General features: G+C 46.4%; 2 protein-coding genes across 3 annotated transcripts; both read left to right on the plus strand.

Annotated features, from left to right (window-relative positions):
• The first annotated feature begins 2,327 nt into the window (after positions 1 to 2,327).
• LOC125706899 (transcription factor Maf-like) lies at positions 2,328 to 77,381 on the plus strand. 2 transcript variants are annotated; one of them, XM_048973765.1, is made up of 3 exons: positions 2,328 to 3,729; positions 15,328 to 15,394; positions 70,840 to 77,381. In XM_048973765.1, exons 1-2 carry the CDS (start codon positions 2,765 to 2,767, stop codon positions 15,353 to 15,355), a joined length of 993 nt encoding a protein of 330 aa, XP_048829722.1. In that variant the 5' UTR covers positions 2,328 to 2,764; the 3' UTR covers positions 15,356 to 15,394; positions 70,840 to 77,381. The 2 variants fall into 2 exon arrangements, 1 of the variants encoding a protein (XP_048829722.1); XR_007382094.1 differs by lacking the exons at positions 15,328 to 15,394; positions 70,840 to 77,381 and adding an exon at positions 8,560 to 9,394 and having other exon boundaries at positions 2,329 to 4,784.
• On the plus strand, positions 31,302 to 32,783 carry LOC125706785 (keratin-associated protein 4-7-like). Its single transcript, XM_048973605.1, has 3 exons — positions 31,302 to 31,371; positions 31,671 to 31,856; positions 32,179 to 32,783. The coding sequence occupies exons 1-3, from the start codon at positions 31,302 to 31,304 to the stop codon at positions 32,781 to 32,783; spliced, it is 861 nt and encodes a 286-aa protein (XP_048829562.1).
• Positions 77,382 to 144,179: the final 66,798 nt, after the last annotated feature.

Consider the following 144,179-nt stretch of genomic DNA (forward strand, 5'->3'; position numbering starts at 1 on the left):
TAACTAGTGGACGAGACATTTAACCAGCTGAGCTAAATGTGCAGGGGAGGTCAATGTTTGGGGGAAGTGCGGAGGATTGGCGCACTTTCAGAAGACCCGTGTCAGTTCTATAGGGGACTGTGGCATGATGTCACCATGAATTGGAACATTAAGGGATAGTCATGTGTATATTGTGCAAATCTGGCCCCAAATGTCCCCTAAACGGTATCAGACAGCTCTTCCCTTTTTGGGATTAATTTATCGGAATGGTAATAATGTTTTAACACTGAAACAGGATGCTTCTTGTGCACCAAAAGTGTCTTGTTATTGCCCTAAGTTCTACAACCAAAAAAACGGAGACTACTTCTTATGTTGGTGTTTTCCAATCTGCTCCTTGGCTGTTTTGCTCCCTCCAAGCCCCTGCCAAATAGTCTGTGGGTCCTCGAGGACCGGACTGGGAAGCAGTGTCTTATGTGGTTAAGAAGAAGGTGGTAATGAAGGCAAAAAAGGGGATGCTGGTGCTCAAAAACAGTGATTCCCAATCCAATCCTTGGGGACCCCCACAGAGTCCAGATTTTTGCTCCCTCACAGACAGTCCCCCGGTTTAGAGTCCCTGATTGGGAAGCACTGTTTTTGCTCCCTCATGAGATGTAGCGGACGCCACTTTGAGGTTCTCCAGGATGGGTATAGATAGATGCTCCTTCACGTTGACTCATATCAGCAGCGGGAACGGGAAGTACAGAACGAAGAGAGCATTTAGGTCACTGTGTCACAAAGTGCTGCGGAAGCTCTCTACATGCTCTTTATCTGTTAGGGAGCAAGTAAAATAAGCTACATCTGAGTAGGGAACTAAAAAGGGATTTTATAAGATCAACGGCCCTCGTCGTGGATAGACCATAGTGCGACAAATTTTCAAAACACTGAGATACTACTTTTGGTGGGAATTCATGTTTGTTTTATTAATTATCTTATACTACTTTTATTATAGTGAATTTCCAGAAGAGGACAGATCACATAGCAGTGTTCAGAAGTCCCTCATTTTGCAGTGGGCCCACTGGTGTTTAATATCAAATGCTTACTCTCTTTGCGCACTTTCTTAGACCAGACTGCTAGCTAAATTGCCTCCATGTACTGTAAGGTGCCAGTATAGAGCTCCGTTTCACTCCACATCTGTTGGGTCTGTATCTGATAAAGTCAGATTCAAAGGACCAGCAAGGTTTTCATGCTGCTCTTCTGGGGACCATCTCATTTCATTTTACCTACTTAATAGGTCCCTTAAACATGGGAAATGGCATTGGGTGGTCTTTTAGGTGGGCATCATATAAAAACTTACATTCAGTAGTTACAGTAATGTAAAGGAATGGCCCTCTCATTATTGTCTAATTACACACAAGTTTATAATGCCATAAAATTCATTGGTTTTTCATGAGTATCACACTTTTAGCTTCCAACTGCTTACCCTGGAGAGGGTGCGGGGGGTATCACAGGTAGCGTTGGGAAAAAAGTAAGTGCCCCACCCTATATGACATGCCAATCCTTCGCAGCACGCACGCACGATACGTGGGAGGAAATTGTAGGGAGAGCGTGACGTCACAGGGGGAATCCAGACCCGAAACGCAGGAAATGTGAGGAATGGAAAATCGCATGATTTCATTTAAAATACATTATAGTACTGTTATGCATTACTTGCGATAATATCTTGTTTTTCAAGAAAATAGAGGGCTACTATCAAGCATGGAGCCTATTGCTATTCCCTCCGTATTCCACCAAAAGGTGGCGCTCTCGGGTTTTCAAAGGACCGAAACGCCCCAGTCTTCACAACGCGTTCTTTACCGTAGGATAGCACAGAAATCATTTTACACTGAGTAAATCAGTGCTCGGTGACTGTTACGTTATATGTATAACGTGAAAATACAGGACGATGCGGAGTTTTAAAAATATCGATGAACTTGCAATGGCTTTAAATGTCTTATTTAAAAGTAACGGCCCAAATAAAGCAAGAGAACTAAAATGAACAGTGTGCTAAAATGAACAAAATGTGAATGCATCTGAAACGGAATGCAGTGCGAGGCCAAAGGCGTCATGCATTTTTGTATTTGTATTATCATTATTATTTAAAAAATTAATTCATCCCCTTAACTTTTTTAAATGAAACGCCATATATAGACTATTTTTAACGCGAAGACGCGCTTTAAAAAGAGCTCTCCTATATGTATCTGAGGTGTTTAAGCATGGAGGGTCACTGTAAAATGTCACTCCTTTGCAGTGACAGGCAGGTGACAGTCCTCGTGTTTGATCAAACTTTTTGTTTCGGCACTGTTATGTTAATAGGCTTTCTGAGCGAGCGGAGCCCATTGGCTACGAGTCCGAGTCATTTTCCCATTTAAAGCCTGACGTCAGGGCGCCTATAAAACTCAGCAATGCTTTTAAACTCATCCGCTGCCCGTCCCTTAAATATCAACAGCACGCGGCGTCTTCCATGCACGACTGCCTTTCTTTTGGTTTTGAGTTTTTCCTTTTTAATCTGGTTGCACAGTGAAGTTGCGCACACGATGCTGTGAAATGCCGTTAACTGTGTGAAAGCTGTGATATTGTCGGGCGCAGAGAGGCAGGGAGCGCCTCCGCGAAGGACAGCTGATCCTTCACACTAACTGCGCATTCCAAACAGAAAGAAAAAGCCCATTTTTAAAATAAACAGCGATTCAAACTGGCTCACACTCTTTGCAACCAGAACAGTCTGACAGCTGCTCTTCAGCCCCTTTGGAGGACTGTCAGCAGCAAGAGGATGGCATCAGAGCTGGCGATGAGCAGCCCCGACCTGCCCACCAGTCCCCTGGCCATGCAATATGTTAATGACTTCGATCTGATGAAGTTTGAAGTGAAGAAGGAGCCGCTGGAGCCCGATCGCAGCATCAGCCAGTGCAGCCGCCCGATCGCCGGGGGATCCCTGTCTTCCACCCCGATGAGCACGCCTTGCAGTTCGGTACCTCCTTCTCCGAGCTTCTCGGCGCCCAGTCCGGGCTCCGGGAGCGAGCAGAAGGCGCACTTGGAGGATTTCTACTGGATGACCGGTTACCAGCAGCAGTTGAATCCCGAGGCTTTGGGCTTCAGCCCCGAAGACGCCGTGGAGGCGCTGATCAGCAGCACTCACCAGCTTCAGACCTTCGATGGATATGCTAGAGGGCAGCAGTTTGCCGGTGCAGCCGGAGCAGGAGGCACCATGGCCGGAGAAGAGATGGGATCTGCCGCCGCAGTGGTGTCTGCTGTCATTGCGGCTGCTGCAGCCCAGAACGGAGCTCCTCATCACCACCACCACCACCACCACGCCGGGGGTCATCACCAGGCGTCCGGGGTTCAATCTAATGGCAGCTCAGGGGGAAACCACCAGCACATGCATCTGGACGATCGGTTTTCGGACGAGCAGCTGGTGACCATGTCGGTGCGGGAGCTCAATCGGCAGCTACGCGGGGTCAGCAAAGAAGAAGTGATCAGGCTTAAGCAGAAAAGGAGGACCCTCAAAAACCGAGGCTATGCCCAGTCGTGCCGCTTCAAGAGGGTTCAGCAGAGGCACGTCTTGGAAAGCGAGAAGACCCAGCTAATTCAGCAAGTAGACCACCTCAAACAAGAGATCTCCAGGCTGGTCCGGGAGAGGGATGCGTACAAGGAGAAGTACGAGAAGCTTGTCAGCAATGGCTTCAGAGAAAACGGCTCCAGCAGTGACAACAACCCTTCGTCTCCAGAGTTTTTCATGTGAGTCTCAGCTTAACCAGAAACAAATCAAACGCGACAGCTCCTTTACTAAAAGTTGTCCACGCGAATAACTTTTGTTTGGAGCTCGATAGACCAAGAAACCAGTTCTGCGTTATTGTTTTTTTTTCCAGCCTTCCTTTTTTTTATTATTAATATAATTATTTCACTATGAGAATCAGGGTTTACTCAACTTATATATCACATTTTGGTGGCTTGCAATAGAAAGATCCAATTTGTCATCGAAAGCAGTGTTCTTCATTTTGAAGATTGCTCGTTGAAACCTGCCATGAATTTTGTAATCCAACTTCCACTATAAGTGCTAGTCTTAGTCGGTGTTATAGTTATTGTATTTAGCCACTAAGTGCTTAGTATGATAAGCAGTTCATGAAGGCATATCAGATTTTTGTTTTATTTTTTATTATTTTTGTATTTTAAAAGAAAATGTAAATAGGCCATATTTCATTTTACATACTTAATTTTAATACTTTGACTATATATAGTGAACGTATACATAGTACTAATGACGCGCGCGTGTTTTGTGTGCGTGCGTCTAATCAAAACTTTTTATTTTTAGTAATCTGGTTCGCCTAAATATCAGTAGCGATGTAAAGTGACGGCTGCCGAAACTACCTTAAGTAGTAAATGCTCTGATTTTATTATTGTTACTATTATTTTATTTAAATTTCTACGGATTGCTCTGAGCCCACCATTTCACCCCGTGCTCACCCCACGCATTACTCACGTTTTGTGTTTGTCAGGTAAATGACAGTATATCGCCATAATGACATGTAGTACTGTTTTCAGATTCTAAATATCATTGTATAGTCCTGCATGCTGGACATGTAGGCTTTTTATTTTCTTTTTTATGCTTGAATGTGAATTTCACCTGATAACTAGCATGCCTTCCAAAACTTTATTTTATTTCCCGATCACTTTGTGGGATTCTTTATCACCAGCCGTGACAACGCGCCCCATCATGGCATAATTATTTGCCTGATAACGATTTTTGCAATGTTGGACCCCCGTAATGCACAGTAATTCCCCTGAAGAATGTCGTTTAACACTAGATTTACCGAGTTTTTATTCTCTGCTGAGAGTCCCAAGGTGTTTGTCACCCCTGCTGTGATTTTCGCAGGTCTTCAGCCCCATCCTCCTCCTGCTTTTGTTGTGCAAACACACCCATTACCTGTGAGGCCTGGCGCATTTGCATTTTTTACTCAGAGTAGCTCAAATCCAAGGCAGGCTAAACCTCTGTGTGTGACATGGAAACCTTCACAAAAGTCTGCCATATCTATACCAAATATCCCACACGCTGACTGACCTGCAAATATGAAAGACACACATTCACAAAATATATGGAAACACAAGTCTGTGTTATTTATAAAACAAATTGAGTGAAAATAGAATGAAAAGTTGCTAATAGAATGAAATGAATAAAATGAAAACATGCTAACACTTCAGTCTCCAATGCATGTTTGTATATAAATGTCATAAGCTGAGTGAAGTCATGGTCCATGGTTTTTGGCATGCTCATACACATACAGAATAAAATGTCATTTCATTTTCATTGGCCATCACTGAATTATAACACCAAAAGTGAATTTTGTTTTTGTGTGATCTCTCCAGCTTTGCATGTTTGGCTGTTCACGTTAAAATTGATGTATCCGTGCCTCAGTTCCAGGTTCATCTCTTCGTCATCTTTCTGCCTTTTGTCTCAGTGGTTACTGTCCCACACAGTCTGTCTATCTTTCAAAGTCTGTGTTTGCAGCGTTTGAAAACCCAGTGACCATCATCCCTGTATTTGGCAATGGAGTTCCTTGGCTAGAAGAATCGGAAACAATCTTCTTTTTCCTTTCCACCCTGTAGATGCTTTGTACAGAACGTAGGCATTCACGGCCACCAAGTCCAGCATGTTGTAAAACACAGCTACTGGCCACTTGCTTGTTGCTGCTCGTACTGAATACATGCGCGCCATTCTAAACACTGACGTGGAGAATTCCTCTCCCTGTGCAGTGTCCTTTGCCAATGGAGGAAGTTCACGGCAAACGTTATTCACCATGCCCAGTAAAGTGAAGCAGTCTGTGTGACAGTGACAGTGAGGTGAAGAAATTGTCCATTGTGACATTTCTCCCGTCATCCAGAAATGACTCCATCAGACTCATGACCACGTTCTCTGCCAGCCTTCACCAAGAACTGTGCTGAAAGTTTCACTCCAGGAGAACACATGAACATAGATGTACAGCTGTTCTCGACCAAGGTTCATTGTCCATGCAGTATATTTACATTTACATTTACATTTACAGGATTTGGCAGACGCCCTTAGCCAGAGCGACTTACATAAGTGCTTTGAGACTCTGCAATGAATTTCCGATGCTAGCTCAATAAGGACCCCAGCTACGAATACTATCTCTGAGAACGCCATTGAGTAGTGCAGAATTTTTATTTTATTTTATTTTTTTAAAACACACACCAGAAAAAGAGTCGAGTAAGAATATAGAAGTTCTACGTCAGGTATTTCTGAAAAAGAAAAGTTTTGAGTCGTCGCTTGAAGACATTCAAGGATTCAGCTGTTCGGACATCTAGGGGGAGTTCATTCCATCAATTAGGTGCCAGGACAGAGAAGAGCCGAGATGCGTGTCTTCCTTGTGCCTTGAGGGGAGGTGGGACCAGTCGAGCAGTGCTGGAGGATCGGAGAGATCGTGGTGCAGAGCGGGGTGTGATGAGGTCCTTTAGGTAGGATGGTGCCAGAGAATTTTTGGCTTTGTATGCGAGCATCAGTGTTTTGAATCTGATGCGTGCAGCTACAGGAAGCCAGTGGAGGGAGCGCAGCAAAGGAGTGGTGTGGGAGAACTTGGGAAGGATGAAAACAAGACGAGCAGCTGCATTCTGAATCAGTTGGAGGGGACGGATGGCGCTCAGTGGTAAACCCGCTAGAAGCGAGTTGCAGTAGTCAAGGCGTGAGATGACGAGGGACTGGACGAGTATCTGGGTAGCCTGGGTGGAAAGAAATGGACGTATCCTCCTGATGTTAAAGAGGAGAAACCGACAAGAGCGAGAAAGACTGGTGATATGTGAGGAAAATGACAACCGATCATCTATGGTAACTCCAAGGTTTCTAGCAGAAACCGAAGGACGGATCAGGGAGTTGTCAAAGGAGATCGCAAGGTCCTGGAGGGGGGATGAGTCAGCCGGGATGTAAAGCAACTCAGTTTTACTAGTTTTGAGTTTTAGCTGGTGAGTGGTCATCCAAGATGAGATGTCTGCCAAGCATGTAGAGATCTTAGTGGAGACATGAGTGTCTGAGGGAGGGAAGGAGAGGATGAGTTGAGTGTCATCGGCATAGCAGTGGTAGGAGAAGCCATGTGAGGATATAACTTCGCCAAGAGATTTAGTGTAGAGGGAGAATAGGAGAGGGCCAAGAACCGAGCCCTGAGGGACACCGGTGGAAAGACAACGTGGAGTAGATGTGGATCCATTCCATGTCACTTGGTATATCGCATCCAAGCCGGACAAATTTGGGATCAAGTTCTGGATGGCCACGGATTTGGAGACCAAATACGTCTGCAACGTGTCCCCTAACTTGGGAAAGGACCCCAGTCACCAGAAAAGGGAGAGGCTGGCAGAGAACATGGTCATGAGTCTGATGGAGCCATTTCTGGATGACGGGAGAAATGTCACAACGGACAATTTCTTCACCTCACTGGCACTGTCACACAGACTGCTTCAGCGCAAAACAACACTACTGAGCACAGGGAATAAAGTTTGGTATGAACTTCCTCCAATTTCAAAGGACACTGCACAGCAAGAGGAATTCTCCGCGTCAGTGCTTAGAAGTGGCAGTGTCTCCTTGACAATTTATGCACCTAAAAAAACAAGATTGTGTGTGTTCTGAGTTCCTTGGACCAAGATGTGGCGATCTGTGAAGGCAGAAAGAGGAAACCCAACACGATAACAGACTATAACCACATGAAGGTATGTGAATGTGTGTATAATTTTACATCAGTGCTACAATGTTTTCTGATATGTACTATACAGGCCTATATAGAAAGAAGGTAGAAAAAAGCAAATACACTCATGACTCTCTCTCTCTCTGCTGTTATAGTGTGGTGTAAATGTGTTGGACCAAATGGCGCGCATGTATTCCGTAAGAGCAGCAACATGCAGGTGGCCAGTAGCTGTATTTTACAACATGCTGGACCTGGTGGTGGCAAATTCCTACGTTCTGTACAAGGCATGTACAAGGTGGGAAGGCAAAAGAAGATTATTTTTGAGTCATCTAGCCAAGGAACTCCATTGCCAATTTATGCCACAAAAGGCTATGGGGACAGAGGAAGGCTGCTGCTGTGCCAGGACTTGTATGGACAACTCAGTGTCAGGTACAGGAGAACTGCAACAGAAACCGCAGCAGGTTTACCAGTGCAAAGTGTTACAAATTCACTTGCGCCAAATGCAGGGATGATGGTCACTGGGTCTGCAAACACTGCAAAGTTTGAAACACTCAATTTTTTTTATAAATAAAACAGACTTGTGCTTCCATATATTTTGTGAATGTGTGTCTTTCATATTTGCAGGTCAGTCAGCATGTGGGATATTTGGTATAGATATGGCAGACTTTTGTGAAGGTTTCCATGTCACACACAGAGGTTTAGCCTGCCTTGGATTTTAGCTGCTCTGAGTAAAAAAATGCAAATGTGCCAGGCCTCACAGGTAATGGGTGTGTTTGCACAACAAAAGCAGGAGGACAATGGCCCAAGAAACTCTCAGCAGGGATGCTAGTAGGTGTTAGGCCCAGGGAATTTACGCAAATTTGCGTAGATTTGGCAGTTCTAGTGTTAAAGATGCCATTCAGGTTCAGGATATGCAGGAGAGGAATAGACCTGAAACGTTTCTAAAACGCGCCACTCCTTCTCGGGGATGTAAACCGTTTCCGTGCTTTGTTTATTTAACAAAACCATATTCCTGTCATCTGAATCTAATTATAATTATACAGATATTCCATCTTTATGCCTAAACGGTCATTATTGTGCTACAGGTGGATATTCAAATGAAAGTGTCTGGAAAATTAGGCGCACGTGCACTAATTTGTTTCTTTCTTTATTGTTTGTTTGTTTTTAATTATTATTATAATTTATTTTTTGTTGTTGTTTCAATTAATTGCTTATGAAGGAAGGTGACCATTTTTTTTCTTTACAGAATTTCTTGTAAATACCCCAAAATATTTTGTAGCTTTCCCATGCAGTACAGTACAATACATAACAAATCAAATCTGCCGTTGCACATCTTGCTATACCATTGACTTCATTTAAACCAAAGTGTACGGAAGGAACCGGTTTCATTTTAAGCCAACGGTGACACCCAGAGTTTGTTTAATTATGTTAAGAATCGGACTAAAATGCACTAGAGCATTCTGCAGTCATATATTCCAGAATGGAAACGTCTTAAAACATTAATATACAGAAAATCTTTGAAATGAAATATGCATGTAATTGCTGGAAAAGTTTGCTTTTTTTTGTTATGTGATATCAGGACTGTTTGGGTTGCGTTATGCGAGGCAGTAACGAAAATATGTTAATATAGGAACTAATGTCTGGACATTTATAAAATGCAGAGATTGATACTCTGCTTGGGAAAATATCATTTATCAATAAAATAAAATTAAAGAAAATTGTTAACGTTCTTTTTATATCTATTTTGCTGTGCAAAAATATTTTACTTACTAACCGTGTGTAATGTTCATATGTGAGTTCTCCCATTTCATACAATTAAACCACATGTAATAAATGATGCGTTGAAAATTGGGCTTTATCTAGTCGTCAGTTTCATTTATTGTTTATGTTCTTATTTTAAGAGAAGGTGTAGGAATCGTGCTTAAGTGCACGCAGCTGACAGATTAACAATGCTATCAGCAAGGATAATCAAGTAATGGCAGCTGACGTTCCTGCAATTCTGTAATGCATTTTCCTTTTAGTTACAGCTGTAAATAAATCTTTGCTTTAAATGGAAGTATTTCCTTTTTAAAGTAATTGGACATAACTGAAAAGTAAATTAGCTAATATAGAGTTTATGAAGCCGAATATTTCCGCCTTGTATTAATATCTGTAGGCCTATATTATAGGCTATGTCAGACACCGGGTTTTGTACTTTGCGGGAAATGCGGAGCGCTCCGCACAACTGTTACATTAAAATTGTCCCTAATTTACAGAAACCTGTTCTGGACCTTTATCTTTTTTGCAGAAGTAGCTTAACATATCCTTTTATAATAAGTTATAGATATAAGTAGCGCCATGTAAGCATTGTTATGATACACTGGAAAATTAGGGATGCGTAGGTGCCCTCCGTTGTTTGTAACCGGTTTTGGGTGCATCTATTATCGAATCAACTGAATGACAGAGCAGAACAGCAGAAAATATCACTTAAAAGTAACTGCGACGACTATAACTTGATTCAAAGCGAAAAGCGTGACTGCAAACCATTGGGAGTTTATTCCTCGCGACTGCAATTTGAAATTAACGACGTAAGTACGTTTAAACTGCGATTTCTAACATTGTAGTACTGAACTGTCTATATTTTAGTCCGTACCGGTTATCATTCCTATGAATTCCATGCGTGTCTTGATTACTGTTTTTCCCAAAATATACTCATGCTGTACAAGTCATCGCGGTCTTAATAAGGCTGGAAAACTGCCGTGATTAAGTTGCTGTTTACTTATTTATCATCATGCAGACTTACAAATAAACGTACAAACAGAGACCGAATTAATCTGAACCTAAAATTAAGTTTACTACTTTTTTTCTTGCGGAATCCCCGCAAAAATGGATTTAAGTGCCGGTGGGTAGAGTATAGATAAGAATTGCAGACGCACGTAAAAGAAACGAATGTTTCAACCCAATGTCATCCCTGATTTATTTTTAAAAGTAACTGTTCAGTATATTTGTTCGCTCTTTATATTTTAACCTGTGTTCAAATGCACAACGTATTAACACTGGTTTAGTGTGTATACATCCATACTTGCTCTCGTTTTTATTGATATATAATGTTATATAAATCGGTATTGCAATGCCAGATTTCACAAATGTTTTTTCTAATGATATGAGCGAATCTCAATACGGAGATGCCTTTCCTTTTAGTTTTAGCATGTACATTATTGTAACCCTCACCTCACCGCCTTGGACATGTTTATGCTCTTAGAAAAGTCTGACTGAGTCATAATTCGATTACTGAAATTAACTTACTAATAACGAACTAATGAACTTCTGTTCAGAGCCAGGGAATGAGGTATTTTTACTGATGCGACCTAGTCACTATAAATGCCTTTGTATTCAGCTTCAATAGGTGTTGTAAGAGTCTGACGGTAACTTAATTTCCAGACACAAACCAGTACTCCCACAGAAACATGCTAACAAATGGTGATGTTGATTTGGACGGCAGTAATCATGGGGCACAGTAAAGAGAAGGCCTTGTAAGATAACGATTAAAGGGGGATTTCTTCAGATGTTCCGAATGACAACGGACACACTGATTGTCGCACGTCCCTTAAGGCCTGTGTTCGACTGCATATGGTGTGCTTCTATCGATTTGCACTCTCCGGCAGTGTAACTAAAATGTGTGAGCTGAGGAATCCTTTAGTATCATAGAAAATCTCGCAAACACTTTTTTTCACTATTGACCTCAGTTGGCCAGCAAAAAGCTGCTACCTGGACAGCGTGAGGATACGTCTCCCTCGCCTCGCCTGGCCTGGCCTCGCGTCCGTCCCACGGCAGTCAGAGAGTCGCTGGGCTTGCCGCTGTCGTTCGTGTCTTTGCCCGAGTGAAGTCGCACTCCGGCCTGTGTTAGACGCCTCCGGGTGAGTTCAAGCAATGCTTAAAAAGCTGAAAATAAGCGGGAATTGGGGAAGCCCCCGTCAGCTTAAATAAACCCCATTAGGGTAAACTGCTGGCTCTTCAGAAAGTGACCATTAATAGCCCCTCCACCCGAACACTCTACGGAGCGTCTCTAAGATTTACACCAAATGTTCTGGCTGACCAGGAGCGGATGTCGCTCCTCTCTTTCATTTTCTCTCTCCACACTGACAGAATTTCATTATTAGTCAGTCAGGAGACGCTGCTCTGAATTATTCTGATTTATTATTACGATGTTATCAAATGAGGGACTAAAAGGCATCAACTACACTAAAGTCATTCAGACGCATTCAGATGAACGTATGTGAACATATCACTTCCTGCTGAAAACGTGTCACTGCTGTGAGTTTTTCCTCTTCTCGATTGTGTTGGTTCATTAATTACAGTTCTAAGTATACATAATTAATGTAATTAAAATCATAATTGCCATGAGTGCAGCTAGTCCTCTGTCATAGTAATGGCCTTGAAACTTGGTGTCAGCAGTACGGGATGAAATTGACATCCATCCATCCATCCATCCATCCATCCATCCATCCATTTTCCAAACCGCTTATCCTACTGGGTTGTGGGGGGTCCGGAGCCTATCCCGGAAGCAATGGGCACGAGGCAGGGAACAACCCAGGATGGGGGGCCAGCCCATTGAAGTTGACATATGTTTTCCTTTAGAAGCTGAACGCGTCTGAATGAAAGTAAATCATTGATTTGTATCTTACTATTGCTCAAAATTGTGAGAAAGGGAAAAAATAAGATTTATACTGTCTGTAAAATCCGTGAGTATCGGTCCATCCACTGTCGGCATTCACTAGGGGAACAACGGAGCGGAATGCTGATCCCAGCACAGTTTTATGTGGTACAAAAAGGACAGATTCTGCCTCCTTAGTTTTAAGAAATGCATGGTATACTAAATGCACATTGTGTACTAAATGCACATTGTGTACTAAATTTTTGCAAATAAAAAAAAATAGATGAAAAAAGCCAGGCACTATTTGATGGACTGGGATAGCACAGCATTTAAAGACCTGAGCGAGTGATAAAAACTGTCACAAGATAGCAGGACCTTGTTAGGGTGGACATCAGTCTTAATATACCTCCGGTTCTAAGGCTTTAGGAAGCCCTAAGAATGCGATATCAGAATGTGCCGAAGCATTATGTTAAATACAGTGCAGCACTGTGTTTGATATTCCAGAGAGGCTAACAGATAACATTTTACAAATTCAGAGCCTTGCCTTTGCGTCTTACAAGATGACCTTAGTACTGTACTACACACTGTGCTATACGCTATGTACAATATATACTTACTCTACATTTACCGTATATATTGTATGAAGGGTGCAATATGTTTCGCTTGTAGTTTTAAGCTGTTTGCTGTGTTTCTATGGAGACAATATAGTTGCTGAATGACGGTGTGGTGGTCTGGGCTGAGCCCCTCGCTTTGCTACACCTGCACCTTAAAGCCACCTTGTGATTTATCCTCCTCCATCCTCGGCTCTTGCTCTTCCTTCTCTTCCTCCTTCTCTTCCTCCTCCTCGGCCCGGCAAGGTGACCTGCAGGAACTTTGCAGGCCTTCCATTTGTCCGGGAAGCCGCATAGCATCCCCCTTTACCTGGGGAATCGCCTCAGCAGCGAAACTGATGGGGTCCTGCGGGACGATGGCTGAAGGGACCTGATGGAGGAGGAACAGGAAGGCAGGAGGACCTCATGGAACAGGAAGGCAGCTTTTGTCAATTGCTCATACGAGGAAAGAAAATGATCTCGTCGTGTCGTCGTGGCCTTTCCTCCGGGTTCTCCGGTTTCCCCCCACAGTCCAAAAACATGCTGAGGTTAATTGGAGTTGCCACATTGCCCATAGGTGTGCATGCGCGTGTGAATGGCGTGTGAATGTGTCCTGTGATGGGTTGGCGCCCCATCCAGGGTTTTTCACTGCCTTGCGCCTGTAGTTTGCTGGATACGCTCTGGATCCCCACAACCTGGGCTATGGAAAATGGATGGATGATAACAACCACAACAACAATGAAAATAATAATATAAATTTCACGCACTTACCTGGAGGAAAACATTTACTGCAAAAACCCTAATGTCTGAGTGACTCTATGATCCATAGGCAAGTATATAAAAATGTTGAAATATACTTAAATAACAGGCTAGTGTATTTTTCTCTTTTTAGTCACATTTTAAAAATGGAACTGGAAACTCACCTCATGAATTCTATATTAAAATGAGTATGTAAAGGCAGACAGAGGGCTGTAGTGGAGCAGCCAGCTACATTTGGGCCCGTTGGGTTGTGAGGATGTACTGACAGCCAGACTGCTAATTTACACCAGGGAAGAGCCCGGGTTAGTTGCTGCGTGTGAACGTACCGTAGTAAGAACTCTTACTGCTGTTAAATGGGTAACTGCACACATTATATGCACTGTGCTGCTGACACACTCTGGGTCACTGTCAAGGATTCCTGTAGATGTGCTCGCTTCAGTTTCAATAGATATAATTATTATGATTATTATTAGTAATAATAATAGTGTGTGACTGAGGGGTGGTACCACTGAGGCCGGGTTGTAATAATCGGTGACTTTCTGTTGCTGACCAGTGTGACCTGGTGCCCAGGGTGCAGTCAGAACCGTGAGGGACAGTACGTGACGGTAACTGCGTCTCACGCCGGCTGAACCTCACACAGCAGAACCTTCTAGGGCAAGAGTACCTCTTACACCACGTTGACGTCTGAGGAGGGATAAATTAAAGAAAGATTTGATTAAACAGCCTGAGTGAGCGAGACTAAATTAAATCTGCTGCCGTGAGTTTCAGTATTTCCAGCTTCAGCATTCCCCCTCGTCTCCAGCTTCAGCATTCCCCCTCATCTCCAGCTTCAGCATTCCCCCTCATCTCCAGTTTCAGCATTCCCCCTCATCTCCAGCTTCAGCATTCCCCATATATCCAGCTTCAGCATTCCCCCTCGTCTCCAGCTTCAGCATTCCCCCTCGTCTCCAGCTTCAGCATTCCCCCTCATCTCCAGCTTCAGCATTCCCCGTATATCCAGCTTCAGCATTCCCCCTCGTCTCCAGCTTCAGCATTCACCCTCGTCTCCAGCTTCAGCATTCCCCATATATCCAGCTTCAGCATTCCCCCTCGTCTCCAGCTTCAGCATTCCCCCTCGTCTCCAGCTTCAGCATTCCCCCTCGTCTCCAGCTTCAGCATTCCCCCTCATCTCCAGCTTCAGCATTCCCCGTATATCCAGCTTCAGCATGGGGTGCCGGTCCTTCACAGAGTATTTATAGTATAACATATTTGTTTATATATACACAAGTCATGTAAAAAGAGCTTCTGGACTTTTCATTTATTTTGCAAAAAATGTTTGACTAACAGCATTTTTGTTCTGCAAAGTGACCCGGTTGTACATCATTTATGACTGATTTTAACGAAACACAAATGTTACGTGTCGTCTGTGTTTGAAATTGTGTCATGTGATCAATGTCCATGCATGTGCCCATACTGAGTGTCACCCACTTTATTTTGTATCCTCATGGGATCTTGACTATTGCAAGCTAACCTGTTAGCGTTGGCCGTTATCATCAAGCTAGCCTGTTAGCGTTGGCCGTTATCATCAAGCTAACGATAGCATGGATTACAGAGGTCACAGTGTGTCTCTGTCTCTCTGCCTCTTCCTCTCTGTAAGTTTCACTCTGCCTCTTATCATCCACCAATTCAGGTCCTCAAGAAAGTTTCTGCATCTGTGACAGAGAATAACAGCCAGTGCCCTTGGCCTGGACCCTCAGGTAAAACGTCACTCGTCAAAACACGCTGGATCAATGGCTCTTTCCTGTTAGTGCGCTTGTTAAAATTTTCTTCTGTGAAAAGTGATTAGAGCAAACACACAAGTCCAGTTTTTGTGGGACATAGTTGGACTGTTAAGATATTTATTATTATTATTATTATTATTATTATTATTAAAATATAAATGAAAAAACAATTTGCAAAAAACAAAATTTTACACACATATTAAAGCCACCTGCTTGACTAATTGTACCTGCTTGGTATTATCTTAAATGAATAATTCTGTTGGTGTGTGACGCTGTGTTAGCGCAAATAGGCTTCAGTTTGTGGCTGAGTGTCTGCCTTGAATTGAAATGCCTGTGTATCTTATTCACTGTAAGCGTTGTGCCTTTTCACTGAAATACTGGAACCCTGCAGCAGAGATACTTTGGGTAAATTACGCTGTAATACTACGGAGAGCATTTTGCTGGCATCTCTTTATGCTGGCTTTGGAACAGCGAGCCCTTCGGGATCCCATGTGACCTCTTACAGAGGCTGACAGTGCCGGAGCTGCCTCTACAGCGTTGCATTCTCACCATAACCTATTGCTGTCGCTATGAGAAGCTGCGCGAGTAAGCAGAGATGTGGGTCCCCACACCGTCCCTGTGGGCCCCGGCTTTCGCTCCATAAGCACCACAGCGTCCTGCTCCTTGCCAGTACCGAGCTAGCTGGCCCTCCCCTCTCCTACCCTGCCGGGTACCTGGGTGCGGTAGCTCCACTGTTTAGGGGCGCTAAGAGACATGCTGCTAAATATAGGGTGGACAGCCCCCCCCCCGCTAGCATTTCTCCGCTGTCCCTCACTGTGCTAATTTTGGGAATCCTCCTTGGCTTTCTTTCTCGATGCCTATAGTTTTTTCCCCCTCTTTTCCCGCTGGCTCCTCTGGGAAGGCCGATCCCTCACGCAGCACCATGTGATGGAAGCTCTCCAGCTGCCAGGTGTATGACTTTGCAGCTGCCTGATGTAGCAGCGATGGCCGTGGTCTGGCCAGGTGTGCGCGCATCCACCAGCAGGGCGGCGCTGTAACGCCTCTCTCAGGCACTGGCCCGTCCCTCGCCGCTGCCCCGTTCCAGTTGTGAGTTCCGCAGCTGCTCCACATCAGCAATTATGCAGGATGGAAATAACTCTGTGCCTAATTTTAGGCCTTTTTAGGGCAACGCTGCCTTTATTCGTTGTTTTTATTATTTATTCAAAGCAGGAGAGGTTCGTTTCTTCTCGCCCTTTAATAAAAAGGAAATAAATGATTTATAATGAGTGCGGGGGATAAACTGACAAAATGACAGGTTTACCGTTGAGTGAGAGCTGAATGTGAATGCTCCAGTAAGGGAAGGACGTGTGGGATGAGCAGAAAGCACGTTTTCCTCCTCTTCCGAGCATTTCCATTTCAGGGAATCTCTGTGCTGAACCGTTGCATCTTTGATGTTGGTGTTTGGTCGGCACGGTGATTTTATGCGGGTCCCGTCTTCCGACAGCAGCTCACAGTGGCATCAAACAGTCGAGGCACGTTGCTGGAGAGGGTACCGAGGAAAGCGTGAGACAGCCCGCGGCACCTGCATGTCCTTGAAATGGCCGGCTTTTTGAACGCGGCCCCTTTGGGTCGGTTTTCAGTATCGTGACTTCTCTTTCTATGGGGACGGACACCCAATCTGCTCGCTGGATGTGACTGACAGGCTGGGACAAGGTGCGCAGGGGTGCAGAGCGGGCTATCGGATCAGGACCGGGCTGGCGGATCAGGACCGGGCTATCGGATCGGGCGGAGGGGCTGGGATGCCGGAAATAAGACGAGACCTTTCTTTCCCTTTGGGATCGAAGGCTTTCTGGTGTCTGAGGTCCCTGGTCAATGAGGAGCGAGAGCAGCAGCCTGCCCGAGCGGCCAGGGGAAACTCGATGCACCTCTGCAGTGTCGGGACGTCCACCTTCGAACACCAGGGCGGTGCTGGGGGGGGGGGGGGGTGGGCAGACCCCCGTCTGTGGGCCCCATCGAGAGACACAAATATGTGATGTAGATGGAAGGCTGCATTTCATGCTGAACACTGTTTCTCGCCTTTCAGGTGTGTCGAAATGCAATGTTTAAAGCTTAAAACACGCACACACATGGACACACAGAGACACACAAACGGACACGCACACACACGGACATGCACACACACGCACACACATGGACAGACACACATGGACCCGCACACCACAGGATTCGCTGGGTTAGCCAGGGGTGGGGGTATGCTTCCCTCGCCAGTGTGTGCTGCTTTTCACAGCTGGTGCAGATGTGCCTCTGCATGTCTCTCCACTGCAGAGGCCAAGGCGTGACCGTGCAGTGGTGAGAGGGCAAGGCCACGCTCTCTCTCTCGCTCTCTCTCTCTCTCTCTCTCTCTCGCTCTCCTACTCACTTTCCCTTCCTCCATTTGAAAGTTTTAAAACTGCCTTTTGATCCTGCGAGGGGTTGCTGCCATGGACCCTTGACCTGCATTAGGGTTCGACTCGCTGCATGAGCAGAGTCCTGGGAGAGGAGGTGCTGTCGGAGGGGGAGGCCTGCATGATTTATATCCATGGGGAGCCGTGCAGACTGACACTGAACACACACCGGGGGTTTTCATTTAGCTGGGGGCAGTTGAGATGTTTGTTTATAAATACAAAGGGGTAGGCCTTGTCCAAACGCTGGTCTTTCAATGCCCCACCCCCCCCCCCCCCCCCCCCGCTTTCTTTAAAAATAGTTAATTTTTTTAAGACGATCTTGAGAGTGTAGCTCACATGTCCGACAGAGAGAGAGAGAGAGAGAGAGCCTGATGTGAACTCGCTGACCACGTGCAGCAGAGAGGAGCTGCAGAGGAGTGGCGGTGCGTGGGGGAGGCAGGCCGGGCAACTGGCAGGCGTGGGCCGGTGATCTGCCTCACAGGAGCTCCCAGTGCAAGCTGTTCCACCATTGAAACTCCCAAGAGGGTCCTGCGAATTCCCTCAGACTTATAGATCTGTGGTCACTGGGTGTAGAATGAAAGGAGGGTTAGGGGTATCCACCCGTGCTGATGATGACAGGAATGGCATCATCCCGGGGGGGGGGCGTTGTCGAGGTCCATATCACAGGAGCACCTCAGCTCCTTCACAGAGAAGTCCTCAGGGAGAGTGTGATTTTTATTTTGGTATATATTCGGTAAACAGTCAGTATGGGATTCTGGGTGAAAATCACCTTATTCTGTAAATAGCCAGTAATGGATTCCAGGTAAAAATCATCTTATTCTGTAAATATCCAGTAAAGGATTCCAGTTAAAAATCATCTCTTTCTGTAAATGGCCACTAAGGCATTCTGGGTAAAAATCTTATTCTGTAAACAGCCACTAAGGGATTCTGGGTAAAAATCACCTTATTCTGTAAACAACCAGTAAGGGATTCTGGGTAAAAATCACCTGACTCTGTATACATCCATCCAAGGAATGAATACAGGTCACCTCTACACTGTCCAGCAGGCACAGGTTTAGTTTAAATAACAGGGTCACCTTTGCAGGATCTTGCCGTCCAACTGACACCACTTTCGTTTCCAGACCGAGCTGATATTTCCTGTAGGTTCCGGAAGGGCTGTGAAGCCCTCGTGGTGATGAACAAGCTCCATGCTGCCCTCCAAAGGTGCATTAACTTGACGTGCCAATCCCACTGTAAACCGCTTTACCCGCTAAAAACGCTAACGGCCCAGAATGCTCTGCACAGGCCTGGCTTCAAAGATGCAAACCGATCCAGCTCGCGGTGCCTGCAGCCTAATCACAGGACGGACGTGGAGGTATTTGCCAGCTTTTGGCGCGTGTTTACAACGTGGGCATATATGTTACCAATGTGATATCCCCAGGGATTCATTTTATGCCTTTTCAAACCCTCAACACTGAGTAATTAAATGGCTTTTGCTGACTGCCTGCAAACGACCTTAATGTACTCTCGCACAAACAGCTAGCTGTTAGCGTGGGGTCTCCCTGCTAACCCGGCCCTTGCCTGATCCCCCGCCATTAGCTTGTTGGTATTAGTCTGTGGGTATAATTAAATTTAGCCCTGGCTAACGGCCTGTGAATCACAGGGTGTTTTCCAGAGGACAGGGCACAATGTGTGATGAGGTGGACCCCTGTCTGTGCAGAACCGCTTCTCTGCTAATAGGACAGTTGCCTTGATACGGAACGATGACACATTAAGTGCAGAAATTATTGTCATGTTTAAGCAGTGTACTTAAGTGTCGCACAGTACGAGCAGTGTCACTGTGTTGCTGTGCACTGATTCGACACATGGGGAGCCGTGTTGTGTACGGCTCATTGGGTTAGGACGCTGTCTCTGTGATCGGAAGGTTGCCAGTTCAAATCCCAGACTCAGCAGAGTGAATTCATTGTTGGCCCCTGTAGCACGGCCCTTAACCCCTGTTGTCCCAGGGACCGGCTTACCCTGCTTTCTCAAAATATGTGTGTTGCTAAATGTAAAATAAAAGTTAAAACGGACCAACTGGTATGAATGGCCAACTGGAGAGCTTGTTAAAAGCAGCTGGTTAGGCCAGAACCGAACCCTCCCCAGTGTCGCTGCAGTCAGCACGGTGTGAATAAGCGCCACAGCATCTGCGAGATGAGAGGCGGCGCCCCATGCAGGCTGAGTGCAGTGCTGCTCCGCACTGGGCCCCACTGCCTCACGCTGCTTATTATCTTGATAAATAACTTCACCGCCGGGAAAGTGCTGAATTTTTGGTGCGCTGTCGTTTTTTTTGTGGCCTTTCATTAATTCCGAGCTCCCTCGCAGACACAGCGAAGCCCCTGGTGCGTCACCGTCGTCGGTTCTCGTCCATCTCGCGCTGCTACCCGCACCCCCGGTATGTTATTTGTTTACCCGTCCTTCTGTGTTTGCGCTCTTTCCTGGCTCAGAAACTCCAGATTCCGCTGACACTATGGTCCGGACGCCGCTCTCGCAAACTGAGAGTCCCGCTCCGTTTTGCTGACTGTTCTGTACCCCGGAGAGTGCGGGGCATTGTGGGATTGCGGTGGGATGGCTGCCAGCGTGTCCTGCTGCCTCTTCCTTACTATGGTGATTGGTGCTTCTCACTTCGGCTCCTGTTCACAATGACCTGGACTTAATGACGTAAAAACTCCAATAAACACGGTGTGACAATCGGGAATTTGGGAAGGGCCTCCCTCAACCACCATGGGGGGTGGGGTCAGACCCCTACTGACAGGCCTGGCTGCTCCTTTTTCTTATGACTCAGACTTTCCTATTTTTTCTCAAGGTCTGTTACTCCCCCCCCCCCCCCAATAGGACACACCTGACAGGGTCAGATAAAGGAGGAACGTTTACGTAATGGTGAGGAAGTGTGGCATTAAAGCCAGCGGTGACATACTGTAGTGCGCTAACCCAACACCATTCCGGAGTCATCCATAACCCTGCAGCTCTGTCCATGTGCTCTGCTGTGTCCCTGACATCCAGGGTGCTGACAGAGACAGTGGGTACCTCAGTGGGCTAGGACATCATGCCTATGATCGGAAGGTTGCTGGTTTGAGTCCCGGGGCAGACAGAATGATGTCACCACTGGACCTAGGAGCAAGACCCTTAACCTCAGCAACTCCAGGGACTGACCTGGCTAATGGCGCTTTCTCAAAAAATGTAAGTGTCTGTTAAATAAATGTGAAAAGAATGTGAGATGCAGGGGGAAGGGGGCAGAGAGGCGAGAGTGGGGGGGACAATAGGGTGTGTTTCTGCAGTGTCAGCACTGCCCAGCAGCTCCGTGGCGATTTGGGCACTGGAATCCAAGTGCGCGACAAAGAGAGCCGGTATGGGAGCCCCCTTAGCCTGAGTGCATGTCCTGCTTAAACGCCCTTCACCTCCTCCTCGTCCTTCCTCAGGATGAAGGGGCCCGAGCGTCTCCCTCTGCAGCCGCTAACCACAGAGCCCCTGTAAGCGGGCGCAGGGAAGACCCCGCAGCAGTGCTTGGGACGCTGCAGTGAGGGCAGTGTGCAGGAGCGTGCGTGAGGAGCTTAGCGAGACACGGGCCCTGCGTGCGCCTACCTGCCCTCACAGGGGCCCTGAGAGGTGCCGGCAGGGTAGCGGGACGCGATCCCTCGCAGATCACAGCAGGGCTTTTCAGCTGCGGGTAAAAATATCACACCACGGCAGTGAAGGGGTTCGCGCACAGATATTTCCGGAAACTGCTTATGCAGATATGCTTTTTTTATTGATGGAAACATTTAAGCAAAAAGGCAGGCTGTATTTTTACCTGTTTCTCTAAAACTAGCTGTCTGAGGAGAAAACCTAAGAGGTGAATTGTCTGTTTATCGCTGTTAGAGCACTGCAACATCACTGGAGTGTATTCTGGCTCTGGGTGTTATGGATGTGAACCTGATGTGATTCTCATAATCTCCATTCAGCTGCCGTGTGTTTCCCCTGGTCAGGATTCAGGGGGGGGGCTTGGCACACACTGGATGCCTGCCAGTCCATCGCAGTGCACACACGACGTAATACACTGCAGGCAATTTATAGACACATGTGTGACTGATTGTAATGCCCCCCCCCCCCCCCACGAGCAGAGGCCTGGAGGTATCACTTGCCCACTGACACCACCCTTGTAAAATATCATGATGTCAATAAATGATATGAAATTAAATTGTCACTAACAGCAGATAGTCGGTCATTAGCATCAAATTCTGTACAGACACAATCGAATTGTTAATATGTGTTTTAAGATGGTGTAATTGGGTATAATGTGGTATAATTTCATTGATGGAAAAACCCGTTGAAAGGGAGAACGTGGTAGATGTCAGTTGAGCGATAACGGGAGTGGACCTTGTGTTATGGGAACTTTTAAGTCAGCGACGTCTTTCTGTCCACTGATACCTTCTGTCTCTTCTGGGTTTTGTTGCTATTTTTGTTTTTGCGTGAGTCTTAAGCTTTTGACTGACATTTAAACATTCTAGTCATTTTTAAAAAGATTAAAAAGTCCCATAAACATTAATTTGTGAAAAGGATGAGGGGGAGTCTGTATACAGACCGTCACACTCTTCCTCATTTTATAGTCTTATTAACTAGTAAAGTTAATCTCAAGTAATGTATTTTTACTTTACTAAGGCACTGTATACAGAAAGACACTAAAACACTGGTCAATAATCTTAAATGACCAACGCATCACAATAATACCCAGTTGTACCATCTTAAAACATATATGAAAAATGTCATTGGAACTGTACAGAATCTGATGATAATTCCTGCAATTTCCGGTTAATCTGAGGAGAGACGCACACTATGACACCATGGAATATAAGACAGAAAAACTCTGATAAATCAAGTTAATGACTCTGAGGTTGAGGGTTAAATGTAAGTAGCTTAATTAATAATGAAGTGACAATTAGGCACGTGTCCTAGTTATCTGCCTGCACACCTGAAGGGGATATGGGGGGAGGGGCACTCTGGGGGGGGGGGGGGGGGGGGGCATCCGTATCAGTATTTCTCAAACAAGAGGTGGGAGTATTATTATTATTAGGTGTAAAAATCAAGGAGCAGGATTAGTGGTTTACAGTTTTTTAATTAAAGCCAGCAGTACAGTTAGGGCTGCATCTCCCCCCCCAGGATCAATAGTAAATAAAATCTTATCTTTATTTACCAAAGGTGATAGGACAGCTAAAATACACAAGGAGGACTCACTCAAGGTAAGCAGCAGGATGTGAGACTTTATGGGGGGAGGGGGCAACAGAGTCCTTCTCTACCACAGCAGGAACAAGAAATGGGCGGGGCTGGCACCTGGTCAGTCAGCTGACCCTGGGGAGGGGGTGTGATTGGGCCTCAGTCAGCTGACCCTGGGGAGGGGGTGTGATTGGGCCTCAGTCAGCTGACCCTGGGGAGGGGGTGTGATTGGGCCTCAGTCAGCTGACCCTGGGGAGGGGGTGTGATTGGGCCTCAGTTAGCTAAGCCTGAGAAGGGGCCATATGTGATGTGCCTGGGACTGCTTTCTCAAAAGCTGTACCAGTGCTCCTGCCTGGAAGGCGAGGATAGCCCCTGCCAGCCGGCTGGGAATTTCGGGGAAACTCTGCCCACAGGACCCATAGAGTATGATCTGTGAGAGGGAGTGAGGGAGCCGTATGAGGGGGTGGTGTGATGACGATGATTAATACAGGACACACCTCCATACAGTGCTCAGTTGGATGAGGTCAGCGAACGTCAGCATCATCATTCAGTCTCATGCTAATAATGTCTGTGTCTAATAAATTATAACGCTTTGCATGGGCTGAGTGTCTCACTCAGTGTACGTGTCCCTTTTGTACAGTAATCATAGTGACATGTTTTTACTGTGAAATTACCTAATATTAATCACGGCAGATTCAAATCATAAATTATGATGATTCCTCATATTTAATGTAAAAGTAAAACAATGATAATTGGTTGGTATTGCTGCGTGACATGCAGATCTTTAAACAGAGTGAAGTGACAACTGTATATATATATATATATATATATATATATATATATATATATATATATATATATATAATTTATATTTAATAATTTAATATATTTATATTTATTATTATTACTTTTAAACCTCAGGTAAACTGTGCTCTGCTCTTGTTTAATGATCAGGACGGTTCATGCTTCCATTAAATGGAAGAGGGAATGTTTGCTGGTGTTCATTATCACATACATTGTCTTATTAACCATTATGTTGGGGTCTGTTAAGATAGATCATGTAGTGTAGTGTCAGATGGATAGTTTGTCTGTGTGTGAGCTTGAGAGTGCTGCCTCACCTCCTCTCCGTGTCCTTGCCATCTGTAGGGTGCAAACTGTAGGGCGTAGGATGTAGAGTGTAAAATCTGGGGTGTAAACTGTAGGGTGTAGGATGTAGAGTGTAAAATCTGGGGTGTAAACTGTAGGGTGTAGGATGTAGAGTGTAAAATCTGGGGTGTAAACTGCATGGTATAGAATGTAGGGGCAAACTGCACGGTGTGTCTCTGCCTGCCGCAGTGATTCACAGCTGAATGGATTCATGAAAGGCAGGGTCAAAACTGCAGGGTATAAAATGTAGGGATGGAGAGGGTGGGGTGAAGGGTTCCCCCAGGTTACAGCTGGGGGGCGCCTTTAGCGTGGTGCTTTTCCTGGTGTGTCGGATGGTGTTCTTCTTTAAGGGTCTTCTCTCTGGATTTCTGGTGCAGTGGATCCTGAAGCCCTGTGCTTTGAAGGATAGATTAGTTCCTATTAGGCTGCTTCTGGAAAGGGGTGATAGGCTTGTCATGTGACCTGCGGCATTTCACATAGAATAAAGTCACGTAGTTCATTAAAATCCGGCTTAAGTGTTAAAATGAGAAATGCTTCCCCCCACCCATATCCTGTGGAGTGTAGTTTAGCAGGCAGTCGCTAGCCTTGATTACCTGCTCTTAATGTTATTTTTATTATTAGACGGTATAAAGCGCAGTGCCATCTCCCTGCTTTCCTTCTGGGCATGACAGGTGCATTCAGCACAGAGCTGTGGTTATTTTTGCATCAGCAGCAGAGTGGTATCAGGAAACCTTCCAGCTGTGGCCCCTGCTAATTTGTTCTGTGCTTCAAGTTTGCTGAGGAAACAGCAGAGCTTGCTTGGTGTTTGCCAGATGAAGATGCGTGCCACCCAGAGTGGGGAGGAAACCTGCCTTAATGGGAAAAGAGCTGGTTGAGGTCAGACTCTGTCAGGAACAGGAGCTGGTTGAGGTCTGACTCTGTCAGGAACAGGAGCTGGTGGAGGTCTGACTCTGTCAGGAACAGGACTTAGTGGAGGTCTGACTCTGTCAGGAACAGGAGCTGGTTGAGGTCTGACTCTGTCAGGAACAGGAGCTAGTGGAGGTCTGACTCTGTCAGGAACAGGACTTGGTGGAGGTCTGACTCTGTCAGGAACAGGAGCTGGTTGAGGTCTGACTCTGTCAGGAACAGGAGCTAGTGGAGGTCTGACTCTGTCAGGAACAGGACTTGGTTGAGGTCAGACTCTGTCAGGAACAGGAGCTGGTTGAGGTCTGACTCTGTCAGGAACAGGAGCTGGTGGAGGTCTGACTCTGTCAGGAACAGGACTTGGTGGAGGTCTGACTCTGTCAGGAACAGGAGCTGGTTGAGGTCTGACTCTGTCAGGAACAGGAGCTAGTGGAGGTCTGACTCTGTCAGGAACAGGACTTGGTGGAGGTCTGACTCTGTCAGGAACAGGAGCTGGTTGAGGTCTGACTCTGTCAGGAACAGGAATTGGTGGAGGTCTGACTCTGTCAGGAACAGGAGCTGGTTGAGGTCTGACTCTGTGAGGAACAGGAATTGGTGGAGGTCTGACTCTGTCAGGAACAGGAGCTGGTTATGTCAGACTCCATAAGGAACAGGGGCTGGTTGAGGTTAGAGTCTGGGTCTTTGTACAGACTAAGACCCAACCTGATGCCAGCTCTTTTTCTCTGTTGTGCACATATAGGTGATGGAAGTTGGGGTTTTTGGATTAGCTTGGTGTTTAGCTGCTGCTGAGTGTGACCTTGAGATACTGAGATACTGAGTGGTTTTATGGTGCCGCACACCACAGAACTGAGACCACCGCATAACCCCCCCAGAGGCCAGCAGACCACAGACCACATGGCCCGCGGTCCTCGGCGGGGGAGTCAGAGATGTGAATCAAATCCCCCCCCTCCCTAACTTGTACGTGCAGGCTCCTCTGCTCTGAGCCCTGTGGTTTCTGGGCCTGGAGGCCTCAAGGAATTGACCCCCCCCGGCCCCTTTGAAGAGGATGCTGGTGTGGTTGTAGGACATAATCAGATGGGGGTACATCTCCTTTAGGGCTTGCTACAGTGGGGGGGGGGGGCAGGAAGCATTCTGAGGAGATTAGGGGCTTTGAGTGAACATGTGGGATTTGAGGTTGTCCTTTTACAGGAAGTGTCGTGCTGAACTTCCTGTTTCCAGCAATGACGTCATCCGCATCCGCAGGGCCCCGGTGTCTCTGTATGTAACACGGTAATCAAAGTACATTTAACACTCATAAACTAGCTGGGATCTGCAAGGAGCGACATGAGTAGGAGGGGGGTGAGGCCACTGCATCTAGGGTGAGTGAGAGGCAGGCCTGCTGGGGGGGGGGGGGGTGTATGAGGCCTTCTACCGGTAGGACTCCTCATAGACTTCAGTCAGACCACAGATCAAATCGAGGCATGAAAACACACATTTCAAAGCTGGCTGTGATTTTGAGGAGAGAGCAGGGCGGTGTGGGGCCTGTTGGAACAGGGGTCTGTGTGTGTGTGTGTGTGTGTGTGAGAGAGTGTGAGGGAGAGGAAGGGAGATGTGCAAGTCCAGCGTGACCCTCGAAGTTCACCACCGCATCCCCCTGTCAGAACATCCCGAGACATCTTCACCTTAACCAAGCTAAAACAACACCCCTTTATGTCACACCGCGAGTCATTTAGTGCCCAATACGTGGCTGATCTGCCCCCCCCTCATCTTTTGCCGTGAGACAGGACGTCTCCTACGGCCCTGTCTCTCTCGTTAGAGTGTGACCCGAGGCGGTGGATCGTAGCGGCGACCTTAACGTGGCTAATTAACTCGGTGAGTCAGTCTGCAGCTGTGCATCGCCTGTGTGACACGGCCAAGGTTACCCCTGCGAAGGCGACAGCGCTGCGTCCCTGCGCTCAAAGCGCAGTAACCTCCGGAAGGGTCCCGCTGCGTCTGCCTGAGGGCATTAATGCCCACACAGGCCCTGTCCACCTCTGCACCCGCAGGAAAACCCTGCTGGCTAATGAGGGCCCCGGTGGTTCTGTGCACAGGTCACAGTGTACAGACCACCAAAACGGTATCATGAGGCAGTGTCTGCGCTTCCGGTCCCAGTTCAGGACCTTCTGCTCTTTTCTTTCTTTCTGTCAGGGTCCCTCTCCTTTCCAGCTATTTAGCATAATATTATGACCAAAACACAAATTAGATTAATTTTTAAAAATCAATGGAACATTAAAGGACACAGCATTTATATTGAGCGTTAAAAATGTATTCTTATTTACTTTGGTTCCCTAAATAATGCAAGCACCCACACACATGATGTGTTCATTATATATATATATGGAGTAGCGCTGCATTAGGGATTAACGGTGTAGCAATGGTATCCTTCCAGTGTGCACTTGCACCTCCCTCGTGCTGCGTTTTTTTCTTCTGAGACAGGGTGGGGATATTTAATAGATTTCATGTGGAAGAGAAGCGGTCAGACTGAGCTGTGAGGTTATCAGGGACGCTGCCTGCCTCTCTGCCTAATCAACTGATCATAATCAGCGCCTAACCCCCGTGCTCCGGGGGCTTGACACACCTCTGGCTTGTCAGACCTGGCAAGTGCCCTGAGTCGAACCCCGGATGTTCGGATGACATTAGAGTAACATGATCTTAACGATGCTGCCGTCGGACGTATAAATGATAAACATTCACGCATCCATCCTGCAGACATTTATCCTGCCCAGCCTGCCACGGACTGCGTATGGTCAAGGCTGTTCCAAAAGAAAATTACTGTGCTCATTACAGTTACAGTAACAGCGCACACACATCAAACTGCAGTCCCCAGGCTTTTCTGACGGTGAAAGTATAGCAATATGTTTGTCGTTGCATATTCACTCAGACTGTCCCTGTGTTAATGTTACGTGTGAATCAGATGTGTCTCCCACCCAACCACCCACAGCAGACAGTAATATCGCTGCTCTGGCTCACCAGTGACAGTCAAAGTGAGGTTTCCTGTGTCTATCACTTGTGTGTGAGACACTCAATCTTTCCACTGACCCTCTCTGCATTCAGAGAGGTGCTGCTTGTATCACCGCTTCCCATCTGAACTCATACGTGGCTCTTTGCTGAGCTGGTGGGGAGGGCAGCAATGTAGAATTTGTGAGGCACAGATTAAAGCTTAATTACTGTGGATCAGGCTACGTGCCATTGAAAGGAGACAGCTTCAGTATCACACGGGGTCTGGGAGCTCTTTGGCGCCCCCCGCAGGGCGAGAGCCCTCCCTGCCTTCCCCATGTGCCATTTCACCCACCTCTCTACGGTACCACTCAGTACTGCTTATCAGATCTAAGTGCAAATAATAAGTGAATTATAATTCTGAGAGTCTGCCTGTATTCTTTGGATATTTATCGCTTTGGTACGAAGGTCTCACATCAACATGAGGTTTCTATAGCCGTGGGATTGACACACACGTGCACACACATCCTCACACCCCTCTTGCACCCCTTCTCGCCGCTACTGTCTGAGGTGTGGTACACGACCCTACCACACCCTGGCTGTGGATACGCAGACATAATGCTGCCCAAAGCTGGTTAAAATCCTCAGCTGCCTTATTGTACATTAAATGTAAATTGAAAATGTTAAAGTGCACATATTTCTGTCAATTTTTCATTTTAAAATCTGTAAATTTTTTGGTGTTTTCCAGTATGTTGCAGTACTCTTAAATGAAATAAGTATCCAAATCAAGTGTAATTGTTTAGGTAGATGGACGGAATCACTTTAATTCTAGATTAAGTTAAATTCTTATTGGGATCTGTGTGTTTCTGTGTGCCTTTAAAAAGAGAAACAAAGATGCACATTAATACAATGTAATGCACTGTGAAACATTGTGATGCATTGCAATGCACTGTGATGCATTTTGATGCAATGCAGTGTACTGTGATGCATTTCAATGCCAGGCGACGCACTGTGATGCATTTTCATGCAGTATGATGTGCTGCAAGGATGCAATGCACTGGACTGTAAGGCACTCTGAATGCACTGCAATGCAGTGTGATGGACGGCGATGCAGTGCTATGCACTATAATGCACTGCAATGCAGCGGTATGCACTGTGATGCTTTGCGATGCTCTGCGATTGGTCCTCCTAAGATTCTGGCCGTCCCCCCACCGCCCACATGTCCCCATAAATGCAACCTCCTCCTCCGGCACTCGGGGTTAGCGTGGACCCAACGCGCAATGCTGCGGAGGCCCCGGGCCAAGATGCCACGCTTCACAGGAAACCGGGCAGCATGGGCTGGGCTAATTCCCAGAAAAGCAATGAGCTGCAGGCGAGTCTCCCCAGGGTGTCTCTGTGTCCCAGTATCACACCAAGAGCCCGCAGCCACTCGCCGAGTCTCCCCTGTGCTCTTTCTGCATGCATGCAGAAAAGAAAAATAATAATGAACGCTGCCTGTATGCAACCCCTTAAATAAGCAGCGCGGAGCAATGCAGAGGCCTAGGATGCGCCACCTTGGAGCTTCCGGAAGCGGCCCCCTGACAGCACGCGGGCGGCTCGTGGGCTAATTGGATCCCCCGTTAATGGCGGAGAGGCAGCGGCGTCAGCACATCTGTGTGGCGGCGGGCCGCCAGGATGCAGCGTGATACTGAAACCGGCGCTAATGCGCGGACGTTATTTATTCATTAAGAGCAGCAGCCGGCCCCCACATGTGCACATCCGCCCACCCCAGCCCCCTCCACCCTTGGCCATCTGGGGGCGGAGACGCTTTTATGCTGCGTGTCTGGGGGTGGTGGACGATAGCCCGGTGCTCTTTGCTTGATTATGGCTTCAGTTCGCTGTGGCTGAAGCATGCAAATGTTACTTCACCGTTATTTAAAGGTGCTCAAATTGCCCTGCTGTCAGCAGATGTCTCCCTTTAATGTAATGATGTGATGCCTTTAGTGGAATAGGAAGGGGGGGCTTTCTCTGTGGCCACCATGGGAGGGGGGGACATCGGGAAGCGGGCGGGCAGCTTATGTATCTCTCGGAGATCGTGTGCAGGGTGTGGACGTCCCCTTGGGCGGGGTGTGGGTGCCTTGCAGGGTGGGGTGCAGGTACCTTGCTGGGTTGGTTGCGGGTATCATGTCAGGTGAGGTGCGGGTGCCAGGTCGGTTGGGGTGCAGGTACCTTGCTGGGTTGGTTGCGGGTGTCATGTCAGGTGAGGTGCGGGTCATGTGTGGCATGCATTTATGTAATTTGTACATCTATTGTTTAACATCAAATGAAACAAAGGTCAGGTATATAATATGGAATTAATCAAACAATAAATATGTTTTCTTGGGTGAAATTACATTATGTAGCTTTAAAAGTTGAAGTATTGAGTGTAGTTAGAAGATATAATTAAAGCACGTAGTACAGCCTAAGGAGTTATACCAAATGTACGCCTATTCTCGAATCATATTTAATCATACAAACATAATACACAAAAAAGGTGATTTAAAAAACTAGAATAAATTAATTTTCCATATTTATTGCTTTATGTTTATTTTATATAGTATCTGTCACGTTGCTGTTTGTCTGAATACTTTCTTTTTCCTAACATTTGATCCCAGAGGATGTTGCAGATGATGAAGTTGCAGAAAGGCTCGTACCCCTGGCCTTCAGGTCCAGCTGGGGCGTGGAGGGCGTCTAGGGGGCTGGGAGAGAATAAAAACCGAGCTGTAATGACAGTGTTAGCCATGACCCCCGGTGTCTCACGGACGGCACAGGCAGCATGTCGGGGGAAGCGTTTGACATCCCCTTATAAATCACAGCACCCGAGCCCCTCTCGCTCTCCGGGGCCTGCATGTTCTCCCTCGTGCTGCTCTGGCTCTGTCTGCCATGAACAATGAGTAAATTGCAAAGGCCACACACTTCAGAAGGTTCCAGAAAATGCACCCGGGCCGCGTTGCTGGCAGGCTCTGTATCCAGCCGCCAGGACTCCTTGCACGTTTGTTTGGTTCCAGCCCTTACGGGGAGACATGCAATTTCCTATCGGTAGGGCGCTGACCGGCAAGGTCCGCACGGGCGGGCTCCCACTGCCCCAGGAGGAGGTGGCCACAGTTCCACACGTTCCTGATTCATGCATTCCCGATCCACGCTTCGCATTTACTGCTAAAGAAAGAGAGGCTTGTTCTCTAAAAGGTTTGGGGGTAGATCAATACGGGGACATTATTAAGGGAGAGGACATGAGAAGTGCCGGCCGGGAGTCCGAGTGCGAGCTGCCCATTCTCATTTCTGTGCTTCCGATGTTCGTTTGTGGGCTTTCCCAATTTGTGAGCTTCTCACTTGTTTGTGAGAGTCCCGTGTTCATTGTGAGCTCCCTGTGCTCGTTTGTGAGCTTCGTCACATGTCCGTACATGTTCGTCTGTATGTCCTCAGATCAGCACATGCTGATCCTGGGTGACCTCCACTCAATGTTATTGTTGTTCCATCTCTTTGTATTGCCCTCTGAGTGTGTCCCCCAAGAGAATACCCTGAGCCTGCCCCCTAAGCGTGACCCTGAATATGTACTCGAACCTGTCCTCTGAGCTTGTCCTCTGAGTGTGTTCCTCCAGGCTGTTGCCTGAGCCTGTCCCCTGAGTGTGTACCCCCAGCCTGCTGCCTGAGCCTGTCCCCTGAGTGTGTCCCCCCCGCCTGCTTCCTGAGCCTGTCCCCTGAGTGTGTCCCCCCCGCCTGCTGCCTGAGCCTGTCCCCTGAGTGTGTCCCCCCCAGCCTGCTGCCTGAGCCTTTATCTTTAGTGTGTACCCCCAGCCTGCTTCCTGAGCCTGTCCCCTGAGTGTGTACCCCCCGCCTGCTTCCTGAGCCTGTCCCCTGAGTGTGTCCCCCCCGCCTGCTGCCTGAGCCTGTCCCCTGAGTGTGTCCCCCCCGCCTGCTGCCTGAGCCTTTATCTTTAGTGTGTACCCCCAGCCTGCTTCCTGAGCCTGTCCCCTGAGTGTGTACCCCCCGCCTGCTTCCTGAGCCTGTCCCCTGAGTGTGTCCCCCCCGCCTGCTGCCTGAGCCTGTCCCCTGAGTGTGTCCCCCCCGCCTGCTGCCTGAGCCTTTATCTTTAGTGTGTACCCCCAGCCTGCTTCCTGAGCCTGTCCCCTGAGTGTGTACCCCCAGCCTGCTGCCTGAGCCTGTCCCCTGAGTGTGTCCCCCCAGCCTGCTGCCTGAGCCTGTCCCCTGAGTGTGTCCCCCCAGCCTGCTGCCTGAGCCTGTCCCCTGAGTGTGTCCCCCCAGCCTGCTGCCTGAGCCTGTCCCCCGAGTGTGTCCACCCTGCCTGCTTCCTGAGCCTGTCCCCCGAGTGTGTCCTCCCCGCCTGCTTCCTGAGCCTGTCCCCTGAGTGTGTCCACCCTGCCTGCTGCCTGAGCCTGTCCCCCGAGTGTGTCCTCCCCGCCTGCTTCCTGAGCCTGTCCCCTGAGTGTGTCCACCCTGCCTGCTGCCTGAGCCTGTCCCCCGAGTGTGTCCTCCCCGCCTGCTTCCTGAGCCTGTCCCCTGAGTGTGTCCACCCTGCCTGCTGCCTGAGCCTGTCCCCTGAGTGTGTCCCCCCGGCTTGCTTCCTGAGCCTGTCCCCTGAGTGTGTCCCCCCAGCCTGCTTCCTGAGCCTGTCCCCTGAGTGTGTCCCCCCAGCCTGCTTCCTGAGCCTGTCCCCTGAGTGTGTCCCCCAGTCTCCTATGTGGGTCCCCTGACTGTGTTCCCTGAATGTATCTGTCCCATTGTGTGGATCATATCTCTTCCCTCATCTCCTTTTTATCCTCATATCTCTGACCTTCATGTTCTGTCTGCTTGAGCACTGACCTTCTCCAGCCTAGTGACCCCTCCGCCCCCCACACAGTCCCTGAACATTTAAAAAATCATTTCCACTGTTGCTAAAGCAGAGGCAGAATCAGCCCTCGGAGCCCGTGCCGGACCGCGGGGCCTTCCCGGGGGGGCCATGGGTTCGTACCGTTCCTCAATCGTGAGCCGTGGGCCCTTGGCCACAGGCCAAAGCAGTCACCGTGGTGATGCGTCTGGGATTAAGGGCGCTGACATTCACGCCATCCCATAATGAGTAGCATGGGCATTTTTTTAAGGGTGCCTTATTTTGCAGCTAAATGCTTGCTTCCACCCTGCTGCTGACATCATGGGGCAGATGTAAGGACTGTATTTATGCTTTTTTTACCTTTATTTCGCAAATGTAGCACACAGACAGGCAGAGGTGGATGTGTGAAGTTTCCATAGAACTGATTCTCACCAGGCCTAACTGGGCCTCACTGGGCTGGCCTTGTCTCACTGTACCTCACTGGGCTGACTTTGTCTCACTGCACCTCACTGAGTCTGACTGGGTCTCACTGTGCCTGACCCGGTCTCACTGTGCCTCATCGGGTCTGACGGTTTCGCAGTGACCTCCGTGTGTCGGCAGGGTGACCTCCATCCAGGCTGTCACCTGCAATCTTTCTCCATGCAGTCCGTCACTCTGCTTTCTTTCTAACATTTTACCATGTTCCTGTTAGAAATTTACTCGGTTTCTGTCGCACCGATGTGGAAACTGTGAGTTTCTGGTGTTATCTTCACTGTGCTACCTGGAAACGAGCCGTTGCATCTGACAAAACACCCCTCCCTGCCATGACAGAAGACAAGGCCCGACTCCCCACTTTTGTTCAAATTTTCTGATTCACATATTATTATAAAAATATGAAATATACCAGCTCCTGTGCATGTTATTATGATGTTTGTAAAGCAGTGAGCAGGATGTGAGGATGCGAGCACAGATTCAGGGCCGGGTGGCACGTCTGCGGAGGGTCCTGGCTGATCAGGGGCAAATTGCTGCTTCTGCCTCCATCCATCCATCCATTGCACATGGCGTTCACCGTGGTCATGGCGTTATTGACCACAGCTGAGAATAAGTAACCAGTAGACCGTGTCTGTCTGTCTGTCTGTCTGTCTGTCAACGTGACATTTACCTGAACCAAATACTGAATTGAATTTATTTTATTTTTGTGTAGTGCTTGTCAAAACAGTGTCATCCCAAGGTGGTCTTGTAATGCATTACTACATCATTTATGCAGAATAATACAAAAACCTGGAAAAAGGACATGCAGTGTTTTACTGCAGCTGTGGGTCACCATTGTCATTTCAGTGTTTCTCGGTCTGTCCAGTCCTGCCTGTCTATCCTGTCTGTGTGTGTGTCTGTCTGTACTGACTGTGTCTGTCTGTACTGACTGTGCCTGTCTGTCAGTCTGTACTGACTGTGTCTGTCTGTACTGACTGTGTCTTCTGTCAGTCTGTACTGACTGTGTCTGTCCGTCCGTCCTGGCTGTGTCTGTCTGTCTGTCCTAACTCAGAGTGTTTACTTGCATATCTGTTGGTTTGTCTGTGTTTCTCTTTGTCAGTCAGTGTGCCTTTGTCTGTCTGTCTGTCTGTCTGTCACATGCTTGTCTGATTCCATGACCCTCATCCCCTCTCTATCATGCACTGAGCACCAGATTTCTCACTGGGCCCTCCTCACTTCCAGTGCATTACCGCGGTCACAGCCACCCTGACAGCAAAGCAGAGCAGTGCAGTGGGATGGCTATCTGCCTGGATCCCCCCTCCCCCCCCAGATTCCCCCCCCCCCTCAGAAAGCAGCTGGACCCCCAGCCCTTGTTATTGTGACTTGTGTAATCCGAAGTAATGAGCTCCATCAGATATCGGTAATAGCTATAAAAACGTACGTCAAGAGCGATGCTAACATCTGTGCTATTCTGACAGCAATGCCATTTGGCAGCATCACTAAAACAGCTCGTAAAAATCTGAAATAAATGCTGTCTTATCATTTTTCTAACAAGCCACGTCTCAAGCTGTATATTTTGAGAAGCTGTTAGCGAAGCTGTGCATTCAGTGAAGCCATTAGCCCCCTGTCCGGAGGTTGGAGCACCCTCTGAGAGCTCAGACCTCAGGAATCGGAATTAAGACGCACAACCCGACTGTCCATAAGTTACGGTTTTGGCTTCACAAACTGAGCTGGTTTTCTGAGGGAAAGAATCCAACTGCCTACCAGGAAAAACCTCACGTGAGAAACCAGAGACACAGATGAAGGCTGTATATCACTGTGGCCACTGATAGCCGCCTTAAACCCGCAGAGTAAAACCCAGGGTTGGCAGGGTGACGCCAGGCCCTGCTTCCTCAAAGATGCGCGTCGCTTTGCGTAAAGTGTCGGCCGAATAAATAAAATGTCATTTCAAAAGCTGCATACGATCCTCCGTCCTGTTAATATTAGCGGAGAGACTGAATGAGCGTGATGCTCAGCAAATAGCCGTTAGCGTGTCAGTTTCAGGGTTAGATGCCAGTTAAGGGATGGCGGTGAAAATGCGCAGCATCTCGGCAGCCGAGGGTCCGATCCAAGCTGCGCTTTAATTAATGCGTTGGACGTGAGTGAATGTGAGTCCTGAGCCGGCATTATGCCGATTCACTGTGCAGATCATTCCAGAGAGTGGAAGCTGAACAAATGTTACTGGAGTCGGGTGTGGTCATATGACCTGTTTGCAGATCACTCCATGACAGGAACTTGAAATTATTTTTGAATATTGAATGCCTTTTTGCATTGTGGAAATTAAAAAAAAAAAGACTTGAAACATCACATACATATTTTAGATAAATACATACACAGTTTATACGGTGCATGAGAATGGTGAGCTAGCGTCTCCCTATCTTTCTCCTGGTGATGATGTCACGTGAAATGGAGGCTTCCACTACTGCGTGATCCCCCCCCCCCCCTTTCTGCAATCACCGTTGCTGTGATCTGTCTTGATCCATGATCGCTCGACGGGATGCTTGGAATCACAGCTCTGAGCACGCGTTCTGCGTTCAGGGACATATGCCCTCTGTGGAACTGCCACGTAACGCCACCTACCGGTCTGGATCTGAAGCGGCAGAGGGACGTAGGGGAGCCTGGAGCGTCCATTCATGCACCTATCATGGGGCTTTCAGAGGACCTTCAGGGATGGACTCTCCACAATATGCCTTTCACTCTCTGTCTGCCTTTCCTCGAAAGGAAATGGGCTTTTCCTGTGGAAAAAGGGCATTCAGGTGAAATTACTTCCTTTCCGGCCCTCCGAGGGAAACCGCGCTCCAGTTATCTTCACAAACAGCACTGAGCACGACAAGCACATCAAAGTCCTGGGGGCTTGGATTCAGCTTAGAGCGGAGTAGGACTCCGAATATCCTGTGTCTGACTGGACCTGCGTGTTTGTACAGGAAGTGAGGCAGATGGTCGTACCTCGAAAGCGCCTGTGTGAGTACAGGAAGTGAGGCAGATGGTGTGCTCTTATCTGTCATGGGGTCCTCCTACACCAGAGTGTGGACAGCTCTGATAAAGGCCTCCGGAGTCCTATACACATGGTGAGAAGATGAAAGCTATCAGAACGCCACCTCCACTGCCTTTCCATCCATAACCTCGCCTGTGACCTGGTGATCTCCAGCTTAGCTGGGTGAAAAGCTTCCGAGAGTTTCTCAAACATCACGCGCTCATTAGCCCGACTCAATCTGTGTTCATTTTTTTTTTTTTTTGTACAGCGAATACGTTGGCAAGATTATGGAAAATACCAGTATAAAGAAAACAGCTGAGGTGCTATTAGGGTGTTTCATGCACCAGGATGCGTAAAATACTAATGAAGGAGAATCCAGGGGACCGTACAGAGGCACGTGTTTTACCTACATGTCCCTGGGACACTGCGCGAGTAACCTTAACACCTAAATGCCGCACGAAATCGGCGCTCACAGGCAGAGAAACTATGCAGCCATGATAATTAATGATGAATATGGTGGGATGTTTGTTTCCCATAGTTCCACAGCATCCTAGCCCCGTTCTGAGCACCGAGGCCTTTGCCAGCGCTGGCAGTCGTTACGGAAGCTACTGGCTGCGTCGGCAGCACTTGTCACTCTGCCCTCACCTTCAGTGAGCCCCAAGCTGAACTGTTTCCCTGCTCATTTCCAGCCTGTTTTCTAGTAACCCGTGGGCGAAGTGTAATGAGGCCCCCGCTCTGTGTCTCAGAGTGTTGGTGTTATAACAGAAGCGAAAGTGCTTTTCCTTCAGCATCAAACACACACCAAAAATGAAACCTGCTGTTTTCTCAAAGTTGTAAATGACATCTGTCTCTATATTGTCTCTCAGCTGTCCCTGAATTAACTCAGACCTGTCTCTGTAATGTCTCAGAGGTACCTCCGAATTGTCTATGTGCTGCCTTTGAAATTGGCTCAGAGTTTAGCCTCATGCTTTCTTGTGGCCTTGCAAAAATGTGTTTTTTTTTTTTCAAGATCTGAATAAGAGAAATAGGAGGTGAATTGTTCTGACTATGGTTCTGGTTCTGTCCTCCATCTGTGAGGGATCTGTGATATTGTGATCACCCACGCTTTAGGCACATGATAAAGCAGATCTTCTAGGGGAATACTTTATAAATGAAACCTTTGTTGTAACTCTTTGTCTTTGCATGAACAATTTATGCATGAAGAACTTATAGTTAAAGACAACACAGAGGAAACCTGGTTTTGTTTCAACAAATCCTTTGAAAGCTTGTTAACACCGGGTTTGGTAAGAAGAACCTCTCCATCCCTCTAAAAAGAGACTACCCCTCCTGCTTAAGGAGAGACTACCCCTCCTGCTTAAGGAGAGACTACCCCTCCTGCTTAAGGAGAGACTACCCCTCCTGTTTAAGGAGAGACTACCCCTCCTGCTTAAGGAGAGACTACCCTTCCTGTTTAAGGAGATACTACCCCTCCTGTTTAAGGAGAGACTACTCCTCCTGTTTAAGGAGAGACTACCCCTTCTGCTTAAGGAAAGACTACCCCTCCTCCTTAAGGAGAAACTACTCCTCCTGTTTAATCAGAGACTATCCCTGTCCTACAGTATGCCTCTCTGTCCTGTCCACTGTCCCACACAAATAAAGGGTGACATTTCTGCCGTTCTGAGCAGCTTTTTGGTGCCCAGCTACCCCCACCCCCCCCCCCCCCCCCCGCATGGCTGCTTTCTTTGCGGTAGCCACGTAGTGCTGTTTCAGCAGGATGGCGTTGTGTTTGAATGAGGCCGCACAGCGTCAGTAATAATCAGAGCAGGGGTTAGGGATGCCCTCGTATTAATATACAGCCAGCATGGGGTCGGTGAGGGCCCTCACCAGCCTGATCCACTCTGCCCCTCCCCCAGCCGCCCACACTGCGGGTCCTGCATTGAGTGTGGGCACACGGGCTGACAGTAAATATTAAAGCAGCGTTAGGCGTATCATCGCGGCTTTAACTCTCTTCTCCTTCCTTTTATGTTTGCGGGGAACCAATTTACAGATTGAACTCATGTTTAAAGAAATGAGGTTCCCATCGGAGAGGAATCGATGCAGGAGGGTCGCAGGTGACACTGTGCTGGCCGCACGCCTGGGGAGCCCAGTGAGCCTGGGGGGCGGGGGGGGGGGGTGCTCATGCGTGTCACAAGCTTTGAAGTGTATTAGCAGCAATGGTGGATGTGTGCCTCTCTGGTTCAGCGCGCACTGCACACACCTTACTCACTGCAGCTCAGAAAGGCTCAGAAAGGAAAGGTGAAACAGCAGAAAAATGAGCAGATCATTATGTTCAAGCATTTGGGCAGTTTTCACTCTCCAGAGTCATCTAGGTCATGTCGGTTTGAGCTTTCAGAGCAGACCAAGCTAAACAGCCAGGTGAAGAGTTCGGTGAGAGATTTCATATGCGAAGAGAGAGTTTAGACAGATCAGAATTAGCCACCCACATGTCTGCCAGCTTGGTCCACAGGAAAGAGTGACCCCTACTGGTGCACTTAACTCACTTCCTGCTTTAGGCCTACTAAGGTCAATATGAGGGATGTGACTTTGCTACGTACAAGAAGCCATTCACAGTGAATGATAGCTTTCAGAAAAAGGTGATAATGAGTTTTTGCATCTAGCTAATGAAGATGAGCATCCGTCATTCAACATCAGGAAAATGTCAGCGCTGATTGTGTTAAACCCATCTGCAATATTAATACTGAATAATCACAAACTTTAAAAAGAGTTTTAGCCTGTTTATTGAGTAATGTTTACATCGCGTGGATTTTGGATGTACGGTACTGTGCAAACGTCTTAAGCAGGCATTTCTCTGGACAAATAATTGTGTTTGCATGTACATCCAACGAGTCGCCCCAGTGCACAGAGTCCCATGATCAGGGACAACGCCTGAGAAATTAAATCCACACCTTTGTCATCCTCATTGTCAATCTCTCACTCTCCCCCTTCATGTCTGTATTTTTAATTTTGCGAAGCGTTACTTTTGACCTCAAAATGACCGGCTTTCGTGCTACGTGACAATTGAAAATGGCCACGCGACACCAACACCTACATCAATGTGACTCTGTTTTCTGTTTCTGTTTCCTGCTTTTAAAACCTTTTTCTTTCTCACGGGGCTCTTCTGTAGCGCAGACACACATTCAGCCGTTGGTCTCATCTTTGTTGGGATTCACCCGGAGACACGTACAGTCAGCTCTGTAAATGCACCTCCCTGTGACTGGTGCATTTATCAGATGCCATCCTTAAATAAGGAAATAAACACCCCCCCACCTTTGGAGAGCTCCATACCCCAGACATTCTGCTATTTGACGCTCTTTGATAAATAAATCTAGGTGGTTTATAAGGAGGTTCTCACTGATTTTCAGCTCGCAACAGCCTGATTCCTCCCTGTGAAGGTTTGTCCCGTTCGCCACCCACAGCCTAGGATGTGTTATCGGGATTACCGGAGGATAACGGTTACTAATCCTTGACATGAGTTTGTTTGCTAAATCGGTGTTTAATAGCCTTAACCCATTTGAGTGATAGAATCTCGATTGTGTACAAATTTAATTCAGATTAAGCAACATTTCCACACTTTCCTGGCAGCAATAAATGTGAAACATTTTACGATGAATATATTCTTGTCTGAAAAGAGAAATGTTGTTTTATTATAAATGCATATTTTGAGAAGTAGATGTGTTCATCTTGCTTAAAATTTAATGTCAGTATCTGCTACTGCTATCAAGCCATTCCTCATTCAGATGCTCTATGCAGACTGAAATTGAAGCAACATTGTTTTGCTACAGTAGCCAAAAACTGGATTTTGTATAAATTACCCATAATACAGTGCTGTTTTACATATTTAACTACAAGACGTTGATCTGTAGTAGCCCTTAGCAAAATGCTTCTCTTTTTCTGCCCCCCTGAATAAAATATGTTATATATGTCACTGAGTAAAAGCACCACTTTGAAGACAAACAAGTGAAAGTAAACAACACAACAGACAGGACGGAAAATGGTGGTAACCGCAGTCAGTATTATGGGCTACAGTATACTGGATTCCATAAAGCTCTACAGTCTGCGACAGAATGTGTAAAGCCCCACCTCCCAGTTGCACATTTTACAGTCAGGGTGAGGACTGTAGCCCCCTGATAAATATTGATTTTAATGTAAAACATTTATAGGACACTTGGGTAGGTTTTTATTGCAGTAATAATGGGAGGCTATTTTATATAGTTGTGAGCGAGGTGATAACAGTGGTGAAGATTATGTAGATAGAAGAAAAAAGTATAAAAATTGTAATAACAAAAAAAAAACATTTTTTTTTGTGCACTCAGCTCCATTTAGCCATTTGCCCTACAAGTCTGTGAGACATTTACCGGAATGAAGCCCCCGCCTCATCCTTTTCTGAGACACAGACAGCAACATGCAGACTTCTTCCCCTTCTTCAGAAAAACACAGTTGCTATAATTTAATTTAGCAGTCATTTCACAGTTGGCATGCAGGAATGGAAGAGAGAATTCAAAATTAATTTTAAAACAATCAGTCAGTAATAAACATGCATTTTGGCTTGTTCCAAATACATACATTTACATGCATCTTAGCAGAATAAAACAGTTGATCAATGTTTTTAAAATTCAGAATTTTTATACGTGTTGTTTTCATGTCTGCCCGATAAATCTGACCCATTTCTGTCAGCCATTTCTGCTGGTTCCAAACTGCTGTGAGAAATACACACTAATTGTGATAGCACAGACAAACCGTACACACTAATTGTGATAGCACAGAGAAACCGTACACACTAATTGTGATAGCACAGACAAACCGTACACACTAATTGTGATAGCACAGACAAACCGTACACACTAATTGTGATAGCACAGAGAAACCGTACACACTAATTGTGATAGCACAGACAAACCGTACACACTAATTGTGATAGCACAGAGAAAACGTACACACTAATTGTGATAGCACAGAGAAAACGTACACACGAATTCTGATAGCACAGAGAAACTTTACACACTAAGTATGATAGAACAGACAAACCGTACACACTGTCTGATAGCACAGAGAAACTGTACACAAAGTCTGATAGCACAGAGAAACTTTACACACTAAGTCTGATAGAACAGACGAACGGTACACACTGCCTGATAGCACAGAAAAACTATACACAAAGTCTGATAGCACAGAGAAACTTTACACATTAAGTCTGATAGACCAGATGAACGGTACACACTGCCTGATAGCACAGAGAAACCAAACACACTAAATCTAATAGCAGAGTACTGTAAATGGTTTATTAGGTACCCTACAGAGAAGCAGGTAGAAGCCCCTTTTGCCCCTGACTCCATGGGCTGAGAAGTCTTGCTGTTTCTGTAGCCCTCTGCTGTCCTGAGCTGTTCCGAGGCTAACCTGCCTTTCTCCTGTGACTTCTTTCAATAACAGGATGTTTTCACTCTCAGCAATGCATTCTCTTCATCACACCACTTTCTGCTACCTCTGGACACTGCAGTGTGTGAGAGTGCAGGAAAGTGGCAGTTTCTGAGTTGCTGGCCCCACTATGCTTGGTACCAACGATCACACCACATTCAGAATCACCCAGATCACGCGCCTTAGCGGCTCTAATGTTACGTTAACGTTCCCCCCCCCCCGTCTGTGTGATTCTGTATATATGCAGCTACAGCTGCAAGATTGACCGTTTGTGTCAGCAAGCAGGTCTACCTAATAAACTGGCCACTCAGTGAGTGTGTAACGTTATTATACAGTAAGACTATAAATGAATGGTGTGAATTACCTTTGGCTACACCCACCATTAATCTGTCCTAATGCGTTTGAGCGTGAGTTTTTGAAAGAAGAGCCCCTCCTTTTATTGAAAATACTAAGGAGATAATTATTACAGCCTTTAATGTTCCCAATCTAATTGAGACATTCATTCGAGTTAAAAGTCCTGCTGGGTAATATTTATAGCAGCTATTTAATTTACAAGGCAATCAATTGGAATATCTCAGTACAGTTTTCATCCCGCCTGTGATGTCAAGCAGAAGGAGGTTCGGTCTGTAGCAGGTTTCCCACGTAAAAACGCAGGGGCACTGGGAGGGCAGTTATGGGATGGTTTGACGAAAGATGATTCCCGAGAGTCTGTGTCATTCTAACATGAGGTCGGCCTGTGGCTCTGCATCTCTGCTAAAGCTGAAATTATTAATATTGCCTGAACTGGCCAACAGAGTATTCAGCTGCTTAGTATCTGTTTCTCCTAGGAACTAGCAGTGATAGTTTTGATAACGTTTTGCTCAGCATGGAGGAGGAACAGGCTACTTTTGCAAGCGAGCCCTACAGTTTTATTGTGATTTTCTTTTTTTTTTTTGTGATGTTGAATCTTTTCTTTTTTCTAAGTTTCAGGAAGACCACCGCGGTCTGATTAGCGCTCATTTCATAAGTGCTGCTAATGTGTGGCAAGTGTTAGCCTTAACATGAACTGTGAGCAGGACTGTAAGCTGCGAGCGTGAGCACAAGAATGAGCACGGGCATGAGCGCGAGTGTAAATATTTGCATGAATGTCGGCACAAGCATTGGTGTCGCAAGCATCTTCAGCAGTGTGAGCAAGAGTGCACGCGCGGACCGATTGTGAACACGACTGTGAATGCCGGCGTGAGCGTGAGTTTGAGTGTGAGCGTAAGCGTGATTCAGAATCACACCTCTGCTGGAGCCATTGCCCCAGTTCCCTGCGGCCTGACCTCAGAAAGGCACCCGGCCCTATTAATAACTGCATGAGTCTGAAACGATACTATGAATCAGAATAATTTGCATGCGGAAAGCAGCAGAATTAGCTCAGGCAGTGGATATATTGAGCAGTGAGGCACGGAAACAGAACAAATGGTTAGGTGACGTGGAGGTTGTGCATTTATTGAGGAGGAACACCTCAGTACAGGTGAGGTGATGTGGGGGTGTGTTCGTAGAGGGGACACACTCCAAGGCGTAGGGGAGCTCATAGGGGAGGAGAGCTTAGAACTCTCACACACTCAGCTACTGCTCAATTGTGTTTCAACATGCACACAAGAGACGAGTGTCTGGTGGGCGTGACTTTCTCAGCACCTCCTGCAGGCTCTGGGTCTCCGCCTGAGGGTAGTGACCCCCATCAGCCGTTTAAACACCATCCCGATATATTTTAGATGCATCCAGATTTTTCTGAGAGCAATTCCTCCCCCGGTGTCCCTGCAACAGACTCTATTTGCCGAAGCATCATCTTCCAGTCCAGCTTCCTCTCTCCCTGCATTTCAAGCCAGTGCTTACGATCTCTGCGCCCGTTTCACCACGTGGCGAGTTGAAAGCAGAGCCCAGGACTTTCTGCACATCACTATCCGCCGTCATTATTAATGATATGAAAGTCCGCTTGCAGGTCGATTTTCCCAAGAACTATTTTCCGTAGATTCATCAAATACAGCTGAAGTAGTTTAGCGAGTTTCTAAATGCCGCTGCTGTTTACTCCGCAGAGATGTCCTGCTTGAGGACCTCCTTCAGTTTTTAGCTCTGTCACTTGTGTGTTTCAGAGTATGTGTATCGTATGAATAAGCAGTGAGATCGACATTATGACATCTCCGCGATTCTGCTAGTGTCCTGGTGATTAGCACACTAACTACAACGGAAAGCAGTGACATTTATTTGATGAAGCCATTTTTAAATATGGGTTTTACTCTGAGGCTGATTATCTTCTGCTTGTGAGTTTCAGTTTGTGATTATGAAAGCACAGCGCAGAGAGCTTGGAATTGTGCAGCAATGTTATTACTTAAGCTTATATGAACAATGATGCATTGTTTAAAGACGCATAATATACTAACGATCAATTGAGGTGCCTTTGTGAGTGTTATAGATGAGTGTAGTGAGATTTGTGAGCAGGTATTCTGCCATGCAGCAGCTCCTTGGAGTTTAGCTGTATGATGTGAGATTAAATCACAATGTGTCCTCTGTAACCTGATGTGTGGGGACAGTTGGCATCCTCTGTACCCCACGTTGTGGGTACAGTTGGCATCCTTTTTACCCAGAGGTATGGGGACAGCCTGTGTCCTCTGTACCCCGCAGTGTGGGGACAGCCTGTGTCCTCTGTACAGGGGGAATGTATAGGAGAAGAATACAGGGCATGTGTACAGGAGGAGCATAAGGAGATGTGTACAGGAGAAGAGAATATGAGGGGCATACAGGAGATGTGTACAGGGGGAGTATGTGGGAGATGTGTACGAGTGGAGTGCATAGGAGGAACAAACAGGAGATGTGCACAAGAGGAGCATATAGGAGATATGTAAAGGAGGAACATGCAGGGGATGAGTACAGGGAAAGAGTATAGGAGAAGCATACAGGAGATGTGTAGCATCACTGCCTACTGAACATCTGATCATACTTTTCAGTAGATCCTCTGTGATCCCAGCAGATCCCTGATAACCATATACCCACGTGTCATACGCCGTGGAGGCAGGGGGACTGATGTGAGCCCCCTCTCCAGGGATAAAGAGCCCAACGTCCCTGCGGTAGGGAATGGAGTGGTTTCACTTTTTCCAGCTTTCTGGAAGAAAGCTGTAAATTCACACAAAGGCCTGCCTGCCTGCCGGCCCAGTGTGATGACATCAGCGAGAGGAAACAGGCTACAAGAGGGGCCCGTTTGGATCATACTCACTCCTCAGTCTGCTTATTTGTCTGGTGCGTCTGTGGCGGGAATAAGAAGGTAAATACAGGAAGAAGGTCCTGTGTCCTGGACTATTGCATATTTCTGTGCAGTTTAACATGGAGCAACAGCAGAGCTGGTAAGGTTCTGGGCACTGTACCAGGCTACACTACACCAGCAGAATGCTGAGTTCACTTGCCTTCCGACAACCGAGGGAGCTAATATTGAGCATGTACGACATGCTGGTTTGGTCAGATCGAGGTCGGATGATGTTCCCTCTACAAGCGAACCGCTCCAGAGTTCGTTTGGGACCGGACTGAGACCACCTCCTCTCAAGGGTCTCTGTGTGGTTGTTTTGGTCGGCACCCGCACGCGATTGCTGTGTTCACACCTGCCCAAACAAATCAAACCAAGGGGGAAAACGAACCAGAGTCCAATTATACCGGACTGAAAACCGCAGGTATGAAAACGCCCTGAAATATGAACTTCATAAAATCTTGCTGATAGAGGGGGGACGTTTTGACCATGACGTACGTTGCTGCTGTACACAGCAGGCATTCACCTGCATGAATGTGTTTGATATTTCATTTAATCAAATAATTATTATTACTGACCTTTAAAAAAATGATATAATTGTTTGGTGAAGTTTGGTTAGAAACAGATTTCAGACAGATAATCGCTGACAAAGGTTAGCGTAAATAAACAAATAAGTGTCACGGAGCCAAATAAGCACCCTAGTTGGTATTATCCTCTCCCCAGTCTCCTGCTCAACAAGATCCCACTGGTTATAGCGCCTCCCTGTGGATTTGCTCATGGTTAGCATGTTATAGCGTAATGCAGGTTATGGCACACGGAAGGAGCTGGAAGACGAGGTCAGGCGACACAGGCATGTGAGACCGCCACTGCTGCTGTGGATGAGCCAGGCAGATGGCTAAGTAAGTGTTTGCTGCTGTATAAATATCTGTGATTTACAGCCGCCGCTGTTCCCTGTTTACTGCTCGGCTTGTAAATTGGCTGTGAATATGCATCTCTATTTAGGACAAGGACTCCTGCCATTTTTCTCTCTTTGTTTTATCTGCACACCAAACAAAAATAAATAGAAACAAATTTTATCTGCACACCAAACAAAAAAAATATAAACAAATGTTATCTGCACACCAAACAAAAAAAATATAAACAAATTTTATCTGCACACCAAACAAAACTAAATATTATCAAATTTTATCTGCACACCAATCAAAAATATTTTTGTTGATACGTTCAATACTATATACGTCAACATTCAAACCAAGATAATAGACTTTCATTTTTAAATTGTAAAAATGCAAAAATTATAATTTTTTTGTTGATACATGGATTGAAGCCAGACGTATACACCAATGCCCCCACCCCCCAAGTAGTTAATGTGGCTTTGACATTGATTGAGTCCTGTATAATTCCCAAGAATCACAACACATGCTTGCTCACATGTAAGGGATCAGCCCTTTACCTGTTTGCCTTGGGGCTCTCTCTGTTCCGCTCCACTGATCCTGGATCAGTTCAGTTCCCAAACTCCACGCTCTGTGCTTTCTACTTTGGTATTAAACAACACAGGTGAAATTATGCACTTTTTACATATGTGTTAAAGCACATGGGTCATACTTCATGCTTTTCATGGGCTCCTGTGGGCCCATTCATGCTCTGTCTTTTACAAATAGCCCAGTGCTGGAGAGTCAGAGGTTACTATCAGATCTTCTAGGCGTCATGGATCCACTTGGGAATTACCAACAGAAAGCCGGACAGTCCAGTATCCCGAAGCTGACTGTCATATTACACTGTGTCAAGATGCGGAATCATCACAATGTGAGAGCCGACCTGATTATCAAACCATCGCAAGAAAGCGTGAGAAAATAAACCGGCGTGCAGTAAAAGGCCCGGACGTTAGCTTAAGGAAACTCCCCACTGGAGTGTTTCTGTTGGCCAGCGAATGCTGCGTTAAAAAGGCAGCACCTCTGCCAAAAGGCCTTATTGCGCAGACTGAGAGGAAAAGAGCCGATTGCTCGTAATTTCACGCTGTATGTAAAAAAAAAAATAAAAGATGCATGATAAATGATTACCAACACGGTGTTGCCCTGGAAAGCCAGTACCCCCCACCCCCCCCCCCCCCCGTCCTACACCCAGGCTGTACCTCACAGTTTTTAAATCACCTTTCCTTCCATTTCTCCGAACAGCTTGTTCCTGACCGCCAGTATAAAATAAGAATTTATTTTCCTTTGTTTACATCTTGTTGTCTTTGACCTTGTTCAAAACTCGGAGGTGAAAACTAATTCAAGTTAGATATACGTTTATATAAAGTTTATTTCTACTTTTACATAAGAGCAGGTATGAATTTACTGTATATAACAACCTGTCCCTGGTTTCTTCTCTAAACCTAAACCTAACCCTAAACCTAACCCTAACCCAGACATCCAGGCCTGCAAAAATTATTTGCAATAATAATGTTCAGCATTATTTCTACTAAGATTTTTTTTACTCTCACCCTTATACAACCTATAGGACTGACTTTATATTAATTTATTATACAGCTACAAATAGCATAAAACACACACATTACCATGTTTTCATCTTGACTCACCATAATGTATGATCATTTTAGACTGTTTCCAGAAACTTTTGAACTTTGGCCTTTGCTCTTTGGTTTAATAAATATCACACATAAATCTTGCGTTAATTCACAGTGAATGCATTTTGCATGCGCTAGACACTATAATAAAATGCATTATCTACAGCTGCTTTACTTAAATGACTCGTAGTTCCAAAACATTAGAAAAGCAGAGGCACACAGCTGTGCGAGAGAGCCCCAGAAGAGAACGCTCATGCCCATTTACATGACTATTAGAATAACCTTTGTATTAATAATTTAGCTCCATGAATTATTTAATGAAATGTTTCTGTTTTAAACTTTAAAATTAGGTTGCTCTTAAGATGTTCCCTGCTTGTGCTCTTGTGACTTCACTGTAAAATAGGCCACCAAACCGGTGTCCCCTAACCATAGCAGGAACAAAACGACGTAGCAACCATTCCTGGATGCCGTCAGCTGTAACTGGAGTGCGGCTTCCTCCTACCAAGAAGTGTCCCGCAGACTCCGGCACTGGGTCTGTCAAGCAGGCCGACAACTGGTTGCCACTCAGACATGCAGATACTGGCACCTAACGCGCGTCAGTCAGGCAGGCCGGGCGACTGGGTGCCTCAGCTTGGCCAAGCCTCCATGTCGAAACAGCTAATGGAGGTTCACTCCAGCAGGGCCTGTCAGATACTCGCAGGCAAGAGGAGGGGGAAGTTCTCTGCTCCTTAACAGCTGGAGTGCAGTGACTCCACGAACTAGGGGTTTTGGGTGGAGGGGCTGCAGTCACATGACAGAGAGAAGGCCACACATCTCGCATTGCCATCCCAGCATCCAAAGAGATGTGTGCGGCAGTCTGAGGATGGCCTGGAATGCCGACTCTCCTCCATGGCGTGTTGGGGATTCTTGCCGGGTGCGTTAGGGGTGTAGAGAATGAGAATAATTACGCCGCAGGTATCCGAGCCCAGGCAAGGAGCTGCGAGATGGCGTGGACTCGCGGTCCTGCATGGCCGGGGGGGGGGGCGGGGGGGGGCGGTGGTGGCAGAGGTGCAAGCAGGAGCGCCGCACCCCCCACCACTCATTTCTGGCTGACAGAATCAGTTGGTTGAATGTAGCTAGACAGAAGTTTCGGTATATATGCAAACTTCTGCTCTATTAAAGTTTATCTTATTTAAAAATAAGAAGACGATCGGGCTGACCTGAGTAAATGTGAAGGTGTTGGTGATGCCTGCAAGATGGCCATTAACGCTGGAGTGATGAATAGGTAGGAACTTCGCTTGTTTAATGGTTAATGAGAAGATTCGAGCCTGTCCACTGGGGCTGTTATGCGTCATCCGCTCATTTGACGCTGGTATGCAGACGCACTGTACAGTGGGCGCCCCGGGCTGCGTTTCCCTACTGCCTGCTGGCTTATCACAGGCACCGTCCTAGTGGCCAAATGTGCAAGCACGCGTCCCTTCAGAGGCCTTTAGGCAACCCGGGCACTGAAAGGGGAAGAGCGGATGAGAGCCAGAGGCAAAATGCTTTTGATCCATGACTATGGGAGCGGATGGGTTGGCTGGAAAACTGCCTGTGAGCTGTGGAGACTGGCGACACGCAATTCCACAGGGGCAGCTAGAGGGGGCGCTCTGCAGGGTCATCTGCTTTCCATCATACTATATGAGAGGATTAACTAATTCTCAATTTAAACCTCAGTTGTGCCCAACTGAAACACAACCTTGCAGTTTTTCAGTGAGTTTTTTCTGGGACTGGCTGCTATATTGGTGGCTTGTTTGTCGTGAGCAAAGCTTCGTAAGTTTAAGCGCGGCATTTCTCAAACACGAAAACTCCTGCTATTGTTTGTTTTAAGCCAGAATTCATTTCTTTCCCTTGTGAAAGTTCTTATTGTTCCAGCAAAGGCTAATGCTATCCTAACATTTGAAGAAAACACACAAAAACAACACGCAAAAGTGCCCCAGTGAGTGAGGATTTGTGTCGTGGAGTTTGGGCCCCAGACGGATGAGAGAGGGATGTTGTCGTGTGAGACATTAGCCGGGCCGCCGCGTTCCACGGCTGTTTCTGGGAAGACGACTCATAAATATGGCACCTCTCTTCCTGGGAAGGGCTGTATTCCAGAATTTCAGAATATTTCCTCCATCTTCCTCTGTGGGCAGGAAGCTCTTCCTGTCTGACAGAAGCTGTTTCATGGGCTTCCTGGGGAGGGGGGAGTGAGCACAGAGGGTGAAGCCCCAGTTAGGTCATGTGACCTGCCACTTTAGCCTAGAGCTGTCCCTTAGCTTGTTTCTGTGAAGGTTGTACCGTATACAGTGCTATATATCGTATATAATACTGCGTGCTATAAATACAGTGTATAAATAGACTGTATCCTACACAGCACAGAGCAATACTGCATGTTGCACTTCACTCTGCCAAATTTCCTGTTTCAGACAATTCTATTTATTTTATATTTGTTTTATACTTTAGCCATATTTTCTGTTTCGGCCATGTTTATATATCTCTGTGTTTTGTAAGTGCCTTTGTCTTGGTCTGTGCTGTCTAATCCTGTTACGTGTGACTGACCGGCTGGGGCGAGTAAGAATTCCTACGTACCGATGTCCAAAAAGCAAATAAGGAATCTTGAATCGCGAGGTAGAGATTTCAGGATCTTGAGCAACACACAGTTCAAGAGATATGAGAAAATCGTTGTCTAGTAAAAAGAGTAATAAGAAAATGATTCAATGACATTTTCCTTTGCGGGGGTGGTGTGTGACTCAGCAGGTTAGGTTTCTGGGCCTGTAATCGGAAGGTTGCCAGTTCAAATCCACACATCAGCAGAGTGATTTCACCACTGCACCCTTAAGCAAGGTCCCTAAGCCCAAATTGCTCCAGAAACCAGCTGACCCTGCTTTGTATGTCTGATACAGAATTCACAGCAAGTGCACGCAAACATTCATGGAGTCTCCCTCAAAGGATGTGGTCAGGTCAGAGAGTAAGGCTGACATGTTAGCTGGGGCTCAGGGCAGGAGCTCAGGGGCAGCTGGACAATGCTCCCCTCCCCCCAGAAACACAGGGGCTTCCTCACCCTAAACTGCTTTTTAAATGCCAGTGCATGATGGAGCATAGACCCGCTATCCTTTCTGCCCATGATCACGCCCTTTTTAGTGGTTTTTCCTCACTAATGTTTCTGTCGGCTGATCAGGTTGGGCCCGGTCACTTATTCTGGTTCTGAGGAGTGGATCTGAGAGCTTCTGTTATCTGCTGTCCTGTCGAACTGCGACCTGAAATGCTGAAATTCTGCCACGTAACATCTGATGATGAGGGTATGAGGTCCCAGTTTCAGATACCCCATGGCTTTTTTTTGTATCTTCTCAGGTGATTAAGTGCTTGTAGATGCCTGTCGAGCTCCTGTACCTCATCATGATACGTGCATTGGATTCTGGGACTGTGTACTGCATGGATCTCTGTGGTAAACGGGGCCTTACCTCCAACTCTGCCGGACTTTCTGTGGATGATCTCAGTAAAGGCAGCCGATGCGTTCGACTCATCCTGATAGCTGTGCATGCAGCCATTCATCTTCAGCTGTCACCCCCTCCGTTCTGCTCCAGACAAACGCCATGGGGCCTGGGGGTGGGACTGGAGCTCTTATTGACCCGTGGAGCCGACCCTTAGACACCGGGCAGCCCCTGTCTTATCCTGTCCTTCCGCGTCATTAGGGATCTGGCTTCCCATCAAACTGAGCGTAATGCTCTGTTTGAACAAGGATCCATGGATTTCTCAGGCCGCTGAGAAGCTGTACTGAAAACAAAGTATTGGCCTCGATGCTTTATCTGGGCCGGGGGGGGAAACAGGCAGCCCTGGGGCACTCATGTATGCTGAGGGGGGGGGGGGGGGGGGGTTCTGAAAGCCACGGGGGGCTGAGCAGCAACCAAGGGCACTGTACTGAGAAGGGGGCTTTCAGGGATTTCTGATGGGGTGGCGATGAAAACACTGAGGTTTACAAAGAGGCGCTGGAGAGGCAGAGGGACGTAGCTGTTAGATCTGCATGGACACTTTCTACAGTTTCGAAAAGCACTCTCTTGTTCAGTCTTCCCAGTGAAGAGAGTTTACGTAGGACACTCTGCAGTATAGCTTATTGTTTGGGTATAGTTATTGTTGAACGCTACCTTAATGCTTTCAGAAATGCAGTTGCGTATCAATTCAGCAATATTTAATCACAGTGGTGGAACAAAGAAACAGTAGACCCTGGGGCAAAAATGAACCCCCCCTTTACAAATTCACACCTATGGCCTGCCTACGCCAGTTGTAGCAGCCGCAGATGATTAAATTTAAGTACCCTCTAAATATCGTACCCAGCATGCACTGTAGTATTTAGCAAATTCCTCAAACGTGCTTTTTCATTAAATAAACACCTCGACAACAAAGTTCAACTACAAAACATTGCAGACTATTACATTTCAGAATTATTTTAAGTATAGTGCCACTGTTTTGTGTTATGACTCCTGCCATAATGGGATTGTATACATAAATATGAGAGCTGTAAAAGTAGCATGTCACAAAGCTATGCAATATGCATGACATCAACACTGTAATCCTCATGAATGTTTCGCATACTGTTGGATGGGGCCCTTGCTGGGACGACTGGCGCTGCCTCACATACTAGCCTACCCCTCATTAATCATCTATTTGCATGGTTTGTGCTTCATTCAGAAATCATTATCATTTACCGAATGTGTTCTGTGGTTGAACTGAACAAATTGCAAATGATCTGGAATCCAAGGTGCAGGTTCAGGTGTGTTATCGGTTCTTCTGGTACCGTGTTGAGTGCTGTGTCACCTCTGTTTTTCACATTGCTGTGTCAGCAGTACATTTCACTGCATCGCTAACACCTGAGCGTCTCCAAATGCCATCGATAGAGCACCTTACTGTTGTGCTTAATCTCCTTGTTTCGAAGGCAGCAGGATATGGAAAATGAAGTCGTGTCTCATGCCAAGTCATGCATGGGTCCGACTGCCTGCAGTTCACCTTTAAGCCATCGAGGGGTGCTGTGTGAGAGGGGAAGTAGCTGAGTGCGAGACGCCAGCACATCGATCGTGTCGGCCCGCCTGGGCGTCCCGGCTATCCTGTACAGATCCCGGAGATTGTCAGTGCTGACGGCGCTGTATCGGGTCCAGTTGACATCTGAGCCCATCCTGGCTGCTCGGTGATGGCCCGAGGATGTCCTCCTTCTGCAGGTGACACAAGCTCCTCTCTCTCTGCACACCTGCACAATCTCAGGAGGGTCAGGACTCTGTCCCGCCCGCCCCTGCCCTGTGACTGAATCACGTGCCTCCACCCGCAGGTCCGGGTGTAGCAGCGACAGCCTTTGGCCGTCGGGTTGAATCAGGAAGGGTCCGTGTCTATCTGAAGGTGTCTCAGACTTGGGGGGTTGTTCCCAATCTGTAATCTCATCCCTATCTGCCAGTATGTCCCCCTCCCCCGATGGGAACTCAGCCACGTAGGCACTCTGCTGGCCTGGGGGCTCCTCGCCTTCCATCTCGGGGGTGGGGAGGCAGTGAGCACAAGTATGTGGTGAAGGCCACCAGCACTCAGCAGGAGACCCCCGTCTCCATAATGAATGTGTGTCGGGACCTGGGGGCGGGGCATATTCTCATGAGCAAGCAAAGGCCCCCGTGAAATGAATGACATGATGGATGCTGGAACTGTGTTAACAGGAGGCAGGAGAACACGTGTGGAATGAGGATCAAGGAGGTGCTACAAAGTTGTCCCAGTAAAGTGTGTGTGGGGGGAGAGGGGATGTAGAAAAATGTAGAAATGAGTCAGGCAATAATATCACAGTGGCTGACATTGGAAAACACAGCCATCAAAGTCCATTTGGTATCATTCGGGGGCTGTGTTGGTCACATGGGGCTAAGAGGGAGGTTCTTATAATGAGGCCTGTATCAGGTGCTGCGTGAATGAGCTGGTCTTTCTGTGAGCACAGCCCTGGGCATCGCTGGGCCTTGCAGAGATGAACACGCCCCCTTCAGTGCACAGACAGAGTTACGTCAACAAAATCCTTGTCTCGCACACCGACCTCATAGTGTGTTTCTTTCTTTCTTCACGTTCCGCATGCAAACAGGTTCACTCTTGCGAGGATGGGCACGGTTACGTGAATTAGACGAGAACTAGATGTAAAGTTCATTTTCATTAGGTGACTCCCCCTTTAAAGTTCATGGCAATTACACTGCGGTGGCCCTCCACGCCGACTGCTTCCTCACGGCCCTATCAGCATCGAGAACGTCGGCGCCATCTACTCGGGCAGGAGTAAACTGCCACACAGAGGTGGCCACATCCTGCAGTTTACAGTGCAGCCTTGGCACTGAGGCATGACAAGCCTCACCCTGTAGAAAGGAGACAGGCCATCCTGAGCTACTGGGTGGAATGAACTTCCCACATTGGATTTGTGGAAGTGCGGCGCACAAAAGGTGGCCCCTTAAGGTTTTGAAGTGGGGGGGTGGGGGGGGGTGTGGATGGAAAATCGCAGAGCCGCGTCCGTATAAGTGGATCCTTTTCACAGCATTTCAGTTTGCTTTTGTTTTTTGAGGTAAAACGATGACGATGGAGAATCGACTATATTTAGATACAGCGCTATACGTTAGTGTATGTCCAAAAATAGCCAGCCTGTTTTCGCTGATCCACTGTGAGATACAAGTAGACATTTTTACACCTGCTCATTATAAAAGCTGAACTGTAGGCATTTTTCACTTCTCTTAAAAAAGTACAGGATAAAACTCAGGATATATCTGGGTGCCATATGTAACCTTCATCCTGTGCTCACCTGCTCTATTGAACATCCATGCCAGGTCATGTGACCCTCCTGAGTCAGCGACTGCTTACGCGATGCAGAAATCATGCCATTCAGAGGCTGGGTGTAAAGGTTAGCAAGACAAAAGTTATCATCTGGAGTGCTTTAGTAAACATAAAGCTGCACTATGCCTGTTTTCCAGTTTATACCTTATTTTTAATGAATCATTATGAAATGTGTAAAATGACCAGCTGTTTCTTTAATTAACTTTAGCTGAAATATGCATAGATTCAGCACGAGTCTTGTTCTTCAGATGACCTAATAAATACACTGATCACTTGTGCATTTCCCTTTTTGCACGTTTCTGTTCACCTGAGCTCCCACTACGCACAAATGCCCTCCTTCCATGTTCGCCACCTAAATGGCGCACTGAAACAAAGCAAGTATCTGAAATCATGTCACTTCTGCCTCTGTCATTAAAACGGGGTCGGCACCACTGCCCCCCGCTGGTACAATGATAACAAATAAATAACTTGGAGTAGCCGCAGTAAGGACAAGAATAGATGTGTACATATCCTGCGGTCCGACGATCCTTCTCCCTAATTCCGCTTAGACCTCCTTCTTGCTGGATAGTGCTACCTGGAAGCTCTTGAATAGAAAGGTCCAATATGACTGTACAGCTCAATTGGACGATTTGAGGCTGTGGGGAGGAATCGAGGGGCTTGGGGGATATTGTACGAAATTGAAGTTGAAAGGCTCCCCACGGGCATAATTTAGGGGATGCTGTTTTGCCAAGTGATCAGGCTGAAGAGAGCAGGCCCAGGCCCTATGCTGACATAGAGCCGCTCAGCTGTGCCCATGTTGGCACCCTCAGCTCGCACCTGCCACCCAGCCTGCACTCTGCAGAAGAGAACGTAAGCCAGACTCGACTGGCGCACCGCTCAGTCTGAAGGGCCACCACTCGCACTCATTCAGACCACTCTGCTTCGGGCCACTGATTGCCCTATTTTATGGATACTTTCCACCCACTTCATATACTTGTGAAACTGGCCTGCAAGTACGTTTCAATCTGTAGCTATAGTCTGAATGTAACAGCAGCTTCCACTTGCTCCTCCGCCCGATGATGTTGTTTTGAGACACTTTACAAGAAAGATGTAGCAACTTAATTATGTTCCCTCGCTTTAGCTATCATGGTAATGCAGGGCGAGGTACCCTTCTCTGCTTTTTCACTTTCTGCAGCTGGGACGCTTTACGTATTACTGTTATCACATTTACATTCAGAGCAGTTGGGTAATTTTGGCAGAAACTAGATGAAGAAACCGTGTTGTTTGTTGTGCAGATTTTAGGAGTCACGTTCCCGAAGCATGTAGACACACATTCGATTTGTGTCATAAATTGCTTAAATAACATGACTGGCCGCAATTTTGTAAATGAAGGGAACAGCTACGCACTTCACTTTACATTCATATGGTAATGCCATTCAAACTAGGGACATCACAGGAGGAGCCCTATATCTGATGTCCACAATAACAGATCGTATATTGGCTCATTATAAATCATAGCCTGTCAGACTTCAGCCATTGTAGTCTTTAGAGAGAGTCCGCAATGTCATTATCTGCCGTGGGCAAAAGCACACATTCAGGAGGAGTTTTTATGACCACTTACACCAATCATGGTGGAAGTCTTATTGGAGTCTTCCCTGAATACAGACCGCTAGTCACTTGCTTCTTTCCATATATAACTGGACAAGCAGGAGGGTTCTCTCGTCAGCTTTCACTGCTTTAAGCCTCAGCCCAGGACATGATGTTCTGCTGAGGAACACGGATCCAGGCAGTGAAATATGACTCACGCCTGTCACTTTGCACACGCCACCATGGTGAGGCGCTGGCCATTGTTAGAGTGAAATGCTCAAAGCAGAGGTCTCAGAAGACAACTGTGGCTGAGAGAATTTCCAAGCCCCCCCCCCCCCCCCCCCCCTTTGCAATGAGTCTTGCCCTCTAGTATGCCAAGCCCTGGCAGGTTCCCATTCCTCGCCTAGCGGAAATACATTTTCTGGGATAGAATGCAGAAAGTTAGTGGGGAGCGATGTCGCCGTTCACCGGTAGTTATGGGAAGATCGCCGAGCATCACATGCTTAAACAGCAAGGACATGGAACTGCTGACTTGGATTTGATGTCTCTTCAAAACACAGAGACAAAAGTGCACTCACCCGGTAGGGAATTTGGTTACTGTAGACAGAATATGCAGCTGTAACGGAAGTGAGGTGTGAGTAGGGGCCCCATTAGGAGGGAATGAGGAGCGCCTATATAAATCGAGTCGTTAGGCCCCCGTTAGCCTGGGAACGTGTCTCAGCTGACAGGACCGCGGAGCAGCTTCTGCCTGGAAGCTCCACTTCCAATAAAACCTCAAACAGATTGTCTCATTTGCATTTTGAGTTCGGCAGTAGCTCGTCCCAGTCCGCGTAACGTACGACAGCCGCTGCAAGTTCACAGCCCTCCATCCCCACCCCCTCACCCTCTCCACGAATCTAGCAGAGCTCCAGTGTTGTTCTGGAGACCCGTTAACCAGAGTAAGTGCTTTCCGGTGCTTTCCATTTCGCCGCGACGCTGAGGCATGTGGCTGTGCCTGACTGTTCCTGCCACGGTGCCTTTATCTGTCGTGGTGTTTCGTGATGTCTGTCAGTGTGAGACACGTTTATTCCCAGCCGAAGCTGAACTCTGCTGTAAGGAGTCATGTAAGGAGAAACGTTCAAGTAATTTTATATCATTAAGAATTTGTTAATAAAAGCTTAAACTGACCCTGATATGAAATGTGCAGAGTGAGCGGGAAATTTTGGGAAATCCCTCCTCAATCAGGAGTGTGAGACTCAACTGGCCTCTTTGCTCTTCCCTGCATCTCCACTCTGGGCAGATAGCTGGAGGGTCTCTCTCTCATGCACACACACACACACACACACACATATTTGGCACACTGAGGGAGTCCTCTATTACCACTGGAGCGTCGCTCTTTAATGAAGTGTTCAGGGAATTGACTGAGATGAGTATGGTCCATGCAATGAGGCTCCTGCAGGCTCTACCCCTCGACAGGGGAGGTGGGATCACAGGGACCAGTAAGTCACTTCAATCTGCCTGGAAACGGCAGTAATTATAAAAGTCGACAGAGTCCCATTCCACAACTCTGAGAGTCGGCAGGCTCTATAATTCTGCGCCTTGGCCAGAGTCCCATACCTCCGACACCGGGCTTCTCTGAGGGTCCGCAGGCTCTGTACTCCCAACCCTCGGCCAGACAGAGTCCTGTTACCACCAGCAGTTCCCTGCTCATCCTTTCAGGAACAGACTGACCTTGACCTTCAGTGTCAGTCCTTAGGAGATGTGTTACCTGCAACACCTCGCAGACGACGTGAAATTCCTGCAGTTAATAACTGATAATCTATCACCGCGACTCAGCAGACAGAACCCCCACCCCAAAATTTACTGGCAGGTCTGAGACTTCAGGGCATAATTAAGAAGCGATACATAGTAGCCGGATGTGTTTTGTCACCATGCAGAGGAACTCCAGGAGTGCCGTCCATCATGTGAATTAAACTCTTCCAGCTTCCACCATTGATAGCTTTAAAAACAGCCGCATCAGGTGGCCTCACTTCAGGTTACAGAGGGTACCGTGTCCAAGATGAAGAGGAGAAGCAGCCCAACACACTGCAGTGGCCCAGAGCTGAGGGCCACACCCTTTTGCCCCGTCATCCTCAGTGTGGGAGAGTTACAGCACGAACGTGGTCTTCCCTCCCTTCCTCCTTCAGTTACCGCATGACGAATATCTCTGCCAGGGTTAACAAGCTTGATTAAGCCACCAGCCCTGCCTCGGAATGGGAATATATGTTTATATATGTGGGCAGTGGTTGCTTAATGGTTAGGGAAGTGCACTTGTAATTGAAAGATTGCTGGTTAAAAACCCTGACCAGCAAGGTACCACTGAGGTTCCCTGAGCAAGGTACCACCCCCAAGCACTGCTCCCCGGGCGCTGAATTAGCTGCCCCCTGCTATGTCACATATGGGATAAATGCAGAGGACACATTTCGTTCTTGTGCTGTGGTGCGTCAACACTGGTCACCAAATTCATTACGCAGTGCTTTCGATGGACATGGACCTTTACATCAGGTCCTTTTACAGATCGGACTGGGAAAGTAGGTGACATCACTGTAACATCACCAAAGGCACGAGAACTGCTTCACAAAGATTAATTCACACAAAGAAAGCAGAAATAAAAGAACAGAGAGGAAGAGAGCGAAAGAGAGAGCAGCGTTGTGTCCAACACAGATTACAAGCACAAATCCCACGCTGGAGCACCACCACTGCAGGTACCTGCCGTTATACTTTTTATATTAAATCCTCAGACAGAAATGAACTGCTACTGGCTTCATTTTTATAATAATTTTGTATACATTTATATTAATTATATATGTAAGTTTATGCTTTTGATGTTCTTTCTCTCACTGCGTTTCTTCACATGAGGCACATTCTGTAAAAACAGACAATAGACTGAGTCCTGCAGTCATGAAGCTGCCCTTGATAATTATTTTCGTCTTCCATTTCTGACGATGCCCCCCCTGCGATTATTCAGCAAGTCACTGTTGATATCCCCATCACTGCTGGCAGAGAGTAACCGACAGCGTTAGTGTAGCATCTAAGCTAATTGATGCTATTGGCCAGAAAACACCCCTCCCCCCCATTGGCCCCCTCCTCCCCGCAGCTCTGTCTTTTGCATGCGGTCCTATAGTACAGAGGCTCATCAGCTACAGCGGGCAGATTGTACCATTTCTTTAGCATGGGGCCTGAGTCAGCCTGGCTAACATTCCAAAGGATGCACCACTCAGATCTTCTGCTCCGCCCACGTTACCCTCTTCTCTCACTCCCAGCCTTTTTGCACTTTCCCTGAACGCGCATGGGGCATGAACGCGCCCAAGACCTTCCACTCATTTCTCATCTCGTTTGAAAACTGCTAGAGACAGACTCCATCTCTTCCTCCCAGTGTGTCCCTTCTGGGCCTTCCCATCCTTCATAAGAAGTTAGGAACGATCGGAGAGGCTTCCAGCGCTTGTCTGAAGGGGTCAGTATACTCAGGAGGAAAGACATGGGAAACTGCAACAGCATTATTAATACAGTTTCAACTCAAGGCCTGTAGAAATATGCATTGATCAGCCATGACATTAAAACCACATGCCTAATCCCTAGACCCCCTTGTTCCTCCAGAACAGTTCTGACCCATCAAGACATGGACTCCACAAGACCTCTGAAGGTGTCTTGTGGTATCTGGCACCAAGATGTTAGCAGTCCTGTAAGTTATGAGGTGGAACCTCCATGGATCGGACTTGTTGGTCCAGCACATCCCACAGATGCTCAATAAGATTGAGATCTGGGGAATTTGGAGGTCAAGTGAACATCTTGCACTCTTTTTCACGTTCCTCAAACCATTCCTGAACAAATTCTGTGATGTGGCAGGGTGAATTGACTTTCTGAAAGAGGCTACTGCCATTGGGGAATACCGTTGCGATGAAGTGGTGCATTTGGTCTGCAACAGTGTTTAGATAGGTGGTGTGTGTCCAGGTAACATCCCGATAAATGCCAGGACCCATGGTTTCCCAGCAGAACATTGCCGCGAGCATCTCATTGCCTCTGCCAGCTTGCTTTTTTCCCATAGTGCATGCTAGTGCCATCTCTTCCCCAGGTAAACGATGCATGTGCATTCTGCTGTCCACATGATATAAAAGAAAACGTGACTCATCAGACCAGACCACCTTCTTCCGTTGCTCCATGATCCAGTTCTGACGCTCACATGCCCATCTTTAAGGTTTTCAGCAATTTGTGCTACAGTAGATCTCCTCTAAGATCGACCAGACAGGTTAGATTGCATCAGTGAGGCTTGGGTGCACATGACCCCATTGCCGGTTTACTGATTGGCCATCCTTGGACCACTTTTGGTGGGTACTGACCACTGCATACTGGGATCACCCCAAAAGACCTGCTTTGAACCGGTCATCTAGCCATCACAATTTGGGCCCTGTGAAACTCACTCAGATCTTTATACTTCAAGACTTGACTGTTGGTTTGCCTAATATTTACTGGCTTCCTTGACAAGTGCTGCTGTAACAAAATAATCAATGTTATTCACTTCACCTGTCAGTGTTTTTAATATTATTGTTGATCAGTGTTTATATTTTTTGCCATATTTCCCGGATGTTATCATCTCTTGGATTTTAATGTAGTTTTCTTTTGTTTGTGCAGTAGATACAGAGCTTTTCTCCAAATGCTCAGGAATAGAAGATCTTCTAGCTCACTAGTGGTGATGAGCTGCTTTTGATGTAAATGTCAGGAGAGGCAAAGAGGCACTGGACAGAATTTACACAGCAGTACACAATCAAACATAGAATGGGAATGGGAAGAATGGTAGAATGGGAATCTATATAACCGGGAGCCTTTATACAGTCATAGCTGATGGGAAATGCTGTACATGTTTGGGTGGGAAGATTCTCCAGAACTGTTCATTAAAGCAATATGAAAGATTCAGCGCTGGCAGAATGTAATCGTGGTCTGGAATGATTCTGCTGATTTAATTTTTAAATAAGATTAAGAATTAATTAAGAATGAATTTTTCTTCGAAGGTGCAACTGTTGATGCCCTCTTGAGATCAGTGACCTTTAAACCCTCGACCATCATTTTGTGAGTTTGTGGCACATCGACAATTGAAATTAATAACTGAAATTATCTGAAAGTAATTCATAAAAATACTGATTTTGCATGCAGTAAATAGACGTAACTTAAACCACTGGCAGCACATTGCTTGTATATTTCATTAATTCCCCAGATGGGGAAGTCAGTGCGCAATAATGAACAAAATCCAAATTAGTGACCAGATTCCACCAAGCGAGTGGCCAGCCCCCACTGCTGAGACGAGACTGGTCTGCCATTGCATCCATGTTCCTATAAATGGCGCAGTGATTGAGTAACTGCTGTCTTCATGAGCAGAAAGTGTACCCAGGAAAACAGACTTCTCAAAAACGCATTCTCAAAATACCCCCAAATTAGGGAAGGTGAGAGGGGCCACTTTCTATCATCTGCCGGCAGCAAATTGTTTTGTCTGTAAAACTGCTGGTGGAAATTTCCAGGCCGGGCCAAGTGAAGATTGGCAGTGTCGGTGTGTCTCTGTGAGTGTGTGAGTATGTGTGTCTGTGAGTTTATGAGTATGTGTCTCGGTGAGTGTTTGAGTATGTGAGTATGTGTGTCTGTGAGTGTATGAGTATGTGAGTATGTGTGTCTAAGTCTGCCTGTGAGAGTATGTGTTTCTGAGTGTGTGTCTGTGAGTGTGTGAGTATGTGTGTGGCGTGTGTCTGTGAGTGTGTGTGTCTAAGTCTGTCTCTGTGAGTATGTGTTTTTGTGAGTGTGTGAGTATGTGTGTCGGTGTGAGTGTGTGAGTATGCGAGTCTGAGTGTGTCTCTGTGAGTGTGTGAGTTTGTGTATCTGAGTGTGTGTCGTGATTGGGATTAGGGTTTTTCCTATAGAAATGAATGGACGGTCTCCATTTAGATAGGTATGCCAACATGTGTTTTTGTGCCTGTGTGTGTGTGTGTTTTATTGTGCGTGTGCCTTTGTGTCTGTACGTGTGCTTATGTGTGTGGGTTAGATATACCTTACATCTTGGGGACCAAATGACCCCATGTGATTAAAAACCTGTTATTTTGATGTTGTGGGGACCATTTTTTTTTTCAGTCTCCACTAGGGGAAATTCAATTTCATAAAAATCTGTGACTGCAATCGAAAAAAAATATGCCAAAAGACCTGTAGTTTGTTTGGTTGCTTCTGGTTAAAGTTCAGGCTGGGTAGGGGTTAAGGTTTTCATCGCTGGGATTAGGGTTTTGCCCATAGAAATAAATGGACAGTCTTTGTGTGTTTGTGTGTGTGTGTGTGTGTGTGTGTCTATCAGTGTGTATGTGAGTGTGTGTCCGTGTGTAAAGCTATAGCTTTTGTATAACTAAAATACAATAGCGAATTGTCTTTTCATTTGTTAGCCGAAGGCTGTCGTAAGTCCATTTTTGTATGAGTATGTTGCAGGCAGCAAATCGATTTAATGCTGAATATCCATCTGGTGACTTTTCAGAGGTAGCAGAGTTTCTCACTGTACTTAGTAATCAACTCACATTGTCTGTGTCAATTCACTGCCAAGTAAATAAATGTGGGCGTCCATATAAATAACTATCTGCTTTATGATTATAGTTATATAACAATCAACCAGTTTGAGGCTGTGTTTATTTTTACTTTGGAAACGCTTCCATTTTATCAATTTGAAGCAGGAAGGATACGTGTAAAAAATGCAAACGAGAGCCATGCCATCTTAAATAACCTGCTTTTTTTAGACATATTATCATTGACATGTTGCTGTGTGTGGATAGTCACGATTTCCAGTAAAAATGACTTTGTTTCTGCTGTATTTTGTGCGTAGGACTATTTTTGAAAACTTGCCCCTTGTTAAGATCATTGGAATGATTTTGGTCGTTAATAATAGGGGGTGATCCCCACCCCCCCCCACCCCCCCCCCCCTCCAAGGCCGCCAGATAGAGGGCTTCACTTAGCTTTCCAAGTTGCATTTCACTGACCCCGTTGCACTGGGCAGAGTGACACTGTTTCCGCAGCCTGCTCTAAATGCAGCCGCTCGCATTTATGTCTGCTTTATTAGGGTGTTTTGTATGGCTGAAAGTAACAGGGTGGGCAGGTCAATTGGTTGAACGGTCAAAGCTGTGCAGCTTAATCAGAAGCTTCCGCATGAATTATAGCAGCATTGAAGGCTGTGTGTGTGTGTGTGTGTGTGTGTGTGTGTGTGTGTGGCTGGTTAGATTCACCTCTGTGTCTTCATTCTAAGTAGCCCGTATACACGAGGCTTAAAAACAGCCATTTGGTTCTCTTTGTCTCTGAAAGCCGACCAGAGAGGGGCCGTGACATTTTTCCTCTGCTGAACCACAAGCATTTGCATTTCAGGAAGCATGTCGGCCGTGTGCCTTTGTACGGGGACAGCCCCCGTCCCACTGACCGTCAACGCGGCGAGAAAACACAACAGACAGCCCCTCCCCGGCCTCCCACGCAGAGCAGCGGTGCCGCCATCGCAAAGCCGAAACGCGGCCCATGAATCACAAACGTGCGGCGGCCGGCTGGTGCGGAGACATCCATTGGGGGGGGGGGGGGGGGGAAATGAGGGGAAAGGAGGGGGGCCCACTTCAGCACCAGCTTCTGGGGCAGAAGCATCGAAAGCATGGAGGGGAATTCACAGTCTGACACGGGCAGGCGTCTTAGAGGAAAAGCTAAAAATACAGATAAACACAAGACAAGTGCAAATTGTGCAACTGTGAAAGGCCACAAACACACAGACGCGAAATACACACGAGCACACACACGCTCACACAAACACACATAATAATTTAATAGTTTAAATTATATATTGATATGATTGTAAAATTTTATTATTATAATTTAATAACTCCGAGCTGTTACGGTTGGAAAGAGGGACCCAGTACAGGGATGAGGAATGGGGGGGGAACAGGCTGGGCGTGGCTGGTGTATGGAGATGCTTGACGCTGTGGATGGGATTCCACCTCCCTAGCTAATACGGGTGTGATGCTGCTCATCGGGAGCTTGGGGACAGACCTGAACTGGGCACTGACACAGGGATGCCCAGTGTCACTGTCATTGTCACTGTCACTCTGATCATTGGGGTTGGGGATTGAGGACAGACCTGAACTGGGCACTGACACAGGGATGCCCAGTGTCACTGTTATTGTCAGTCTGATCATGGGGGTTGGGGATTGAGGACAGACCTGAACTGGGCACTGACACAGAGATGCCCAGTGTCACTCTCACTGTCACTCTGATCATTGGGGTTGGGGATTGAGGACAGACCTGAACTGGGCACTGACACAGGGATGCCCAGTGTCACTGTCATTGTCACTGTCACTCTGATCATGGGGGTTGGGGATTGGGGACAGACCTGAACTGGGCACTGACACAGAGATGCCCAGTGTCACTGTCATTGTCACTGTCACTCTGATCATTGGGGTTGGGGATTGGGGACAGACCTGAACTGGGCACTGACACAGAGATGCCCAGTGTCACTGTCATTGTCACTGTCACTCTGATCATGGGGGTTGGGGATTGGGGACAGACCTGAACTGGGCACTGACACAGAGATGCCCAGTGTCACTGTCATTGTCACTGTCACTCTGATCATGGGGGTTTGGGATTGGGGGCAGACCTGAACTGGGCACTGACACAGAGATGCCCAGTGTCACTGTCATTGTCACTGTCACTCTGATCATGGGGGTTGGGGATTGGGGACAGACCTGAACTGGGCACTGACACAGAGATGCCCAGTGTCACTGTCACTGTCACTGTCACTCTGATCATGGGGGTTGGGGATTGGGGACAGACCTGAACTGGGCACTGACACAGAGATGCCCAGTGTCACTGTCATTGTCACTGTCACTCTGATCATGGGGGTTGGGGATTGGGGACAGACCTGAACTGGGCACTGACACAGAGATGCCCAGTGTCACTGTCATTGTCACTGTCACTCTGATCATGGGGATTGGGGATTGGGGACAGACCTGAACTGGGCACTGACACAGAGATACCCAGTGTCACTGTCACTCTGATCATGGGGATTGGGGATTGGGGACAGACCTGAACTGGGCACTGACACAGAGATGCCCAGTGTCACTGTCATTGTCACTGTCACTCTGATCATGGGGATTGGGGATTGGGGACAGACCTGAACTGGGCACTGACACAGAGATGCCCAGTGTCACTGTCACTGTCACTCTGATCATTGGGGTTGGGGATTGAGGACAGACCTGAACTGGGCACTGACACAGAGATGCCCAGTGGCACTGTCATTGTCACTGTCACTCTGATCATTGGGGTTGGGGATTGGGGGCAGACCTGAACTGGGCACTGACACAGAGATGCCCAGTGTCACTGTCACTGTCACTCTGATCATGGGGATTGGGGATTGGGGACAGACCTGAACTGGGCACTGACACAGAGATGCCCAGTGTCACTGTCACTGTCACTCTGATCATTGGGGTTGGGGATTGAGGACAGACCTGAACTGGGCACTGACACAGAGATGCCCAGTGTCACTGTCATTGTCACTGTCACTCTGATCATGGGGGTTGGGGATTGGGGACAGACCTGAACTGGGCACTGACACAGAGATGCCCAGTGTCACTGTCACTGTCACTCTGATCATTGGGGTTGGGGATTGAGGACAGACCTGAACTGGGCACTGACACAGAGATGCCCAGTGTCACTGTCATTGTCACTGTCACTCTGATCATTGGGGTTGGGGATTGGGGGCAGACCTGAACTGGGCACTGACACAGAGATGCCCAGTGTTACTGTCATTGTCATTGTCACTGTCACTCTGATCATGGAGGTTGGGGATTGGGGACAGACCTGAACTGGGCACTGACACAGAGATACCCAGTGTCACTGTCATTGTCACTGTCACTCTGATCATTGGGGTTGGGGGTTGGGGACAGACCTGAGCCTGGCACTGACACAGAGATGCCCAGTGTCACCATCACCCTGATCTGTGGTGTAGGTGTGCTTCGTATGTGAACTCGTACATTGTATTTTAAAGTGTGACTTTCTCAGATATAAAATTGTGGCTGCAATGTTTCACAGTTCATCTTTTATCCCTCATGTGTGCTGTGCATAATTACTTATTTGAGCTTCACTGTTGGACATTTTATGCTTATTACTGAGCATTTAGACAATAAATTTCGCTCGGTTTGGTGATGAATCTCATTCCAGCCCAAACGACAGCAGCCACAGTGCTTTTATGCTGACTTTGTAAGCAGTGAGGAGATTGGAGTGTTTACCTCGACAATATAGGGAAACAGGGATCGAGGTGAATACGAACAAGGGAAGACGGAGCAGGAGGAACAGCAACGACAGCCTCATAGAACCACAGGCTGCGTATTTTTATATTCACATCTGTGCCATTTTATGTATTTATTTATTTATTTGTTTATGTGTGCATCTCCAAAGATGGAGAATAACAGAATAATGCAGAGAGCCCCAGAAATATTTAATTCATTCTTTAATATTGTATCACATTAAGGAACCAGTATCTCCAGTACATCTGAGAAAATGGTGGAAAATCAGAGAAAATAAGTGAATAAGTGAAAGGAAATAGCATCAGACAGTCAGGGTACAGACAGTGAAGCATGGCTGTGCAGAGTGTGTGACAGTGAAGCATGGCCGTGCAGAGCGTGTGACAATGAAACACAGCCGTGCAGTGCATGTGACAGTGAAGCATGGCTGTACAGTGTGTGACAGTGAAGCATGTCCGTGCAGAGCGTGTGACAGTGAAACACAGCCGTGCAGAGCGTGTGACAGAGAAGCATGGCTGTGCAGAGTGTGTGATAAAGAAGCAGGGCTTTGTGAAGTGTGTGACAGTGAAGAATAACCGTGCAGAGTGTTTGACAGTGAAGCACAACTGTCCAGAGTGTGGGACAGTGAAGCATGGCTGTGCAGAGCGTGTGACGGTGGAGCACGGCTTTGCAGAGTGCGTGACAGTGAAACACGGCTTTGCAGTGCATGTGACAGTGAAGCATGGCTGTGCAGTGTATGACAGAAAGCACTGGAGATTCCACAGAAGATCATCCACACACCGATAAGACTCTGCTTCTGCCGCAGAGACCATCTACGCTCTGCCACCTCAAAGACTTTGCCCTCTATGCCAATGCGGCGTGAGACTGCCACCATAAAATTATACCACTGCCGTCCTCCACCATAAAGTTTACATGGATGGTGCAGATGTACCATAAGTTCACTGGGTTGTTAGCTGGTTGATGACCCTGCCGAAACATTAAACTAACTAGAGTGATCATTGGTCTGTTTCCTCAACACAGATCAGCATGAGGAGATGGTTTGCAACCTCATTTATGATTACATTCTGCTCATTTGAGTCAGCCAATCAGTCATCCATCAGTTAAAGTTGATCTGTTACATGTCATACATTAAAAAAGTTCCATTTCCATCTGAGCAGAGATCTTGGGAAAGCCCGGTTAACTATGGTCTGCAGCCTGTATTGCTGTAAAGGGGCATTTCAGCTGGTCGTGGGATCAAGGTTGCTTTCTGAAAACAAAAATCCTAAATGCAAAGAGCTCAAAGGAGACCATGGATTACCCATCAAATGCTTTCAATACGCTGGTCGATATGGCTTTGTTCAAGTGCCCATGCGGATCTCCCGGACAGCGTCCAGGCATCAAAACCAGAAAGTCTCCCTCGTGTGTTATCTGCTGCCTGTTTTCACCCGTTGGCTGCGGACGCAGCACGCAGCATCCTCGCCTCAGGGCCTGGCTGGTCAGCAGCCGAGCGAGGTTCCTGCGTCCAGCTGTGCGAGTCGTGCTGAGGCTGATCGCTGTCATTGTACAGGGTGCTGACTCACATCCAGCGCAGCTCGCTGATGCCCCCTGTGGCCTTCTGCTGTACAAGGCGAATGTATCGTGGCACCATTGTGCTCTTCATCCATCTCTGTGGATCTGAGGAACCTTCCGCATCTGTGAATGTCTCTTCTCAGAAGTACAAAGAACAATAAGTAGAATAAAAATAACAGGGATAATAATAGAGATAACAATGCATAAATAGGAAAACATGCAAATATATAAGTAATTACTTATGTCTGACCATAATGGTGAAACAGCCTCTTCTTCCATAATTATGCTTTGACAACATTGTAAGTGACTGGGAATCCCAGCAAAACCCAGTCTGCCATCCTCTCATGATTCTTTAAAGTCTCCTGAGATATACACTTGCTTATTTCACTATCTATCGTCCACACTGTCCCTTCATTACTGTGAGTCTAGTGGCCTGAGATGACATCACTGACATCACTCAGGTGCTACAGCAGCAAGGAAATCAACACACCTTCACAACTAAGGAATCGTACAATCATAACAGATAATATCAATAATAAATATGAGAATAAAAGTATTTATTTACAGTGTGAAAAAGGAGCAATCTACCCCAAACAACTAAAGGTCCGAGACCTACAATACAGTAAGCGTATATATCTCCAATAGCTCACAGTACAACTTACAAGTGTGCGGGTTCTCGTGTGAAGTTAACATCGGCTGACTGTCGCAAACACTCTTACATGCATTGTTCGCTACCAGTCGTAAATTGTTCAATGCATGCATGCAAAGTGGACAGCGACACACACATGCTGTCACAAAGGTGGGGGTCACGGAGCAGAGAAGCCGGAGTCCAAGGAAATCGGGTGAACACAGGGATTATTCAGGATAGAAACGCTACTCAGCACAGAACGACGTCAATGACCGGACTACGACTGACACACAGATACGGACTTAAATATGTAACAGTAATTAACATGACGTGGAACCGCTGGGAACACGGGGATTCCACATGAGGTAGAGAGGGGGGCGTGGCACATGGGAGAATCGGACGACCCGGGGCGTGACACATGCACACACGTGGAACGTACGTGAACAGATCGGGTAGGCTGTACAGATCAGGTAGCAACAAACTGTATTCGACAAGTATGAAATGTACATCGATACTTAATTCTAAAATGCAGTTTTCAGAAGCATATGGCTTTGAGAGTCTTTGTTTTGGGGGACTGGTGGCATTATGTGGACATAAGGTGAAAATGAAGACTATTGTCTGTGTTTTTAAAGACACAGTGTTTTTTTTTTTTGTCTTAAGCGTGGTATTTGTGGATTAGAAGATCGTGTTGTAAGTTCAGTTTTACATGAGATATAGAGTCGGCTGCCAGTAGCAGAGAGGACAGCATGATCCTCTCCCACATCAGGGCCTTTACTGTGGCACTTATTTAACAAACATAACCAAAGTGAACCTTCCTGGGATGGGGCACCTTCCTGTGTCTGTCCTTTCCGGAATACCCTGTGGGCTCCCGGCCCACCTTTCCCAGCCGTCTCTCTTGCATACTCACTCATTCTTACCCTTTTCATCCAGATTTACTCCGTCAGTGCACTGCCTCCCTGTTTCTCCCTGAGTGAGGTGTGTAGTGCGCAGGGAGTGTGTAACGCTCTCGTCTGCACTCTTTGAGCAGGGTCTCAGTGGTAATTAACCTGTAAAGACGTGAGCACACAGGTCAGGCAGGCACCTCCCGGGGCTCCACACTGGTCAGGGTGATGATGCACACTAAGGACGTGGAGCAGTTTCAGTCTGGACCAGCTAACTTAGCAGCAGCCCAAATTAACTGACTGTGTCACGTCAGTGAATTTGTCCACTTTGGAAAGAGTTTCGGCTCTGTCCAAACCTCAAAAGGTGTCTGCTTTCAAACTGATGTTTCTGTGAAGTTCTACTTGTACGGAGACTCTTTTCGATGCCTGTGTTTCTTCCTGGGTGAAGGCTATTCCCATGTTAATCCAGCGCATGTCACATTTTATGTTTATTGTTTATGGTTTGATTTTCATCAGACTGCTGCAAATTATCTGGCTATGAAATAGCAAACTGCAATATGCAGCTATTGCTTTGATAACGGGTTGCAACTAGTCACTGGGTATAGCCTCAATGGGATGCCAGTCCGTTACAGTGCACAGGGCTGGGTACACCCTGGACGGGATGCCAATCCGTTACAGGGCACAGGGCTGGGTACACCCTGGACGGGATGCCAGTCCGTTGCAGGGCACAGGGCTGGGTACACCCTGGACGGGATGCCAGTCCGTTACAGGGCACAGGGCTGGGTACACCCTGGACGGGATGCCAGTCCGTTACAGGGCACAAGGCTGGGTACACCCTGGAAATACACCTCTGTTCATACACATTCACACACTATGGACTACATAGTCTAAGTGTAACTGCAAGGATTACAGGAGCAAACGGGGTCCTCAGAGGAAACCCACGTGACACGGGGAGAACGAACAATCTCCACACACACACAGCGGAGGCGGGTTTTGAAGCCCCGCCTCCCACTAAGCCACCAGGCTAACGCAGTTTCAGTCTAACGGGTTTAATGCTTTAACTGTTTGGTAGATTTTTTTCAATTAAAAATGTGAGCATGTTTCTTGAATAATAATAATAATAATAATAACAAACTGTATCAATGTGACTTGCCCTCTTTTGCTGTTGTCGTTGAGATCATTCACTCACACTCAGCTCCTGAGCCTGGCTCCCCCGGCTAACTTCCTCAGGATGGTTATCGATTGCTGCCTCAGTCCCTCCTCCTTCCTGACTGGATAAACGGCTGCAGGATAAATTATTTAGCCGCAGCTCTCCGTGTTTGTTTATAAGTATCTCGTTTAGCCTTGAGCTCCCGCTGCCTGGGGGCTCTGGCCTGAGTCGCTGTGTAGTCTGAGCATTCGGACAGTGCAGAGGGTGACGGTAGTGAAGGCCTGCTGTAACCCCACCCCCCCCCCCCCTTGTTTTTGCAGAGAGCATGGTGACAGAATGCCAATGGCACAGAATGACCAGCACAGACACGAAGCACAACTGACACATCCCTGACGACATCCACGGTGACGCTGCCCCCCCCCCACCTTCATCCTTGTGTCCAGAAAAACATCATGGCATCTTCTCTTCAGATGCCTGCTCTCCAGCTGTGGATACAGTTGCAACCTGAGAACTTCATCTTCTTCACTTTCTAAGAGACTCTTTTGGTTGGACACTTATGTTGGTGTGATTTTGCGTATGGAGATATAAGAACACATCTGTGAGACTTGTGACTCACGCTCAGGATGTTTGCTAATGAATTAACCACTTAATCATCTTAAACATCTGCATTAACACAAAACTGGTCCTTTTTGAAGATTTTTATTGCAGTATACAGAAGGAGCTAATTGTAAATATATAGTGTGATCCATTTACCTCTGCATTCCTTCCCACCCCCCTTTTTCAAACTACAAGAAAAAGTTCAGTTTTCTTTGCTGCATCTTTACGCCTGTGAAGGCATGTGTATCGGAAATCGTTTGTATCGCAGTGAATCGTCCTCCCAGATGTTTGCAGCTGTGACGGGGCCACAGCATTTGAAATAATCTGGGGATCCTCTAGTGTTGACATCTTCATAAGGGCTCCCAGGACCGTGGAGAAGCTCACACGGTTGGCAGGATGACCTGGTGCAGACAGGGAGCACAGCTGCGTGGGGCCTCCATTCCGACCTTCAGAAATCTTTCATCTGTTGTGTTCCCGGTTCCTAGAGGAACTTCGCGTTCCTGCCACTTTAGAGCTGCGATGTTTTCATTTCAAGGAGAACTGTTATTGTATGATGACGCCTCATGACACCCATGACCAACGTGACCTTTGGAGGAGGACACCAGGCTATGCCTGTAGCTGTCAGATTTTAGAGGTATATCACAGCCACTTCCAGATATCTTTAGTCAGCCAAATTCTTAGAGTCTCGCTTCACCTCGCACGTGCGTGTTGCTTTATATCAGCCCAAAACAGTGACCGCCTGTTTTGGTCACACTCACGCATTCCGCCAGCTGTCCCTCCCGCTGTTGTGTCTCTTTGTCTGCTGAATGAGACTCGCGGCTTCTTCCTTCAGGGCTCCCTGCATCCGCAAACAGAGCGAGTCATCCTGGAGGGGGCCTCAGCCACAGCCTGCGAGTTTCGGGGTTGGCAGCCCGAGGTCCGTCCGTGCAGATGTGGCCAGTCTCTGTCATGCCACTCACTTCCACAGGCAGTCAGGTGTCTCAGCAACAACTCTGCCAGCTTCAGATTCGTGCTTCAGCTCAACTCCAGGAGGATAAACAGCAAGAATTTCCTCATAGAAAGTGCCACTTTGTATTTAAATACTCAGCGTGTACAATAGATATTACTGTAACCAAGTAACGTGCTGTCACAGTGATCGCATGCTACCATTAAACAGTAGACTGAGGTTTTTATTTTGTCCAAAAGAATAGATCCACTAAACACAGCAGGGAACCAGGTCCACTGTACACACCAAGATTAACTGTCCACAGGTCATCTGTGCACAGAAGGGATCCAGGTCCAGTGTACACAGATGGGATCCAGGTGCACTGTACACAACAGAGAACCAGGTCCATTATACACAGCAGGGATCCAGGTCCACTGTACACAGAAGGGATTCAGGTCCACTGTACAGAGAAGGGAACCAGGTCCACTGTACACAGCAGGGTTCTAGGTCCATAGTACACTGAAGAGATTCAGGTCCAATGTACACAACAGGGACCCAGGTCCACTATACACAGATGGGATCCAGGTTCACTGTAGACAGCAGGGAACCAAGTCCACTGTACACAGCAGAGTTCTAGGTCCATTGTACACTGAAGGGATTCAGGTCCAATGTACACAACAGGGACCCAGGTCCACTATACATAGATGGGATCCAGGTCACTGTAGACAGCAGGGAACCAGGTCCACTGTACACAGCACGGACCCAGGTCCACTATACATAGATGGGATCCAGGTTCACTGTAGACAGCAGGGAACCAGGTCCACTGTACACAACAGGGACCCAGGTCCACTATACACAGATGGGATCCAGGTCCACTGTACACAGCAGGGAACCAGGTCCACTGTACACAGCAGGGAACCAGGTCCACTATACACAGCAGGGACCCAGGTCCACTGTACACAGCAGGGAACCAGGTTCACTATACATAGCAGGGATCTAGGTCCACTGCACATGGAATGGATCCAAGTCCACTGTACACAGAAGGGATTCAGGTCCACTGAACAAGCAAGAGATCCCAGTCCACTGTATACAGAAGAGTTTCAGGTCCACTGTACATGGAAGGGATTCAGGTCCACTGTACATAACAGGGATCTAGGTCCACTGCACACAGAATGGATCCAAGTCCTCTGTATGCAGAAGAGATTCAGGTCCAGTGTACACAGAAATGATCCAGATTCACTGCTTCTGTGATTTGGGCTTTTTAAGAATATTAGAGATACAGATACAGGACCATCCTCAACTGTTTCTTTTGTTTAATGATGATTAAACGGTGAAGTTTGTAAGCTGTGATAGTAAAACATCACATCCCCAAAGCATGGCATGGACTTCTTCAGTCATACATCTGAAAAGTATTTCTTGGCTGGAAACTGTGAAAATGTTCACTCCTCGGGAAAGAATCCGTCACAGAATAGTAGCGCATGAGACGCCCATCAAGTGAGCCAGTGGTTCGGAGCTGGAAATGTTGGGCACCTTGGAACTACATCCCAGTGACAGAAAGCAGCAAAGGATTCTGGGTGATCACAGCTGGATATCCCGGATCAACAGCAACTCTTCGTGAAACATGGACACACTTTCTGCCCTCAATAATTATGCAATCAAACGCATGTATCTTGTATTATGTGATAAAATCAAGAGATTCACATGGTATTTAATCCTTAACTTCAGCACCTGACATCTATAGTTTTATTAATATAAAAAAAAATCATAATTTGCGTTATGTAAGCAGGCTGGAACTGCATTTTTCACGCAAACACACATGATCCTCTATGTCCAGCTGTATAGAGACATTAAAAGCTGACAACTTTAAAAAATAATAATGAAAATAAATATTTGGGACTATGTTCAGGTGGAAACCCGTGTATGTACACACACTTACATCCACCAGGGAATCGTGATACTCTTTGGAACAGACAAGCGGAGAATTAAAATGATGGATGTAGAGGGAGAAACACATGCATAAAGGAACATATGGAATCCTGCTCTGGAATATTCTGGATTGCTTCTTAACCCGCAGCGAATCGTCGCCTTGCAGCGCCCCCCTTTCGTTCCAGAAAGAGCGTGCTCATTCACTGCAGGCCTCAGATATACATGGAGTGTGATGCCGTACGAACAGAAAGCTGCATAATACTGTGACATGTGACTTACATTAGGTTTGTTCAATGAAAATGTGTCCTTTGGGTCTAAGGATCGGCGCAGTTACGGCGACTCACAAAAACTCACATGGCACACACAGGGGGGTGGAAATCCTTTCACATCATCAATTAAGTGGCCATATCCACACCCCTACCCCCTTGTCCCCAGTGGCTCTCTCCTTCAGCGGCCCCTCCTGCCCCTCTCCCATCCCCACCTCCCACTGAGGTGTGGCCCCCTGGCACAGGTAGCCCCTCATTCCCAAGACAGTGTAGTGAAGAACATTTTGCCGTTTTCCCTGAATCCGTCTGGAGTGTGCCTGCATACCCCCTGGGTGTGTTATGGAGTGCTTTACGGACTGTTTTACACACTCGTGTCTAAATCAAGTTTAAATTGAGCCGTCAAGCAAGCAGATTGAGGTCTTAAACAGCGGACCGCAGGAAGCCAGCTGCTCATTATTTTCTGATTAATGTCCTTAACAACGTGCCGAAATTTCCTGGAGGTACCCTGGTCCAAAGTGGCCGGGACCAGAACGTCACCAGACTCATCCAGCTACGCGCACTACTCCCATGATGCATTAACAATACTAGACTACAGAAGGTTCCGGTTAAAGTGAATCACAGCATCTCGCCAGGAAGCTGGAGGAGATCCACATTCAGCCTGTCGAGGTGATCTAGTTGATTTGGAGCTCAGATCTGTTCAGACTCCTTAATTCAAGTTTGATCTTTACTTCAGTCTTATTTTTTTTGTGGAAGCCAGCCTCTTTTTTTTTAAATTATATTTCATTCATGAATTGCGTTGATTCAAATAAACTTAAGTGATTTTGGCTTAAAATGTGTTTGTATAAAAAAAAACATCCCTCAGTGATCTCTGCTGTATTTATGTACACTGAAAGACAGTTTCAATGTACTTTAATGTAAGACATGTTTGAGCGAGGTTTTACCGGAAATGTGAACGCTTTCATTAAAAAGGCTGGGCCTTTTTTCTCTAACTTAATCACGGTATTAATTTTGGTTGTTCCAGTCGGCTTTATTAGTCACTTACAGATGTGTGATTTTAGGTCAAGCCTGTTGACTCAGATATCGGGGCGGTTTCCAATGGTGTCATTAGCCTCTTGCTTGAGTCATAGACCGAACCTGCAAAACACATTACTGGGGTAACTGGAAGTATGTGCATACACTGGGCACGGCGTAGGAGGGAGAGTATGTGGGCACAGTAGCAAAAAAAGCTACCGATACCATAATATCATCTCTGTTATGATGAACTTGTTGTTGTTGATGTTGCGGTTATTCTACCTCAGACTTTGTCTGTGCGTCATGTGCTCCCTGTGTCTCACTGTCACCCCCTCAAGTCCCCCCGTAAAGCGATACTGGGTTCGGCATCGGGTGGGGTATCGTTATAGCAAATGTGTTCACTTTCCCCTGGCTAAGGACTCGTGGACTTTTATACTCTTGTGTCGAATGTGATTTCCATCACCACCATCAGATACGCACTTCGGTATTCATGTTTTTTTCCACCATAGTATGCGGTTTGTGCGTAAGGACTGCAGACAGAATGATGGGGAGTGACGGGCGACCCGAGGGCCTGTCGCATTTATCACATGGCACATTTTCTCTGTCTCGTCCCGTGCGCTGAGCTGTGGAGCCCAGTGCTTATGAAACACAACTCTTTGGCATCTCCGCTTCTTGAGAGGAAGGACCTTCCTTCGGACTTTCATTCCTACAAGCCACGTCACGTTCGCACGGTGACCGTATCCCTCGCGGCTCCGATTGGCAGCTGGGATGCCGCAGGATGGAAAATGCACTGGGGAGTCACCCGTCCGTGCAGCAATACCTAAAGAAACGTCTGGCCGGTCCGAGAGAAACAGCGCCGCCCACAGCCAGGCATGAGGAGATGAGGGTGCAGAAATGGAGTTTACCTTCAGGTGTGACTTCAGTCTTCCAAAATAAACAAGAAAAATGCATTTGTAAAGTGTATTGTCGCAATAAAATATGCAGTTATGCTACTGCTGACTCTGAAAAAGGAGGCAGCGTTCCAAGAGAAGGTTCTAAGAGCATTGCCAAGCTCTGAGCGCCTGTCTGTCGCACTTTTGGGAAGCGCCTCCGCGAGTAGTTTTCGCCTGTGATTAGCATAACAGAGACCAGGTGGAGGGGTGCCGCTTGCCGGACGGCACTGGACAAGAAAGATCCCCGGTCAGTGTAGCTCACCAGCACCTCATTTCGAGTTTGTAGACCACTGTCGTTTCAGCTGGGCCGTATGGGTGTGGCTTCTGGCCTTCTGATTGGCCAGCCGACAGTGCGTGTGAAGCTGGACGTCAGCTGCTCCGTGTACATGAACGGCTTATCTGGAAGGCTACCTTTGTTTTTCTTGCAAAGATTACTGTAAGCCATGCCAGTATTCCCTTTATATGCATGTGATGAGTATTTAGATATTTGTATGTCACAGTTTTCCCTTTTTCCTCACTGGGATGTGTAAATAAACTGGGAAACCATAGATTGCTTAGTTCCCGACCCACCTTGTAAATGACAGACAGCTATGCATGCTGGTGATATAGCAAATCCTTTCAGGTACTTTTGTATCCCAGAATTCCCATTACAGCATGTGATTAAAAACAAAAAAATATAGAAAAGAGAATAAAAAATAAAATAATGCAGAAGCGGTTTGTTGGACACCTTGAGAGTGAATATTGTAGATGGCCATTTTGATAACATTTCTTTATGCAGTAGTGGGTCCTTCATCATTCTCACACCGTATTCATGATGTCAGATAGCGGTGATCCTACAGGGCCGGGGGCAAACCGGAGACTCTCAGATATTTCTGCCAGGCGAATAAAGGCGCTCACTGTCCTCCCCATCACAGTGATATGACACGCTTCCTCCCCCAGGTGTGAAATGCACGCCTAAAGCTGAATTCACTTCCGGAACAGTTAGAGTCTCCTGCTTTGCCCCCTTCCGACAGACCGTGGTCTTCTGAAAGTTTCCAAAACATAGACGATGTACTTAGGAGGCAAAGTGGTAACAGAGAGCGTTTTATAGAAATCTTTATTTTCTGTCACATAAGACTCATATCATCCACAATAGATGGAAGTGTCTGATTTTTAATCTGTACTAAAGATATTTTAAATTTAATAAATAATCATTGAAACAAGGATGACTGCCTCCCTTCTGCCTTCTGTGCTGAATTTCACCTTTCACCTTATTTTAATAAGGTTCATTAATGAGTCCATTGCATGATATTTCCTGCTTCATATGAAATGCACCTATGGAAATGCATAATGGAAGACTGAATAAAATATTATAGTTGTATACGTGGCCCACATAACAGTAGCCTTTATAGCTATAATAATAAATTGTCTACTTCTGTGTAGGCCACCGTGAATCATTTCCCACAAGCTTCTGCAGCAAATACAACACCATCCATCCTTGTACGTATACTCCATTCCCAGAATTCCTCTGTCCACACCTCGCTCTCGGCTCGCATTCACGCATGTCTGACCAGCGGGGCTATGTGGTGGTTGACAGACGCGTCCATAAAGCAGACCTCCTTCTTTTATTCTCCCAAGTGTGAGAAGGTCATTAGCCCTCTGGGCTTCACTCACAGGCTTCGGCAGACTGACAGGTCGTGTGAGCACCCCTCAGCAGCTCCACCCAGACACCACAGCGGTGGTGGCAGACAGCCTGGCCGACCGACATTCAATGTGTCCAATGAGCCGGTCAAAGGATTTCACTGATAAAACAACATGCCACGTTGGGCTGAGGTGTCAGAGCCCGGATGCTGGCAAAACAACGGTCTTTCAGCCTGGGGGAGGGGGGGGGGTAGCCTGTTGCAGTGAAAATGCAGACTGTGTGAATACAGGAGCTGAGTTGGCTTACAGCAGCCAGGAGACGGAGGGCAGGAGATGGAGATTAGGAGATGACCTGAAGATGGGGGAAAGGAGGCAGAAGGCAAGAGACAGAGGGCTAGAGACTGGGGCCAGGAGATGAAGACCAGGAGATGGAGGCCAGGAGATGGAAGGCAGGAGACAGGGACCTGGAGATGGGGGCTAGGATATTCCATAAGAAGGATATGTGTGTGCGGGAAGAGCTGGGGGGGGTCCACAATAGAGGCAGTGGATCACAAGGGGACAGAGGGCAGGGATTTGAGTGACACTCCTGCCTTTTCCTGAACATCGGCCCTTAACTGTACTGATGGCCCTCGTGTTGCCTGGTGTTCCACCCAGCTGATTCCCGACCTGTCAATGGGGGATGCAGCAGAGTGAAATGTAGAAGATGAATATCCGCTTGGACAGGGATTGAACGAGCCCTTGTTAATTGGTGTCTCACTGCTCTGCCTGGCCCATCAGACAGAAGCACTCTGTCCTCCTACACAGGTTAAATGCTCTTAAAATTGTGAGTGAAGGTGGATCTTGGGAACGGAGATGGCAGAGGACACACATCTCTGTCGAAGGCGAGAGATGGTACCAGGGGCAATCAGGGGGGCAAACAGATGGGCATACAGGGGGCAAACAGAGGGGCATACGGGGGGCAAACAGAGAGGCATACAGGGGGGCAAACAAAGGGGCATACAGGGGGCAAACAGAGGGGCATACAGGGGGGCAAACAGAGGGGCATACGGGGGGCAAACAGATGGGCATACGGGGGGCAAACAGAGAGGCATACAGGGGGGCAAACAGAGGGGCATACAGGGGGGGGCAAACAGAGGGGCATACAGGGGGGCAAACAGAGGGGCATACAGGGGGGGGCAAACAGAGGGGCATACGGGGGGCAAACAGATGGGCATACAGGGGGGCAAACAGAGGGGCATACGGGGGGCAAACAGATGGGCATACAGGGGGGCAAACAGAGGGGCATACAGGGGGCAAACAGAGGGGCATACGGGGGGGGCAAACAGAGGGGCATACGGGGGGGCAAACAGAGGGGCATACAGGGGGGCAAACAGAGGGGCATACAGGGGGCAAACAGATGGGCATACAGGGGGGCAAACAGAGAGGCATACAGGGGGGCAAACAGAGGGGCATACGGGGGGCAAACAGAGGGGCATACGGGGGGACATATGGGGGAGGGAACAGAGGGGCATATGGGGGGATGCACAGCAGTGCGTACAGTAGGGTGTACAGTGGGACATACATAGAAGTGTATAGCTGGGAGTACAGGGGGGTTTAGAGGGGAGTACAAAGGGGGGCTTAGAGGGGAGTACAGCAGGATGTACAGAGGGGCATGCAGTAGGGAGTACACAGGGGAGTACAGTTGGATGTACAGATGGGAGTACAGCAAGGATTACAGAGGGGAGTACAGAGGGGAGTACAAAGGGGGATACAGAGAGGAGTACAGCAGGATGTACAGAGGGGAGTACAGGGGGGTGTACAGAGGGGAGTACAGGGGGGTGTACAGAGGGGAGTACAGCGAGGATTACAGAGGGGAGTACAGAGGGGAATATAGAGGGGAGTACAGAAAGGAGTACAGCAGGATGTACAGAGGGGAGTACAGAGGGGAATATAGAGGGGAGTACAGAAAGGAGTACAGCAGGATGTACAGAGGGGAGTACAGAGGGGGATATAGAGGGGAGTACAGAAAGGAGTACAGCAGGATGTACAGAGGGGAGGACAGAGGGGAGTACAGAGGGGAGTACAGAGGGGAGTACAGAAAGGAGTACAGCAGGATGTACAGAGGGGAGTACAGAGGGGAGTATAGAGGGGAGTACAGAAAGGAGTACAGCAGGATGTACAGAGGGGAGGACAGAGGGGCATGCAGGATGGTGTTTAATAGGGGCATACAGCAGGGTATACTGCAGGGCACATATCAGATAGATTCTTCTTACTTAAATGATCCCCAACACCTTCTGCAGTCATCAGAGGAAATCAAAGACTAATTAAAATAATCCATCTATTGTAGAGTTGGGTTTGGGTGTTTTTGCTGCTGTAACACATTCATTTAGTATGCTGCTATATGTAATCCATTCAGGAACTCGACAGAGGAGCTAACGCACCAGCTGATCCACACCTTCCTGCGTGGTGAGGAGCGCCTACCCCAAGGGCAGATATAAGCCAGCCTAGCTGAGTCGTCACGCCAGCACCAGCATTACTGTATCATATCTCGCTGGCATGAATAACTATCTCGATTATCCCGATCAGTGTTATTGATCATCATCTGAGAGGGCAGGGAGTGATTTATCAGTACAGGAGCATCTATCTTCTGACATCAGACAGCAGATGCTGAAAAATACCTCAAGCACCTGAGAATAAAGCCTCCATCACATCACGGGCATTTCCCTCTCAGAAGTGGTTCCTGATTCCCAGGAACAGTTGGTACCAAAGACTTGCGGCTCGCATGAAAAATCTCAAAACTTCGTTTTGTAGAAGCAGTAGTCGGTGGGTGATGATCAGCTTTCAGGAGAACATCACTGAACCCAGACGGAACTGGGAACATCTCCTGGATGTCGCCTGTCGAGTACAGGATGGGTGTGTGCATGCGTACTCATGAGCACCAGTGTGTGCGTGTGTGTGTGTGTGTGTGTGTGAGATCATTATGGAATTCCTAGGACTAATCAGAAGTGAGGGAAGGATGGACAGGAAAAGCAACTGAGAGGAACTCAGAAGGACATGTGCAACCACTGTGAAACTCATCCCCCTGTTTATTCTCTGTGCGGACTTCCGAGGCGATGTGAGGAACGTAATTATTTTCACCTAATAAAAGCAACATATGCTAAGACAATAAAAGCTCTTATTGAACATCTACTCATTAAAACAGGCTGTAAAACAGAGGAGATCTCAGGACACTGGAGATTTAAAGGAGCCACTCTGCATTTGTAAGTTGGTGTGGCCTCCTCTTAAAGTGACAGCTGACAGGAGAGGACCGATTAAGCGATCAGGATACAGTCGCCCCGGAAGACACAGCCAATGCCTGCAAACAGCAGAAGTTTCTAGAAGGGAGTCCAGATAGAAACCTACCAAGCATCTGACGGAGATTTACAACACAACATGGCTATGAGTATATGTGTTCGAAGTTTCGACTGTTCTCTCAGAGAAACAGCACCTGTGCCTTCATAATCTCTTCAGATGTCCAGATTTTTTTATTAAAGGAGATAGGATTTTGAAGGATGAAAGTCAGGTGGTGAATGAATTCAATTCCTTTTTTGTAAATATAGGGCCAAGTCTGGCCAATTCTATCAAGACAAAAGTTAATAGAGGTGGAAATGTACAGGGTGAGAATAAAATCTTACATTCTATGTTTTTTGTAAGTGAAAACGAAACGAAATTCTCACTATAGTAAGGAAAATTACAAATAAAACATCTATTGACAGTGATGGGATTGACATGATGATTGTGAAAAAAAAAACATCTGACTGTATTGTTAAACCATTTACTTATATTTGTAAATTGTCTGTTCAGAGTGGCATATTTCCAGAAACCATGAAAACAAGTTAAAATGATGACAGACATAGCTTGTACAATTACAGACCAGTCTCAGTACTTCCCCAGTTTTCTAAGGTGCTTGAAAAATGGTTTGTTCAAAAATTAGACAGTTTTTTCTAAATAAATAATTTGCTGAGTGAGAATCAGTATGGGTTTAAATCAAATAAATCTACATCCCTTGCATTACTAGAATTGAATGTAGAAATTACAGCAGCAATAGAAAGAAAGCAATATATAGTGGGGTTGTTTATTGATTTAAGTAAAGCATTTGATACCATAGAGCAGGGGTGGGGAACCTGTTCCAAGGAGGGCTGGTGTGGGTGCGGGTCTTTGGGATGGCCTCTCAGTCAGCCATGTTGGCCAGAATTTATAATTCATGAACTAGTGGAGTTGTCCGGTGAGTAGGAATAGCACTTGCTCAGAGTCATGATAAAGGCATACGGTCACGATGCAGTAATGGTGCATGAATAACGGCACCCAAAGCTGTTATATGCAGAGCTGTGGTAATGGTGCATGGTCACTACTACGAGCAGAATCACCCCCTTCCTGCCAAAAATGCCCCACTTTTACCACAGTTCAATGCAGAGTTAAACCACTCTCAGGGAGAGTCTCACCCAAACCTGTCCCCTTTAACTCATCCAACAGGGGCGATCTGTACACATCAATGATCTCATTTCCACGCTACAGCTTTTGGCATGATACCGGGACACAGGGAACTCATTACAGACCATGGCAAAATAACTCGCAGCAGGATACGATAATGTCATGACCGCTTGATCCAATTCTAGGAAAATGCCAACGTTTTTATCGAATGAAACTCCATGTGGTCAGGGTGCGAGAGAATCTTTGAGCAGCGACAGGGCCTAGATTCTATCTGCACCCTCCTCGATGCTCCATACTGCCCCCTGGCTAATGGCACGCCCAGTGCATATGACCGAGGTCGCAGGAAGGAGTTCACTGTCCACATTCACTTCCTCACACTGCTTTTTCATGTCTGCAGATGGGCTCACAAACATCTCCTACCAGCACAAATAACAGGCTGCTGCACCTCCCAAGGTGAAGCTGATTTACTGCCTTTACGAACCATAAAGTCCACCCCCCCCCCCCCCCCCCGCCCCAGGTGTTTTTAAGACTCACTGTGTGTCTGTGTTGTGACTGAGAAACCACATCCTCGGCTCATCATGCCCTCCCGCTTTCCCGGGCCTCCCCCTCACGTCTGAGTCCCCCAGATGGTGTGACCCCCCCAGACCCGGAGGCCAGACACCACTTTGTCCTTAACTGGCCCAGCATGGCCAGCGACCCCCCCCCACAGCAGGTCTGACCAGCCCGATGGGGGTGGAATAAATTAATGCTGACACTCCGATATTTAATTATGCAGCTGTCAGATCGCCCCACTTCTCATATTCATTTTAATACGCCAGGACTTTTCTCCTCAAGGTTACTACTCAGGGAGTCACCTTTGGTGTCAGCCACATGCCCCCCCTCACCCCCCACTGCACCTCTGCCTTCTCCTGTCAGCCGGACAACCCCCCTGCCCCCACTACCCCTACACCTCTGCCTCCTTCTGTCTGTCAGGACATCGGATGTGAAGTCAGATAACTGGTGCACCTGGGCCTACTGTAGTTGCGGTTCTCACCTCTCCCGGCCTGCTGGGCGACTCCGCCCCCTCCCCTTCCTGTTGGATGGCTCCGCCCCCTTCCCACACTGCCGTGCTACTTTGGCTCACTCAGACCCTCTAAATTAGCCATGCGAGATGCAAATGCAGGATTAGGCACAGTTCAAGAACCTGGTCCTGGTTCTGAGTTCCTGGCCCATCTCAACATGGGAACTTTCGTAGTTCGCAGCCTTTTTTGTATGTCGCTCTCCCGCTACAAAACATGAACTATGACATTTATGCTAAATAGGCATGGGCTATGCAAAAAGTTTGTAGGCTATACCTTGCACGTTATTTCATGTCACGAAACTACACTGCCATCCAAAGCATTGGAGGATGAACAAGTTGTTTTACTAGTTATAGTTAATGGGGGGGGGGGGATTGATCACACAGTCACAAACAGCAAAATTTATGTTTTATTTTATACAGCCTGTGACATATTTATAAATCATTATTAGAAAACATTGTAAGATTATTGCACTAATAATCTTGCAACTTTCAAGGCCAGCAACAGCATATTAGACATGTCAGTTAACAATATAATTTTCCAAAGCAGGAGCCAGTTGTTCAAAAAGTTTAATCTGGGTTAGATTGATCCTGATGGGTTAGACGGTACCTGACTAACACTAATGGTCAGATGCACTGTGACACATGTCAGGGCAGTGATATTAAAAACAAACAAAGCAAAAAGCTGTTTGAATAGAAAATCAAGAATGAATCTGGGCGGTGGATGACTGCTCGCCTTTCTTGATTGATCGGAGAACATTTTGGGAAGATCTAGAATCATTCTAGCATCAGTTCTGCTTCTTCTTGTAGACCAAAAGAAAGACATCCCTGTCTTGCCCGGCTCGTCCGATCCTCGTGTGTGCCACGCCCCCTGGATTATCCTCATGTGCTTCTCTAACCATGTCCAGCTGTCTTTGTTCTATATCAGTCCACGTCTCGCCCTGCCTTTGGTCCGTCATTAATGTTTGGTGATGTTAGTGCTGTTGTTCTGTCCTGCCCGTAGCCATCTTCCCCTGAATAAATCCCCGTTTTCCCGACTTTCGGCTACCTGTTTCATTCTTCCCTGCATCCTACCCGCCAGCCTGCCTGTCCACACCCGCAAACTCTGACAATCCCACAGCATTTTTGATCAGTGACATGCTGATTAATTACTCATTATTTGAACTTATGGCAGACAGAATTGATTTCAGATTTGATTCCCTCTGCATGGTGAACACCCACCCCCCCCACTCCTCCAACACACCTCCTGCTTGGAGAAAGCAAGTGACTCTAAACGGAGGGTGTAGATGAGCCTTTCATTCGCGTGTCGGGCCACCATTAAAGGCGCACGTCTGACGGCTGTGCACCCTAAAAGGGGAACCACACAGCTCTCCCGTGCTGCGTGGGAGTCACACTGATTCCATCGATAAACTTAATCAGCTACACCCCTGCCCATCCAGAGCCTCTGCACATGACTCATTAAGCCCAGATATGCAGATTAATTAATACGATGAATTAAAAATCCCTCGAGAGCAGAATCCGGTACGTTATGGCACTCCCCCACCGTCCTCTGACACAGATATAAGAGAAAGCAAGATCAAAATCTCGCAAACAAAGACCCCATGTCAGAGATGCCCCAACTGAAATACAGCAGCCCTGCCGATGCAGCTTGCCTGCGAAATGCCATGAAGCACATCAGTTTGTTAGTAATATCTGTCCTGAATTGCTCTATATGCCAAATAGGGAAGTGATTCAGTATGATCTTTAACTTGGTGGTTGATTCAGATGAATGCACAGATCAAGGAGGATGGGGCATAGCAATAACAATTAAACATTAGCACAGCTGATCATGGGAGTAAATTGCGGAGAGAATCAAAACCGGCTAATACAACCTCCCCAATGATCATGTCTCCCCATAAATGTATGTTGACCTCCCCCAGTTTGCCAACTAAAGTTACACCCTTGCGACTGATAATAAACAGAAGTACAGTATCTGAACTGAAATCCTCCGCTGCCTAGCTACCGATAAACAGGCTACTGTTGGCTCAGTACCTTTACAGGTATATCTGTCTTGCCTTCCAAACCAGTAGCATATGTACAGTCAAACTAGTGTCACTGCAGTGTGTAAAGACAACACAATTATACCCAGACATCACTAGCTCTGATGGATGGGTTAGAATCTGCAGTAAGTCACCCGTCAGAATAACAAAAGCAGCAGTAAAGTCTGTAAGCGTACAGGTGACATTCGCATCTTCCTGGTGGGGGACTCTACTTCTACAGCACTTGGAAAATGAGGGAATTTCAGGTAACGTTGTGCTTTTCTCCTCTGTAAAGCAGTTGCGGAAAAAAGCACTTAGTCCAGTGGCGTCATTTCTAGTTTGTCTCCCGAAATCGAAGGCCACACAGAATTAAAGCTTGTATACTGTAGAAAGGGATCTTCCGTCAAGCTCTGCGTCCGGGTGACGTTCCACTCTTTAGCTGGACCATTAGCACGTTTCACATTGTTTTATACCTCCGTTTGGCCACATTAAGTGTCTCCTGACCCAATTAAATGAGGTCGCTCAGGTTTTCTGAGCTGAACTGCATAATAATGCATCAACGTGACATTTTAGCATTCAACTTCACAAGAAAAATATAATTGCAAATGGATTAAAATATGGCTATAGAAGGAACTAGAGGTTCTTCTGATTGCTGTGGTAAAGACCTACCACATATTTACATGTTGTAGTAATGCTGAGGTATTTTAGGGTTACAGGGTCATTCACTGCATGGTTACACATGTACCGTCATTCCATCTACTTTACATAAATACAGAAGACATGAGGAGGGAAGACGTCAGAGCTTGTGGACATTAATACAGGAGAGCTACCGGTGAGCAAAACAATCGCCCTGCTTTACTTCAGTGAGTGGGACAGTGTCACAGTTTTAAAGTAGGACATTATACAGACAGTTAGCATTACCAGCAGGAAGGAAAGGCGTCTTAGCAGGGAGCTTTCAAAGAGCTTCGTCTAAAATGCATTTCCTTCACCAAAGAATCCATAGTTAGAAGGGCATTCTCATGCTGATGACAGATCGCGTGTAGCAGGACACAGCTCGAGGGGATTCCAGCGGGCGATTAATAACGCATCTTTTCCATTTCTACCGGTAGGCCGTACAGCTGCCCTCAGCCTCTCCGTCCTCTCTTATGTAATTGCACATGCAGGATTACCATAACTTGTACCGCAAAACCACACTTCCACAAGCAAGACGGGAACAGCATGCCAGGGCTGACTGGAACGCAAATGTGAGATTACGGCCATCCCACGCCAGCGAATCGTAGCGGGTGACCGCCATGTAATGCTGTATATCGCTAAGGGAGAAAAATCTGTCCTTTCCAAATTAGCCATTTTTAACAGAAGAGTTTAACAATGTGCCACGGGGCAGCGTGAAGCGGGACAGGAAAGACCCAGCGACACTGAGGCTGAGAGAAGATCCTCTGGATTCATCAGAATCAGAATGAACTTTAGTGGCCAGGTACACCAGCTAGGAATGCAAGGAATTTGTCTGGCTACTATTGATGCCATGCGTTCAAAGACAACACAGAAACTAAATTAAAAAATAAGACAAAATTATTTAAAATGGAAGAAAGTGTGCAAATTAGTACAAATGCCAATTAGTATTCTGTATGTGCACAAACGTGTAGAAGTGTCCAACTTGATGTGCAAGGTTTAAGTTCTTGAACTGACCCGGAGTGTTTATTGTATTTTTTTAGTACAATGCCTTGTGTTTCTTTTGAAAAGAGGTCATGAGTACATGCGATTTGATTGGCTTACAGTCCCAGTGCTCTCCGATGTCCTCTGTAGCTGCCCCTACTTTCCTCAGAACTGACTTCACAAACCACCGTTGACGGCCCTTTGCCGGTCGGTGACAATACCAGGAAACCAGGAAAATTGCTGGTGTTCAGAGACTCACTTGATTTAACTTGACTGTAATATAACTGCACTTGACAGATTAAAAACTGCATTTGTACTTCATCTGCATATAACCAACACAAATCACTGTTGTGTATTATTAGTGTGCTTATATTAATTCATTAGAATATTTCGCAGGAAAACTCCCATTTTGTTCAATGCAAATGTGAGGTTATGGCCGTCCCACGCCAGTGAATCGTAACGTGTGACCGTCAAGCAATCCGTCGCTAAGGGAGAACAATCTGTCCTTTCCAAACAGGCCAATTTTAACAGAAGAGTTTGACAATGTGCCACGGGGCAGCGTGAAATGGACAAGAAAACAGACACAGCAGTTTCAGACATGAGCTGTGTTTTGAATAAGTAACTTTTAGAGGACTGTATCACAAAGCTGGTTCAAAGAAGTCAGGCTTTGAAGATAAGTTCCAGCTTGAATAAACCAAATGAATGCAATCTGAAATAAAGGGTTTCATGACGCTGACTATGTGCAATCTATGTTAAGATTTTCTTACTGAAACCAAGATTAGAGGCCACACCCAATACTGGCCACTGATCATCGAGGGTGCTGCTGTGGAAAGAGTGAGCAGCACCAAATTCCTAGGGGTGCACATCTGTGAGGACCTCTCCTGGACCACCAACACTGCATCACTGGCAAAGAAAGCTCAGCAGCGCCTCTACTTTCTGCGGAAACTCAAACGAGCAGGGGCCCCACCACCCATCATGACCACATTCTACAGAGGAACCACTGAGAGCATCATCTCCAGCTGTATCACTGTGTGGGGCGGAAGCTGCACTGACTATAACAGGAAGGCCCTACAGCGCATAGTGAACACAGCAGAGAAGGTCATTGGCACATCACTCCTCTCCCTGAAAGACATATACACCATTCGCCTGCTCCGGAAAGCAACCACAATCGCAAGTGATGCCAGTCACCCTGCACACAGACTGTTCAGCCTCTTGCCCTCTGGAAGGAGGTACAGGAGTCCCCGCTCCCGTACCACCAGACTCACTAACAGCTTTGTCCACCAAGCCGTCAGGATGTTGAACTCCTCTTCTTCCAGCCCCAGAGTAAACAATTCGGACCCTGTATCCTCTGACTATCCTCATATATGGAAATTGTACAACCTGCTGCTATTTTTATTTTTATCTATCTATGCTGCTATTGACTTTGCACTCATTGCTGCCAGACCCTGACTTTAAGTCTCCTCAAGTTCAATTCACATGCACTTTACATGTTGTTCCCTGATTACATACTGCAAAAAAATAAATAAATTGTTATACACACAAGTTACGTTATTGTTATGTTGTTGTTCTGTGCACTTTATGGTTCATCCCGTCCTGTATTGTTTGTCTATCGTACGCAAGGGATAGTGAGAAACGTAATCTCGATAACTTTATATGGCTAGTACATGTAAAGGAATTGACAATAAAACTCTCTGACTCTGATTACTTCCTGCGCACATAAAAGTGTGCTGTGTGTAATGATCAGCCAATCACATACTGTAAGTATGGGTCACAACAGGGCTACATACAGTATTTCAATGCAGTGGAACAGAGAATGGGCTATATGTATATGGGGAAAACGTTAAGGAACATGGAATCACCAATGCGTCTATTTATCCAGCATGTTATATAATATGTACTGCATTTGAAAACTTCTCAGCTATGTGATTTCAGGATAGACCAGTCACTCTCTTAGGAACATTACGGCTTTTTGGTTGCGGGTGTTAGCTTCGCTGCTGCTATTAATACTAATGGCACGTTAGCGCAAACAAAGGGCTGCATAAGCCAAACTACATCTTGCTTGGTGGTCAAAGGTGTTTGACGTTCATTGGTGAACTGCATCGGCAGTTCAAGTGCTAAACCACTACCGAAAAGCTGAGCTTGAGGTTTTCAATAACAACTTTCTGTTTTGGCTATCGGTCTGGGTCCGTATGGGACAGCTTCTGGGACCGAACCCGGGCCGCCTGTTAGTGACCTCTGGTCTATAGCACCAGTTACTGTTGTGACGTATAGCACTAAGAAGAGAACCAGCGTTGTGATGTCAAAAAGCCAGAGTTACCGCTACTTATCCTCAATGTTATGTGACTAATCAAGAAATCTGGGTTTGTAATAGAGGCCCCAGGTTACAATCAAGTGTTCTTAGCTAGAGGCAAAGTCAAGCATAGGATACAAGCATAAGCGGTGTGGTGTGTGGCTCAGTACATTAGGACGCTGTGCCTGTGATTGGAAGGTTAGTGGATCAAATCCCAAGGTTGGAGTAATGTTACTGTTGGGCCCCTGAGTGAGTAATCCTCAATTGCTACAGGGACTGGATAATCCTGCATTCAGTTGTATGCCACTTTGGATTAAAGTACAAAAATGGTAATATGTGCTTATTTCTATAGTTTAAACCAGCGGTAGCCAATCTTATCCGCAAAGGGCCGGTGTGAAAGCGGGTTTTGGGGGTACCCTTTAGGTCAGCTGTTCAAACCCAGGTGTGAGGACTCTTCAGTTAATCGGTTCTCTAATTAGAGAGTAGCAGCGAAAACACGCCGGCCCTTTGCGGATAAGATTAGCCGCCGCAGGTTTAAACCGTAAATATGACCCCAGTCATGCTCCCATAAAACTTTAATTTCATTTAAAAGTTAGCTCAATACATCACCTTTAAAAAAACAAATGTTTGATGTAAAAATTGAGTACAGTATCACCTAACGGATATTCGTCACACTAGCACATTTGCAGTACAGTATACAAATGTTACCCCTACTAATTCATAGAACACGGAATTGGCTGCCGTTTTCATTTGGGTTCCCTGTAAGGTAAAATGAGTAAATGAACGGGACTATAAACTTATAGACAGAATAATAATTAAGATACATTTCAATAAAATACGTAAAGGATACATGTACATGTAATTTTTGCGAATCTGTGAATTCGCGAATCACGAAGCTCGAATGCACAGGGACTGACTGTGCCTGCTGTACAAATAAAATCCCTTAAAACTCCTCAGCACATACAGGTGTGAGCCCAGCAGACTGGCTGCTCTGCGAGAGCAGTGTTTACTGTGCTGTGGCGGAAGGGAACGGAGGCTCCCCTTCTCTGAAAGAGGGGAGACGGTTTTCTGCTGCTTTTCAGCTTTTCGCTACTTCCTGAGGAAGGAGGCACAGTCAGAACTGCCTTTATGAAACCCGCTCTGGTGGTTCCTTAGACAGATGTTCCTCAGCCTCGCATGCTACACTGAAAATACAACCAAGACTCTCACGTATATATGTTATTTACTTAAAAGCAGAGTGCTATTTATTGGAATGAGTTTCAAATGAAACACAGAAGTTGAAACAATTGACATTTCAGAGTTTACAAGAGCTCTAACGTGTGAGAACCAGACACTGAGCCCATTTGGACAGAGAAGTCAGACCAGAAATTGCAGCAAAATGGTTTGCTAGCATTTAAAGGGCTTGTATTGGTGAAATCAAACACAGTGTCTCTCTCACTCTCTCTCATTCAATAAATTCCCAGAGCATCTCACAAGCCAAACAGCTCTGAAGCTCAAATGAGAGGGAATTTAAGCATCTTGTATCATTAGCCATGTCCTCGCGAACTCATTTGTGTCACTGAAGCATGGGAGTTTCAGAAAAATTGCTCTATAAGAATCACATCAGAAAAACTTTTTTCACTCCTGGTTTTGCCTTAATCTGTCAAAATAATAGTAGAGAAGCTTTATTAAAGGTTTTTGTACTGTCCCGACAAACATAAATCAGGCTCTTGCCATTGCGCTGCCCTCACTCCCGCCTTGCCAGCTGACATCCATGCTCCACACATCTGTAACGCATCAGGACATGTGTGCAGTGTGGAACAGCGATACTCAGTCCCTCCCTTTCTGCTGCCCACTATCCCGTCAAAATAACCTTGAGCTGAGGGTGGTTAGACAGCAAACAAACATGCGCAGCACACTCTGCAGGGGGTGCGGGGCTATCTCTGGCTGGGGTCGGGGGTCATCTTCGCCGGCGCGGCACAGACACAACAAAGGCCCTCTGTGTTCAGAGGAGGGCGCCTGTCGGTCTGTCAGAGTTGATTCCACTGCTGCTCTTGTCATGATTTTTACAGTAATTGCGGTTTCTGCTTTTCCTTTGCTTTTGCTGTCCTGAGGTGTTAAATCTGTTGCTGAAATACACAAAGTAAAATCTACCACATGCTGTGATTATCTTTTGTGGGTTTCTGACAGCTTGCGCTGTTACCCCCTTAGCGTGCGCGTACTCTCCGGAATAACTGGCGCTAATGTTTTGAAAGATCAGTAGGATAACAATAGACTTTCTTTCCACTGGCAGTTCTGCTGGCTTTTCCTAGGGGTTCCGATACTCCTGCTGGGCTGTATTTGTGCGCAGGTGTGATGTGTGTAACTGGCGGCCTCCTGGTCACTTACTGCCCCGCTCCCCAGTGTCTCTGGAGATGCTGGGAAAGCCTCTGTTCAGAGTAGGGGCAGCTTCTCCACTTGGCAGCTGGACCTTTTGTCCCTGAGCCTCCTACGGGGGGTGGGCGAAGATCAGCGCGGTTGGAGCTTTCCAGAGCTGTCAGGCGCTCATCCTTCCAGGCTGATCCGGCTGGGAGGATGAGGAAGTGGGATACGTCACTGCAGCAGCAGCCCCTGCTCTCTGCCACCGAGCGGCCCGGCACTGAAGTGACCACGTACTGTATTTAAACGTGGGCCGGGGGCAGGGTTGTCTCGCTCGCAGCATTCATCGTTTTATTTATATACAGACACTTTTTCCCAAAGAGACATACAATGAGAAAGAGTCAGACAGTCTCTGGAGCACTTGGGGGATAAAGGCCTTGAACCAATGGTGACATCACTCTGCTGAAACTGGGATTTGAACCAGCGACCTTCTGATCACAGGCACACACGGAGCTATGAACTGTCCCAGATGTATCCCATGTATGATATATCCCATGTAGTGCACAACAAAAAATAAATAATTCTGTAAAGAACCTTTTCCTGAAATGATATTCTGCAGCCCTACTTAAAAGTCGATGCTTGAAGAAAAACAATATTTAAAAGTTATGCATATTTTAATGTCAGAATGCCCATCTGTGTGTCTCCACCCTGTCCCCATCATCTGCGCTCTGTGTGCCCATGCCAGCACTCCTGTGATTTGTACGTCGCAAAGCCCCCATTTTCCCTCTCACTGATCTCGGGTTACTGAGCTACTAATCTGATCAGTGCAGCATCGACAGGCTCCGTAAAGAGGTAAATAAAGCCATTCTGATAGATACATACCCCTCCATGCGGGGAGCGGGGGGTGGGGGGGGGGGGGCTGCATTCATGCCCAGCTGCGTGCTGAAGCTAATGAGGTGTGTCAGATTGAGCAAAGTGCCTAATAGCGTGTGCAGTCATTAATGTCAGGGACTGGCTCCTAATCCCTCTTTCTCCTGCTACAGTTTCTTTTTCGGTGCCTTTTCTCACCTTTTTTTGGGGATTTCATAGCCGGAGATGAGGGAGCAGAGGATTCAGACACATGGGAAAGCGGCGGACATGCCGCTCGCTGCATATATTTAGCTCACTCTGCATTACTCACCATATGAGGCTTTTGTTTTGTTGACTCTGGGAATTCCGGCCGATGTTGGGCTACGTGTGGCCGCCGTCTTGGGAACAGCTGTGATCTGTTACAGTTATTAACAAGCAATTAGATAAACTGACCTTTCTTGGGGAATCGGTCATATCGGCAATGCAGGATGTTAGTCTTTGTGCACTGAAATAAAAATGGACTCCAGTGTAACGGGAAGCGCAAACTCGCGGTGTGAAGATGTTTCTCTCGAGCGGTTTACGGAGACAGACAGACGCTTCATCGCTTTATACTGTAGGCAGGAGGGAGATGCTCATCACCGAAACATGTAATGTTACGGTGGCGCTTACGCATGGGGCGTCGGAGGAGTAAGAGTCTCCTACATCTCATCAGGCTGATCCTAAACGGGTCGAGCCGTGACACGGAATGACCCACAGACAGGAAAATAAACGACTCTTATGCCACAGGTCAAATTCTGTCAAGCTAGGACCCAGGAGATGCATGAGTCACATGAGTAGATGGGCTGTTGTCATGTATACATTTCATGTTTTTTTTTCATTAAAATCATTAAAGACAGGTGTTATTACATTTTTATTTATTTGACGGATGCTTTTTATCCAAAGCAATGTGTGTTTTAGAAGAAAGCAGTATTAACCAGGCCCTGGAGCAATTGGGATTAAGGGCCTTCAGCAGGGACCCAAGGGAGACATCATACTGCTGACCCTGGGATTTTGAAACAGTGACCTTCTAGTCACTGGTAGAGCATTCCAGTGTCCCCCCAATTCTTCATAATGACTCATTTCATAAGACTCATGTTAACTCTATTGCCCGCAAGCCTGAGTTGTATAATCTGATGACTCTTTAAGCGACATGTGGATACAGCATCTTGTCATAGATTGAATTGTCTAGGTTCCACACACCAGTGGCACTGCCCCTGGTGAGTGTGCTCACTGCACACTGCCTTTCCGAGGACAGCTATGGAGGACGCACCGGTGATGCTCCCCAGGTCTGCAGCTGTCAGGCGACTTCGGTCGCTTTAGAGTCCTCGACGGGACGCGATCTGCCCCCCTCGCATTTCCGGGCTCACTGTGGGAAGCGCAGCAGCCTTGGTGCTAAAGTGAGCACACGACTTGGATAAAGCTGTCCGCCCGCCTGATTCTGTTGGAGGGGGACTGGGGACCTGGCCTCCGTGCTTCAGCAGCCCACAGATTCATCTGTCATCTGGAGAAAGGGCCTGGATTCTGTTGCTATGTCTCTGCAGGGGCTGCTGGGAGCTTGGGTGGAGGGTGGGGTTGGGCCAGAGGGGTGAAGTTTCAGGTGGGGCTGCTGTGAGATTGGGTGGAGGGCGGGTTCAGATCAGAGGGGAGAAGCTTTAGATGTGGCTGCCTCCAGCTCACATCGCTTGTGTCACCGACGACTGGAACTTCTGGCATCACATTGCATGTCCTGCCAGAACAGGAGAAGATGAAGCTGGCAGCATCGCCATGACCTCTGTAGATCACTCACCTCCACCCACCTTCCTTATGAAGAGAGAGCACACAAAGCACATAAAACAACCCATGACATAAAAGTGAAGCAAACAGAATAAAAGCTGCCATAAAGTATATCCTGTACTCATGCTATACATTTCTAGTCAATTACAACACAACTTCCAATACGCAAAATATACTGGTGGGGACCCCCCCCTGCCCAACAGGTCAGTCTGTTTGTCTTTGAAGTTTGGACTAGAAATGTTACTCTGTCCCTCCTTCCAGACAGGCGCTCTCTCCATCTCTTCTTCTGAAGACTCCCCTTACAAAAAGTCTCATTAAAGCTATTGATGTCATTGATGTTATGCGAGATTTAGTGCTGTGGTGAGATTTATCTAACTGCTATTAGCATGTTAGCACCCCAAGGGTTTTCAGATGAAAAATTCAAGACAGTTCTTCAGAATATGCAGTGCATGTGTTCAGTGTTTATTTATGCTATGCTTTAATATTTGTATTTCCGCAAATACTGAACCACAGATGTAAAAAAGAATAATAAAAAATTCTGTTAAAACGTTACTATGATTTGACCTATTTTCTTCTCATATCTGTCACCTAGATACTGTCACATGTTTTGAAAACCAGCCAAATTGACATCTGCGATGCAGCTGTAGTGTGTTTCGTGGCTGGTTCCTTGGTAAGCGTGGGGGGGGGGGGGGGGGCATTGTTACCTGGCATGGTCTGGGCCTGTTGCGACGGTAGCATGCCATCAGGAACAGGACGACGTAGCTCTCGACGGCACCGTAACATCAACATGATGACCGTCTTAATGCCAGCCAAAAGAGCCCACCCGCACAGGGACAATCTGTCAGCCAGGAGAAGGAGTCCTGCAGGAGGTCATGGCCCTGTGCTGCACGGGCGCTGGAAGTACCGTGGATAGTGATCTCTCCATGCGTTACCAGGGGGCTAACACCCACTTAGCTTAGCGTTAGCGACCTCCCCACCTGCAAAGTTCCTCCTGATGTTTTACCCTTTAGAAGGAATGAGGTTACAATGGTGCAACACCGATCTACCAGCTTCTAGTCCTACAGAACTTTCTGCATTTTTGCGCTGTTTTGCACTTTAAGATTTGATGCACAACTGCCTTTCTGAGTACTACAGTGCTTTGCGCAATGACAATACAGTTGAATCTAATCTAATCTACAGCCTCAAACCCGTGTTACTCCATCCACCCACATGTACTGGAGATGCGTTCGACTCAGCAAAAGTCATCAAAGGTAGCACGTGACCGCGGGCCTTTGTGTTGCCCACGCAGGGATATGGCAGCTCCTACTCGTTCCCTTGGCTCAGCAGCTGCATGTTTCTGACCGATTTTTTATGCACTGTTGTTGTAGCAATACTGTCACATACGTTAAGGATTGATTAGCGTGGCGGGCAGCTATGGCAAGAGTAAATACAGGCCTCTGAGTGGTTGTAACTGTGAGACATAATCATACACCTTCAAAATGACATTCGATATGTATGTCTGACAGGAAAGTAGGAATAATCCGAGTAAATATAAGCAAAAATATTATAAACCTCAGAATGAAGCATGATCACGCGCAAGTCACACAAGTCCTCCTCAGGGGTATGTTACACTGGGCATTGCAGATCACAATGAGAGTAATGTCACCCTTAAGAGCGATTGTGTGTGTCTTTGTGTATTTACAGTGGAAATCCGCTTATAGTGATCACGTCTTTCTGGGTGAAATTGATCACTATAAGTGGATGATCATTATAACACATTTTTTTCCTTCTTTATGTCTCAGGCAGATTACCATCTAATTGACATTTGTATATTTATTATATAAATATAAGGCAATAAAACAGACAGGGTTGCTATTTGGAGAATTTTATTGATTCTTTCAAAATACAGTATAGCTGTTTCAAACACTTTTCAAATTACAATACTGGACAAATTAAATTACTGAACTACGTATAATTCAAATACGCCATAATACTGTAACACCGGGAGCATCTGCATGTCCCGGTATGCCTCGTGTGTTACTGTAGGTATATGTTGTGCTGTGTATCCGGTTGTCGCATGTGCCTTTAATTGTGGTTACACTCGGTTTTTGCCTGATCCTTGCGCATCTTAGCCATTGTATAATTTCCCAACGTGTGTGTGCCTTACAGTCCTTAGTGTAACTTCCTCTGTTTCCCTGTCATTCATCCCTCTTGTGTTATTACTGCTTATTGTGCGGTCCCTTTAAGGAGTAACATAAAGAACAACTCTGAGTCAGTCTGCCTCTCGTTTTCATTTGCCTCTGCCAACATTTCTCGGTCTGCTTGGACCTTCAATACTTAAATATATAGTTTATTGTAGTTTTATCGTTGCATCTTGTTGGCTAGTTTTTGGCAGCTTCATCATAAGCTTCGATGAGTCTATATGTCATTGAGAGACAATTACTTTCTCTTTCCAGTTATGTTTTCTGTGCACGCATCATTAGCCTCAGGTAGTTAGCAGAAGCAGACGGGTTACCGCAAGGCAAAGTAGGCTTATCAAAGTAAAGTCAAAAAAAGAATTAGCGTAGTTTTATTTTTTTCCATATGCTGTCATGTATTAAAAGACCTTAAATGAACACTATAAGTGGACTGTTTGATTACTATACCTGAATTGTTTAAATAGTATTTAGAATGATACTGTCCCAAGCTTTTTGATCACTATATAAGCGGCTGATCATTATAACCATGACCACTATAAGTATGTTTCTCTTTATTACATTGTAGGGACCAAACACACCCCCAATTTGATAAAAATCTGTTATTTTGATGTTGTGGGGACCATTTTTTCGGTCACCACAAAGGGAAACTCAATTTTATTAAATTCTGTCACTGCAATGAAAAAGCTAAAAACGGCAAAAGTCTTGTATTTTGTTTAATTGCTTATGGTTAAGGTTATTGTTGGGTAAAGGTTAAGGTTGTTATGGTTTGGATTAGGGCTATGCCCATAAAAATATATGGACAGTCTCCACAAAGATATGAATTCAAATGTGTGTGTAAGAGAGAAAAAGACTTAGATTACAGTCACGTTTCCCTGTGGACAGTGCTGTGGGAGATGGTAGCTGTTAGCCATTAGCTCTCTGCCGCATTATCGTATCTGCACTGCCGAAAGCTCTGCCTACTTAGTTTTCTTAGCTACCTACAGATGACAGAAAAGAAGCATAATGCATTATACCTCCACAGAGAGGGGCTTTGCTTTTAATGCCAGCGGACATGCGTTGCATTGATGGAAGCGGCTACACATGCAGAGCCCTGAAAGGCTTCCAGTCACACCAAGTGGGATAAAGGCACGCAGAAACACGCGAGATTAATGTCAGACGGGCCACGAAAGAAAACACAAGATGAATAGGAGCAGTTTTAACGAGTCGAGTTTAACAAACGACGCCGTTTCGGTTTTCAAAACAAGGTTTACGTTCAATCACTCAAAAGCCGCTCAGCTATCAGGGAGGGGGGGGGTAGCGTGTGAGAGCTTGAAACAATCTCGGCTTCCTCCGTGTCACCATGTAAACATTTATCACCATGACAGTTCCAGGGGCTGGACGTTGATGCTGTTCTGCTGGGCTCTGGCTGGCTTGGCAGGGAAACAGCTGTATTTAATTAGCCCTGGAGATAAAGCGGGATATGGTCCTCTGAAGAAGATTAACCAGGATGGAATTTGATCACATTCCATTAATTTCCCGCATAAATCTCCAGCACCGCATGTGACATCACAGGAGAGGGTGTTTGTGTGGATTTCGCGTTTACGCTTTTAGGGATGGTTTAATTGTTATAAAGAAAAATCTCTGATCGTCCTACACACTTTACTTTTATCGTGTTTCTTCACCTGACCTGAATCAGGCTGCAGAAATTCTCTTTTTACTCAACTTGTCTTGATTCGGTTCTGATTTCCACTTAATTGCACTAAACCCTTTGTGTGTCTCTGCATATGTGTATAGATTAGATGTGAAATGTAAATACATCCGTATAAGCTATACTGCAGATGCAGATCGGTGCCTGAGGGAATATAAATAAAGAGCTTGGTTCAGTGAAACCAGCGATCTGCGTTATAAATCTAATCATTTTAGTGGCCTGGGATCTTTGGGACAGGTACCCCCCCCCCCCCCCACCCACCCACCCCGTACAGCCCCTTGTCTCAATTATCTATAGTCAATGAATCTGTTTGCTTTTTTCTGACAAATGGCTGTGGAAGGAGGGGGGGTGACGGCGGTTAAAGCCGTGGGACACAGAGCCGTGAAGATTACATCTCCTGCTCTTTATAATCGGACCTCAGGGGCTGCAGGTTTCATAAAAAGCAAAGGAGGAGGCTGTGGGATGGGACGGTGCAGCGCAGAGGGATGCGATCAGATTCTCACGCTGCCACTTGCACTTCCTGCGGCCGTGAGAACGCCCTGGCTGAGCGTGGAGACCTCGCATCGCGTGTGAAGACGTGTGAAGACGTGTGAAGCGTGTTCTTTTTCGACAGACCCGGGGGTGTGTAATTCAGCAGATTTGTGGCGCCCGCCACTGGCTGATTATGATCTGGCATCCCCCCCCCCAGACCTCATAGATACTCATGTGACCTACGGGTGTGACTCAGTGGCAGCGGCTGTTCACTGTGGGGCAAAGAAATCCCTCTTTAACTCCCTTTCGCTCTATGCCTGGCTTTTTATCAGGGACACTCAGCCAAACGACACACACACACGCGCTCAGCTGCTCAGCTTGGCCGCGATTAACTGCGGAGAAGCACGATGCACGTGGAACGGTGTTAAATGCAGACCAGTGCCAAGCGTGCGACGCTGCAGGCCAGTGTGGAAACACAAATCCCAAACACGACTGTGTAACTAATCCCAAACACTCCTTTCCACCTTGGGAATACTCTTTAATATACCCAGAATGGGGTTACATGTAATTGGAATAATATGCACATTTTATAACTCCACTTTTAAAAGATTAAAAGGTGCCCTTGAAAGGATTATGCATTTATTTAATATCAACGTGTTGCCAATTTCAGTTGAAAAATTTAGAGTCACAGTTTTATTGGAATTTGATTATGGGCTAATTGGATCCTTATAAATAACTACCCTCTCAAACTAAGAAACCCTATTTGCATAATGTGTGCTGCGTAATGATTGGGCGCCGAGCCCGAGGTCCGGAGGACACCCGTAGGTGAGCTATGATGATCTCACCCTTCGGCTCAACTCGCTCTCACTCATATAGATGGATGATCACAAAGACACCTCACCGGGAGGGAGTGATGGCATTTAGACTCTCCTTTTTACAGAAGATAGAGAAGTGATGCTGCATGACCTCATATGTTTGTACACAGTGACCCTGTAGTGGATGGATGGATGAATCCCGGAATTCTGTAACATTTAGCCCTTAAAGCTGATGGAATGGAACGACCCTCTCTCTCTCTCTCTCCCTCTCTCTCTCTCTCTCCACCCAAGTTAAAGGAGACATAGATATCACACATTGTCTGATAATCATTTAGGCATGTGAAGGGCTTTGTATCTCCTTGGCTGTACAGTTTCACCTGGTCCATATGTTGCCAGAGTGCCCGGCCTGCAGGAGTGAGAGCCCAACGTGAAAGTTTAAACAGACTAAGAGAAAAATTCACGCAAGGCAGGTGTGATAATCAAGTGAAAAAATATTGCACCCTAATTATGACACCAGGGAGGGGTGTGTTTTTTTGCTGAAATACGCAGAAAGCCCTTGTCATTTTAAACAGGTAATAATGTCTGACATAGGAGGGGGGTGGGATCCACCGGGGATCCTCTGAATGCTGCGAGTCAAGAAAAGAAATAAAATACAATGACAATCAGTATGAAATGAATCAATAACATGCTAATGTGTCTCTCTTGGCAATCACACTTCATGGAATAACACGAGCTGGACACCTTTCAAGATGCAATAATTAAGCGTGAAAGTCATCACGTCCATCAATGTGTGAGAAAAGCATTTTAATCGTGATGGAGCTGATGATCTGAGTGAGTGTGAAAGAATATCAGCATCTCATTACCTGAACCTTAGCAAAGACACTACAATGCCAAGGGGATTCCAAGGAGCGCCATGTGACTAGCAGCCAATGAGGGACAGGCTCACTTGGGGGTGGGGGGGGGTGGTGATGGGGTAAGCGCAGCATGAAAGGTGAAGAAGGAGAATAAGTTATCTTATGCCATGGGGATGAGGGCAGGTGGGCATAATTCTCTAACAGTCCCCTGTGGGGATTGAACCCCCCCCCCCCCCCCCCCCCCAGACACACACACACGCACATTTTGATGACCGCATGCACAGGGGTTACATCCCCTCCAGAAATAAAAGGAATTAAAAACATTTTGTACAAACCATGCATTCCTCATGAAGATACTGTAGTCATGATGATTACGGTGGCTGTCAGTAGTATTCCTGAGTTTATTTGATGGATTGACTCATAGTGTTAGCAAAGACATTGAAATATTAGTCTGGGACAGACATTCAACGTCCTGCATCAGTCCAGAACAGTTATCCTACGCCCTGCATCAGTCTGGGGCAGTCATCCTACAGTACATACTGCATCTGTCCAAAACAGCCATGCTACATCCTGCATCTGTCTGGGACAGACATCCTACACCCTGCATCAGTCTGGGGCAGTCATCCTACAGTACATCCTGCATCGATGCAAAACAGCCATCCTACATCCTGCATCACTCTTGGGCAGTCATCCTACATCCTGTATCAATCCAAAACAGCCATCCTACATCCTGCATCACTCTTGGGCAGCCATACTACATTCTGCATCAGTCTGGGGCAGTCATCCTATATCATACATCAGTCCAAAGCAGCCATACTACATCCTGCATCTATCCAAAACAGCCATCCTACATCCTGCATCAGTCCAGGCCAGTCGTTCTACAACTTGCATCGCTCAGGGATAGTTATCCTGTATCAGTCTGAGACAGTCATCCTACATTGTGGCCCAGGATATTTATCCTACGCCCTGAATCGGTCTGACACAGTCATCCTACATTGTGGCCCAGGACATTTATCCTACGCCCTGCATCGGTCTGACACAGTCATCCTACATTGTGGCCCAGGACATTTATCCTACGCCCTGCATCGGTCTGACACAGTCATCCTACATTGTGGCCCAGGACATTTATCCTACGCCCTGCATCGGTCTGACACAGTCATCCTACATTGTGGCCCAGGACATTTATCCTACGCCCTGCATCGGTCTGACACAGTCATCGTACATTGTGCAATGGTACTGGACAGTCACCCTACATCCTTACTCCACATCTGCATGTCTTGCAGAAAATTTGAACATCAGTCCATTTAATCGGCCTGGGGGGTTTATCAGAAAGGAAACGGGGCCTTTTTTTGGGGGGGGGGGGGCGGGGGGCTACCCAAAATGGCAAATTCCATCACATCACTCTGAAAACTGCCTCATCCGGAGAGACAAAACCAGATTTATATAGCATGACCTGTGTCTTCAGTGCTCCTTATTTGAGAAAATGGTGTTTATCTTGCGAAGGAAGGTGAGTCAAACAATGGCCTAACACTGCCTGCGCCGCTTATAAAGGCAGCGGGACCCTTCCCCACCGTTCCTCCAGTTATGGCCAGTAAATAAACCCTCCGTATTCATCAGCTGGGAGGCTACCCAGCCATCAGGGCCTGTGAGGTGCCACTGAACGGAGGTCTGTCACATGGATGAGGCTGAGGCAACGGGGCTGGGATTGCACCCATAATGACTGAAGAGCCTCAGTAAGCGGGAATGTGAGAAGTCACAAAGAGTGTGTGAGCCCCTGCCTGTCAGATCATGATCACGACTTCCACAATCCTGCCATGTGGATCCCAGGGGGCTGCCCGCACCATGCTCGAATGAAGGCTTTCGTCTCTCTTTCCTCTTAATGCTTGAAAATTAACGATCTTATTCATACACCGCAGCACTCATTAACATAAACCCAGAACAAAATGTTGTGGAGAATCATGGAACCTCTGAGAGAGCATTGATATTTGTTTCCTGCCATATTCCATCGTGAATTTGCGGGAAGGTGGGGGATGATTCTTCCTGCACAGTAGATTTGAGAACATGCATGATGGTCAAGTGAGAAAGTTCTTGACGCAGAGTGAACCAGCTTCAGCATAATACCCAGGCGAGAGCTTTTCTTATGGTGGGAACTTGCCTGACCACCAGCAAGAGCAAAGTCAGCCTCTCCCACTTGCTCAGCTCGCCATCCACAAAGTGCTCTGTGTCAATGAAATAGAATTGTTCTGACAATAATGCGAACTGTGTAAAATGAATTTTAACAATATCAGAAATACAGACTCTCACTGTTGAAATGCATGGTACAGCTGCCAGGTTAAGACGGGGGTAAGTGGGCTGAGTGTCCCACTTCTAACCTCACACAGCTAACATCAGAAAGGATGGTGCATAATCATCACCACAAATCCATCCTACCACAAGCTCATCACCCTACACATTTAGCAATGTCTCTATCACAGCTTGCGTGATTCTGGCCTCCATGAGGTTCTCTGCTTACAGAAACCTCTGCAACTCAAGGAGCATGTGACAGGGCTGTTAGGGTGTACTTCTCTAGGGTTGATTCTTAATGGTTAACGTCTTTGCATTTTACAGTGGGACTTCATCAGGACTTACAATCACGTGACACACGGTGAACCTGCTGGTGGGAAATGCTTCAGGGTGCTCTCTGACGTTCTTGTGGAGTGAGACGTGGAGCCACACACAGTGGGCCGAATTCACTGCTTTAGCGTGTGAGAAACATTCATGTCATATGCACCTAAATCTGCTGACCATAATGTACATGACAGTCTAAATAGTGCATAAAAATAACTAACATTATTACTGTTCACAGCTAAGGAAGTGACCATGATTGGCAGCAGCGGCCACTCAGACGTCAGAAAGGGGGAAGGCAACACAATGGAGACCCCTCCCACTCAGGGAATGGAGGACAGCGGGGGTGGGGGGTCCTTGCCCGTCCTTGCAAAAAACACCTACAAAGCTGTCTCCTTGCCCCATCCCCCGCCGCCCCCACCGGGCTCCAGCCGTATCTCTTTGTGGACGGCTTTCGAATGTAGGGAGAGCTGTGACTCGCGCAGTAAATGGAGCACACCCGCCAACCCCCGCTCGATAAGGAAGTCTCTTTCTGCCTCTCTTTCCTCACCATTAACTACAATAAAATTAGCTTTCATTTTCTTTCCGCTCCATCCCCCTCTTCCTCCGCCCCCACTCTCTACTAACGCTACACCAAAGGACCCACACCTCCTGCACTCACACCTCACACACCTCCTGCACTCACACCTCACACACCTCCTGCACTCACACACCTCCTGCACTCACACCTCACACACCTCCTGCATTCACACCTCCTGCATTCACACCTCCTGCACTCACACCTCACACACCTCCTGCATCCATGCCACCTGCACCTGTAACTCCCACACCTCCCATACCCACACCTCCCACATCCATGCCTCCCATTCTCACACCTCCCTTACCCACACAACCCGCACCCACGCCTCCCATACCCATACATCCTACACCCACGCCTCCCATAACCACGCCTCCCGCACTCACACCTCCAGCACCCACGCCTCCCATACCTATGCCTCCTGGGTTTATGCCTCCCTACAATCACACCTCCCACACCCTCGTCTCCTGCACCTACACCTCCTACACCCACGTCTCCCGCACTCATGCCTCCTGCACCCACACCTCCTCTACTGTGGCTTGCCCTCTCTGCCTTTCAGCAGAGGCAACAGTCAACCCAATCGAACAGAGACTCTCTGCTCTGCACGTGAAGGAGTCAAGAGGCATGAAGAATATGTCAATAGGCTGTTGAAATCACCAGGGACTATCACTGCAGGCTAGGTGTCTTTGTCCATGATCAGGTGGTTATTGGTTTGAATCCCATGCTCAGCAGAGTAGACATATCTGAGTAGGGTCCTTGAGCAAGGCACTTGACCGCCCCCAAAAATGCTCCAGGGACCCTGAGCTCAGACTCCAAGTTTTGTGTAGCTGGGATAAATGTGTCCATCTGCCTTGTCCTCCTACTTGCTGGTAGCACTTCCTGAGAGTCTCATATGATCAGTATGTCCACCAGATTGCAGTATCATTATAGAGAAGAAGTCTGCTTTGCGCTCAGTGGGGCTCCCCTCAGTGGGGCTCCCCTCAGTGGGGGTCTCCTGACTGCAGCGTGCAACCAATCTGCCCTATTTCACAGATAATATGTCAGGCATGGACATGAGTCGTTCTGCATATCTGTTTGCCAGCGTGGGCTCAGGATTCCGTCTTAATATTTTGTCACATTGTCATGGTCATCAGAGATCACCTTGCTGTGGTGCTTTTATTTACCACACACTATCCTTCGCCCCCCCTCCCCCCTATCCGCAAAAAACTCAGCCAGCTGTATGGTCACAGAGGATTCCTGTGTTCCCCTCCCAGATGTGCTGGTGGGGGGGCAAGTCCTGCATGTAGATGTGTGTGTATGTGTGAGTGTTGTTGGGGGGTAGAGGAGTGAAACAGCAGTCTTGGAGGGGCTGATCTCGTTCACCCCCCACCCCCCACACATGGAAGCACAGCTGTAACCACCAAACTGGGAGGGGGAGGTGTGCATCTCAGCATCTCACACCTGCCACATGCTTCCATACCCTGCCACCAATATGCTGCCTTTAACAAGCTTCTAATAACTGACAGGAAGGGTGCAGACTGCTGACGCGGCCAGGGGTTCGAGGGGCAGCCTCGCGGTGGCACATGCTCTCACGCCTCCCCCATCAGACGCAGAGTTTCCTCCTGTTCTGCTTCCCGATGACCGCAGAGCCGGTGCCTGCCAAAGAGGTCACCGCTGGGGCCTGGGGGTCGCCGTCCACACGCAGACAGCAGACCTCCGCTCGTCTTGCTGAGGGTGACGGGCCCAACCTCCCTATCTCTGTCTCCTGGAACGCAATAAGCCTGCAGCCCGTGCAGATAAATCACCCTCCTGCCATTTTCACAGGGGGCCTCAGCTTTATTTATCTTGCCCACCCTCCCATCCCAGGAGAAAGCACGCACAAGAACGATAATAATGAGTGAGTCAGCATTTCAGAGAAATCAGAATGATTGTGAGGAAATCTTTCCGGATGTTTCTGCTCTGCCACCACAGGGTGCCAGTTATGATGAGCTGTTAACCTGGAAATGAAGGTATTACTCTCATAAATACCAGTCAGTGGTTATTGGCACCCTGACCAAACTTCTCGCATGTTCACCCGCCCACTATAACCATGTTTAACTTTAACCAACGACACTCTCAGTCACAGTCCAGATACTGGGTGTTCATCAGTATGCGTACTTCACCGTCATTTTTGTCCAACCCAAATATCAAGAATGCATCAGCTGCATCCTTGCCAACAAGAACAATCCCATGATTCATTGCACCTCAAGTTAATTCTTGGGAGGCAACTTAACAGCCATGCTCTTGCCAAATATGATCTTTACCTTTTGGTATCGAAAAACATCCATTGTCTGTCTCTGAAGCTGGTCCCCCAGCTCTTCACAGCGCCACCCACCCCCCCCACACCCCCAGGCTGTGCCCACAGGAGCCCCAGCTCACGCTGCTTGGTTGATGGGTGGACTCTGCAATCCACCCTGCACCCCCTCCCCCACAACCCCAGGAGGGTCAGCTTCGGGTGATCTTGTACTGTACGCTGCAGACACAAAGTTCTCATTGGTGGAAATATATTCGCTCTCAGGTCACGTGGCTTTAAGTTGGGGTTCGTAGAAGAAAAAACACAAACCAACATGTTACCTTATCGGGCTGTAGAGCTGTTAATCAATACAGGAGCGTTGAATACACGGCCTGTCCTCCCCACAGGGCGGCACTTGGCTCTTGGGGAAGCGGGCGCTCAGTCCCTTCGCTGCTGTATCAGAGGCTCCTGAAGGCTCTGCCCGGATAGCAGCAGACCCTTCACTCACCCTATCCGTGCGTCCATTCTTTCAAACCTGGGCAATTTACAGCCTATTGGAGCCTTTTAGCGCTTAAGTATCATTTTTTTTCCTGAACCATTCAAGCTGTCAGTCGAATTGTCCTAAAATTCAAATCGGGCAGCCTTTGTGTAGGAAGTACAGAATTACATTCTTGCCCTTTACAGTGAGGAGGCCTGTAAATTGAAGGGGTTTCTGTAATTGTCGGGTGAATAATTCAGTGCAGCAGTTAAGCTGAGTCCTCCTCTCTCCGTCACACTCAGCTGTCTTTTCATCATGTCTGTCCTTCTCCTCTGCCTCAGGTCATCTGCACCTGTGATCCAGCAGGCGGACAGAGTCTCACTTGGTACAGTGTGATTTCGACTGTGAGGGGAAGTTCAGTAAATTTGGAGCAAAACGTGAACAAAAAGTGTCCGGGAAGGACCTCTGAGCTTTACCTCATTAATGACAATCATTTGTAATACTAAACAAAAACACAAAATAAAAAACAAACACCCAAATATTGTACATGCTTACACACACACACACACACACACAGGTTTGTAATTATATCTTTGTGGGGACTCGCCATTCATTTCTATGGGGAAATCAAGAATCCGAAGCATTTTCAGTGCCACTCCTGTACTGATTAATAACTCTAATCAACCCTAAACCTTTCCCTGGTCAGAGTTCCCATCCTCCACAGCGCCGAGTCTGAGGTTCAAGGCAGACCGGATCGGGGGGGGGGGATCTTCCCACCTTCCAGAAGCATCTCCGTTACCTATAACCCCAAGTGTGATCAGCCCCCATCCCTGACCCCCCCATCATTTTATTCAGGGCTTTATTTCTCTCTTTGAGGCAGCTGGGGGGGGGGTCTCACATTTTTGCCCTGTATTTCTAATGGAAATGTATCGTTTGCAATGTTCTGTTTAGATTTCGTTTCATTTTCTTAAGGTTTTTGCTTTTCCTTTTTCCACATATTACCTACAGTACCTGTGTTGCTCTCTGCTGCCTGTGTTTCGCCTCGTCGTGTTTATCGCGTCTTACTCTGTGCTCTCAGCCCGTCACAGTCAGGGCCGCTTTCCAGAGCCAGACAGGCAGTTAGCGAAAAATAAACAGAATAAATGATATGCATAGATAAGTCGGGGGTTTGGGGAGGGTCTGATTGGCTAAAGGGTTGGGGCGGGTAAGGATGACTTAATTACGGCACTCGGGCTGGCCTCTATGAGTGGCACGGCGGGGGTCCAACACAGACCTGTTGGACCCGAGGAGAGCCGCTGACCCCGCGTCTGTCACCACCAGCCCCGCCCCCCGCCAACACGTCTGCTGCTTTCATTAGCATCGCTGCATTGCTAAGTACTTTACACACATTTCTATGCTTAAACTGCCCGGTGGATCAGCCGTATGGCGTCACGGTGAATGGGAGGGCAGCGGGGTCACCTCACTCTGCCCAGTCTCGGGTGGTCCTCTTAGGGCCGTACTTTAAGGCCGGTCGCGGGCCCCGCGCTTCAGCTCATTCCCCTCTCGCACAGGACAAGGAGGGGCCCCTCAAATCCCCACAATCTGCCACAGTCATGCTTCTATTATAATCAGTGCAAACAGCTTAAATTGAGAACCAATGCAAAGTGCTGCCATTCCAGAGTATAAAATGTTACAGCATCATTCATAAAGTTACATTACTTTATACTGTAGTGTTGTGATATTCTTTAAGAGCATTTTCAGTGGCATCAATCCAGCATCTTCTGACAGGTCCAGAAAGTTCTGTGAGTTTCTTAGCACTGATAGGCTCCTTCCCAGATGAAGCATCCTTACCAACCTTATAATGCAGGGTGCCCTGCCACTGTACCATATAATGCAGGGTGCCCTGTCACTGTACCATATAATGCAGGGTGCCCTGCCACTGTACCTTATAATGCAGGGTGCCCTGCCACTGTACCTTATAATGCAGGGTGCCCTGCCACTGTACCTTATAATGCAGAGTGCCCTGCCACTGTACCATATAATGCAGGGTGCCCTGCCACTGTACCATATAATGCAGGGTGCCCTGCCACTGTACCTTATAATGCAGAGTGCCCTGCCACTGTACCTTATAATGCAGGGTGCCCTGCCACTGTACCTTATAATGCAGAGTGCCCTGCCACTGTACCTTATAATGCAGGGTGCCCTGCCACTGTACCTTATAATGCAGGGTGCCCTGCCACTATACCTTATAATGAAGGGTTTCCTGTCGCTGTACCTTATAATGCAGGGTGCCCTGCCACTGTACCTTATAATGCAGGGTGCCCTGCCACTGTACCTTATAATGCAGGGTGCCCTGCCACTGTACCTTATAATGCAGGGTGCCCTGCCACTGTACCTTATAATGCAGGGTGCCTTGCCACTGTACCATATAATGCAGGGTGCCCTGCCACTGTACCATATAATGCAGGGTGCCCTGCCACTGTACCTTATAATGCAGAGTGCCCTGCCACTGTACCTTATAATGCAGGGTGCCCTGCCACTATACCTTATAATGAAGGGTTTCCTGTCGCTGTACCTCCCTCACTCAAAAGATGACTAATATCTGTATAAGCAGTGTCTGGTTCATTGTGGGCCTGGGGAGGCATCCTGATGGCTAGAGTAATGACCTCCTTGAATGGAGTAGAGCACCACCCCCGGCCATACTGGCGAGTAAGGTCATCCAGTGGTAGGTCATGTTGCCATTGGCTCTATCAGAGGCACACACGTTAGCAAAGGTGACTGAGGAATTTGTGTCCATGTATGTGTGTGTGTCCCCCCCTTAATGATGCCCACGCAGATCACACATCCCTTCATCCCTCTCGCCTCCCCCTTGTCCAAGGCCCCCTTACCCATGTGGGGGCCACACAGCCACTGCCCCTGGGCAGGAAGACCTCAGCGGGAGGATCAGAGCTCAGCATCATTAGGACGCGTGACCCCCTGCTGGTACGCAGTGGGAGGGCGTGCACCGGCAGCAAGCGTCCCCAGACTCACCTCCCAAAGCCTCAAGGTGACCCAGCGGTTTGCCACCATCGCTCCGCTACATTAACCTCCGCCACTAACACGGCACCAGGCACCGGCAGGGCTGGCTAAGTAACGGCAGGCCTGCGCTCCAAAAAGCCAGCCTTTAATCAGATTAAGGACAGGCCTTCCAGAAACGATCTGTGTATGTGTGCTGAATGATCGACTGAGACAATAGGCGACTTAATGTGATTGAACTGAATCACAATACAGATACTGTCTGTTGCACTAATACCAGGAGTCAGTCTGGAGATGGAGAGCAGAGGATTCATAAAGAGATGCATGAAGCTGGAAGGGCCTAAGATACGATCCTTTGTCGTATTATCTTTCTATAATATTAGCTGCCCGTCTGCTTGCAGGATACAGGTCTTTGCCAGATACAGCAGTTAATTTATTTCCATAAACTCAGCAATTTTAAGAACAACAAAAAAAAAAATCACTTGCAGGAATCTGGGACTGTGTTACAGTTACGCTCGTGGTATAACATGGAAGTAGTGGGAAGTTCTGGAGAATCGCATCTTCGACAAAACAGCGACTGGAATGGTAGAACAGCAGCAGTGGTGAATCTGGGGGGGGGAGGGGGGTCGTTTACTCTCTGTCATCATCAGCAGCCCTGTCCGTCTGCAGTTACAGTCATTCCCTTATCTATGCTTACCTAACACAGCTAATAAAATGTGTGCGTGTATGTGTGTGGTTGTAGATTATATCACGTTGTGGGGACCAAATATCCCCCAGAATGTAATAAAATCATGTTATTTTGACCATTTTTTCCAGGTTCCCACAAAGACCTGTGACTGCAATCAAAAAACTAAACATCTCGTATTTTGTTTGGTTAGTTATGTTTAAGGTTAGGATTGGTTAGGGGTTACGGTCATCATGTTGGGATTAGAATTTTCATAGAAATGAGTGGAGAGTCCCCACAAAGATATAATTACAAGCGTGTGTGTATCTGTGGGATATTATGCGTATATACTGTAATATATTGTGTGGATCAAATGTTTTAATGTTGTGGGGACTGTTTTTTATAAACTCTATCTATCTATCTATCTATCTATCTATCTATCTATCTATCTATCTATCTATCTATCTGTCTGTCTGTCTGTCTGTCTGTCTGTCTGTCAGTCAGGTTAACAGCTCACTGCAAGAGCGAGTAACATTCATTCTGGCCTTACAGTATTACAGGGCCAGGCCCAACCTGCAGGGCCTGTGTATCAGGGCGTGTTCAATACATTCCCCCACCACAGGCAAATCGGGCAGGTCTGATGGTATCGCCGTGCTGTCCAGGCACCTGGGGGGGGGTGTCAGTTCTGCGGAGGGTCCGGGTCTCTCTGGTGCTGGACGGGAATGCAGTGATGAAGAGCTGTGTGTCCCCCGCTCTGACACGCACGCATAGCTCACCGAGCTCAGCTGCCAGCAAGCCCCCCCCATCCCCACAGGCCTCCGGCTCTGGCAGCGGGGAGTGCTCTGGGACCTGTGCAGATAGGGGACAAGGTGCCGTCTTTGTGTGGTACTGACCGTCCCGCGACCTTGCGATGATTAATCCGCGCCGGGGTTGGGAATCGCAAGCGCGCCCAGAGCCTGCATTAATCCCTGTGAAACACTGTAACCTTCCTTTATATACGCTGCGATAGAGTCGGAAAAAAACAAAACACTGAGGTATACGACATGCAAACAAAGCAAGAGACTTAAAACAGCAGCACTGCTTCTGCGTGTCATGGTGAGATGACCACCTAATGTCGAGGAAAAGTCACATAGGCGTGTCATTGATGGCATGGCAGACGTCTGTTGTTAAAATACTTTGCATTTGTACACAGGGCATTGGCTGCTGGGTCATGTGATGGGTCATGTGATGGGTCATGTGATGGGTCATGTGACACATCTCCTCCCAGGGGTTTGTTGTCTCTGTGGTCTTGCTTGTTACGGGCCTGTCTCTCTGCCAACTTCCTCTCTGCCACTGTTTTGACCTGGTTGGCGTTGCTCTGCTGTCCTGTCTGATTCCTGCAGCACTGTTTTGTGACCCCATCGCTCCGTAAAACATCTGGCAGCTTCTATTCCAGCGTGGGATAGTTTGGCAGCACCAGGGCAGATTGGGACCAGCAGATATGCAAACAGAAAGTCTCCTTATGTGCGAGTGTGTTTTCCACTGGGAAATAATGCCGATTCACACGTCTTTCATTCTCTTTTGAAAATGAGTATATTTACCTACAAACATTTGCATTTTTTCTAAATAAAACCTGCATTCTTTTCAAGAAATATCCTTTACCTGATAATCTTATGCTCAATCATCTAGGGGCGGGTCGTAGTTTTTCATTTGTTCGAAGCATAGACCTCCCTCAGATGCCTGGATGCCTATATTTACAGAAGAAGTGGGCCAGGACCCAGTCACAAGCGCTGGACATGGAAGCAGCCAAATCAGACGCTGCTTCCCACCTGCAAACATGTGCCGTAGAAATGAAACGCTTCATTTAGGAGAGAAGCTGCTAACAGCGTTTCACACTTTACCCAACACGCCTGCTGGCGTTGGAATAAACCCACATTCGCTCTGCCTGCTTATGAGTAAATTCTGTGTATCTTTTTCTTTTTTTTGCTGCTTTCTGAGCAGTAAAATAAATGCCCTGCCTCTAAGTGTAATCCATCACGTCATGAAAGCAGAGGTCATCCAGGAAATGATGGCAGGGAAGATTAGGACTCTGCTGTGGGAGACAGACTCCCCACACATTGCTGGGGGAAAAGTGTCTTTGCAGACAGACCCTCCCCTGATCTCTACCCCCCACCCCCAACCATATTAGTATCAGTCACCTAATTTTACTAAATGCGGGTAGCTCTCACTGCAGGTATGCGGATCAGCTCTCCCTGGAGAATCTGTGAGGACAAACATCTACGCCTACTTGGCTTCCGTGTCCGGTTATCCTCACAACAAGAGATGAGAACACCTCCATAAATCCAACGGGAACACCACAATCCCTTTGGTGGACGCATCGCACAAGAGCATCTGTCTTACTCCCTGGATCTTATGTTTCCTTCCTCAAATTTATTATAACAATTCCATTTTAAATTTAGTGCACAGTCATTATTATGATGTGGCCAGCAGAACAGACCAGGGTTTCATATTCAGTTAGCAACAGGCAGCTGATGGGCACCATGGCTACGTTAACCCAGAGGGTGTTACTACCCGGGGACCGTGGGCCATGGAGTCTTGGGCTCCCTTTGTGTTGCAATCCTGCACCTCAGTCGACATTTAAACAGCGATTACACAGGAATCAGATTCTCTATGAAGATCGTATCTCAAGTGTTTGCATTTCAAGTGGGAGCAGGGCTGCAGCGGGTTTGTTACCTTACAGCACGTTATAAATCAAGACCGATATGTGCCTAGCTACCTTAACTAACAGCAAGAATAAAAAAAAGAACAAGCTAATTAAATAAAGCTTTTCTTTCATTTTCTTAAAAATGAAATGTAACCTTTGTAACTGGGGTGACCCCAGTGTCATAGGAAATGTTCACACAGTCTTACGAGCCTCAAATCTCTAAAGCCCCCCCAGGGTGGGAAATATTGCTGCAGACGTTTATTCGAAATGACACAGAAGGGATCAGGATGATGTATTAGCACCTTCTGAGTGTAATCGTCACAGAGTAATAATCACCACGGAGTAACAATCGTCACAGAGTAATAATCACCACAGAGTAACAATCGTCACAGAGTAGCAATCGTCACAGAGTAATAATCACCACAGAGTAACAATTGTCACAGAGTAACAATTGTCACAGAGTAATAATCACCACAGAAGTGATTCTTGCCGAATAACTGATTCCACATAGATGCATCCTTCGCAGTGTTACCACCGCATGCCAATTTTCCTGCAGAAGCCACCTGTGATGACTTAAAGGTACTGATATCACCACTTATTATTTTAATTGCCTTCCTTTATTGCCCTTATTTTATTTCTGTTTTTAATGTATTAAGTTTATGTTCATTTGTCTTTTTATATTTTTCTTCTTCGCACTACATATTTCCTTTGAGCGCAATCCGGCAGGCAGGTGGAAAAGCATTTCTCTGTGCACATGTACAGGGTGTGTTTGTGTGTGTGAAAAATAACACTTGAAACTTGAATGCAATGAGGAATGCAGGGAAGAGGAGATCACACCGCCATTATAGCAGAGCTGGAGCGTTTAATAGCCGGGGTTATGCCATTATGCCTCCGTGCCACTCAGATCGACGTTAGCCTGCCCTTCTGAGCTGAGCTGCCCTTTGAGTCGCGTTTGGGGGAAGTTCACAGCAGAAAGATGATTTATTAAAAAATGAAATATTGCTTGTTGACGGACTGAGTGATTGCAGTGGGGGCTTTATTTTTATGCCCCCGTTGTGTTCGTCAGAGCTAGCTGTTCAGGCTTTTTTTTTTACGCGAGTGCTAATGGACGACGGGCTGCTTCGTGTCAATGAAATATTCATCCACCTTGTTAGGAAGAGTTTACAGGCACTGTGTTGAATTTCAGCATGAATCTCCCTGCCTGAAATTCCACTTACTTACACAGGAAAGAAAACAGACTGTACACACTCACTCTTCATGGCGGGGGAGGGGAAACACCTTCAGGGTGACTCAAGCTGTGTGTGTATGTGTGTGTTTATTTTTTGTAATAAATACTACTGTAGTGGGCCCCCACTTTGGCACGGTGTCACTGCCTGGAATCTCAGGAGATCATGAGGCAGACATGTGTTTGAATGTGAGTGAGTTTTCTAATGAGGGGAAGAGCTGGCCCCGCCCCCTCTATCCTGATTGGATGCTTACTTCCTTGTGACAGGTTGAGGCAAACTGTACCTGTTAAATACAACAGAACCCCCCTCCTCCACCCAAAAGCATGCCAAGACATCCTGTAATAAAGGAACACTTTGAACAAAATATTATTACAATTGGATTTTATTTCATTTTTATTTCCTAAACACGCAAGCTTAATGAGTGCCCATCATGACACATATCTGTAGTGTGAGTTCATTGATGATGGCTGTTAGTGGGTTGACTGTCTTTTTATTACTTCATATAAGATATCCCCGTACGTGGGCAAAGGTGTCCATGGCAAGACTCATCATTGTCTGTGATGATAAACTATGCAGCCTGTGTTGTTAAATGCCTGCTCCATGGTAGAAATTGTTTTTTTGATCATATTGTTGGTCAGAAAATCCCATGGTTTTGAGTCCTGGGAAGAAGTGATAACCAGGGAGGTCGACATCCACACGCAAACTGATGAGGCGGCTAATTTTATTAAAGAAGAATGAATCACGGTTTAATTTAACCAGCTGCCGATAATTCTGTTCTCAACTGAGGAGTGTATAAAATGAGCTATAACTAGTAACTGTCCATAAGTGCTGCTAGGGCTGTGGAGATTAGATCTTTCTAGAAGCTCTTGGTATGTGGAGCAGTTCTGGGGGATGTTTGCAGGGCTGTGACCTGCGTGCTGTCCTCCATTCTCCATTCCATTGTGTCATCATTATGGAAAACTTCTCACGTTTGTCCGGAAAAGATACCTTTATTAAATGTTATTTTTCCTGTCTCTTAATTATTTAAAAGACACATTTGTTTTGTGTGTCCAATGTAATGTGTCTTTCCGAGCAGCAGAGACGACGCTCGGCATCTCTGGGAAGAGTCTGCTCTCAGCCCGGTTTCTATCTATGTCTCTGTGTTTTCTGTGAGTCTGACCAAGAGAGCTTAGCGAAGTCAGATGCTCTCCCAGACCGGATGATTTCAGTGATACGTTCACACACACACACACACACACACACACACACACACACACACACACACACACACACACACACACAGGTTTGTAATTATATCATTGTGGGGACTCTCCACTCATTTCTATGTGGAAAACTCTAATCCCAACATAATGACCTTAATCCCTACCCAGCCCTAACCGTAACCATGAGTAACCAACCAAAATACGAGACTTCCGGCATTTTTATTTTCTTGATTGCAGTCACAGATCTTTCTGGGGACCTGAAAAATGTTCCCCACAACATTAAAATAACAGGTTTTTATCACATTTTGAGGGTCATTTGGTCCCCACAAAGTAATATAAACATAATCCACACTCTCACACATACACACACACACACACACACACACACACACACACACGCACTTCTAGCTGCCCGCTCTGTATCCCACTCATTTGTTAGAGTGGCAGCATGTGCAGACTGTGCTGTGTGCAGACTGTGCTCAGATGTTCGAGAAGAGAGGCTGATCTTTCCTCATCCGATTTAAAGACAAACAAACTGGTTAAAGTCAAACTCGAACTCTGTGTTGTCATTTTCAGCAGAGATGAAATATCATAGCACAAAAAGAAATAAATAGAATGGAAATATGCGATATATTTAAACATGGCATATAGAGACAAAAGACAGAAAAATACAGTTTAAAAAATACTGTGCAAAAAGGCAAAGGGCGAATGTCTGACTTTTCCTGGCATCTCACATCTCACCTGAGGAATGATGACAGATTAGATGAATCAGCTGAGCTTAACCTGGGTCAGAGTGACAGAGCTGCAGTGTGACAGACCTGCAGTGTGACAGAGCTGCAGTGTGACAGATGCAGCAGTGAAGCCAAAGGCTGCTTATGGGGTGCGTGTGAAAGGTCTGCACCGCTGAGGGGCTCCGCACCCTAACCCTAAGATCTGCCTTTCCAGGTCACATGGCCCATTAGCAACTGCTGGTGGGGCTTTGATGATCTTAAATCTCTCCCCCCCCCCCCATAAGCCAATGACATTCTATACTCAGTCATCACGTGGTGTTTGTGATGTTTTATAGACACGCAGAGAACATACTGACCACCTAATTCTAATATGTCGTCTAATTAGTCAGATTTGTATGTAATTTGGTGCACATTTTGGATACGTAAATGATTTGGTTTGCAAGGAGCTGGCACGTCTAGTCACCAGACACAGAGGACGCCTCGTAGCCGCATTAGACAGTAGCCTATTACCAGCTCTTGACGGAGTTTGGTAGGGGGGCATTGTGGGTTTGCATGAGGCCGGCTGGTCGTATCGCACACTTGCCTGGCATGTGGGGCATGCAGATGTCAGTCACCCGATGTTGGAAGCAATGAACAGGTGAGGGCACCCACACATGTTGTGAAGGTTCCGGAAGCCCAAGACAGACCACACCAAGGGAGAAGCTCCATACTGGACTCTCTATAACACAGCTTTTTAACAGCTGGCATCAGCTGGACTATGGTTTCACCATCCCACGCATCCCCCTGCGTTTGGAGAGGTGCCGTAACCGGGAGGCATAGACTGATGATGATTGTGCATGTGTGCGTGTGCATGTATGGTGGCGTCGAGGGCAGAGGACCAATCCTGCCAATGTTATGGAGAGACACACTGGCGTTACTCATGGCATCATGGTGTGCGGAGCCATAGGGTATGACATCATGGTGTGGGGAGCCATAGGGTATGACATCACGGTGTGGGGAGCCATAGGGTATGACATTACGGTGTGCGGAGCCATAGGGTATGACATCACGGTGTGGGGAGCCATAGGGTATGACATCATGGTGTGGGGAGCCATAGGGTATGACATCACGGTGTGGGGAGCCATAGGGTATGACATTACGGTGTGCGGAGCCATAGGGTATGACATCACGGTGTGGGGAGCCATAGGGTATGACATCATGGTGTGGGGAGCCATAGGGTATGACATCATGGTGTGGGGAGCCATAGCATATGACATCATGGTGTGGGGAGCCATAGGGTATGACATCACGGTGTGGGGAGCCATAGGGTATGACATCATGGTGTGGGGAGCCATAGGGTATGACATCACGGTGTGGGGAGCTATAGTGTATGACATCACGGTGTGCGGAGCCATAGGGTATGACATCATGGTGTGGGGAGCCATAAGGTATGACATCATGGTGTGGGGAGCCATCGAGTATGACATCACGGTGTGGGGAGCCATAGCGTATGACATCAGGTCTTCTCTGGTAGCGATTCGGGGGACCCTGACAGCACAGCGCCACGTCAGTCACATCCTGCATCTGCATGTTTTACCGATCCTGAGTACAGTCTTTCAACAAAACAACGCCTGTCTATATATGGTAGGTCCGCCTATGGCCTGCCTGCATCATGATGATGTCCTCCCATGGCCAGCCAGGTCCCTCAATCTTTCCCCAATCGAACATGTGTAGGATCAGCTCGGACGTCAACTCAGACCCAGTGCCAATCTGCAGGATCTCGAGGGCCAGTTACAACAACTGTGGGCCGACTTGCCGCAGGAGAGGATGCAATGGCTGCACGGCTCCCTTCCGCACCGTATGAGTGTGTGTGTGTCTGTGTGTATATATATATTTCAATAGGCAGGGGCAGTGCTGAACCTGCACATTCATACCCCTCACACGTGACACGTTTTCCACCGAGCCACTCGCAGTATCGCCGCTCTGCAGCACGAGGACTGACACTGCAGTGAGCCTTGTCACATTGTTACTGGCCAATATCAGCCTTTGCACGCGGCCTCTGACAGCCCCGTGATTCACACAATGCTCTTTGTGTGAGCGCTGTGCTGGGCTCGCTGTTGGGCGCATTCAGCACTGTGGCGCATGTGGTATCTGTAAAATGGCAGAGCTCGGCCGTATGGGCATCAAGGGCGACTGTGAAGTCGGCAGTGATCTAAACTCATGTGGACCGACATGGGATCACTGCTGAATGTAGCGGCAAGTGGCAACTGGATTGCTTTCAGGGCCACTGCCACCTTGAGGGGCAGCTGTTAATAATAATAATAATAATAATAACAATAGTTTTTAATGATGCACCACAAGCCGCAGTTTGACAACACGTCTCACACCAGATAAAAAAAATTTCAGATATCCTTTGACGACCTCAAACTGTATCTTTACTTTGTCCTCTCTTAATCTATGACTTAACACTTGAAGCTTAACACTTAAAGCTTAACACTTAAAGCTTAACCTGTCCGTCGGAGCTGGGACGTACCATCATTAAAAAAAAAAAACTTTGTCCTCATTGTTTCCGTCCTTTAAAATGATATAAATGGCCATACTGGAGAATATGGTGTGAACTTTCCAGTTCATGTAACTGGGCATTTAACCAGTGAATAACTCCTGAGCTTTATACACCTTACGATGTCTTCTCAAGTGAGCATGTCGGACGTGTTTTCACAGCATATCAGAGCCAACAAAGTGTTATTAATTACTCTCTCTTCAGGGCCGGTGTAATTTATTGGGAAACTAAAACGTTCCCAAATTATCACAACCACCATGTTTTTCGTGTTGAACATTTATTGTGAACTTAATTTATTGACTTGTATTCACTTGTTTTATTGTTTGTACTGGCCTGAAACTGATGTTCTGAGCTGTTCATGATGGACACATGCTCCGCTACAGCCCTAGTATGCACTAGCCCGCAGATGACAAGCCGGGCATGGGGGGATCTTTGTCCCTAATACTGCTCTTCCTGGTTTATATTCTTATTAAGCTGTTTCTGACATGTCCCTCAGATTCAAAATGTTTTCCTCGACTCAGCCCTTTATTTTTGGAATTGTCTGGTGGCCTAAAACAGCTCCCTGACTTTGCAGGGGCCTCCGGTGCTTATTCAGTGCAAGTCGGCAAATAGATGCAGAGGTTGCAATGGTTCCCTCACACAGATCCTCCGAGCTGGGGGGACACTTTTCTTTTTATATTAACTGTGTGAAACCCCTGTCCCCTTTGTACCCAAAGCTTTAACCCTCTCACTCCTGCCCTATATCTCCATTCCCCATGACTGACAAATACTGTTTACTGTTATTCTGAAATGAAACTTATTTTTAGATGTGAATATAGAATAATGAGCTTTGTTTCAATTAAAAAAAAAGGTATCATATAATTATTCCTTCACAACAAAGAAACTCAAATTTGCTCTAATTAATAACCAAATACAAACAAGCATGCAACAAAGCTTTAACGAGCTGTACAGTGGATTCGTTGATTCTTGCAAATGGTATGGCTATTTTTGGCTCCCTCGCTGCATGCAAAATATGAACCATCCACAATGCGCTTTAAAGATCCATACAGAGACTCCGTACATCACAATCAATAATGAAATCGGAATATTTCCTTCCTGGTGTCTGCATGGAAGTCCTGAAAATAGCTGCATGCGATCGCGAGATGGAATAATAAAGGAAAGATGTTTCTTTTTTTTGTTCGTATGTGATCGGATTATCGCTTAGAATACATGCTTACACCGACTTGGGGGGGGGGGGGGGGACACGCCGCCCGTCACTCAGCCTTCACGGCCCGTCATTCACTAAACAGCCACCGGGAGGCTCGTCTCGTCACTCGTCAACGATGAGTGAACTGCTGGTGGCTGAGGGTGGAGCGGCGATTCATCACAGCCTGATGGATAACAGAGACATTCAGGATGAAAAGGCAGACTCACGGAGCACATGCAAGCCAGCCCACAGGAATATATATTACATACATCTAATCATTCACGGCTGCCCCCACCTCTTATCTAAAGCACAACTCCTCTACAGGACGGCGGGGGAGGGGGTCACAGCAACATAAAACCATCGCATGTCTGACCTGTCAAGGAGCCGTGATCTAAAGTGAGAATCGGCTAAGGATTCTACAGGCTACTTAATACCTTCATTAATAATGAAATGTTTATTTCTAGTGAAAATATAAAACATAGGCCTACATGGAAAGACCAATGGTTTGGAAATTACGCAAATGGGCGCGTATGGAAATAAAAAAGCAATTTTCTTATTATCACTGTTGAAAATTGCTAAATAGAAATGCTATCTTATAACTTAAATGCCATTTAGAACTTTGGTTTAAAATCCAATCTTAAATCAGGGGTGGGTTTTAATATCATAATGATTTGTGAAGATAAACGCAGAACGGACCTTCCTATTCACGCGATTCTCGCGATCAGCCGCCTGTTTCATCCTGCAGTGTCTCAGCAAACAGTACAACGGTGACTCTGCTGCTACTGTTGGACGCGTTTCAAACGTATTTAATTTAGTTCCCTCTATTTACACTGGAAAACTGGGAGCCATGGCATAGCATTAAATGAGTATTTCCTGCATACAATTACAGTATGTCCATAAAAATATACTTACACGTGTTAATTATTGTTAAGCGAAATAACTGTTTGTATCCTCTGTAACACTGAGTTGTCTTTAATGTGAGTGTATAATCATCCTACCTATTTTTGTTTCGTTTCCTTTTCTGATGTGAAATGTACATTTAAATAATAATAATAATAATAATAATAAAACAAAATACATCAGGCCAAATTGTAACATTTGTAGCTGAATGGTGTGAGTGCACTATTGGGACAAGCATGTTTATCGTGTTGATAATATTTAACAATCGTTATATTTTCCGCTGTTCATCATTCTGAGAATTACTGACAGGCAGAAAAGCATGCAGCTAATGAGGAAGAGGAGAGAGAGGCAGGTAAGGCACGTGCTGAACGGCATCCGCATCCGCGTAGCAGTAGGATGACCGACTGGGTACTGAAGGACCTCACGTTTGAAGGCCTGCTGTCAGATATAATGGTGTTAGGCCTCTTCCTCACTCTTCAAAGCCATTCTCTGCTCAGGTAATGTTTCAGGTATGAGATACACATGCCAAGTTATCAATCACCAATGTTCATGAAATAAACCAGATTTCATAGGTATTTAATTTTGGCGTGTGCAGCTCATAATGTTCTTTGTGAAAAATATCTGACCTTGTAAAGACTTTCCAGCAAGTATTTTAATGAGATTTCAGACATTATGCTCTCAGCCAATCATATGGCAGAAAAACATGATGATTATAAACACGTTGTGGTCATTTTCCCGCCTTCGGAAATGTGCTGCTCGTCCCACACGCACCGAGCTTCTGTGATGATCATGGACACCATAAGAGCAGCTCTATTATGACAAATGGTGACAGACTGACCTCACTGGGGGCGGAGACAATGATTGGGACACCCCTGGCTCTCTTCTGCCTCCTACTGGAGAGACTGGCTGACAGTACACAGGGAGATTCAAACACATACCCTGATATTTTCATTTTAATCTCACTGATCCTCCAGAACTGTCTTCTGTTGCCAAGATGGTGAAATGACAAAGGGGAGGCATGACTACAGTGAAACGCTGCTCTCTCAGGAAGATGTAGAGGGAATGAGCCTCCTGCTGCACTCATGTCCAGCCGCGATGGCATCTGTCTGTCTCGAAGCTGAGCGATGAGTGAAACACACAAGCATGACATGGCATTCAGAAGGTCAGGTGACTCCCCAGGACACCACACCTAGCCTGATACAGGCTTCTTATGCATTAAGCAGGAACTGCGTAAATGAATAAATGAATATATACAGCTATAGAAATTCATGCAGGTGTAGAATTGCTAAATATTGTGGCTGCATTCATGGCGGTGGGGCTGCTAATCTGCACAAATGCCCTGTGCCGCTACTCCAGTGCTACGTTCCTGGTTCCTGCTCAGGTTCTGCCTGACGGACACATCCTGCGGTTTTTGCATTCAGAAATTTCCCATTAGTACTATAGGATGACGTCTGATGCTGAATGAATATCCAAAAAGGGGATACAAAGCAGAAGGATCCAGAACCATCTCGCGCTCAAGCCCCTCCCTGCAGGTGTGTGGGTCCGTGAACTGCTGCTGGCGGGGGAGCTGAGGTGGCTGTGTCGGGGGGCTGGTTAAGGCACCGCTTTCATTCCTAAGCGGGGGTCAGGGGCCTCCGGCTATCTGCAGGCCACAATGGAGGGATTAGGGAGTCCAGTGAGCCGTGACAGGCTCGCTGGGATGTGTGGGGGGGGGAGGGGTCCCTCCACTCGTAACGGCAATTAGAAACTCAATAGGTTATAACAGCTGGGAGCGGCTAAGAGGGAAATCTCTGTGGAGCAGCCGATGGGGGAGTGAAAAGGAATGGGGGCCCACCTTTACCTCATGGGCAGATAAGGGCCCTGCTCACGAGGTTGATGAGGGCCCATTGTCACAGAGGTCAAAGGCAGGTGGCTGTGCTAGAGGACAGGCCCTGATCCAGGGTTCAGACCCCTAATGCAGGGATCTAAGAAGGACACGCCCCTAATGAAGGGCTCTAGGAAGGACACGCCCCTAATCAAGGGATCTGAGAAGAACACACTCATAATCAAGGGATCTGAGAAGGACACGCCCCTAATCAAGGGATCTGAGAAGGACACACCCCTAATCAAGGGATCTGAGGAGGACACGCCCCTAATCAAAGGCTCTAAGATGGACACGCCCCTATTAAAGGGATCTGAGAAAGACATTCCCCTGATCCAGGGATCTGAGGACACGCCCCTAATCAAGGGATCTGAGTAGGACACGCCCCTAATCAAGGGCTCTAAGATGGACACGCCCCTAATCAAGGGATCTGAGAAGGACACACCCCTAATCAAGGGATCTGAGAAGGACACGCCCCTAATCAAGGGCTCTAAGATAGACACGCCCCTAATCAAGGGATCTGAGAAGGACACGCCCTTATTCAAGGGATCTGAGGAGGACACGCCCCTATTCAAGGGATCTGAGGAGGACACGCCCCTAATCAAGGGATCTGAGGAGGACACGCCCCTAATCAAGGGATCTGAGGAGGACACGCCCCTAATCAAGGGATCTGAGGAGGACACTCCACTTTAGGCGCATTAGGCACCGACTTTGCCTATAGACCACGGAGTGTCCTTCATTCAATATGATTTTAACTTAATAACAAAGATACATGCATGCAGCATTGTTTGGCATCCTTACCAGGAATTACGGTTCCACTTCATATGTGTGACTTTACTGAAGGAGGAGACTTGAGCAGAAGGGGAGGGTCACTATTTTTCAGGTATATTGATAATTGACCCCTCCCAAGGTCATCTTCACTTCAGCCAAAAAAAAGCACATTTTTCACTATGAAACTTCCACTTTCACAGGACTCCTGTATGTCAGCCAGTGATTTTCCTGCAGTTAAAGCATTTCTTTGACGTTATGTTTAGCATTAAAGACAGCTGTCTCATAATATTCACATTTAAAATGTGTTTTCTGAAATTATGCCAGTTAATCTCATTACCCCCAAAACACCAAAGCTCTTCAAAACCCCTGAACACAGCTGGTCATTTCCTGTAGTCCTGCCTCAGTAAGAAGTCCTTCACCACACTTGTTGACCAAAGTATTTTTAACCAGCATCTAATTTTTGCTGAGAGAAAAGACGAAATGGCATATTTTCGCTATGACTTCATTTATTTAATTAATCGGGTCGGCTGTCAGCAGACAACTAAGGAAATATGAGACGATCTGAATTTAGTCATCTCTGAAAGTCATCCTGTAGGGGGAAGTAACAGGAAAGCAGAGAGGAATCCCCAGGGAAAGGAGGGATTTATGGGTAAAACCTCCAGTCGCTAGATGACTTCAAGCTGCGGTCAGAGAAGGTGTTTGGAGAGAATAAAGCAAAAACAACATTGTTAAAGCTCAGCTCATGCATTAAAGCTCAATTCAGACATGTGTCCATTCTTCAGTGGTCAGACATCACTGTGGAATGTTTTAATACATGAAAAAATAAACTGCATCTTTGTGCTGAGTAAAATAACCTGTGGTTTGGTGTTCCACAGTTTTATGTCTCGTTGCAGATGTACACAAGTCATGCTGAAAGAAAAATATACCGGCAAAAAAATAACTACCTTTTCCGATTACCGTGATTCTTCCACATTAATTGTTTTTATTAACAGGCAGAGGAACTGAGGGAAAGACATTTGGCTACTACATGGTTTAAATTGGTTCAAATTTTATGCAGAATATAAATGATTAAATATAAAGACTGTGTACTGGGAAAAAAAAGATTAAGGATTTACAAAACTGAAAAAAGATTTTAAAGATGATTGTGTTAATGGCGTACATTTACAAAATGTGGATGTTTCACTTTTTACTTATATGTGCATATTTTGAAAAATAAAGTAGTGAAATAAGAATAATACTTTCAAATGGGACAGAAAAGGGCAGTAGAGGGATGGATAAAAAAAAAAAACAGAGCATGGAGTATTACTGAAAATAAGCCGAAGATGTGAAATCAATTTGGAGAACTTGATTCGTACACAGAAAGCTTGTTCCAATTTTGCCGAAGTGCGAAGGCGATGGTGGACTGCTCAGTTATCGTCAAAGTGCATTCCCTCTCATGTGGTGAACCGGCTGTGTCAGAAAGACCGCTCAGAAAAGCAAGTGTGATATGTAGACCTACGCACCGGGACGGGCATTATAACAGACACACTGCACGAAAAAGGAGAGAAACTTTGATGTTATTAAATGGCAGTTAACGTCTCAGGCTACAAAGGTGAGTCATATTAGGCCGAGTGCCAGTTAGCAGAATGTGTGTCAGATATAACAGAGGTCTGACAGTCAGCACTTTGATGTGTGACTTTTCAAAGCTAGATGTCCAAAACATCAAAATAGTTAGTGAGCAAAATGCAGAAGCATCGGTCAGAAAAAAATGCAAATTTATTTAATACATTAATATATTTGTAGTGGGTTCGCAAGTCCAAAAGTTAGCCTGGGTATCCAGCTCTCTCGCTGTCCCCAAATGCTGACAAAAACACGTTCATGGATAACTACTTGTACATAAGACAATGCTTTGAAAAGTTAATATTTCTCATTTTTGTTATAGATTTGTGGCGTATTTTTAATGAGAAACAATTGAGAATTGTTTTTTTTATTCCCATTGTTTCCCATCAACTGATTTCACAGTTTACCATTATCGAACTAGCCTAAATTACATATGCACATCTAGCCTGCCTATCTCTCCTCAACTCCTATTGATAACACACGAGAAAATGTTTTTCAAAGTTAATAGCTGTATTTTTGTCATTGATTTCGGGTGCATTTTAACAAACAACAACTGAAAGTTCTTTTGTCCGTTGTCTTCAGTCACTTGACCCTGCTTACCGCAAGCGAGCGAGCCTACGTTACTGTATCAGGAATACGCTTGCATACCTACCTCTCCCCCAACCCTCAATTCCTATTGAAAACAAGCATCAGAGATAGGAATTTACTTACCTGTACACGCTGCTACGAAGTTCGAAATTCCGCCACAGTTCTTAATCCAGCAATTTTTGAACAATTTTGAATTTATAGGACATGCGCATCTTTGAAAGTGCGCATCTTTAAGGTTTGTTTGTAGAGGAATTTCCGTATACAGTTAACAATAAGAAAGCGACTGTCATTGGATTTATATTTCATTTCTCATGACAAGCAAAACCGACATTTTTGTCTTATGTTCTGTTATTAAATTGAAGCTTTTCTCTGAACAGACAGTAATAAATGCTGAACTGTACTAATGCTTTTCAGTAAAACCTCTAATATGTTTCAAGTCTTATTTGCTACATACACAAACATACGCTGTACATGTGTGCAGCGAAATGCATTTCCACCGACCTCCTGGGCTGTGTTTGAAAGGGAAATGCATAATACAAGGGGAAAATAATATATAACGATAGATCATAATCAATAACATTACAATAACAATAAAAATAAATTGAGTGAAAACAAACAGAGAGCAAGAATATCAGTACGTGTAATATGAAAGTGCAAAAAATAGTGTGGTATGAAATGTGTAGAGTGGCCTATTACCTGTAGGGGTCCTCATTTAGTGGACAGTGTGTGGGATGATTTCCCATTTTCTATGCGAGGAGCAGCACCACCGCCGGTAAAATCTACTGACATTACCCAGCATCCCCCACAAGCCTCTCCTGCCTGACAGACAATGCGCTGATCGCAATCCCAAACTAACTGAGCCATCGCGCTTCCTTTTACTGTGAAGAGGAGGTACTGTGACAGACCAAATCCATGCAGGCCTGCTGTAAATTCTGCTGAAATTACTTTAGCAACTTAAAGACTACCAACTGTTAACATTTATCTCCATTTCATCATTAGATTTTAATTACCCCGCAGTCATGTTTTCGATTACCAGCATTGTGGTCTCATTTGTGGCTGGGAAAATAGTTATACTTGTCCTTCGATCAAGGAATTTTAATGAATGATTTCCAAGACAGGACCCGAGGTACACTACCAGTCAATAGTTTGGACACACCTTCTCATTCAGTTTTTTTTTTTTTTTTTTTTTATGTTTATTATTTTCTATATGGTACATTAAAATTGACGACTTCAAAACAATGAATTAGTGTTAAACAAAACAGAATATGTTTTATATTTTTAATTCTTCAAAGTAGCCACCTTTTGTGTGTGATGACAACCTTGCACACACTTGGCATTCTCTCAGTCAGATTCATGAGGTATTGACCGGGAATGGGTTTCAATGACCAGGTGCACCTTGTCATGACTTATTTTGTGGAATTTCTTGCCTTCTTAATGTATTTGAGACCATCAGTTGTGTTGAGGTAGGTTTGGTACACAATTCCACACAGTGAACAGCCCTATTTAAGTACTGTTCTACTCCACACTATGACAAGAACCACTCAACTAAGAGAAATGACAGTCCGTCATTCCTTTAAGACATTAAGGTCAGTCAATCCATAAGATTGCAAGAACTTTGAATGCATCCTCAAGTGCCGTCGCGAAAACCATCAAACACTATAATGAAATTGGTTCTCATGAGGACCATCCCTGGACAGGAAGACCGAGAGTTACCTCTGCCGAAGAGGAGGTTACCAGCCTCAGAAACCGCACATTAACAGCACGTCAGATTAAAGCCCACATAAATGCTTCACAGTTCAAGTAGGAGGCACATCTCAACACATCTCATAGTCGAATCTCTGCAAGGAAACCACTGCTGAGGAGGAACAACAAGATGAAGAGGCTTGTTTGGGCCAAGAAACACAGGGAATGGAGATTGAACTAGTGGAAATCTGTAGTTTGGTCTGATGAGTCCAAATTAGAGATTTTTGGACCCACCCACCATGTCTTTATGAGATGCAGAGAAGGTGAGCAGATGAAAAAAGAACAAAATAAGAACCTACATGTGTGGTTCCCGCCAGCGTCAGAGATAAGGACATATATATATATATATATATATATATATATATATATATATATATATATATATATATGCAATTTGAATTTTCAGGTAGTATTTACAAGAGTACTGTATACTGACATGAGTACTGATCAGTTTATATAAGTATGTGAGATACATGATAAGATGCTAACGATACTAACAGACACCTCTGCTCTTTCTGTTTGATCATGATACATTTGCTTGATTGTTTGTTCCCAAATCTTGTCTTGCTGAATGAAGAGAACGCGGACTGATTATTATTGAGGGAACAGGCTATTGATTAAGGAATAAAAAATGGCTCAGACTTAATTAGTTAGGGAATTAACACTTCATGTTTCTACCATAAAGCAAGGCAGAGGTTGCTCACTTTTGACAAACACGACTGCCCCTGAAACATTAGCCACCACACAGAGCTATTTCTGTCTTCGCAACAGCGATACTTCATCAGAGTGCGAATGGCTTCCTGGGCCCCATCGGCAGTAACACAGCAGGCAAACGCCCTCCCGCTCTCTTACGTCGTTTTCACGCCGTTTGTCCCGATCTGACAGAGCGGGTCACACCAAACGCTGGCCGCTGCAGGGCTGAGCAGTGCTACGCGTCGGATGCACGTGGTTCCGTCCAGGTGAGAAATTAGAACAGAAAAATCCAGTGGGATGAGCTTCGTTTTCAGTAAGCGAGGGACTGAGGCCCTGTTGTAGGTGAAGATTAGAGACGATAACGCAGAATCTGGGTTAAACATTGCAGTGCGCACGGCTGGCACTCCTTAAATGAGTGTCTGCTTCAGCAGCCCGCTAACCACTGGTAAAAGCCTCTTGTTTGGATGGGGAAGCCAGTAGAGTTCCCACTGAGGCCCGTTTCTGCAGTGCTCATGCTTCACTGTGCTGCAGACACATTGCCATACTTCAGAATCTGCGAAGGGTTTAGAGGGATTCATTCGATGCCTTTGTTAATGTCCTTTCACCTTGACCTTGACCTAAAATCAAGTTCCTAGCATGTTGAAATGTTGAGACGATTTGTCATTTGATCCAGTGAGAAAATCAATTCATCATCTTAACAGGGATGATGTATGGCACAAATTTGTATGTATTTTACATTCATGCAAATATTACCTCGATGGTGTTTCAAATTCCCAGCTGAAGAAACGCAGTGATGCTCTTCCTGACACTGGCCTGTGATTCGCTGCTTTATGCAATTGTTTCCTTTGGCTTTTTCCCTCTTAGTAAATAGATATTCAAGACAAGCTTGTCAAACTATAATCAGGAGTAATTTGTGGCTGTCATAAGGCTGTCAGAATGAGCACACCTGGAAATAATAAAATGCCATTTCAGCTCTGTGTTAGTTAATTTCACCGAAACACTATTCCCACAAGCAAAGTGAAAGTGCTGTATTTATATGAAATATCAATTACAGGGTTATTATGAATAGACACTAATCCACATCACACAGCCATCTTCACATGGCGCAGTAAACAGACACCAATCCACATCACACAGCCATCTTTACATGGCGCAGTAAACAGACACCAATCCACATCACCCAGCCATCTTCACAGGGTTTTGTAAAGAGACACAAATCCACATCGCCCAGCTATATTCGCAGGGTGTTGTAAAGAGACACCAATCCACATCACACAGCCATCTTCGCAGGGTGTTGTAAAGAGACACCAATCCACATCACCCAGCTATATTCGCAGGGTGTTGTAAAGAGACACCAATCCACATCACACAGCCACCTTCACAGGGCATTGTAAAGAGACACCAATCCACATCACCTAGTCATATTCAGAGCCTGGAGTAAACAGACACCAATCCACATCACCCAGCTGTTTCCCACATCTACAAACCACCCCCTCTTCCAGTCTACCTTTAATACTTACTTAATTTCCCCCAGCTGCTTCTTTTATTACTGTTCCTGTTGTACAACATAAATCAGGTGGAACACAAATCTCCTATGTGGCATGTAGGGAAGAGGCTGCTGGACACCTGCAGTGAGCACAGCTCAAATTTGAATTTGAGGTCCCAGGTGATCCCAGGTAATAAACGCATGCATATCAAAGTCACCATTAAAATTCTTCCTCTTACCTCTTCATAAATCAGAGCATTTTCCTTTGTGAAACTTAAGATAACGTGAAAATAACTTAAGCCCTATTTTTTTTATGTACAGCTGAGCCCCAAAACTGCAGATGATATATATAAGAATATTTATGCTCTTCCTCAGAGCAGACTCTGTAGTGACCCCTCAGAAGGACCACAAACAAGCTGTTAATGTATCTTAAGGTCCTTCAGGTCAACAGACCCAGTGATTAGGCTAAAGGAAGCCTGTGAAAAATAACAGGGTGCTAATTAACAAAGGCAGCGAGATGCAGCCCTAAAAGGGGGCTGATTCGTTCGATGGGAGTACAGAGATGTTCCTATTGGGCAGGGGGACAGGAAGCTGTCAGTGATTAATGAGCCGTTGTTGTGAGGGGGGGGGTGTGTGGATGAGCCCAAGCATTGATCAGAGCCCCCCTGATCCAGTGCCTCCAACCCCTGAAACCCGATGCAGAAGCTGCTTGCAGTTGGGACACCACCTCTGAGTGCGGCCACTGCACGTCACTAACCCAAAGGATGATGTAGCTCTTCCTGAAGCACACCATGTCCCCCACTAGCTGAGATTAGCAGCACCTACAGGCCATGAGCAGTAACTACAGGAATTTTGCACATCTCCAGTTCAGTCTCTCCACTAAAATAAAACAATAATTAGTGTGTTATAAATACAATTGAATTCAGTTTATTTTTTTGGTCCCAAGGTGCTTTACATGCATGCGTTATGATACATTACAACATTATTAAGACAGAATCAAACAAAAACAGGGAAAAGGGAAGACAAAGAAATAAAGAATTAAAAGCCAGATAACAATGGAGAAGAGGAACCAAAAAAACTCCTGAATAGGGAGCTGCCCAACCCCCCTGGGCATACTAACAGTATTGAAAAAGACGGAATGGGCCTGCTTGCTAAAAACAAGGTGCAAACTGTGATCAAGGTCAAAGCCAAAGTCCATGAATGAGTCGGTTCTCCATGCCAACCTGTGTAGGGAGGCAGATTGAAGGTTGCACCCACAATGTTACAGTTGGTAAGTCACATCCACAATGTCATCCCTCCATGGGACTGAACCTGGACTGCAGCTTGGATGGTGCTCACCCTGGCACCATCCAGACATGTGGGAAGGACGGCAGTCAAAGTGCATGGTTGGTCAGAACATGTATTGACACATTAATGGACAAGCACAGTAGATAAAAATTGCATGTGCAGTAGCACCAGTAGCCGTAGTTACTGTATGTTATGTGATATGTTGCAGGTAAGCTACACTGAAGTAATAGGTCTTCAGTTGAGAGTTAAACACTGAGAATGATTCAACATCTGGAACATAAGGCTGGCAAACTATTACCGCCAACTATCACTTTATTTATATGTGGAACAGGGAAACCTGCATTCTGTGATCTGAGTGGACGATGCGGCTTGTAAACCTGAAGTAATTCTGTCAGGTAGGCAGGTACTAGACCTCTAAGTGCCTTATATGTAAGTAGGAGAACTTTGAAGTCAGCTGTAAACCTAACAGGAAGCCAGTGTAGGGAACTAAGAACAGGGATATGTGTTGAAACTTCTTGCTCCTGGTGACAATTCGAGCTGCTGCATTTTGAATATGCTACAAGGTGCTTAATGTGTGGTGTGTCTCTCAGATAACAGAGCAGTCTAACCTACTGTATAAAAAGCACATATTAGTTTCTCGGTGTCTTGAATAGTGAGGAATTGTCATAGCTGTAGGAAGCATACCTTCGCTACCCATTCCATAATACTCCTGTAACCTGGTTACCAATTCCACATTCCTTCTGTAACCTAGTTACCCAACCCACATTAATCCAGTTACCCATTATACATTACTCATGCAACCCAGTTACCCATTCTATGTTAATCCTGTAACCCAGTAACTGACCTCACTTTACTCCAGTTACCCATCACTATAAATTTTGCCTACCAGGATACAGGGATGGGGGATCACTCACTATAAATTTTGCCGACCAGGGGGCGGGGATGGGGGATCACTCACTATAAATTTTGCCAACCAGGGGGCGGGGATGGGGGATCACTCACTATAAATTTTTCCTACCAGGGGGCGGGGATGGGGGATCACTCGCTATAAATTTTTCCTACCAGGGGGCGGGGATGGGGGATCACTCACTATAAATTTTGCCTACCAGGGGGCGGGGATGGGGGATCACTCGCTATAAATTTTGCCTACCAGGATACAGGGATGGGGGATCACTCACTATAAATTTTGCTGACCAGGGGACAGGGTTCCCCCATAATTACTTTTGCCAATTGATATACATTGGCCCACCAGGAAAATGCCGAGTATGCCAGATGGCTCTTCCCACATTACTCCAGTAACCTGGTTACCCATCCCACAATATTTCTGTAACTCATTTGCCCATTCGACATTACTCCAGAAACGCAGTTTTACCCATCTTACCTGTTTGTCCCTACTTCAACACTTTCCTTTCTAAAGTAAGTCTCAGGCCTTGTTAGTATGAATAATAATTCTGACACACCTCTGAAGCCCTGTACTCGATGTACCATACAGAACATGGATGGATGGATTCTGACGCATTGTGTAGCAGAGGTTGGCAGGACTGACTGCAGCCACAGCAGACTCTGCAAGTGCATGTGTGTGAGTGAGGCAGGAACAGTGCCATTCTGCCACGTGTCACTGCACGCCTCTAAACGCTCCGGAGGCAATCAAACGCAGTGACTTTGGTAGGACATCGCATTTAGACAAAGCTAATGGAGACAAGCTCTACGGCATGAATCAGGCAGATTTTAATGAGCTCAAGGTAAAACCAGAGTCATTCACCTGTGCTTCCATGGGGTGGTGATGTGATACCTGTAATCAAGGCATCACTAAGCAAGCAGAAGAAATACACACAGAACTGTGGGGAAAAAAACATTTAAAAATATCCTCTTTGGCTCAATGTATTTTCACTATTATTTCAGCTCATGTACCAACACATGCCCTGGAAACTTCTAGAAGGAAAGAGGAACATGCTCCTCCCCCCCCCCCCCCCCCCCCCCCCCCCCCATTCATGTTACTATTTACAAGTTAAAGTTAAAGGCTGATCAATTTCACTTTCTGTCTAGCTAAACTAGACAGAAAAAATGTGATCAGCAACCCACAGACAGTCAACCTCAAAAATTCAATACGGCTTTATTATTTTCATATCACTTTTAAATAAAAAAGACTGTAGCATTGCCTCAGAGATTTTTAATAGATGTGCAATATGTCAATTAATGCACTGGTGGGGATCACGCAGCATAAAAACTGCAGCGGACAAAGAGTCCGGGAACGGCATGCAGATGCATTTAAATAAAAGAAGCCTTAGCGGATAGCGTCTTAAATGATGAGCCGGTCCGCTTATTGCCGCAAAGCATAAATCAACCGCTTCTCACCTGTTTAATATGCGAATACGCGCGGCATCTCGCGCCTGACAGCACGTCATTAATAAAGCCTTCTAATTGAGTAGCGATACCCATATTTCATCTTTATGAAAATACACTATGATGGTTTTATACTTTTTTTCCTTCGGTGTTTCGGTAGCTATACTGCAGGCATTGGTCTGGTACTATCCACAGTGTATGAGCAGGTCCAGTTTTAGTAACCTGCTGCAGGTCTGCGTTGAGAGTGACACCATCTAGATCACTCACTCACATAAAGGGAGGACAGTGTGACTCGGACACGTGTTTAATCAAAACACTTTCATGTACACAGAGACAAGCACATTTATAGAAAGGAGATTGAAGAACATAAAACCGAGATGTTTCATTTTGAACTTAAGAAGGGTGCTTAACACCAGTACTTATTTGTCTGTGGTAGCTGGGTCAGCGGGTTAGAATGCTGTGTCTGGGAGTGGATGGTCATTGGTTCAAGTCTCTTCAGCAGAATATTTTTGTTGTTGGAGCCATGAGCAAGGCCCTTAACCCCCAATGGCTTCAGAGACTGACTGTCCCTGCTTTGTAAATAAGTTTGAATGCATTTGCTAAATAAATAAATTGTCAACTGCACACAATATATTTATGACACTGCTTATCTGTCATCTTCATAATAGTTATGCCACTCTACCATTAAATAAAAATGAAAACATTTAAGAAAAAGCTTGTCTTTATGGCACACGATTTGTAACCATGAAAACAACAGCAAATCAGTTGTCCTTTGTCATTCCTTCATTCATCATTCATTCATTAAGCCGGAAAGTTATTCTTTAAGGCATGGGGTTGGCTAGTAGGCAAAGCCTATTAATTAAAAGGATCTCTGCATTAAAGGCTTTAAATTAACCTGCTTAAAATGGACAGCAGCTTGTATGGCCTGGAACCATCAACGAAAGCATCAATAACGTTCGAAAAAAAAGAAACCATCCACGGACTACATGTACAATAATTACTTGTCATAGCATGATGTGCAAATTAATAAAAAGCCACATCATAAAACAACAATCCAGGTAAAATAATGACATCCCCAGCGTGTTTAAAGTAGGAAAGGGAATATTAAAAATTCCCAATATGAAACAATGGTTGGTCAGGAAGCCCAACGGCTTCGGCAACGCAAAGCCCATCTGGAGCGTCTGCATCCACATCGCCACCTCGCCCGCCGCGGCCTGCTTCCCTGCCTCGGAGGAATTGTCCAATCTAACCATGTCCTTGTAGTGCCTGTAATAGCTGAACTCTCCATGTATTTTGCATGAGGAAATCTCAGTAGGGCCCTCTGGCAGTATTTAAATGCCGGAGCGAGACATCAGAGCATGAGTGATACTGAAATAACGGAATAATTACTGAAGGAGAGTCGACTGGAAGCGGCCAATTTGCATAAAAAGCTAATGAACATCTTGGCTCGTAAGGTCATGTATTACCTGGGTAGCTTAACTGCTTAGAGGTCATCTGCTGATGTGCTGACAGACTGGGGTTCGAGCCTCACGGTGGTTAAGTGTGTTAGCGAGTCTATTTTGAGGTTGAAATCCTAGGGTCAGCGAAGTCTTATCACTCTTGGGTCCTGGAGCAAGACCCTTAACCCTTAGTGCTCCAGGGACTGGCTGATGCTGCTTATTCTATTGTACGCCATTTTGGGTAAGAGTGTTTAAATGAGTCAGGAAAAGAGAATGGTATCCTGCTGTTGATCTCTCTTGTTTTCCAGCAGGACAAATACTCTGACACTGTGATCTAATCCCGGTCATTCACAACGCTGGCTGAGAACAGAGAAGCTGCTCCTTCCCGAGTTTTTTAGCACATGTCATGAAGGCTGCCAGAGCAACTGAGAGGAACCTCCCCACGCCTTCACACCCTGGTGTGTCTCAGGATATTTGTCAAAGCGTCAGGTGGGACCGCAACCGACTGCTATGGCTTCGAAGCTGTGTTAGGTATGGTAAAGCTCAGCTTGGACTATAGTAACGTGTCACATGTCCTAAAAGCACAAAGCCCCCTTAAGTTAGCCATCAGCCATCAGGGCAGCATCCATGTGGGGATCAGCCATGATGATCATTTAGTGTCTTTAGTGTTCAAAATGCTTTGGGTGCCTCATTAATAATACTGGTATTTTTAACAGCATTGCTAAATACATCCTTAATAAGCTTTAAAAATATCACTTAAGGCCAGGCTACAGTATCATCCGATAACTAGTGAAGGTATTCATCAATAAACAGCATTTCATGTACTCTCTGTTCAGCAGTACAGAGTTTGGAAGAAATAAATACTTCACCCGGTGAAAAGGCTGTGGGTGACATTTATTTGGCATGAAATTGTGCTGGTACTTAAGTCACCTGAAAATGTGTAAACTTTTTAATAAATAAATTATTGCAATTTTCTTTGACCTGGTCTTCAGTGGATATTTGTGAAGAGAGAGGGGAAAAAATTCCCTGAAATGACACATGGCAGATGAAAGAGGAACACGATCCCTGCTGGTACCCACTGGCTACCTCTATAACCCCTCGGCCTTTGTCATCTAAAGTGACTCTGACACTACCATCATCTCTTAATGCTGACACCTTTCAGATCATTTTATGAAAACACTTTTTAAGTCTTGAATGTTGTCGGTGTGTTTCCAGAACAGCTTTGAACACAAATTACAAGAGATCGCTGACCTGATGGCAGAATCTTACATCATTTGGCCTATGATATGTAGAGGTTCTGGCTTTTAAGTTATAAAAAAATATCCATTAAGGTCAATTTGGGAAAAGGCTCCAATTTCATCATCTGACAGTTCAATCCAGATACCAGCCTCGATGTTTACAGATCCATGTGGATTTTGCTGGTGTATGGCTCAGGAATCTGCATCTGTAATCACAAGGTTGCTGGTTCAGACCCCAGGTTCAGCAGAGTGGTGTTACCATTGGGTACCTGAGCAAAACCCCCAAACCAAGCTGCTCCTGGACTGGTTGACCCTGTTCTCTCAAACTACACATCACTTTGGGTGAAAGCATCTGCTAAATTAAATAAAATTTTGCATGGGGATACTTAAAATATATATATATTTTTTAATTATTTTATTATTATTTATTATTATTATTATTATTATTAAAGTAACAAGGAAAAGGAGACTATTAGTTGTACTTTTACACAAAGATATATTAGATCTCTTAGATAGAATTAGATATCCTCAGTTGGAGGAAAAATACAGCCAGAAGAAAAAAGTGTGAGGAATTGTGTTAAAATTTACTAAAAACTATTATAATAGTACTAATTTCTTTACTACCTAGTTTAGCTTGTCATTTTTACTGATATTGATTTTACTGATACTCTTCCCCAAAATAGAATTACAGTTTTTGGTGAAAGCAATACTTCCGGACACATGGCAGACCCCCCGTCTGCGGTGACCGGGTTCCATCCACACATCCTCAGTCCACAAGAGCCCCATGCACCGTTAAAATGGAACTTAAGCAGTTCAGATATGCGTCAATGGAAGATTGGAGGTGGTGGATGAGAATGGAGGAGACAGGGAGGATAAGAATACCTGGATATAGCTCTGCACACATGGATGGGGGGGAGGGGGTTTACGGCTGCACCCGGGGCCAAAGGCCAACACAGCTCTGCTGACCACGCGCCCTGCAAACCGTTATCTCCCAGCTTTCAGTTTATAGGTTCTGGAGAGTCTGTGAAAAACCTCGGCTTCCACTGACCCATTGATCTGTCTCAGTTTATAGTCTCTGTTTTCTTAATTCACTGTTATTTTTTTACATAATCAACTGATGCACTTTCAGTATAGTTTGCGTAAATTCAGGTATAAATTCAAGGTTTTCAGTAAATGCTCATTACCTCAGTGAGAGCTGGCAGAGAGTGAGGGCACCGGTGCGTCATTCAGCCCAAAGAGCGACACGGCAGATCTGCATACCCCGTAATGTTCACTACCTCAGTGAGGGCTGGCAGAGAGTGAGGGCACCGGTGCGTCATTCAGCCCAAAGAGCGACACGGCAGACCTGCATACCCCGTAATGTTCACTACCTCAGTGAGAGCTGGCAGAGAGTGAGGGCACCGGTGCGTCATTCAGCCCAAAGAGCGACACGGCAGACCTGCATACCCCGTAATGTTCACTACCTCAGTGAGGGCTGGCACAGAGTGAGGGCACCGGTGCGTCATTCAGCCCAAAGAGCGACACGGCAGACCTGCATACCCCGTAATGTTCACTACCTCAGTGAGGGCTGGCAGAGAGTGAGGGCACCGGTGCGTCATTCAGCCCAAAGAGCGACACGGCAGATCTTCATACCCCGTAATGTTCACTACCTCAGTGAGAGCTGGCAGAGAGTGAGGGCACCGGTGCGTCATTCAGCCCAAAGAGCGACACGGCAGATCTGCATACCCCGTAATGTTCACTACCTCAGTGAGAGCTGGCACAGAGTGAGGGCACTGGTGCGTCATTCAGCCCAAAGAGCGACACGGCAGACCTGCATACCCCGTAATGTTCACTACCTCAGTGAGAGCTGGCAGAGAGTGAGGGCACTGGTGCGTCATTCAGCCCAAAGAGCGACACGGCAGATCTGCATACCCCGTAATGTTCACTACCTCAGTGAGAGCTGGCACAGAGTGAGGGCACCGGTGCGTCATTCAGCCCAAAGAGCGACACGGCAGATCTGCATACCCCGTAATGTTCACTACCTCAGTGAGAGCTGGCACAGAGTGAGGGCACCGGTGCGTCATTCAGCCCAAAGAGCGACACGGCAGATCTGCATACCCCGTAATGTTCACTACCTCAGTGAGAGCTGGCACAGAGTGAGGGCACCGGTGCGTCATTCAGCCCAAAGAGCGACACGGCAGATCTGCATACCCCGTAATGTTCACTACCTCAGTGAGAGCTGGCAGAGAGTGAGGGCACCGGTGCGTCATTCAGCCCAAAGAGCGACACGGCAGATCTGCATACCCCGTAATGTTCACTACCTCAGTGAGGGCTGGCACAGAGTGAGGGCACCGGTGCGTCATTCAGCCCAAAGAGCGACACGGCAGATCTGCATACCCCGTAATGTTCACTACCTCAGTGAGAGCTGGCACAGAGTGAGGGCACCGGTGCGTCATTCAGCCCAAAGAGCGACACGGCAGATCTGCATACCCCGTAATGTTCACTACCTCAGTGAGAGCTGGCACAGAGTGAGGGCACTGGTGCGTCATTCAGCCCAAAGAGCGACACGGCAGACCTGCATACCCCGTAATGTTCACTACCTCAGTGAGGGCACTGGTGCTTCATAATTTTTAAAACTACAAAAACACAGAACAGTGAAAGACAAGGGAATAAGAATTTAAGTCTATATATATAGTACCACAGTATATAATCAATGGTAATAAACAATGTAGCAGACAATTAAATTACAGAATGCATACATCAGACGCAGTAAACTGACAAACAGTAAAGTGATAAATAAATAGCAGTAAAACTGACTTCACCCTTAAAAGTTCAGCATAACCCTACAGCTACATTGTGAAACAAGCTCTAGGTGTGCTAAGTTCTTCAGACATGGGTTACCGGCATTCTGTTTTCCAAACATGTTATTTCTGTAATCTCCAATGCTGCAAGTATAATAGACAGGCATGAATGTTCATGCTGGCTGACACTGTCGCATGTAACGAATGCTGCACAGCCTGATGAATGTCAGCCTTACGCAGAAAACATTCTTTGTTTCATTAAGAGCCGTTTCCTTCAGCCTTGCCCATCCAACTCGAGATTCCGCTATTAGACTGATGCATGACACAGTCAATTCCAGTCACGCTTAAATAAGCGAATATTTATCTTTAACCGTCTCCAGAAATGAAAGCAGTCGACTCGACTCTGCAGACTCGCCTGTTTCATTTCTGTGAATTGCCCTAGTTGTTAATCTTGTTCGTCGGGAAAATTAATATCTGTGCCTGGGATTTAAAAATGAAGCGGTGTAACTTCCCAGAAAGTCACGGCAAACCTCCATCTGTACACCACAATATTTCCGTAGTGCTCATTCATTTCTTTGGCGAAATGTTCATGCTGTATTTCTGCGTACTGCATAGTGAAGCTGTATTCCAATCACTGTAGCTTTAAGAAAGCAATTAGCTAAGATGTTAAATGAATCTCATTTAAAATGCTGGAGCGAAGCAGCAGACGTGATGGCATGTGGGACAGTTCGTACTGCAGTTGATACCAATATGAAAATGAGTATAACTGCGGTTGCGTATAAAGAGTTTGATGGAAGGTCTGGTGAGGGATGTACAAATTGAGCAATGTGCATTAAGTTATCCGACAGAGACCCAAATGTAGCCTATGAGAATAAGAGGATTCCATTGTTAAACAAGAATAAATTTTAACAAGATGATTTTATGTAGGTGGGCACATAGATCGTATCCCATGATGTCCAGCACCAACACACAGACCCGAGGGGTTTTTCTCTCCTGGCACATGATGCACTGATCGCTGAAGAGAGGGTCATGTTCTAATTGTACGTTGATTGTTATACTACATCCCCAATTAGAGTGACGTGAAGCACCTCTCTGTAGATCTTTAGCAGAACGCCCTCACGCGGCTCACTCCGCATGTCGTACTTTAAGATCTGCACGAAAGCTGCTGAGGCAGCATCCATTCTGCGGCGCGAATGCAGCAGCTCGGCAGAAAGCACGTTACAGCGATGCGTTAGAGCGCCGCGTTAGAGTCGCATCAGCAGCGGGGCCTGTGGCTCAGCACCAGGTGAGGCACAGTCGCAATAAATCAGCCAGCAGCCTCGCAGCGCTTGTCCGGCTGCACTGCTTAAAGCTCACCAAAATGCGACTGCAATACATTACTGCGAAAAAAAAACAAGAATACTGAAATAACTCCGTTTGTGTCCTTCCTGAATGCCTATAACCTTCTGCTTTACAACATGGTTAAACCTTCAAACAAAACCACAAGCACAAACATAATTTGACTTCTGCTATTTATTTGGTCGAAAGTTACGTGATATCCACCATTTTATAATTCTCAATAAAAAGCAATTGCTGTCTTACACTAAGTAACCAGTTACACCACATTGAGCAAAAACAACTGCAAGCAAACACGTCCTGTAATTACTGATGAGTTTCTCACAGCACTGTGGAAAAACTTTGGCTCACTGCCCCATGCAGGGGAGACCTGAGACATCTCAATGGATTTTAGCGCTGACCAATGCTGGGACATCCATGTTCTTATTCTGATGGTGACCTGCTGCATTGTTTTGATAAATCTCTTATTGTTCATGTTCGCACTGTCTGACATTCAGCTGTAAATTCTGGGGTGGTGAAGCCATTACTTCAGCAGGGTCATTTAATACAGTAAAGCATCCTTTATCCACGAAACAGTGCTTCACTGTTGGTGTGTTTCATACCACGCTGCAGAGCCTTTGGAACAGTATTGTAATCTTTGTAATTTTTATTTTTAAAGGTCTTCATGAGTTTCCGCCAGTCATTGTGTAACGTTCTTGTAGAACCTTTGTGCTGTACTATGGTGAGGTTGATGAACTTTGCAAAGTAAAGGTGAAAAGTATGGGACCATTGTTAACGTCAATTGGGTTCCAGGTAAAGCAAGACGACGATGATGATGTTAATTGTATCAATGATGGTAGAGCTGCTCATGTTCTTCTTGAATGGACAAGAAATCATCTCTGGTTTTCTCAGTGGATGGGGGTCGAGGGGGGCATTTAACAGCCAGCTGTATGCAGAGCAACGCCTGCCATCTGCTCTGAGCCAAGCTTCTGTTTGGCAGGGTTATTTATCTAGGGGGGAAAGATTAACACACTTCTTCTTAGCGTGTGTGTCGTCTCCAAGTTCCCTCTCTTGTTTCTTGCTGAGTGCTCCCAGCACACCTATCGTACAAAGAACCGCCGGTACCGATGTGTGTCTGCTTACCACGACCTGCTTTGTTAAATATTCACGCTTCCATGTTTATCATATTCTATTTATGGAGTCACATCAATAGTGGCTCTTTAATAATTCAGAGGGCCTTCAGACTTGGTCCTATTGATAGAGATAACCTGCAAGCCGACGCTTGACAGGCACCATGTGGCTGGCACGGCTCAGACCTTCTGACGCAGTCGGGGCGAGGGAAAGCAGAGGAGACGCGCTGCAGAGAGTGAAAGCGCAGGTCCAAACGGCGGTGTGCTGGCTCTCTATCGCCGCTCAATTAAGCAGCCACTGCTCCTCATTCATCACAGCCCCGGGACGCAGCCTGAAACCACACGGCCGACTTAGATCGCGGAGCAAATTATGTAAGCGGAGCAAGCGAGGCAGAAACCGCAGCGTGCGAAGGCAAGGGGATGCTGCAAAGAGAGAGGGGATTCGGGGACAATCTGCGGTGCGAGAGGAAGCCAGACACACATACGCACACACGCACACACAGACAGGTTTGTAATTATATCTTTGTGAGGACTCTCCGTTCATTTATATGGCGAAAACTCTACTCCTAACATGACGACCTTAACCCCCACCCAACCATAACCTTACCCATAAGTAACCAAACAAAATACAAAACTTGTGGCATTTTTAGTTTTTTGATTGCATTCACAGATCCTTGTGGGGACTTAAAAATGTTTTTTGAATTGTGGATAACATTTGGTCCCCACAATGTAAAATTAATATAATCCACACACACACACATGCATTTCTGCTGCTTAGAAATGGGAATTGATAAAATACAGATTTCCTGAGAGAAAATCACTCAGACCCACGATAAGGAAACACTGCGGGACGTTAATCTGAGTATCGAATGGAAACTACCAGATCTGTCGCTCTGCGTAGCTACAGAGCCGCCGAGCGCAGTGTAATGGCAGCCTCTCAAGCAATTACTCCTCAGCTGTGAGCTTCTCATTCTTTTCAGACATTAGTAAAATAGACCCCCATGTTTATTTATTTGATCTTTATTGTCATCGTATTATTAGCTTCGTGTTTTGGCCTCTTTCTGGTGGCGCAGTACATATCATGGGGAATGACATCGCTCAGGAAACAGCAGCTTATCACAGAAAATACAGAATGTGTGTCAAAGATCAGAGAGCCAGAGAAAAATGTGACTGAGCTAGAAATCTGTTTAAGCTGCAAATGAGCAAACGACATCTAGAGCGGCAGAAACTCTCAAATCTACGGTCAGTCATATGATGTCAAAACAGGAATCAATCATCAGCATTTTGTGGCCTCGTTACTGGAGTTGACTGTCAGACAGTTACATGGGCTGTTATAGGACTTATGCTGCTTTTATGCTCTGGGAATGAATGAATGAATGAATGAATGAATGAAACTACTGGAGGCCAGTTGTAACACAGCTTGAGCAGATTTAAATGAGGTATTTCATTATAACAAAAGCAAAATCCACGGACACAATGAAGACCAAATGACAGATATTTTCTGCATTCTTTTTAGGTGGTTCCATTTTGGTAGTGTTTTATCTTCTTCATAATTGTGTCCTTGTTGTTCATGTCAAACTTCGAATGATCAAACATGTGATTGTGGTTCATTCTCCAAGAAGCCGGTCTGACCCACCTCTCCTCTCCACACCAGGAGGCCCGTGTCAGACACACGGTCATGTGACACCCTCCGCAGAGCTACAGAAGCCGCTCAGTTGAGCTCCAACCCACTTGACAGTTTCTCAGGGATGGAAGAAGCCTTGAGAGCTGCAAGGGGACCATTAACATTTACAGGAAAGATCCCAGTATGGGTAATGCTCCTGTCCCTCGTAGATGATCCGAGACCCCGCCCCCTCACTTGAAAGTCAAGCTTCGCACGACGGTTCTCAGGTTAGCAACGAAAAGTCAGAATCATTAGCCTAGCATCAAGTGGCCCTGACACATACATTCTGGTGCAGTACTTGGCATCATGGTGGCCATTTACAAAAAGTCAGGGGAGCTCGATGGCCCTCGAAAGATCAGTATCGCCATACACTGGAAATGGATAGAATTTAGTTGACAGACAGAGCGATATGGAGGGCAGTCCGTCGCTCTGCTCAGCCAAAGGACTTCCAGAAGCTCTGGGAACATCTATCGCATGCAGAAGAAAGTGTGGAGAACATTTTTCAAAACAACATCATCATCATTTTAGAATTATAGCATTCCCCTTTAAGAAAATCAAAATGCTAATTACTGACAAGCAATGATTGCTTTTTAACACAAGAGCAAAGGGACCATCTAGATGTAAACGATCAGGTTCCTTCATATGAACTGACTTGTTAATTTAGCTGAATCCCAAATTGACTCTATATCATTTTACCGTGTTGTACGACACATTGTTGTCTAAATATTGATGTTGATCTGGAAGTAGTTTCTTCTATTGATCATTATGTTCTTGAGTGTCAATGGCCTATGTGCTATTTGTGGTTCTGTTCGTCAGTCAATGACATGATCACTCTGTTCCTGCACTTCCTCAGTTTGTCCACTAGAGGCTTCTTTCCACAGCACTCCTGCTTGCTAACAGGCAGCCATGTTGTGTGGCACTGGATACAGAGTCAAGAAGCGACGTTCAGTTCTCATAGAAGTGCTCATAGAGTCCTGTACAGAAATGTTTCCTCTTAGAGCAGGGGCAGGGGCCCCCCACCCCCCAGAGTCATCAGATGTTTCAGATGTTTTAAAAATTAAATGGCTGACAAGTAAATCAGTAGATCGTAGCTAGGCTAGCTGGTTAGCCGAAGATGCTGTCTCAGGGGGCAAGGTCGCTGGTTCAAACCTGGCCTCAGCATGTACTGTATGCACGTCCGTGAGCAAGGCCCTTAACCCCCAGCTGGGTGCCCCAACAGGAGGCTGCCCTATGCAGACAGTTTGCTCTACAAAGAGCAAGTTGAGGGAGGCATAAAAAAAATCTCCCCAGGGATAATAAAGGATCAATTATTATTATAAGGAACTTATTTCTTTAATATTCAGTGTAGTGACTGTTTGTGGCCACACAGCACTATGTCAGCTGCTGCCTTTGATAAGTCTGAGGGAAGATGAGTGGTGGGTTTATTTCATAGTGACCAGAGACCCAGGGGTGGGGATCAAGTGGGACCCAAATGACAGGCCAGGCAGTGCTCAGTGGTCAGTATTTCCTCTTACATAATGACAGTGGAGTATTTGTTTCATTTGGTCAAATATCAACTGCTAGCATTTGTAAATGCATATTCATAAAAGTAATTAGCCTTGTAAAAGCCTAATTAACTAAAACACAGCCCAAAGCATAATTATGTTAAACGTGATTTATTCTTTAAACCCTAACATAATTATCATCAGATCCAAAGTCTAACGATTAAACAACCATGGCTGCATTGTGCTTAAGATGGTAAATCACCCTGTGCTAATTATTTTTTTAATTTATTGTTGTTTTGGTTTGGAGATTTAGGGAGACACGAATTAAACTTGATTCATTTGATCTGTCCCCTGTTCTCTACTCTCCTGCATGCTGTAGACACTGCATGAGGGCTTTGCATGGCCAGGATTCCTGCTCAAAACGCAGAGAGTCAGGCTCCCTGGGGTCGGACGAGGCCAC

Source organism: Brienomyrus brachyistius, chromosome 13 (genome assembly GCF_023856365.1).
Source record: "Brienomyrus brachyistius isolate T26 chromosome 13, BBRACH_0.4, whole genome shotgun sequence".
Classification (NCBI taxonomy): Eukaryota; Metazoa; Chordata; class Actinopteri; order Osteoglossiformes; family Mormyridae; genus Brienomyrus; species Brienomyrus brachyistius.

What these genes read in the sequence shown, in the direction of transcription:
- LOC125706899 (XM_048973765.1), top strand. Translation starts at nt 2,765, where the DNA reads ATGGCATCAGAGCTGGCGATGAGCAGCCCCGACCTGCCCACCAGTCCC. An exon ending in TCGTCTCCAGAGTTTTTCAT is followed by an intron (nt 3,730 to 15,327) that starts GTGAGTCTCAGC and finishes CCACCAATTCAG; the next exon opens with GTCCTCAAGAAAGTTTCTGC.
- LOC125706785 (XM_048973605.1), top strand. Translation starts at nt 31,302, where the DNA reads ATGAGAAGTGCCGGCCGGGAGTCCGAGTGCGAGCTGCCCATTCTCATT. An exon ending in TGTGCTTCCGATGTTCGTTT is followed by an intron (nt 31,372 to 31,670) that starts GTGGGCTTTCCC and finishes GTGTTCCTCCAG; the next exon opens with GCTGTTGCCTGAGCCTGTCC. An exon ending in TGAGCCTTTATCTTTAGTGT is followed by an intron (nt 31,857 to 32,178) that starts GTACCCCCAGCC and finishes GTGTACCCCCAG; the next exon opens with CCTGCTTCCTGAGCCTGTCC.